This window comes from Calypte anna, chromosome 2, assembly GCF_003957555.1.
Source record: "Calypte anna isolate BGI_N300 chromosome 2, bCalAnn1_v1.p, whole genome shotgun sequence".
Classification (NCBI taxonomy): Eukaryota; Metazoa; Chordata; class Aves; order Apodiformes; family Trochilidae; genus Calypte; species Calypte anna.
Window position 1 is genome coordinate 137,603,340 of NC_044245.1, and position 144,179 is coordinate 137,747,518.

At 40.9% G+C, this 144,179-nt stretch overlaps 3 protein-coding genes across 5 annotated transcripts; 2 read left to right on the forward strand and 1 right to left on the reverse strand.

Moving 5' to 3' along the window:
* Positions 1-10,808: 10,808 nt before the first annotated feature.
* On the reverse strand, positions 10,809-109,659 carry TNFRSF11B (TNF receptor superfamily member 11b). 2 transcript variants are annotated; one of them, XM_030446380.1, is made up of 6 exons: positions 109,486-109,659; positions 26,774-26,893; positions 17,256-17,625; positions 13,456-13,650; positions 12,998-13,222; positions 10,809-11,942 (listed from the first exon to the last, which is right to left on the reverse strand). In XM_030446380.1, exons 2-6 carry the CDS (start codon positions 26,801-26,803, stop codon positions 11,554-11,556), a joined length of 1,209 nt encoding a protein of 402 aa, XP_030302240.1. In that variant the 5' UTR covers positions 26,804-26,893; positions 109,486-109,659; the 3' UTR covers positions 10,809-11,553. The 2 variants fall into 2 exon arrangements, with proteins under 2 accessions (XP_030302240.1, XP_030302238.1); XM_030446378.1 differs by lacking the exon at positions 109,486-109,659 and adding an exon at positions 27,308-27,355.
* On the forward strand, positions 74,300-93,243 carry COLEC10 (collectin subfamily member 10). Its single transcript, XM_008505346.2, has 6 exons — positions 74,300-74,600; positions 85,982-86,053; positions 87,666-87,737; positions 89,610-89,663; positions 90,754-90,849; positions 92,269-93,243. The coding sequence occupies exons 1-6, from the start codon at positions 74,453-74,455 to the stop codon at positions 92,658-92,660; spliced, it is 834 nt and encodes a 277-aa protein (XP_008503568.1). The 5' UTR covers positions 74,300-74,452; the 3' UTR covers positions 92,661-93,243.
* On the forward strand, positions 109,041-120,818 carry MAL2 (mal, T cell differentiation protein 2). Of its 2 annotated transcripts, none has more exons than XM_030446381.1 (4): positions 109,041-109,291; positions 111,659-111,829; positions 116,395-116,553; positions 118,909-120,818. In XM_030446381.1, the coding sequence occupies exons 1-4, from the start codon at positions 109,157-109,159 to the stop codon at positions 118,978-118,980; spliced, it is 537 nt and encodes a 178-aa protein (XP_030302241.1). In that variant the 5' UTR covers positions 109,041-109,156; the 3' UTR covers positions 118,981-120,818. The 2 variants fall into 2 exon arrangements, with proteins under 2 accessions (XP_030302241.1, XP_030302242.1); XM_030446382.1 differs by having other exon boundaries at positions 109,042-109,291; positions 120,380-120,818.
* The last annotated feature ends 23,361 nt before the right edge of the window (positions 120,819-144,179 follow it).

Genomic DNA, 144,179 nt, shown 5'->3' on the forward strand with positions numbered 1-144,179 from the left:
GCCTGTTTGCCTTCAAATGAATGAGTCTCTTCAGAAGGAGAAGCTTATTTTGAACCCCTGGCTTTGACTGCTAGAGTCCTTTCAAATTTTCCCATGTGAATGATGTAAACCCTTTGACTTTCTCAGCTGGGGTTCCCTCAGCCCTTCCTGACAGAGTAAGGGGAAGTTTCACATTGAGTGAAATGCTGAAGACCCTTTGGATTCTTCCCACTTGTGGCTGTGGTGGGCTGGGTAATGGAGGTGGCTCCGTGGCCGTGGGAGAGGAACAGAGCCCTCTGCCAGGAAGATGCTGTAAAGAAGACCCAAACCAAAGCTCACTCTCTTGTCATATTCAAAGAAACCACCATGCCAATTTTTTCTGAACACAAAGCCATTGGACTAAGTAGCAAGATGTGAAGTGTTAAATGTAGGTGACAGAGACAATATGAAATACTTTTCTTCTCCAGTTGTACTGTTTTGATATGACTTTATTCAAGCATTTAAAGGGAAACCAAGCTATTTCATCAAGGTAACACTGGAGAAGTGACCATGGACTTAATCTGAATTTACTTTTTTTTCTCCATTCTTGCATCATTAAAAGTCCCTAACCATTTTCTTTCAGCTTCCTGCTGTTTCCAATGCAATAGCAATAGAAGTAATAGGAGTAACAATACTAATAGTAATAGGAGTAATAGGAGTTCCCAGATTGCTTCTCCTAGCAGTTACCCCTGTCTTCTCTTCTATCTGGAAATGCATCTCCAGGAACTAGGTATCTCATTTCCTACTCTTTCATGTTGTCTGTGGCCCCTTTCCACTGGAGCTGTAGCACTGTAAAGACAGAGATTGGTCTGGGGTGGGCTGCAGAGCCACCAGAATCAAGTGTTCCCTGAAAAATTTCTTTTCAGTTACAAGAAAAGAGGAACCAAAACAAGGTTCACAGAAAATCTGCAGAGCCCAGATGAAAACTGACACAACAGCATTGCCCAGAAAGTCTTTGGGCAATCAGGTGCCTGTCTGCGGGCTCAAAATTCCCCTTCAGCACAACCAGTAAACGCTTGCTTGGGAAGGAGAAGTGAAAAGTGAGTGGACCTGAAATCTGAGCTTCCACAGGAATTTCTCTGGTTGGTGCTCAGTGCTGTATTTGGGGGATTAAAATGGCTGAGACAGTGTGTCGGGTGGCTGGGTTGGCTCCCAGTGGCTGCAGCTATTGCTTGGGTAATCCCGCGCGGTGCAGCTGAGCTAGAACTAAGTTGTATTCATTTCTCCTCAATCCATCTTTCCAGAAGCAAGAAGATTTTCTTACTGTGAATAACCACTGAAGTTGTGTTTTCCTTCTAATTCTTGTCTGCAGACTGTGACTGTCATGCTGAAAGCATTTCCTTTCGCAGCAGTGACTATCTGTGCCGGCACCGGTGCAGACTGGCTCTGTTTGACTTCTCTGTAGCAATTTAATTTTTCAGTAGCTCTTGTTTTTAAAACACTTAGAAATATAACAGAAACAAATAAGCCTCAGATGCAGGAAGAATACTTTGAATAATAATAATAATGAAAAAATGTAATAAGTAAGACACATCTTTTCATGCCTGACATGGGGCTGAAGTTTGCCTTATACTTTTGGAAACAAACTGTTTGGGCACAAACTGACTGAAGTAAGGAGTGACACCACATCATAAATCAGACACCTTCCCACAAAGGGTAGTTCTAAAAATGACCATCATAAATAAATATTTTCTCATCCATTTCAAATGTCACACAGAGTGAAGAGGATTTCATTGCTTTCAAAGTCTGGCTGGAGAGATGGGAGAGGAACATTGTCTTCATGGCTTGGGATAAGAGCAGAGCTATCTGTAGCCACAATTTAAAATTTAATATTGAATTTTTATTCCTTAGACACAACACTGAGTACCAAAACAAAACAAATTTATGCAGATCAGCTCAACCAATCTATGACAAATGTGTCTAAACTTGCCCTTCTTACAGTAAATCCTCAATCATAAGGAAACATAAAATTGTCTTTTCCTCTCTCTTGCTTTCCCATTTCAATACCTTCCTTTTTCTTGAATAATGTAACTGTCCTACTTCTTTGTATCAGTGCTCAATACTGAGCCATCAGTATCAGTGAGTCAGCGTCCTTTCCCACAAGATTCACTACTTGGGATTTTTCAGGGAAACACTGCCAGCTTGTTATGCCTCAATGGGAATCATTTTGGAAAACACCTTACATTTGGAACATAAAAAAACCCAGCACTGAGCATTATGTAGATGATGGCCAAGGACCTATTATGTCCCCAAAGGATACCTTACCAAGAAGGTAGTAAACTGCTAAGGAGGTGGGGAAAACACCCCAAGCCTCCCTTCACCCTGTGCAAGAGGCTCCCTCCAGGCATAGCTGAACTCCACATCAACTTACACTGAAGCAAGAGTGAATAATACCTCCAGGGCTTCATTGGGAATCCAGTGTTCTCCTACAAAAGAACACAGGTGGTTATTACAGAATTGAATAGATTTTTATTACTATTCTTATTATTGTAATTATTTTAATTTACTGTTTAATTAGTGAACTCAGGAAGTATACATTTATTTCTACAGTTAGACATTCCATGGGAATATCTCTGGGGCATGAGAGCAAACCCAGGAAACTGCTGATTAATACTTCCTGTGCTGAGCAGTCTCAGAGGTATTTTAGCCCTAAGCAAGCCTAACCAGGCAACAGGACTGATGCCTTTTTTGTGTGTGTCAGATTTATTGTTGCTCCAGTGAAACTAGAGCATGTGTCTTTTAATACTTGCACTGTGGGAGCAATAATAATCCTTCATAGGACTGTATTTTTCTAGCTTAAGGCTTTTCCTAGTTATTACCCTTTATATAACCCAGATTTTTTGGTTGCCCATTCCTTTATTCTGTATTCTGTGGGTGTTGATGTCACAATAACCACCCTCGTAGGATGGTGTCAGAGAGTGGGGACGTTTGTGTGGGACTAGGTGCAATTTCTGCAGTTCTAAAGCAGATGCTAAACACAGGGCAGCACTGACAAGTGGGATTGTGCTTCACCATCCTATCCACTGCTGATGGAGCCTTTGCACTGACAAAATATTTTTAGTAGGGTGGGTTATTTAGGGTGGGGTGTCTCTGGAGCTAATGCAGCTCCTTGCAGTCTCAGTTTGTGCCTTGCAGGTTTTCTGCATGGTAACAGGAGGATGCGCAGCTGGGCAGGAGGGGGGTAACACAAGATGCAACAGCAGAGCCATTTACTCTGCCAGAGCAGAGGAAGGCATTGCATCAATAAAATGTGAACAGCAAGAAAACAGAACAGCAGTAATAGAGCTATTGTGTGGTCACAATGGTCGTAAGGAAAAAAGGACAATGGGACATGAACAGTGTGTGTCTCACCCAACATCACTCTTTGTGAAACGCTTCTCTTTGTGCTCGTGGAAACACTCTACAATTAGTTTAATCTAAGTGATCCCTAAATTAAATGTAACTGACTTGGAGTTTGAATTTGCAGTGCTGAACAGAGCCATTTGGCTACTTTCTTGGGCAGAACTCCTACAATTAAACCTTGGGCCTCATTACAGACTCCCCCAGTACTGCGTGCTCAGTCTGTCAGACAACTCCCTGCAGATTGCACTGGTGTGGGTTTGATGTGCCACATGATTGCAGGGAAAGATTTGCTGCTTCTAAGAACTTCCTGGAGTTATTCTGAGTTTATTATTGTTAAAATAAAAGTTGTTTTTTTCTTCATCTCTGAGGAAAAGGGGCAAACCTGTAGGCCTCAAAATTCTTCCAGATTTGTGCATTTCAGTAAAATACAGAATTCAGCACCCTGCTGCAAACCCATAAGTTAGGATTTAAGAAGTCTGCCATCTGTTAAGTAAAACGTCACAGGCTCCCTTCAACAGGATATGCTGTATGTCAGGGAATTATTGTAAAAATGGGATAAGCGGGGTAGTTTCAGGCTTACTGCCATAGTAGAGTTACAAAATTAGCTACAGAACTGACTGTTTACTCTGGCTGATAAATGAATCCACACCTCCTTGAGTGCAAGGTATCTTTCCTGTCTCTCAAGAACCACTGGCTGCCCAAGCATTCTGGGATTAAGTTTCTGCTTCACATGTTTTGTTTTTTCCATTGACCTAGGTGGATTCACTCCAGATTTGTGCAGACACAAACTGTGGGGGAATCCAGCCACACACAGGAGATCCTTGTTCTCCAGCGGTACAGATGGGATGAGCAAGCCTGTCCTGCAGATGCAAAGCATTTCATGTGAGAACCTGCTGCCCCATGCAACCACTGTCCCTGCTCCACACCCACCAGCCCCATGGATCGAGTCCATCTTTGGGCTGCAGGGACAGAAAGCTCCATCTGTACCACAGGATTGATGCCCACAGCCTGTTGCCATCCCTCTTTTTGAAGGCTGAGCCACTGCACCAATTAGGTTGGACGGGTTATCTCATAGCCTGCAGATGCAGCTGCTTTCCTCAGATGCTGGAGGAGAGGAGAGAGAACACTGTATGTCCTAGCCATCCCACCCTAGCAGGTAATTTTATGTTTGTGCAGTGGTTTGACCCTGGCTGGATGCCAGGTGCCCACCAACGCCCCTCACTCCTTCCCCTCCTCAGCTGGACATGGGACAGAAATATAGCAAAGAGCTTGGGAGTCAAGGTAAGGACAGGACAAAATAGTTCTATTACCATCACAGACAAAACAGAATCAAGTTAGGGAAAATTAATTTATTACCAATAGAATCAGAGTAGTATAATAAGAAATAAAACTGAGTCTTAAAGCATCTCCCCCCTACCCATCCCAGGCTCATCTTCACTCCCAGGTTCTCTACCTGCTGCCCCTGAGCAGTGCAGGGGGATGGGCAATGGGGTTCATAGTCACTTCATCAGAAATTGTTTCTGCTGGGGGAGGACTCCTCATTCCTCAACCCCTGCTCCAGCATAGGCTCCCTCCCATAGGAGAGAGTCCTCCATGAGCTCCTTTGATGTGAGTCCTTCTCATGGGCTGCAGTTCTTCATGAACTGCTCCAGTGTGGGTCTCCAACAGGGTGCAGTCGTTCAGGAAAAGTGTTCCAGTGTGGATGCTCCATGACATTCCTGCTCCAGCACAGGCTTTCCACAAGGTCACAGTCTCCTTTGGGCATCAACCATCTTCAGCATGGGCTCCTCCATGGGGTGCAGGTGGATACCTGCTCCACTGCAGACTTCCATGGGCTGCATAAGGATGGCCTATCCCACCGTGGTCATCACCATGGGCTGCAGAGGAATATTTGCTCCAGTGGCTGAAGCATGTACATGCCCTCCTTCACTGTCTGCAGAGATGATTCTCTCACATATTCTTACTCCTCTCTTCAGCTGCTGTTGTGCAGGTTTCCCCCCCCCTTCTCAGATGCATTATCCCAGAAGCATGGTTAGCACTGCTGATGGGCTCAGCCTTGGACAGCAGTGGGTATGCCTATTGACCCTATTGAACATGGGAGAACCTTCTAGCGACTTCTCACAGATGCCACTCCTATAGCCTGCCTGCTACCAAACCTTACCACACAAACCCAGTACAGCCTGTTTAATACAAATGCAGCCTCTGCCTGCACTCTTTTCTTTGCCTGTCCAATGCAAATGCAGGCCCTGCCTGCCCATTTCTCTACCATTGTTTATTATGCATGCAGTCTGGCTCCATTCCAGGCTGGAGGCTGGAGGCTTGGTCTTCCTGCCCCTCCTCCAGGCTGAGATAGGGCATCTTTCCAGCAGACAGTGAGGTGAAGCCCCCACGGTGGTCAAGAGACCACCCTTGATGCTGCCTCCCTGCCTGTGTGCACTGCTGGACAAGGAGAGGTGGGCAGTAACAGCTCCAGCTACAGCAGGAAAGTGAAGCAATCACCTGCATCTACATAGGGATTTCTTGGGAGCATTGTATCATGAAGGGGAGCCAGGCCACAAGACCATACTTCACAGAGACACCTAAGCCAGTGACAGAGTGGGGAGGCAGGGACGCAGTTTCAGCACAAGGACCTTTGCAGTAATTTTCTTGGTGGGGCTAGGCATCCTTGTTCTGAGTTTACAGTGTCCAAACCCTTGCAGAGTACAGAGAGATCCTGGGAGCATCATTGGGTCACCACTTATGCAGCTGAGCACTGAACTGCTCTTTCTGTGAGCATCCTCTGCCAACACAAAACTACCTAAATATTGCTATGCGGTCTTGGTCATTAGCTTCCAAAGAAATCTCTTCCTTTCAAAGAAGTCTTTTCTCTAAGTGCTTGGTTTTGGTCATTATTTCAAGACAAAAATTTTGATTTGGAGGCACAAAGTGTAGTTTTCCTGCATCATTCTCCTGGCTTCTTGAGGTTTTAGCATGCCCGTTTTCCTAGACTTCCCAGACACATCTCAGCAGCAGTACCTAACCCATTCCTCATATCCCTGAGCTGACTCCCAACCCACGCAGCATGAAACCAAGCTGCTCTTCTCTACCTCCCAGAGACCGGAATAGTCTGGTTTCCCGCTGCCTTCGCTGGCCTGCCAGACACTCTCAGCTTATTTTGTTTCAATCCAAAGAACACGCCCTTCTTCAAGCACTGACACATCTTCCCGGTGTGGACACCCTTCCCGAAAATGTTGGTCTATGTTCATCTTCCAGGAGAGGCTCCTTCAGCCCTTCCGGTGTTCGGGCACCTTGATGTCTCTGTCCCTTCCCTTCAAAGGACAGAGGGACCTGATCCATCTCTGACTGGCCATGAATTTCCATTGCATTAGACAGGACTGACCATCCTTTAGGATGTATTATCTCACTCATCAGGAGTGCCACGGGCAGAACTGAAGCATGATACCAATACCACATTGTTGATACTATCAACAGACAGAAATCTTGTTTCGTGTGCTGTCAAAATTCTTCACATCCAGAATGATGTATATCCTAGTTGCTATAAAGTTTAATTATTTATTTATTTAAAAGTGGATGAAGACTTTCCTTCTTAGATACATAAAAAAAGAGAAAAACATTCTCCAGAAACTTCAGTCTTCACCGTTATTGAACCACGCCCTGTCCTCTTCATGTAAGAAATATTGCCAAAGCCACAATCTTTCATCATGTGGTTCCTTTTAAATAACCTCCTAGGTACTAAAGGTCAGGGTGATTTAAAAAAAAAAAATAACCTGGTAGTATGAAAGAACTTTTTTTAAATGCAAAAAGACAAACAGAGAAATCCTACGCAAACTTGCCATAAATACAAGGGATGAAGATGATGATGGGTGGAATAAACTACGTCCACATTGCGTTCACCTGCTTCGCTTTGTCTCTAGTTGTGTTCAGTTCAAAACTCTAAGCTAAAAATAGAATGACTCAATTCATTGCAATTCTGAGTCCAATTCTTAGAGCCCTTCCCCATAGATTTGTCCTCCAGCTCCAGAGGAAACAGTCACTTACATAAGAACTGCAGCCTTAGCTTTGTAGATACTTTTATCCATTCTCACTACTGAGCTTATTGACAATATTGGTTCTACCATCTAATTAAAATGAAGGAAGAGATAATAAAACTCCCTTTTTTCCCAATTATCTTGGTCCAATTTTTTTGCTTCTCTACATTATTTCAACAAAGAAATATTTTGGAGGGTGGGTATTTCCTATACTTGACATCTGTCCAAAACTGAATAGTTCTGGTGGTCTGCAGGAACTGGTACTTCTTATTTCTAAGCCACAGTTTTGAATTACATTTAAGGCTGAAAATTCAGGCACTTCTAAGGTGATGCACAAGCAAAATAGATAAATGCCTTGCAGATGGCAATGTTGAGTCGTACCAGGATGTGCAGGACATGTCTTCAGATGATGGAGTGTCTGGTTTAATTGATTTTACCATCACTGACTATTGAAGCCCCCAGCACATGTTCTATTCATGGTTTGTATGAGCATGAGCTGTGTGTCTATCTGTGGCACTGGTTACAGATGTATGCATTCCTAACCAATTATTTCAACCTGCAGTATTCAGTTTTCTAAACTTTTCAAGGGCTCTCTAATACCAGACTTTATTTTTAAAAGTTCAGTCTCTAGCAGACTGTATTATTGACTGGTAATTTTATTATGTGTGTATCCATGAGTCACAGTCAGGCACCAGGAACCTATTGTGCTTGGTGATGTGCATAGTGTAAAGAAAGAAGATTAAAGAGCTTGATAGCTAGTTTCTGCTTTAGTTTACCTTTTACTCCAAAGCTTTGTGCATTTTCTGGGACCAAGAGGCTGCCTTGCTGGAGGACAAGTGCATATAAAAAAAATAGAAAGCTAAAAAACAGGGTTACAGAAAATGTTGAAATCGTAAAGTTCTGCTTTAACTCCATGGTGGTTTTTTTGATAACTGAGGGTTGTTGCTACTGTTAGAGAACATGGCTGGATAGACAGCTGAAAAACCTGATCTAAAGCCCATCTCAAACATTTCTGTAACTGCATGTCTGTTTTCTCAGTAAAAAAGAAACCATCACGTTCCCTTCCCGGGGCAGCAGAGACAGAGAAGACAGCACACTTCTCTCTCCTCCCTGTTCCTCTCCTCCTGTCCACCCCAAGGCAGGGCTGGTTCTGCTTGTTGGCAGCAAACTTTGGCCTGAGCCTGAGCCTGGTCCACAGCCAGGCTGGGAGGGCAGACACTGGTACCAGGGCAGGCCAGGGTATCCCGAGCACAGCACCTCTCTTTGTGTCACCCCCAAGGCTCAGCTCCAGCTGGCTGTCCACCACTCACACCTCCCTCCTTCTCCCCTCTTCTCCCTCCCCACAGCATCATTTCCTCTGTGCCACAGACACGGGGACCCCTCACCCACCTGCTGCCCGCCACATACCTCCTCTTTCGTCCTGCAGCCTTCCCTGAAAAACAAACCACCACCCCCAAACCCACATCTTTTCCAAGCAACCCTCCTACTTTCTGTTTGCCTCACCCTCTGCCTTATTATCCTGGGTCTTGCTTTTGTTTGTCTTGGCTATTTTGGGCCGGAGGCTCTTTGGGGAAGGGAATACAGTTTAAGTGTCTCCTGCTCAGGATGTGAAGTGTTCGATTTCCTTCCAGCTGAGAGAAGCTGAATTGATAAATGAGGCATAAACTGGCTAAGAAGTATCTACCTGAGCATGGGCACAGGGTTAGCTGAATCAGCTTGAACAGGTGTAATTCATTAAACAGGTGGAACTTTATGCTTAGGAAAGAAAAAACATCCTATTTTAAAAGGCACAGGTTATAGTTTGCTGCTGAAGTTTTTGAGGAAATCCAATGAAGGCTACACTCGACTGCAGTGAAGTATATAGCATGTTCATATGGCAGCTATAGAATAAACTCTGCCTTGTGGCTCTGAGCACCTTCTTCAGTATTGTCATTCATGCAGGACCACAAATATTTAGTATTAGTTACAATGAGAGTTACCTATAATCACTTGGAACATTGAAGTACAAATGTATACATTAAAAACAGTACCATGTGCTGAGAAGCAAGTGTCCTTTCCTCTAGCCAACAGCTCCAGATAGTGATTCCACTAATACATTTTTAAATTTTATTACTACTTAATACTATAAATATACTAACAATTGATTGTTGTATGAAATAGAGCTAATGTGGAAAAGTGTGTGGGTTTCCTCTTCATTTCACTGTCAGTAAAGATTGTTCTCATTTTAATACCTACAACACCCCAAACCTCCACACCTGGCAGAGTCATGGAAACATCTGGTCTCTATTTTACAGATTTATGGCTCTGTTACCATCTTTTATGCCTTTTAATTATATTTAAAAGCAGTTGCTATTGTAAAAGCATGTAAATTATTACAAATTAATCAGCACAAACCCAGGAAATTCTTGTATGTGTTCGGCACCATTTCCCAGCTACACTGATAAATGAGATGCTAATGTGAGTGAGTAGCATGTGAAAAATTAAACCAAATTATTTTAAAGCAATATGTCTCATTTTTACCCTCTGCAAGGAGAGCACTTCTGAAGAGCATGTATCATACCTTACCAGGAATCTGTTTCTCATTCTTAGCCTAGGACCCTCCCAACTGTAATAAAGGAGTATTTGTCATACAAGGGTAATGCTGATATCTTTTCCTTCGTTTACACAGAAGAAAAGAATATGATAAGATACTCAAGCTCTGTTCACATGATTAAAAAAACAAAAACCAAACCAACGAAACAACCAAACAACAAAACAAAAACCAAAAAAACCCAACCAAAAATAACCCCCAAGACTAAAACTACAATCTACTCTGCAGCCACCAAAGTCCTTGGCACACACTGCGCAGTGATGCTCACTGCTCCATGAAATTACATGACCTCCTGATAACAACATTCATACACTCTCTGTTCTCTTTTTTGGGGGACCCACTTCTCTGCAGGTGCTGCATTCTGCAGCTGAGGGCGATGGTAAATGATTTTTTTTTTTTTTTTTTAATGTGACCTCTCTGTGCTCCCTTCCTTAAACACAGTGGCAATATGTGAGGTTTTCCAAGCCCATCAGGACCGTGCATCATCTTTCCTCCATGAAATTACAAGCTGTGGTTAGGGCAAAGGTTGTGAGCTCTCTGAGAATGACGCAGGTCTGAGAGTGATGCTGGGCCACACGTGCCTATGGAGTTGTAACAAGTTGTAGCACAACCGCTTGGGCCTTCTGAACTAGAACCTTTAATGCTATTTACCTTTTTTTACACCTGTGCAGAGACCATGAAAACCCAGTACTGGTCAATATTTACTTAGCTCACATAGTAACTACTAAACCAGAGAGAGTAGCAGAGAGCCAAGCCTCAGATAAGCAGCAAAATCCACATGGTCTGCCTTTGTTGTTGTTCCTGCTTCAGCGTCAAGAGTAAAACACAAGTCAAAAAGCAAACTGAAAAATTTAATTGTTTTATAAAATAAGGTTAGGAAATTCTATGTAAAAATCCAGCTTCTTAAATATGGTACATTCACTTTCTCACAGAATATTTAAATATTCAGGTCATTTATGGTATAGTTTCACCGTATTAGAGTTAAAATCATTGGATAAATTAAAACATCCCTACCAAAAGATATCACAACTTATACAAATAAAACTAAGCAATAATAATTTTTTTAAATACAAAAAGTAAAGAAATTAATAACTCTTAGAGCATGCTACAAAATTTTGCCAGAAAAATATATGGGATCATTTTTGTTTAACTAGAAAATATACAGTGTGCATTTCATTTGTCTACCTAAATTCAGTTTCATACACCTTCCATTTAACTTAATAAATATGTACAACAAAAATGTTTATTCCTCGAATAATATAAATAGCAAATACTGTAGGAGAGCCTGGTTCAGCATTCCCTTCTCATCTAGAGACAATAGTGGAGCTTTTCAACTCTGAATGTGCAAAAATGCAGAATCAGGCTCTTAGTGTTATCAACAGGTTAATAGCTTTTAAAGAAGTGATTTTATTAAAAAATAAAACCCTCCAACAACACTGCAAAAGACTTAGATCTATTCCAGTCAGGCATTTCTATAAATAGTTAGACATAATGCAGGGAAACAATGCTCCAGTTTAATTACTGCTGGCAGTAATTGCAGAAAAATAGTCAGTGGGGAATGAAAGATATCTGGAATTAGACACATCTTACTTTCACTGATTTAACTTGGTTCCCTACCATTTCTAATAAGAGTTTCTGGTATAATCTATACATTGTAAATCTGTGAAGAAACTTAATCACCTTCTTCAGACTTTGGATGGTTTGTTTTGGAAAGTGGTGTGTTTTCAAGTGTTTCAGTCCATACATTAAACCTTTAATGGTGTCCTGGTCTCCATTCTTTATTCTCCACAGATTGAGAAGCTTCAGAACTTGCTCTGTAGGCTGACATAGTTTCATTGTGCGCTCAATATCTTCTTTTTCCACTTTCTTGCCTGGTAAGCTTGCCATCAGTGTGTTGAGATGTTCAAAGGTGAGGTTTGGGTGGCCAATATGCTTTAAGATGCTATTTTCACAAAGGTCAATATCTACAGAAAGCAAAAAGAGACGAGTTCAATGCACTAAAACTTTTCCATGGCTTGCAAAAAATCATCCAAAATTTCAAGGTGAATATTCCTTCCCAATTATAAATTTTTGTTACTTTGTTTCAAAAAATTCTCTCAACAATGCCTTTTTTTTTTTTTTTGGGCTCCAAATAGCCTCAAATCTCAAACTTCATAGCAAGTATTTATTGCTATTCGCTTGTTTCATCTGTCTTATAACACCTTCTGTGTATGTGATAGGACTCCTAATACTTGTTTTCAGTGCATGAAAATTTTGCTCTTTTTCAGAAATGAAAAATATACTAAATACTAAAAATGAGTAAAAAAAAAAAATAATTTCTGTAGCATTTTTTACATCTGTTGACTGAGTGGACAAAAGGTCATTTGGATGTGGTGGTTGTTGATGGTGGCTTATTTGTAAAGAGTTGCCCTGAGTCTCATAAAAACCTTGCTGTTAAGATTGCAACACTATTTCACCTTTGACACCTGTCTTGGCAGATGCAGCAGGAACAAATCAGTGAACTGGCATGACAAATAGGTACCAGATGGAAAAAGAAGGGAAAGCCTGTCTGTGTATTCCTCAGTCCCATGTGTCCCCCTTCTGTGAATAGATGTCCTAGTCCGAGCTGTCAATCTCCACTTTAAAAGAAAACATATTGCTCTCTCAGTTGCAGGCATCCAGCTCCCTCTAACCTCAACAGCCACTGCTCAGATATAACAGTGGGAAACGTTTTCCCCACTTGATAAAAATTCTTCATACATCATGCAGTCTCAAAGGGGGATCTTGGCTTTGACACCACACACACTCCCTTGGGGGATGCAAGTCTGGAAAGAATTCAGTTGTTGACTGTGAGGAGAAGCTGAATTCTGTTCTGCTTTCCCCCAGCTTCGCAGCACTTACTGCATCAATAAATCTCACTTAAGCCCTGCAGGTCCTTTCCAGAGCATAACACATCACCAGGAGGTATTTGATTCCAAGCAATTTCTAAAAAAACATTTAGAAGGTTGCTTTTAATTTATATACTATCAAAATAAGTTACCTCGAACAATCTTCTTGACCATATCCTGTTCTTTGTTTTGCTGCTTCCATAATTTCAAAAGCTGGAAGGTCTGCTCCTGGGGACTGTGCCTTTGTTTAATCCTTTCGATATTTTCTGTGCTAACCTTTGTCCCAGGCAAACTATCTGCTAGTAAGTTCAGCCAGTTAGGTGTGAGATAAGTAGGAACAGCAAACCTGAAAAAAGCCTCCTCACACAGGGTTACATCTGAAATGAGAAAGAAAAGAAGAATGTGACAGTTGTTCTGATCTCTGCTATCCTGATTGTCTCTGGAAAAAAAAAAGGCAAGTAGCAAGAATGATAAGAGCAAAATGATTAAATTAAAAAGTGGTCTTTATAGTGCTGTTTCTCTCTGTGCTCGAGTTCCATTTGGTCTGACCTACAATAATTAAATAAGAAAGGTTTGCACACCGTGCACACTTCCTCAGTATGATACATACCTATTCCACATTTTTGAGGTGTCACATCTGTATTTTCCTGGCAGATGTTGTCACGAACTGCATTTCCCTTTAATGCTGTTTTGAAACCCAGCGCACTACAGTTTGTGTGCTTTAGACAGGCTGCTTTGGATGATGTTTCATTGGAAAAAAACCCTTCTGGACATTTCTTACAGACAGTATCACTCTCAGGGGTACCTGTGGAAACAGGAGTACAATGCCTCCAATTATATATAATCTCAACTGTGGAAAAAAAAAATTGCCCAAAATTGCACTGTTTTCTACTTTTCATATTTCTGATCTATTAACATATCACTTTTAGAGAGAAAGAAACAGTAACACTTTAATTTTTATAAATAGAAGAGATTCTTTAGGAGAATTATATTTTTTCTGGAGTAAATTAACAGTATTCTTACATACACCTGTAACCAACTTTAAATCAGCAAAAAATAAAACTACTGATTAAAACAGTAGTTGAGTCAAGTACCATTTGTAAATTAGTAATTGTTTGAATCTATTTAGACATTACATGATGTCTGACTTCATCCTTTAGTTGTACAGATTCTGTAAAATAATTAAATGGCACAAGAAACTGCTCTAAATTTTAGTTTACACTATTTGCACAGAGCCTTACTCAAATGTATTACTTTATTTCTGGCTAAAAATGTACTTTAGCTAAATATCAACTAGAGACTCTCTGAAAAGTCCTTTTCCTGATCAAATATTAAATTGTACAGATCAATAGAATTTTAGCAATATTCTTCAGCTTTTTTGTGGGCTTGAATGAAATATAATGTAAATCAAATAAACTGTCCAATATATCAAAAATATTTAAAATACAAACATATGTTTTGCTTGGTGCTTTACTTCCGTAAGACATTGTTTTTCTTCAAAACAAAAAAAAAAAAGATACAACCATAGATTTACAATCAATGGTTCTATCACATTGGCAATGAGGAAGAAAATCAATGCATGAAATCTGAAACACTGCAAATAGTCTGACCACGGCCGTCAGGAAAATAACAGCACCAATAAATGCTGAATAGTCACTCTTAATTCAAGCTTATTCACCCAGCATGTCAGCAAGTGCCTAAAGGCTAATATATAATAGTGCATTATTGAACATGAACTTAAGCACATGCTTATAATTCTTCGGAAATAATTAGAAGCTATATTTGAATAAGAAAACGCCTCCATCTAGTGTATTTTAGAAGTATTTACATGTGGATGCTTTATTTAAAGCTTGCTTTTATGTAAATTGTATTTATTTTGAGCATTTCCTTATAGTACGAATCTCCAGTTTCCAACCAGCTGTGAAATAAAGAATAAAACTTGCATAAACCCAACCTGGTACTTCTTTCATCAGACAACAAGTGAAAACGAAGGATAATTTTTTTAGTTGTGTGCCTGAAAATCAGAGACCCTGTATATTGCCATTCCCCCCAAATCCTCCCCTTTCAGCAGGCAGTGCCCAGACCGCAGCAGCAGCAGCAGGGGTTGCCCTTGCAGTTCCTTGCATGGTGTGCACTGCCTGGGATGTATGAAACTCCAGCCAACACCTGCACCTGAGCAGGCAGTCATCAGCTTTGTTGAGAAGTCAGAATTTTTAGTAACTTTCCCAGCCACAGACACGCTGCTGGGCTGTTCTAGCAGGGAGGGGCAGAAAAGAGAGTCCCTGCAAACAGTGCATCGTTCTGCTCAGAGCTTCCCATATAACCAGCTGATCTATCAGTGTCCTCAGGCTTGAGCAGGCAGTCACCTCCCAGCTTTGCCAGATTCTTCTTTGATGCTGATCTGGTTGCTCTTGTTCAGAGCACACACTGCCACAGCTCAGCCCCCCTTCTCTGCTCCCCCCCAGCTTGCTCGGAATTCCCCATTTTCCCGCTGGGGAACGGCAGCTGCCATCGGGGAGATGCTGCAGCGTTGGAGCAGTGCTGCTTCCCCAGCACCCTGCTGCTAAAACCTCTGCCCTGTACAGGGACAGCCACGTCAGAAAGGAACAAAACCTTAATCTGCACTTGCAAAAGGGGATTACCAAAGGAAAGTGATCTGCCCAGCGTCACCACGAGCAACCAGAAGTAGGAAAACACATTTCTAATGCTTCAGGCTTTGAATGAGAAACTGAACCACACTGTCTCCCTGTGTGGCATTGGAAGCATTTTTTCTACACTTGGGTTTTATTTCACCTGAATTTACATCATTACAAACTTCAAGGCTATCATATGCCATAAAGCAGCAGCACAGTGTGGTCCACGCTTTTTAAATTCTCAGACAATGCCTCACTTCAAAAAATGAATATTGGCACAGGGGGATGCAATTATTTTTACAATGTTTTCATTCCTTGTTTGAGGTCTGCTTGGGTTTAGCTGTTTCATTCTGATGGTCTTTAGGAAACCAACTGTCCAATAAATTACACTATTCAACGATTTATCTTCTTCCAAAGTTTCTTTCATTTTGAACTGAGGAATTAAAATTTGTCGTCCACAGCTGCACTGTGCTAGCAGGGATGCAGTGGGCTGGGTGCTCTGAGAATTTATGCTTCCTTGTTTGTCTCCCAGTCTTTCTGAGAACTGTTTCTGGCTTCTTTTGACTTACTGCTGAGATAGGGTGGAATCTCCTTAACCAAGCCCCTGGGTGTAATGATTTTGGTTAATGAAGGTGGAAATGCAGTAGCTACTAGTGGAAATACTCAACAGTGGCAAAGCTGTCAGGGTAATGCTTAAGTAACCAATTATTTGGGGACAAGTCAGCAGCTACAGCAGCAACATTACTCCTTATGTCAAAGCTGTTCTCTAATGAGATGCATGTAACCCAAGAAAGAACCCCCAACCTGTCATTCAGCACAGCTCTAAAATGGACAGGCCAGTCCTAGTGTTTCTCACTGCATATACGTAATTCCTAGGGAAATAATTCTGCAGCCTGGAGACTGTTTGTCCCCGAGTTCATGTCCAAGACATTTTGATTTTCTTGTTCTCTTCCTCAGCATTCTCCTTCAGGCAGTTACCAGTCTTTGGAACAATGGCAGTTTACAATTCTTTTAGGCTGAATTGAAGTTAAACTGGAGTTAAACTGGGCCATGACATTTGCCAAATGACAAATTATCTTAAATTAAATTAATTTATCCAAATTAACTTGTTTTGAGAGAAGAATTTATTACTGGTTCAGGAATTTATGTTGTCTTAAATGAAGAGTACATTCCACTGAAAGTGCTGCTTCATTCTGTATCCCCACCAGACCTACAGCACAATGCCAGCCTGCTTGATAAAGAGAAGGTTGTTTGTTTGGTAATAGTAACAGCTTCCCTAAGAGTTCCACTTAGGATGCTGATAATTAATTATTACCACATATTGCTATGATGCTAGAGCAGTATTAATATTGTTATAATTATACACTTGGTGTCAAACATGTAGTGCTCCTGGTGTTTGTCAAGATATACAGTCTCTTGAAACAGCAGATTTCAAAATGAAAAACATTATTATTTATCACACACAGAAATACTACATTCCAGATAATGTTCCTTTAAGAGAGGCAATCCATCATGTTTCTCATTAGAGTGCAATTTGCTACATTTGCTGCTGCCATTAAGTTATATATTACAGTAGGAATAGGGTATTCCACTGAGAATTGTTCCTTTGGCTACTGTCCAAATGACACAAGCTAGGAACAGGTTCAATTGGCTTTACAATTTACTGTCCTGTAATTTCATATGGATGAGCCTCTTTCCCAATCTTGTAACTGCCACGAGCTGTCGACGTGCTGTAGAGCTCTAATTAAGTCTGTGTGTACTGAAAATCACTACATACCTGGTTGTGCAACACCAAATCCAGGAGGACACTCCGTGTGCTTTAAACAAAACTCGAGCTCCAGGTATCTGCCCTCGACGCACTCGCAGACACGGTTCTGGGTGCTGGTGCACTCCTGCTTCACGTACTGCAGCTCTTTGCAAACAGCACTGCAGTACTGGCACTCATCATTGCTGCTCCACTCCTCAGAGTAGTACTGGTCTGGACACGGGGCACACTGTGTCGGGCTGGTGGCCGTACAGTGCTGCTTGACATAGGTCCCAGGAGGGCACTGGTCACACAGCAGTTGACGAGATGTCCCTGGGTCGTAATGGGGATACTTGGGAGGAGAGTCATCCTGGATGGTCCACTTAACAGCAATGTCCAACAGCTGGCAACAGGAAAACAAAACATCACTCACTTAAGTTCTGGGGAGCAACACCGTCACAAAGAAATCTACATTTTCATGAGTTTATGAGTCTGACTGCATCTCTATCTTCAAACAAAGTGTTAGCCAGTTTCTAAACTCTCTTATATCTGTCTTAGAATGGGAAAAATTTATGATCTTACCCAACAAATCTTTGCACCGTTAAGTGCTTTCTTGTTGTTCCATAGATGTAGATCCTCTTCTTCCCTCATTTACATCCCTTTATATCACTAGACTTTTTACAGTCTGGCACCAGAGAACGTGGACTATTAGTTTCATTGGCATCATCCTCAATGCACAGCAAGTTGAGGATTACACACCTTTTGTGTTCCTGAGTATCAAGTACTTCAGATGCAAAAGAACTTGTAAGTATCCGAGCATACAAATCTGACCAGCATAAAGATTTATGCACAAAAGCTGGAAGAGGCCAGGCTAATGCTTCCACTTCCTATCTAAATCAGTCTTATGGCTGTTGTGAGACCTGCACATGTCACAGCTGCTACACTCCTTCTGCAACAGTCTGATTTGCTGGTGCACTTTGGGATCTAGAGGTCTGAGATGACACCGCTCTTCGGCATAGAGAACCTCCATAGCATGTGATTTTGGTCCAGTAATTGAAAATTAAGTTCTGTGATTCCATCACCCTATCAAGAAAACAACTTTGGGGTTTGCTCCCTGTGTACTGCCCTGAGCACCACAGGGCTGGCTGACAGCTCACTCTGTCCACCAACGACGCAGTTCTGTCCCAGCACCATAGAACCAATGTGCAACTTCTCTTTTGAAACTTGTAGTTTTATAAAGACAAAGTAAATCAGCTCTGGGTTAAGTTTCATTGTGTTGTTTGTTTTTTTTTTCTATGCATCCGTCCCCATTATAGATCCAACTGTCTTTTCTTTGCCGCTATTTAAATCCCAGTCAGCTAATAGAGTGGCCAATTCATTTTCAGTAATGTATTTTCCTCTTTTCCAATGCAATTGTCCCCAAAGTGCAAGTGGAATTAACACTCTGTATTCAATTCCTAAAGAGGCTTCATCTGAGGGCCTCACTTCTGCCACAAAATAGCACTTCTTAAGTGATGATAATCTTAATAAACTTGGAAAGGACATTTTAATTATACATGTACTGTGACACAAGTCACAGCACTTGCATCATGTAATATTAGGTGTCTAAATTAGAAGTCTTACTGCTTAAGAAAATATTCTTTAGTGCATTCTCAATTTGCCTATGAATCCACCTTAATACAGCTGTACTCAAGCTGAAGAATTAAATGAGCACAGAATGGATTTTCCCACTGCCTCTTACAGTTACCCTTGACTGACCCCTGTAACTTGTCCAATCTGTGGTTTCTACAGGTGGAGAGACCACTTTTTCTTGTGGTCTCAATGCTCAATCTCTTCCATTGTGAGAAATTCCTTATTAATAATTGAAGTTTGATGTACCGCCCCATTCTTCTTGTATGACTGGATCTGTTTCATGTGATCTATTTAACAAGAGGGTGCAGCACGTTTTTAGTAGTGAATGGCTTTCCATTGATGAAAAATAGACCCACCCTTGGCAAATCTACAGCTAGTCCTCTAGTAAAAAGGAAATACTGGTAATTGTTGATGGGAATAGTCACATTTTCTGCTGGTTTTTATTCAGTAACAGACAATATAGTACCTCAGAGTCCAAGCATTCCATGGGCACACACATTCCCTCTTTAGAACATAGCAGCCTGCAACATGTGGCACAGATGCTACAAAGACATGCATCAATCCACATTTCCTGCAGATGTCTGTGGAAACCCAAGACAATATAGAATGCAGATGAAAATCTGCACTGTGAATATGATTACAAAAAGGAATCAGCCATGCAGGCACACAGAAACACCAGTTTTCCTTCTCTGCAATGCATGGCTCACAACAAATCCCAGGCTGTCACTACAGCGTAACCTGCTCCTTTGGGCTCTGCCACTGCCCCTGGTGACACATTTTCAGGTGCTGAATGGTTGGGTGGACAATTTCATGACAGTTCATCTCCTCGCTGCAACATGCCACAGCAACAGCATTTTCTCCATTTCCCTTACTCAGTTATTTGCACTGGAAATCATTTATGAGACAAGTGAGAAGTCTTGCTGTAGGGGATGATGCAGGATTAAAAATATTTCTAATTTAGTATTCAGGGTGTGAGAGCACTGGCTTTTGAGGCATTCACTTCCCGAAGAAGCTACATATTTATGAAGCAAGCCAAAAAAAATTGAAAAGAAATCAACATGATTCGAGATGAAATATTTTAAAATTTCAGAAAAAAATACCTGTGAGAGAACTTGTCAAGTTTTGCATTTGAAAGTATCCATAGCTATGAACTCCTGATGGCAACCAGAATGGCAACTATTAATTTAAATCAGCATAACCAATAAAAATAGTAATAGGATTAATAAATCAGCATCACTAAAAAGACAGTCAGTCTTTGTGTTTAATTTTTAATTTGTGTTCTTAAAAGAAAAGCACACCAAGTCTTCCCTTCTTTCCCAGAAACACACATTAGGTAGCCACAGAAATGCATTCATCTGTGGCTGAGCCATAAGTATCTTGGATCCAACTATTTCATGTAGTAAACAATTATGACAAAAGACTTTTCAGTCACACTAAAGCTATAAATGCGATCAGTGTCTCAGTATTTTACCAGACCATTTTATACATAATTTTCAACATAGAGCTAGGTTACCATTACTATTACTATTTGGCTACTATGACCCTATTAAGCACAGTGAGCTGTGCAATTCACTGCCACAGAACATTGTCAACCATTGTGTTAAAAATATTACTTGACATAGTAATAGAGGAAATCAATAAAGGGCTATTAAGTATAAACATCACCTCTACATCAGAAAATCCCAAATCACAGACTGTTTGTGTCTGGAGGAGAATCATGAAAAAAAAATTATCACTATTTTTCTGCCATTTTCTTCCATCTTCTCTACACATCAGTCATTAGCCCCTTCCATAGATGCATATGGGGTTTTTTAGGGCACTTTTTCTTGACTGCTGTCCTCTTAGACCCAGTACAGCCATTTGTATGTTAAGTTCTATACTCCAGTTCTCAATACCTCATGTCTTCACTCGAGTACTATAGGTCCCTTAATAATATTTAAGAGAACAGACCTACAAGATGGTCTTCTATGCAGATCGAAGACACCTAGCACAAGTGAATAGTCTGAATTTTAATATGCAGCCTGAAAATCACAAGTTATCTTTGAACCTACGTCAAGTGCCAAAATTAAGGCTATTTTTCAGAAGTTCTGCAAAAATGCTAGAAGAAATTCTATAAGGTAATTAAGTATAACTTTTACTAGTTTTACTGCAGCAAATTAGCACAACCAGAATAAAAAGACTCTTCTTGTCCCTCAGCTAACGGAACAAGATAGAGGAGAATGTCACAAAATTGTCCTTTGTCCTGCCTAAGACCCACTGAATTTGTGCTTACATTAGCAAGTTGGATCACCTGTTATAGCAGATTTTTAGAGCAAAACAGATGGTGCTGAGCACCTGACATCCACATTATGCATGATTCAGGAAGGGTATTCTGGACTAACTTCAGTCTGTTCTCACGGACTAAGCATGCATAGTAGTTATAGTGCATCTGGTGTGTCTCTGGAGTCCATCTCTGGATTTACTTTCTTCAATTCAGATTTTGTAAATCAAATTTGAGCACTCCAAGTCTGCTCTGATGTGCAAACTAAAATACACTAAATAGGGATGATCAGGAAAGGCCATTCAAAGGCATGTTCCTAAATCAAATAAAATGGTAATTAAATGCATTTTATATAATTTCTGATGTGTCCTACCAATCTATGATATTAAAAACTTGGTAGCAGTTTCTCAGGCACATAAATCCTCTTATTGACCTGAATGCCCATACTTAAAGGTGAGCTCTGTACCAAACATTTGAAATTCTGCTGTACACAACAGCACTATGTGAGCATATGAAAATGCCATGGTCAGAACTTGCTAGTTCTGAACACTGGTCTTCCCCAAAGCTTCACAGAAAACCGGGTTTCTCTGATAGTCATGATGACACTGTCCTGTTTTGCTCTCACTGGAGAAGAAGGCACGTTACAGTTTGAAATGAGAAAGAAACTACAAGTTTGATCAGTTTACTGGAATCAGAAGTACGGCCAATGAGCACGTTAACTCTTTAACCCTTATGAAATTAAAGTGGAGTCTATCAGTACTACACTTGGCCAAAGTTATGGATTTGTCATTCAGAAGACTGCATAAAATTCTGTTCATCCTTGTTTAGGAAAGGTTAATTCAGCCTGGAAGAGGTACAGAGAAGGTTTAGATGGAAATGGAGAAATTCATCTTTAAGAGGATCTTGACTTGTTCAATAGCTTGGCAAGTCAGAACAGTAACTGTAGATTTGGTTTAGATAGATAGTGAACACACAAAGAGAGAATTTTCTCCATTAAAGGATAATGTTGGCAGATGAAAAGGGGATTCTGTCTCTAGAGGAAGTTTGGGAACAGCCCTTTACTGAGAAACAGGTGCAAGAAACCCAAGTAGTTTAAATATAGCTCTCAGTGCATTTCTGAAAGCAAATACACCATTTGGTTTCCTGGAAGGGATGGGGAACAGTCTGAAAAGATTGAGGCAGTTTCTTTTGATTTTAAATCCTAAGCAAATCCTTTGTATCCCAACACCAATGTAAGCAAATGATACTAAATATCTTGTTTATCTCAACAAATAAACTGTTGGTCTGATTCAGAGCACACTCAATTACAAACAGTTTTCCTGAAGGCAGTGAAATGAAAGGCTTACTTTTAAATAATGCGTCCTAAAGGCTGCAGGTTTTTTTGTTCTATGAGCATGAAATGCAATCAATAACAAAGTAATTGCAACAAAAGAAAACCAAGCCGAAATCTAGTATCATTAACCACATCTATCAATCTATTCTGGTGAATTCAGTTCTAGTGTCATGGTCTCTGCTCTGAAAGGACTGAAAAACTTGAGTCCTCATCCACCTCCCAGGGCAAAGTCCAGGGTACCTCTCAGGATGGCTGTCTCTCTGTGAATTGTAAATACTGAAATACAAAACTAGGGTAAGTCAGTTTCATGTAAGTAAATCAGAGAACTGATTCAAAACTCTTTACCAAGGTTAAAAAGCAATACTTTGATTGTGTCACTCAACACATTAGGCCTAAAGCTATACTCTTCTATGCCATCTTTATGCCAGCATACACAATGTTGACATAAAAGACCTGTGCAGTCCATTTATTTGAGGCTTTAGAAGATGCTTTTGAAAGAGAAGTAATGTGATTGTAAAATTTAATTTCATATCTTGGCCATGAAAAAAGTACATGCCCTTTTCTTTCATCTTTAAATGTAAAGGCAAAGAGCTGCTTTCTTTTTCTTGTTGAATTAAAATCAACTGGAAGACAAAGCCCATAAAGCAAAAATCCTTCAAGCATCATCCCCTTAAATCACTGCCTTGTGAGAGAAAAGAAAGTGGCTTTTCAGCATATGAAAATATTATTATACAGCTTGGCTTTGTGGTTTTGGGTTGTAGACCAAAGAAGAATGTTTAATTTGCTGAGAAAGATAGATCTGTTTCTGCTTTTCATTCCATAACTATTCTGAAGCATATTTTCCTGCATGATAAATAATCCTTTAAGGCATCTGTCAGATTGCTCCTAGTGTTTGCATTGGGTTCAAAGTAAAACCTCACAACTCTCCAACTTTGCTTTCTACAGAAAGTATTTGGACAAAACTAAGGCAGGAGGCCTTCATTTACCCTCAGCCCTTAGGCAGAATGCCTCACTGAAAACATGCCAGGACCCCAGAGAAATTCCAGTGGCAAAATAGAGCACTGACTGATATTAATGAGGTCCTCCTAATCAACTGATAAAAACAGCATCTCTTGATCCCATACACAACAGTGTCATGATGGATCAGACCCACAGCAATCTTCTGCAAATAACCATTTGAAGGTATTTGTCATCTAGGTAAAAATTACTCTCATCCATATGGGAGATACTTGACTCTCATGCTTCTCACCTCGCTGCTCTAAGCCATGCCAGAACCAAATTTAAAAGCTTTGGGCCAAGCAGTACTGCTTACCCCATCAGCTGCTGCAGGGTCACCTAGAACACAGCCCAGATAAAGCACCTTTTGCCAGATTGCAGACGAGCATCAAGAACATAATGAAATTTAAAATGGAGAAATTTTTGCTGGTTTGAGTTTAGTTTATAAACTTGTTTCACCATTCTACCAACTACTTCAATGCAATCCACTCACTTTTGATAGAACAGGGCCTAGTTTTGTATGGAAGATGGTTTACAAAGCGGAAGATTCTCTTTTACACAGAGAATATAAGTAATGACTCTCCACTGCCTTAATTTCTCTGTCATCAAAGTAATACAACAACAATTCAAATCTCATGGAAGCTTTGTAGGACACCATTACCTGTCATTCACAATGCAAATTATTTAAACTATTGTTTTATTTTCAGTGTTAGGAAAGCAACATTCAGTTGAAGAACAGTTTTGTATCTTATCAAAGAATGGCTACATTTAAAGTCTATGTTTGCAGAGTTAGCTCTGCTTCGAAGCTGGTGGAAGAAGAAAGCAAGAAAAACTAACTAGCTGCTCACCATAAGATGTGTCTTACCCTTAACTCATATTTTGGAGCATTATACACCAGACTGCCGGTACGATTTTGAGATAAGCCAAACCTGGGACATTACCACCATGACTACAGTCTGTCTGATCACTGAACAGAATTACTAACAACTGATCATCTACCTAGAGAAACAGTATGTCCCGTATTATGTGCAAACAGGTGTTGTTCTCCAGGAAGACTACTGGAGTAGTAAATCTTGCAGCATAAAAGTTAAATAGAGAGGGGAAAAAATTAAAGGTTATGTAAGAGTTGAACAGTGGATGATATTTAAATTGTGGCAATATCTTTTAAAAAATTCTTCTGGTAACCTTGGTGTTTTATTTTTAACCAACACACACGCAGACAGACAGAAAGAAAGTCAGACAGAAAGATAACTCCTACCCTCGCGGGCTGCAAAGCCACTGCTGCCTACACACAGCAAACCCAACAGGCCAGCCAGAAAAAGCATGTCACATGTGCCCAGAGATCCAAAATAGAGAAAGGTCAAGTTTAAGGGTCAAGATAGTTACGTGACAAGTAATGAGATACAGCTCTGGGGAATTTCTTTCCATTCAGTCCGGTTTCATAATGCTTCTCTGTTTGTAAGGAGTTTAAGTGTTCCAGCAAGGAACATGTACATGCATACACCACAACAGGTATTCTTTCCAAAACCTTAGTGAAGAGCCCAAGGCTGAAACTACTTTTTGTCCCAAGAGTCTTTTTTAGGTTGATGTCTCCAAAGCAAGTTCAAGGTATGCCAGCCAAACACACACAACCTTGAACTGCTGTTGCTTCTTACAAGTGTTCTTATAAAAGTGATACTACAACTACTTTTTTGACCTCTAGAACATCTGACAGTACTCAAACATCATAATAAAATCAAATTGCTTTTACGTAATAATAATAATAATGATATTTGAATAATGAAGCTCTCTGGTATGTACTTTTGCCACTATTTCAACTCCAAGACTCATCTGCCAGAGGATTACAGTGAATTTCACTAAATGCTATTACTTTATGGGAGAACATGAACAGGCACATTACATTTAATCTAAATCAAAATCCTGATGTGATTATTTTATGATGAAGAGAGATAAGAAGCCAAGCGATGACAGGCTCTTGCTGAAATTCCCAGATTAACTTCCTGTGCTTTCATATAGACAAAGAAGAAACATCATTCATGAGATGAAAAATTGTCCTGCATTTCAGTTTGCTGACCGCAAGCCTGACAATTTTTGCTTCCCTTGCACCATTAATTACTTTGGTTTGTTTCTCAAAAAGCTCTTTCAGAAAGTTGCACAGAGAGTAATAAACATGCATTACTCATCAGATCCTGGAAATCTCGTTGCATTTACAAAAAACTTTCAAAATAAATGGAACTCAGTTCTAATGCTCTGCCACAACATTAATGCCACTGTACTCCTCATAATAAACAAGGAACAAGTTACTGTGCAGGCATGCATAACAGCATGCTCTGAATATTACTTTTTAATGTATTTCTTTAAATGTTTTCTTATCAAAAAGATGAATAGTCTCCAAATAGATAATACATGGTATCTGTCTGCATGCACATTTTAATTAATCTGACATAATATACAATTCCATATGGCTAAATGGATTAAGTGACATTTTGAAAGATTTACTGCACTGCTAACATCTCTAAATTTGTATCTGGGAGTATCTTGCTAAATCACCAAGTAAACAAAAACTCACTAAATCTGGAGTTTCTACCGAATTTAATAACGCAACCTATTTTGTAAAAGCTGCCGACACAGCAACTAATACATCACTTTCTTGCACATGAAGCCGAATTTTCTAAGCCAAAACAAGTACCACATGCTTGTGATTTTTTCTGGAGTATACAGTGGTTTTCCTGGATAAGAAAGTCAGCCCAGTATCTGAGGTAGTGACCAGTGCCACTGCACCAGAGATTAGAGATAGGCAGGGATGGAGCTTTAGTAAATCAAAACCAAACATCCTAGCATACAGTTTCTAAATTAATTCCTAGATACAGTGTTTTGTGTCAGCCTGGTATGGTGAATTCCTACAAAAGCAGAGATGAAGACAGCAGCAAAGGAAAAAGAAAAGCAAATCATGCCTCTACCTTAAGAGTGGGATGAAAATCCCTGCTGACCCCCTGGAGCTGGATGTGTCCCTTCCACTCCAAACCTCACAAGGGAAGCTTGGAGTGATGAAACGAAAAGGGTTTACCAAGAAAATGGAGAGAAGGAAAAAAAACCCAAAAGCAAAACAAAACAAAAACCAAACAAAAGCCCTCAACCAACAAACCAAACTACACCCCCCCCCAAAAAAAAAGAACAAAAACAAAATCAAAGAACTAAACAACAACAAAAAAACCCTAAGAAAAAACAAAACCAAAAGCACAACCAGAAGAAAAGTTGTATGTCTTTGCAGCTTGATGTCTGAGGCTGTAATGCATCTTAAAGCCTATCTACCTCTCTGAAGAGACTTACCACAAGTGTGCAGCACAGGAACTTGTTCATTGTGGTCGGTGGAAGAAACCTCAGCAAGCTGGGAAATCAGGCAGAGAGTCAGCTCCCGCTCCAGCCTCCTAGCAGCCTGCTCACATCCCCCTACATTAAAGACACGATATATATATAGTCCCGGTGTAACAGGAAGCTTTGGCTCAGCTTTGATCACTCATTCCCTACCATGACCAAACTTTTCTCTCGCGCACACTCTCTCTCCCCCTCTTTTCTTTTTTTAAGGAACCTGTAAAACTTGATGACTTAATGGAACCCTTGGAGTGCTGTAACCACAGACTGGAAAATGGAGGAGGGAGTGTCAGGGGCTGGAGAAGGGAGGGTTTAATTGGGCTCTGGCCGGCTGGCTCTACACCCCCCCCCCCCCCTCCTCTGCGCTGCTGGCTTGGAGGGAGCGATGTTCCCTGGAGGGAGCGGTGTGCCTTGGGGGCAGCAGTGTGCCTTGGGGGGAGCGATGTGCCCCGGAGGGAAGGGCAGCAGCTCCCTCCGGAGCCCCGAGCTCACAGGAGGCAGGGGGTTACAAATGTCCGCTGGAGGCCGAGCCGCCGGGGCCTTGGGGCAGTGCAGCCGCCTGAGCAGACGGGAGCTGCCATTTCCCCGGGAAGGAAAAAGACTCCTTTCGGCCCGGCTCCCCTGGGGTTTCCAGGAGCGGGGCTGGCTGGGAGACAAAGGCCCGGGAAGGGAAGGAGGATCCCTGCCGGTTTCCCTTGCCTTCTGAGTCAGGAATGTGAGGAATGACCCCCCCCTGCCCCCACCAAGGCAGAGCAGCTGCGTGACATGGCGAGTGTCCATCTGCCTGGGCTGCCCGCCGGCCAACATCTGTCCTGAGGGGCTTTGCGAGGAGAAGAGACTTGCAGGAATGATATAGGGCTTTTCCACGTGGGGTTGTGATTTTCCAGTGATACTCGGTGTCTGGAAAAAAGAAGGCTTAGGGTTTTCAATAAGCCCTTGTCCACAGGAGAGACTCCACTCAGGGGCCCATTCTTTCTTTCCCCACTTGCCATACGGCGCTTTTAGTTGGAAAAGGATATTTTTCTAAAGCCCTAAGGATCAAATCCTACTGGTCTTGTCTCCTGGGGTTTCTCCCCTGGAATCCCTGTGAGTGCCAGGAACAGAGCTGAGCACTGCTGCCCAAGCAAAGCTAGAGAAAGGATTTCATTTTCCAACCTGCAGATACTCAGAAAGTGAATATGGGAGGCTGAGGGATCCTGGGGTAGAAGCCAAACCCAGATGTGCCTCCAGTTTTCACAGATGGTTTTCTCTCCTTTTACACTTGCCAGACCAAAACCTCAGCTCTGTTTATTCCAGCTCTTGAGCATTTGAAATCTGGGGCCTGCGTTGGCTCTGGGTTGTGCAGTTTTACCCCTTTGAGCAACAAAGCTGTGAGGGATTGGCAAGAGGATGAAGTGGAAAAAACCTATATATTGTTTCACAAAAATTCAAATACACTAAGTCAGGAAACCAGCGTCTTCAAGGACAGCCTCATGCATTCCTCTGTACACATCTGTAACCATTTGAACATCATTTGGTATAATGTAAGATTTAAACAGATGCTGATTACATTTGTCAATAAAAATTCAAGACACTCGAATTTGCGATGAATTCTTTGTAAAAAGCATTGTGCAAAACAGCACAGAAACTACCACCTGAGAGGAAGTATTGCTGTCACCTGTTGAGTAGTGGTTACCACACAGTTACTCTTGGACCTTGAATGGATGCTGTAACTCTTCCTGTAATCTTTTCAGAGTCTTTTAGTACTTTAGCATCTAATCCTAGATATATTTATGAACATACTGATCAAATAAAGGAACAGTAGTGCCAGTAACTACGATCTATGTCTATATTTCTACATTTTTGTTGTGGGGTAGGAGGAAGGACTATTTTTGAAATGTCTGTCTTCAACCACGTAAGGGTAGCTGTGTATGAGAACAGTATTGTCCATTTAAAGACCAACGTAAAGTATCACCCAGAACACTACAGAGGTTCCATCAGCAGAAGCTATTTAAGCCAAACCAATTTGATTCCCTCAAAGGCCAAGAGGTGGATATGGCTATGTGTCTCTTGGAACAGCAAACTCCGGTGTCAGCTCAGAGGTCCCTGGGAGTTGGGTGAGACTGATTGCTTACTGCTCAGATACACTAACAAGAAAAACAGCAAACCTATAGCAAGCTCTCCCTGGTTAATTGAACAGTGTAACTAAAATTCAGGGAGCTTTAGATTGGGCTGTGTCTTCTCATTGCTTGTGCCAGCCATAAATACACAACAGCTGGTTCTGTAGAGAGACAATAATGTAGCTCATAAGCCTGTTTTATAGTTTAATGTGTGTAGAAAATATTGTTCGTATCAGATTTTTCTAGAGATTGAAATATTTTTATGCTGTGAAACAGACCAGAAAGCAAATTAAATAACCATTAAAATTCTTCAACTGATAATGTGGCTTTGGTTAAGTAGCACCTTCTTCAACACATCTGCTGACCTGTCCAAAAAAGATGTTTTTCTTCCATAAAAAAAAAACAAAACAAAAACCTGACATAGGTTAATGACAAGGAAACATTCTCTTTTTTTCAGAACAGTGGAAGGAGGCCAAGGTATATCTGTTTCACTGAAGACAGCAGGTTTGAACAGATGCTAAGAAGACCATCATTTTAATGATACACAAACGTGAAAGCTTCAGCTATCTAATCTCACTGGAGTCTGTGGAACTGGCAGTGGATGTTAGGAGGAAACTATATAGTTGTACTTAGCATGTTTGATCTGGAAATCACAAGTAGACAATAAATACAGGATCCCACACTGTCATTTTTAGTGTCACTTTTCAGAGAAGAACTGCACTTTAACAAGGTTTAAACTGCAGTTTGAATGTTTTCTCAAGTGCTTTACAGTGTTGCCACTTTGCCTTTGGGAATTAGTTAAGATGTGCTTTGCAGAGCATAGAATCATAGGACAAGGCAGTAAACCCTGTAATAAACACTTGCCCATGCTACAACCAAGCTGTTCTCAGCAGTGTTTAAAGAACCATGTTTGTGACTGCATGCCATAACAGGGAAGGGACATGGACTGCAATTGTTTTTTAGAAGTTTAGTCCCTTTAATTACTCATTATTCATAACATAGCTTACAAGATGTAATAGGAAATACAACTAAAAATAAATTGGATTTCTTCTTTTACTAACAAACCTAAAGTGTTGATTATAGGCATTAAGTAGTCTGCTCTATGTTATAGAAAATGTTATATATATATATATATATATATATACTATGTTATAATGTTTTAAAAATCATTATTTAGAAGTGAGGCAGAAACAGCCCTTCTTTTAACACAAATGGCTCATTGCAACTTGTAACAGTAGATAAAACTGGAGGAAAAGGGCCACTTTCACTGGGCAGATCAAAAGGTACTGATAGTACTGATACCACATTGCTTTCAATCTGTAATGACGTGCTTTGGGTAGGACATCAGCTTATTGATTCAGTTGTAGACATATTTCCAGACAGGTATTTATCTTTCCCTGTTTTTTATCCTCACTATTTGTATTGCTGTCCTGGATGTTATGATTGTTATAAATCTATTTTTGTTCCCATGCATCATTATAATCACCAGGTCTATAAATGGCTTTGCTCTTTCAGTCTGTCTGCTATCTGGAAAAACTCACAAGTTCAGACCAGAGAGTTGGTGCTGGCAGGTGAACGCTGCGTGGCTGAGTCATCCCAGTATATCAGTGTGATGTTTATTGAGCCTGAGCAACAAACAGTGGGAAGACTGTGGCTTCAAGCTTGGGACTCCAAGCTGACCACACGTTGCCTTTAGAGAACACTCAGAGCTTCATCATTAACAGATTTCTGTCAAACTAAAGGGATGAGGGATCTCAAAAAGATCAGTTGTCTCTGAAGAAAACATATTCGTAGCTGCAACACTGGAACAATCTGGCATTCTACCATGCTGTTTACAGCAGTCCCTTAGAAATTATTCTCTCTGTTTAAATTGTAAAAGGTGATGATTTGAACAATCCTGGGAAATCTTTGAAAATGGAGGCTTAAGGAAACTTGATAAACTGTGGACAGTTTAGTTGTTCAAGGTAGCAGAAAGTCTGTTCCAGATTTTGCCAGAGTAGGTGAAAAAAATTTTCTCATATAACTCAGAAACCCTGGGGAAAAGTTCTCATGCCAACATACACTGAAGGTATTGAACTAATAATGTTGTCAAAAGAAAATTTCTACCTAAGCAGTTACCTTTGAATTAACTGTGCAACTTGTTTGATCCTGTAAATGGTTTTGCCTCATTCTTTTGATTGAGACCTTGGCTCATTTTGTAAATCTGAGGCAGATACAGCGTGCTAATATACCAAAATAAAAACCTCACTTGTCAGACTATGTATTCAGAGAAGGAAAGATGGAGCTTGTCCTAACAGAACTGAACTTGATTTGGATTATAGGATTTGAAGGCTGCAATGGTGGAACTGAAAAATTAGAGTCACAGAGTATATATGAAGTTACCAGCCATAAACCATCAAATACAAACATCTCATGCAGCTTCAAAGTGAGGAAAGCAATATATTCTTCACTGTTTGGGAGCCATATATTCTTAGCTGTTTGGGTTTGCCTACCTAGGGAATAAAGTCAGTTTCTGACTCCGAAAAGTGCTGGTTCTCTATGTAGATACCCTTAGCTCGCAGATAACGTTATCTGCTGTTTAGCTACCTTTCAAAGTGAGTTCATGCAACATCACTCAACTGGATTTGTTGATTTTTAGCAACCTGAACCAAGCAGAGCCATATTCCTAGCTTACAGATGGCAATAGTTGAGAGTAAGTTCTCTACCATGGTGGCCACCAAACTGCTGCACTGTAAGTATACATCTCAGCCCACATCACTGTCCCTCCAACCTACAGGCAAACAACCTCAAACATAAGGGATGCTGGAGGGCTAGGAGCTGAGAAATTTTGGTTTCATTTAGTCATTCCTGCATTGGCTTCTCTGGCCTTGAATTTCTTCCTAACTCTCTCTGTGGAATCAGGAGGCTTCTTGGCAACGATTCAGACTCTTCAAGTAAGCAGAAAACTTTAAGGTCTTCTGAAAAATTCAGTTGTAAACCCCAACCATTCGATAAGAAGGTGTTCATTGTTTCCAGAATCAACATTTCCAGTTAATACCAGTACTCCAAAAGGGACAGCACATACTTTACCGAAAGCTACGGAAACTGGAACTGAAACAAGACAAGCTTTAGTCAGTAAGATTTTATGGCTAACAGGTTTTTCTTTTTTGTCTCTACTAATTTGCTTGCTACTCTGTAATTGAAGGTCACTGGTTAAGGAAAATGGTCCTGTTAGCTCATGAGGAGCGACTGTAATTTCACTGCTTTCAGTCTGACTTCATTGTGTATATTTGGGTGGTATTAACATAGCACCAATTTTCCCTCCTTCTGGTTTTCCACATACGCAGTGCTGTCAGGCCAGCAATGATAGTGTGTTCAGCCTTCAATGAATTTTGCATAGACATCTGAGGTTTTTTATTACATGGTTGGAATTTAAATCTCCCAGACACTGGGTTGATTCAACTGTGAACCCCTAGTTGGCTTCTGCAGCTTGATGGACAGCTTGTGTCATTTACATCCAAATGGTTTCACCACCTGCACATTGCAGGGCTCTCCCCTTCCAATCAGAAAAGCAGTTAAAGGCAGCTATCATCTGTGAGAAGAAGCTGGCTGCTCCTTGGCACAGGACCTTGGCTACTTCTTCTGGCAGTAAACCTCTACAGTACAGCAGGGACTTTAAATACTGAGGAATCTGAAACACAGGTGAGATAAGAGACTGGGACTCCAGGTGTAGACTTCATTGAGGTTAGACAGAAAAGGCACTGTGATAGTGTTCTGACTTTTAAAGAAATCAAGCAGAGTAAGAGTACTGGGGATAAATGCAGTATTTTCCATATGCAGATATCAAGCAATCTGTATGTCAGACCAGTGAAGTATGTAGATGACATTACAAACATAGGGATTTCAGACATATACAGCATTGCTTTTGCCCTTAATTTATAAAAAGTTTCTGAACTTGCCAACTGACATGTCAGTATCATGCTCCTTTAAACTTCTCCAACACTCTCCTTTTCCCACTGATTTCAACTAAGTGTATAGTCCATGCTTTTGAGAGAGACATGTTCCTTTGCCTTCCTAATAATCTTCATATTTCATTTCGTGTGGCTTCTGCTTCCTTCACCATGCCACTGAGGCCAGCCTCAACTCATCCATTTCCCTACAACCATCTTTATGTCTTCATCAGTCCTGTCCTCTGTTCACAGGTCACCCTTCTCAAAGGAAGACTGAAGACTTTGTTTTCTAGTCCATCCACTGTGAGTGACCCAGTGACTGAGAGATGTGTGTCTGAATCAGGCAGGTCAGGCTATATAAAGATTTTTTTTAAGTGTATGAAATATATGTGTGTATACATGTTACAAAAATTTAATGTACTGCTCTGCTGTCTACTTGCTGCACTTTTTAAAAGATTTATAGTTTCTTAAGAAGGTATGCACCTTCCTCAGACTTCGTACAACACCACCCACAAAAAGCCCCATTTTATACACAGAAACAATTACAATACTGTAACAAAAACTATAGTGAACACCCAATGTTTCCTCTCAAAAATGTTTATCAGAATTATTTGAAATTCCCTGTACAATGTCAAGTCTGCAGATTCTGGCTTCAAAGGGAGTGCAGTGGTGCAAGCCAAGAAAAAAAGGAGGGACCTTTGTGAAGTAACAAAGAAGGAATATGCAATTTGTGGATGATGACAAAAGTCACTTGGAAAGCCATATCCCTGCAGAAATAGCATATGCACATGCATTAAATGCTATGAAGCACCTTTTTGGTACTTTTGCTTGTGGCCAAACTTTAGGCATAATAAAGCTTTTGTCCTTTTCTTGGCAGAGAATGTTGAAAACAAAACAAAACAAAACGAAAAAAAAGAAAAGAAAAAAAAAAGAGGGGGAGAAGGTGGAAGGAATTTCAGCCTCCTAGGGAGATGCATTCCAGCTGACAAGGAGTGCTACATTCTCCCTGGATGCCCCAGCACATTTCTTTGTTCCCTCTGACCAGACATTTTCTTTTGTTTAGTCCACCAGTGCCCTGTAAAATATGTTTTACCTCCACAGCAATGTGGAGTGCATCACAGACCTTGTTTCCCAGCTCTGAAGTTTCCCTAGATTTAGCATTTTTATCACATGCTGCTCTTTACTTACTGCATTAAATTAATTTCTCTTATTCAGTGCTGACAAGTGAGCTAAATAAAGCTTTGGTGGAAGCCAAACTAACTGTCTACTTAATGCATATTTATTTTCCATCACCATATGCATAGCAGGGTGGCAACCTAAGAGCAGCAGTACAAATTCCACTGCTTCACCCACCAGGGACCAGGGCTTTTAAAGAGATTGCCCAGAGTCCACTGGCTCATGTTCACAAGGCAAAGCTGTTGATTTAAAGATTTTGTATCTACTGCCTTTTGTCTCAGCTTGCACCATAGGTTTGCTGTATTTCATGCAATTTGAATTTTCAGCACTGGACTTTTGGGGGTTTTTCTGTTCTTGTTTTTTGGGGTTTTTTTGCATGAAGGTCTTTGTATACTTTTATATTTCTGGAGATACAAGATTTCTTCTGGCCTTCTATCAGAGCAGGCAGTACAGCTTTGTGCTGTGAGACAAGTTTGCATATTTTTATATCCCTTTTGAATTAGGATTCAAGAATAACAACACTAGGACAAATATTAAGAAAGGAGCCTGGAGTCAGTGGTGGTGGGCCGTGAACCAGGCTTATCTTAGTGAGGTAGAAATTAAAGGCTCCTTCCTCCAAGCTTTTAGCCAGAAGCAGTTTTTAATTTTTTTTCCTTTTTTTTTTTTTATCACGAGGAAAGAGGAACTTGCTTGGTAAAGCCATGTGTTGCAGATGATCTTGACCACTTGATCTTTCATGAAATTTTGCAATAAATGTTCCTGCAGCAATAATTTCAACTCGAGGAGAGGGAAGCATGGATCTTTGGCTTGGTCTGCCCTTAGTCTGGCTTAGGACTCAAGAGTCCTGGGAAGCTCAAAGAGAGGAAGTGAATGTTCACCCTGTTAAAAAGGATTAACACAGAAGAGATAAACATACTTTTCTTTTGTGAAAACAGATATTGCAAACAGAAATAATATAAATAATTTAAAAGTGCCTTTTCAGTTAAAGAATGCAGTGCTGCTGCTTTAAATTGTTGGTGCTGACTGCACAAGGCAAGCTAACAGTGCTTTGATCTGTTGTGAGAACTTCTTTCTAAAATGTAAAAACCCTTCTTATCATAGAAAGCCTTTCCCTTCTCTTCTTCTGCCATCTTTTTTTCATATTGCTATAAAAAGGCTAACAGTAAATGCCAATGAAAATGAAGGCAATGTGCAAATATATAGAAACTGCTGCTCTGTTCTTTTTCCTCAAGAATTCTTTTAAATAATTTTTGATCTGCATCCAGAGCAGTTTATGGAGGCAGAAAACAGTGCATGTGGAACAGCAGGCAAGAATGTGGAGTGAATACTGATGCACTCAAACACCCTCCCCCAAGCTCTCTAAGCCTGAAAAATCCTCCTGCAGCAGAACTACCAGTTCTGGGGTTGCTTATATTCTCATGGAGGAAAGTCCTCTAGCATTTAATAGAAAATTATCTTTTCATACACTTTTTGAGCTGTTAGCCATTAATGCAAAATTATATCCTTGGCATGTAGTAGTTTGGGAAAAAACCCTATGCAAAGTCATGAATAAATTCTAAAAGGTTTTTAGGGCACATTTTCCAGGGGAGTAATACTTCGTTTAGGACCTGCCAGAATACCTCATGTTAAATACTATGAGATTTCTTCACAATAGCAAAACCTTGAACTGAATATATTTTATTGGATAAATTTTCCAGGACAAATTTTGGCCCTTTAGTGCAATAGAACAGAAAGGGACCACCTCTGAAAAACAGAAAAAACCTGTGGAAATTAAAAACTGACTTTTTTTCCTCCATGTACGGTAAGTTCTGGAAGCTTAGATACTCGAATTATTAAAGGCCTATCTTTTTCTTCTGATTTCAGAGATCACTTAATTGCAATCTAACATACAACCCTGAGATGCCAGCTGTGTAAAACAAAGTTTAAGGCCAGACTGGTATAGGAACATTTTTTGCTCTAAACCATTAAATTTGTGAAAGGGATCCTGCAGTCTATGAGAAGAACAGAAGACTGTTCAGCAGAAGACTGCAATCAGTGACATCCCTTTTTTTGCTCCAATACCTCATATTCCCATAAATTGAGGGTTCATTTTTCCTCCCATTCCAGCTATAAAATGTTTTTACATGTTTAGAGTGGAAATACTCTTAGGTAGCCACACAGAAGGACAGATAAAAAATTTCATCATAAACTCACATTGGGTGCCTCTCTTCCATATAGACTTGAGTGATTCCAAGAACAAAGTGGCTGCTCTTCCTGCTTACTCATGGTGTTTGAAGTTGTAAAGGGATGAAAAGTATCCCAGTTCCATAACTAAATGCATCAGATTTACTCTTTATAAACCTCAGGTGTGGGAGGCATGAGCTGTTTGCAAATGTTTGCTAAATCAAATGTTCAGTCTGATGGCCAGAGGGCCTGGGACCACCAGGGACAAGGGACGTAAAAGGAGAAGGGAGAAATTGCACATTACTTCTCCAAGACCATTTCTCCACAAAAGAACTGGTGGCCCAGTGCAAATTTTGCAAGAGCTGACTTCAGTTATCTGCTGTGGCACTACCTTGGTCACACTCTCTCAGAAAGTCATCTGCAGTGACCTCCAAGTTATTTTGGCTCCACAAGCAGAGATGGGATCTGACTGTCTTGCAAGATGGAGCCAGTCGTTTATTTTTGCCTTGTGTTTTTATTCTGTTTGGGTAAAAAGCCATAAACTGGGATTGCTAACAGATTAGTACCTCAAATTGGGATGCAGTTGGATTCTTCAGTGAGAAGAGCTCTATAATTACCTTGGGTAGGTAACTAAGAAGTGGTGCTGACAGGCCTTGGCATTTAGTGCACTGACTGTGACAATGGAAAGATTTATTCAAAACTGCTGTGTCAATTAGAGTTAGTATTTTATTTCACTGCAATATGCTTCCTGGTGTTTTGCTTTGTAGCTTATTTAGCAAAATAAGCTCTCTGTTGAATACATCAGCTGACTGGTAAAATGAGTCAAAATCCATGGCCTTCCACAACAGCACTGCTCAGAAAAGGGAAAAGCAAACTAAAGCCAGACATGCAAACCAGAAGCATGGCAAAGGAGATTCATCAGCCACTCTGGAGACAACAAAATCCAGACAGTGCTTGTTATCTCTCCACCTACCCTCTCCTGCCACACAGCAGCAGGGGCTGGATCTGAGACAGGGAAAATGAATCTGCATTTGGAGCAGAGCTCAGATCAAGGACCTCTGAACATTCCTGAGTAGATTTCCACTGCCTCACCGTGAAGAGCTGGGTTTTTTTTCACCCCTATCTTTACCTTCACATCTTCAAGCTTGCTGCATTTCCCTCATCTCAACCCTCTCTCCCTAAGCTTGCCCCATCTTCTATCCAAAAAGGAAGAGGCATAAAGATATGGCCTTGATTGCTGATGCTACCTTATTAATTTTCCTTTCATGTTGTGACATTTCTTTAGGAGTCTGTCTTGAGTATTTGCATTTTATACTTCCATGTTTTACATTACTCACAATGGGGCTATGGCCTCTTGAATGTTACCAGAATAAATAATATCAAGATAAGGTCAAGCATTAGGCAATGGCATCCCACAGACCAATTAAGAGCAACAGGCTCTATCTTAGACATCAGATCAAATCTAAAGTGAGATGCAAATCAGGTACAGGTCCTGCACACACCAGCCAGTTTCATGCCAAGATTATGTTCCTGAGATGTGTAAGCACATGTCCAACTCGAAGTATGTCAGTAGCCCACTGCTTTGAATAGGTTTACTCACACTTTCAAGTACCCTCCTGAACCAGAGCTTGAGTACTGAGCTGAATAGCAAAGAAAAAAATCTTTTAAGAGGCATTGAAAAAGTGCTAATTCAAACCCCACATAAAATGTGGGCTAGTCCAAACCAGATACATTATTTCTCAAAAAAAATTATACAGCAGCCTTGGCAAAGCTCACTTGTTACTGAACTCATTTTTATACTACAAGTTACAGGAAATGAAACAATACTTCACATTCTTCTTTGTTATGGAAACAATGTGAAAATATTTCAGGTTAACAAATGGTAACACACTTTGCTAGTCTTCAAAACATAACTAGAAAATTAACATTTTTCTTCTTGGTGGTCCTAATTAAAAATCACAGATAGACAAAACTTCTTTTGCCCTGAAAGAATGGGAAGCCTTTTAAAGCAGTGCATATCAATGAAAGAAAATGCAAGTAGATATAGGTAAAATAACATCTATATGCAAGTCAATATAGATCAAATAACATTTTTGTTTCTTTTCCTGCCAACCCCTGTGGAGGTTCTTTGCTTTTTCACATGTGGGATCATTGTTTGGGGAATGTCACTCTTCTGAATTGTGTACGTTTGCCCACCATTGCATTTGTCCCAGTGACTTTGCAGTGAAACCACAGCTTGTGGTACTTCCTAAGGGTATTCACAGTGAAAACTTTGTGCATCATTTTAGGGGTTTTGAAATCACTGAAATATAGAGACATACAGGAATTTCCCTCACCAGCAGGAGATGAAGTAAACAAATAAGAGAATACAGTTTCATCACAAATCCATGGTGGTTGGAGTTGGGTCACCCTGTCAAGCAGTATAGACAGAATGTTTCCATGTTCATTATATACCCCTCCTCCCTGCTGAAACTGCAAGCTATAATGCTGATTAGCATTTGCCATTCTTCATTGGAATGACATTTTGAGATGTCTAAGTATTCATCTGGCTAAAAATCTTTAGTTTCCTGTGACTGAAGTTATTTCTGAAGCCATTATTTGTCTCTGGCTTTCCCTTCTCAAACTTCCCTCTCCAACTTAAACAGTTCTAATTTTGCAAAAACCACACAGTTAATTCTAAAAACCCCAATCATTTGTTGCTGAAATAATGTATTGCACGTTGCCCAAAGGATCACATGATGGCTGTAGAATGTTGCACTGAAACTCTCCTCTTGGCTAGATTAATCATCTTGGCCAGGTTAATGGACTCCAGAGCCAGAGAGATGAGATGGTTTTATAGCAAACCTGATTGCTCCTGTAATACAGACAATGCAAATGCTCTGAACTGACGTAAAGAACTTAATGTGGAAATCCATCCAATTTTGATTGTAAAATCACTCCCTGATGCCTCAAGGTGTTTTTCCACTGATTAACTACTATCAGCATAAAAAAAATGTGTGGCTTGTCTTTGTTCTCAGAACACCACTCCCCCTGCCTCCGTATTGAACCCAGCAGCTTTTGTCCACTTATTCCAAAGATAGATCTAGTATGTATTCAAAGACATCAAGAAGAGGATAATACACCAGTGTTCTTGGTATTTTGTTCCAGTGTTTAACCACCACCAAAATTATTTCCTGACTGTTTATTTTCAGTATCTTCTGATTTAAATTATGCAGGCAGTTCTTCCTGATGTCATTTTGAACAACTGAAGCCTCAGTCCAACACCTATTTAAATCAGGGGAAACATTCCTATTGATTACAAAGAATATTGAACCAAGCTCTGAATTATATATAACACTTCTCTGTGGTTTATGAGATGAATGTTAAAGAAAATCTCTCTTAATTTTCCAGCAGAAGGGGAACATGAATGATAGAGAGGATGCTGCCCTCTTATGGTTTTATGGATGCATGCTTTCTCATAATGTATTAAAAATACAAAAATAATATTTTTAAGCGGCTACATGCTGATCTGTTCTCTTTTATGTTTTGCACCAGAAGGCAAACTTGTATCAGGCATCACTCCTGCCATGATAAATTATATAAAAGCAGTGCAAGCATAGCCCATTAATAGCAAACGTGGAGGTAATGAAGCACAAAGATAAAGGGTAATGCGAGAGAAAAGTTTAGTATCAGTGTTTTCCAACCAGCTTTGTAAGCTGAAGTTGGCTGGGATGCAGCTGGAGACTCATTTTTGTCCCCCCTGTCTGAAAGCATTGAATCTCACATGTTCCCATAGAATCTCACATGTTCCCAGGGAGAGGACTCATCTGTTCTCCAGGTTAACTGTTTCATACAGCGTGCTTGCCTTGCTGAAGAAGTCCTGGGTGCCATTGAGCAGGAGGTACAGGAGGAACTTTTCTAGTTTAAGGCCAAGTCAGTTCAGCAGTGTGCACCCAAATTACTGGAATCTTCTTCCTCTTCAAATGAGTAAACTCCTGGGAATGCATAAAGGAACAGAAATAGGTACAAAGGGACTGCAAGCAAATCAGGGCTTCCTACACCTCCTTGGTAGCTGCTGAGCAGTATGGAATGTATCCACTGTACCCAACATACTGAGTGTATTTAGGGCTCAGGGCAGCTACAGAACTAACCACAGGATAAATTGACCTTCTGTGCCCTCCATGAGCATTCCCTGCCTGATTTTATTGTCTTCATAACCAGCTGAAATTTCACAATGAAAAACATGACATCAAAGGAGAAGACCCCATGTAGTATTTCCCTGGAAAATGGTTCTTGCAGCCTACTCAAATGAGGCTTCTATTTTTTGGTAAGGACTGGATATTATACCGTGTAACCTCAGGCCACGAGCTCAGTCATGTCCCACATTCTGTGGAGTCCTTCATGTGCAAACCCATGAAAGAAACCACATCAAGATGTGCAGACCGTCTTAAGTAAACATTACCCACATTTATCTGTTGCTTCCTTACTAGAAATAACTGAATTCTGTCTTGACAGACTTCTAAACTATGTTGAATTGGGAAAAAAATGCATAAAATAAGTGGTTATATTTAAACAATTCATAGACCACAACAGACTCTTAGGTCACATAGCCTTGTCTGCTGCATAAGGGAAGTTATTGAATTTCTTCTAATTACTGCCAATAAGTTGCGTCTGATTATAACATAAACTGTCAGGAAAGCACTGGTTGAAAATGTCAAGAAAGAGAATTTCTCTCTTCCTTTGGCAGTTTGTGAAGGTTAATTCTTTCTCATTCTTATGTGTTGGAGTATTCTCCTTCACTTCTCACTGGAAGATACCTGCCTGTCTTTCAGCTACCATTTTATAGGCACATTGACAAAGTATATCTTAATTTTAAAACTGGATCTTCCTAAGAGGTGCTATTCAAGGATTATTTTTTTTTAGATGGACACTTTCTAAAAATACAAAAAAATCTTCATATCTGCAATGTTATTTCTTAATAGTTATGGGTGTAGTCATGACAATGTAATGTTAAATATGCTTCTGTTCCAATGTGGGTTTGTAAATTCTTGAAGTTATTGCACAGGAAAGGGAAGTTCACCCTTAACACATTATGAATGATATAGCTTAGCCATTTTCTCAAAATAGGGTTGGTAAATTTCAGTCTGGCCATATTAAGGATAAAAAATGCCTGGGATATCAGATGTGAATGTTCAACATATTTCACAGTTCTTTATTTTGGATCAGATTTTTAACACTGTGTCACAGTTTAACATTGGGCGGGCAATTAACCAAATGACAGATACTCTCTATTAATCCCCTTCTCCTCCTTGATAAAGAAAGGCGAGAGAATAAGGGAGAGAGACTTACAGGTTGGAAATTGAACTACACAGCTTTAATGAAACAGTAATGATAAAAAAGGAAAAATTACTAAATATATACAAATACACAGAAAAATGATACCGCATCCCTCTCTCCCCCACCCCACCCCCAGTGTTCACATCACCACTGAGGCTGCAGGACAGCCCTGGGAAAGTCCAGGCTGGGCTCCTGGAGTCGGCAGCAATAGGGAGCTGGAGGCAGGAACACACAGATTCAGGCTGGCATGGATCAGGACCACAGGCATATAAATGGATGGAATTCTCCCAGGATGCTGAAGCAAAAAGGGACAGGCAAAGAAGGGCCAAAGGGAAGAGCAAAGGGTGAACAGGAAGAGCAAAGAGTCTTGGCTCTCATGATCCCTCAAATTTATACTATGATGTCTATGGGATGGAATACTCTAGTCAATTTTGGTCACCTGTCTTGTCCACTCTTCCCTACAGGAGGTTTGCAGGTGTGACCCCTTTACTCCCCTTCTCTTTCCCAAGATGTTCCTCAGAACCGAGCATTGGCCTTGGCTCTGCACACCAGTCTCTAGCTGTAACTATAAACATTGAGCATTATCAGTCCTAGAAGCAGACACTGACTGAGAAACTTGCTGTTAATTTCAGCAAGTAGAGCTACTTACAAGAGACTTAGCTGAAAGCAAAATTACAAGACAGAAAATGAGCTCTATCCTGGCCTAAACCAAGACACACTGTAATGGAGTGAATGGCATCAGAATAATTCTTGTTTCCAGTTGGTCTCAGGGAGGAAAACCTTCTATAACTTCTATCACAGCCAGATATATCCCTCTGAGCAAAGTGAGAGTCCAAGCTTCCCCAGTTACTCTTCTGTGTCTCTCCCTGGTGCCAGTGTTGTATGCTACACTAAGCCATTTTAAAATGTCAGAATAAAGGTAGAATAAAAATATACTGTAAATATTTTTTCTTCTCTATTTCTCTGTAGGTTTTCTTGGTTTCAAGAGTCAACTGATACATAAAACCATATGCAAAAGACCACTTGAACATAACTCTGTGTTGCTTTCCAAGGCATTTTCATCACGAAAAAAAAAAAAAACAGGACAAAAAAACTTTATGACTTAATATTTCTGTATAGACCAAACCTGCTTTGTACACATCTACACAAGAAGATTCAGTATGGCCATGCAAGTTTACCTCTTTAATCCCTCTCAAAATGTCTGTCAAAAATATCTGATAATGCCCACTTTCAAGAAGATCACAAAGCTCAAATTTCCATTACAAGAAGAGATTTGATGGTGGCAAACAGAAAGAGGTGCACCTGTAGAAAATCCACAGATCCAAGGGAACTTGTCACAGATTTGTGTCCTCTCTGAACTGTATGATGGTGTCAGAGCCTTGTGGCTCATTCAGACAAATAGCTCTCTTGCAAGGCCCTCTTGTTACCACTGTGCTCTGGGTTGAAATCATGAATATGTCCCTAACAGAAGGTTACACTGAAATATGACCAATTTGCATTTCTCATACTACACTGAAAATGCATATAAGCAATGATGCATATTAAGTAATGTTTGTCAAAAACTACTCTGGCATTTTGACTCACAAAGTTTGCTGGTAAATGTTCTTTCTTCCTCTCCACAGCTATGCTAAATATGGCATGGCACATTTTATATATTCAGGCTTGGAAAGCATTCAGTTCTTTACATCATACAGCTTCAGAGTCTTAACCAGAAATATATGTTGCCAAGTATCTATATTGATGCCAGTGGCTAAACCTAATGTTCCAGGGAACAGCTTCAGAAGACCATGCAATTCTAGCAAATGATATGCAAGCTCTGTAGCCTGCAGCTTCAGAGGAATGGCTTATGGGCACTTTTACAGACTATCCAACTTCCAGCATTATGTGTAGCCAGGAGTGACTGCTAGTACTGAAACCAAAGCTGATAAGGAGAATAAATTATATTCCTCCAGAACATATTTTTAGTCATGTTTTCACAGACCAATAAAGTTTTCAGTCGTAGAGGACACAGAGTTACCCCTGAAGGGGCTAAAGGGTAGATGCCATGGAGCTATCCACCCGTTCACAGTTGTATGCTCTGAACTAAAAGGAACAAAGAATTGCAAATGCCATTTACTTATAATTATATTTGGCTGTACTGAGCCCCACTTTTCCCTCATCCTTGGTCACAGCAAGGTGCCAGAGAGCCCATGGCAGAGACCCTGACAGTTGTAGAGGCTCAGGTGCTCTGACTGTTTTTCAGAGTTGCTTCTCTTTTCTGTGGAAATTTGTTTACTAAAGTAGCTGCAGAGCTAAAACAGCTTCAGAGCTACAAAAGAGAGACTTAACATCTCCTTTACACATGTTTTTTATTATGTGTGCCTTAGGCTTGTTTTTTTACCCATACCTCATCCTGCCTTATTAGTATGGATAAAGAAGATGATGACAAGATTTTTTATTCAGAATCCCTCAAGGAGCATTTTGAGCACTTTTGCAGCTATTTATCTACTCAAAACAGAAACCAAATGGACAAATGAAACAGAGAGGAATAAAGCCTCATGAAAAGAAAGGACTGAAAGAGCTGGGATGACTTAGCCTGGAGAAGTAGGCAAATAATTTGAAAAAGTGAAAAATAACAGCAAAATTAAGTCCTCTACCCATGCAGAGCACAGACGAGGAAGAAATCCACTTAAATGGCATCAAGAGAGATGTAGGCTGGACTCTGGAAAAATAACTGTCTGCTTGGAAGTCTGGCCTTCAATAAGGAAGAGATTGTATAGGGAACTGTCATTAGGGTTATATAAGGAGAGGTTAGATAAACTTTTGTCACCTACAGCTCATTTTATCAGGATGCAGCAGGAGGTTTCCACTGGCCTCTCAGGGTCCCTTCTAGGGACCAGCCACAGTTCTGAAAGAACTCTGTCAAATTCTGCTCCCCATCAAATGACTCTGAAATCACAAGAGCTGCAGTAGGTAGGAAAGCCTCAGGAAAGAACCAGGCAACATTTCCAAAAGGGTTAGGGAGAGGCTTTCCGAGTACACCTGAAGACTTTAGCCTTATTATACCCACTGCCACCAGACTGGGAGAGTGGGTTAGCAGAGCTGGAAGGATGAAGTCATGTGGTTTGAGGACGTTTGCTATCGGATGTTTACACCAGCAGGCAGGAAACCAAATTAATGAAGCCTTGGCAGAGTTAGCAGGGAAGTGCTTTTTATTTACTGCTCATATAGGCATATGGCTGTTTCCTCCTGTGTGCCTTTTCTTCCAAATACAGTTCCACCAGTCCCATAAAACTATTGTACTTGGCAGACATGCTGTGTGTCGGGGGTACATCAGGAGGATACAGTCTGCAAGAGAACTTGAGCTGGGAATGTCAGTTTCAAAAGGAGATCCACCCAGGAGCTATTTAAACCTGTCTCTTGTTTTTGCCAATAACACCAGGGAGAAGGCTGACACATAGAATAAAATTGGATAGAGGCCTTTTGCAGGAAACAAAGAAGAAAATTCTCTCCTAGGGGAACTTCTTTTCCTATCTCCCTGATAGTGCTTGCCTAGTAAGTCTAAGTAGCAGTAAATAGGGGCAGAACAGGTTTGAAATGCCTGATTAGGCATTAGGCATAGGGGGGAAATAGCAAGGCTTGGATTTTCAAGGAGCTCAAAGTGCAGGGATGAGTCTGGGGTCTGTTCTTCTCAAGAAAGTGGGAGAGGTATTGATGCTGACCAAGTGAGGAAGCACAGAGGAATAGACCTCGGGACTCATCACTGTAAGATGAATGTATATTGATTGAAATCCTCTAAGCAGCTTTGCAATGGCAGGGGATCTTCTTCTAATAGAGCCTTTCTTCAGAAACCTAGAAGCACATCTGGAATAACAATCTTTCCCCTGGCTATACCAATCCCTTCTGGGGAATGAGGAAGCAAGTTCAAGGATGGTTAAGGCTCTTACATCCACCACAGTGCTTTTATTTAAACAAGGTACATCTTCTGCCTCTCCAAGGGGAAGTACCAGGTACCAAATTGCCCAGCAGTCACATAGCATCTATCATTCTTAGCACCTAGTCAATTTTTCTGGTGGGCCTCTTCATCCTCCCTGAGTACTTTAAAGTAAGATTCATCCTTTTGTTGCAGTCAAACATCCCTTCCAACCATTTCTAGCTTTTGTCTCATGTGCACTGCAGACATGCTGTAGGCTCTGCTCCAAATCATATTTCAAGGACCATTTGTTTTAGTGATTTCTGGGTTAGTCTGTACCTCCCAGCACAGCCCAGTCCAGGCACTTGCTCTCCCAACACAAAAGCAACTCGCTGTGCCAAGACACTGTCTTCTCCACCCCTTCTCTCCTGGGTGAACTCACAGTACCCAGTCATTTAATCTTCCCACTTGGCTGCAGGGTAGCAGCTGCCTCTTCCAATGAAACTAAAGCCACTGGCAACCAAACCTTCATTCCTGGGAGAAACACCAAGAACAGTCCATCCGTCTGTTCCTTGATCTTTTGAAGCTGTTTCTACCAAACAGTCAGAGACAGGAGATGGAAGGCAACATGTTCTTCAGTCACAGGAAATTAAGGGGGCAGGCTTGAGGAGAGGGGAAGTAACCCAGGGAGGGAAACAATAAAGCATAAAATAATGAAATGAAATGAAATCAAAACAAATCAAATCAAATTGTCTATTCAATACCAAGATGTGAGTGGCATTTATGAGTGTACAGGATGACACTAGTGTCCGTGTGGTCTCAATATTTTCTCAGTGCAATAAAGCTCATATGGATTTGGTCCGATCTCTAAAATCCTGCCACATCATATTATTGCTAATTCTTGAAGATTAAAGCAGCCTCTGGCTCTCCCTCAGTGGCCCAGTACATATTACAGGCTGCCAGAAAATAAACAAGCAGTATTAATTGCCCTCTGTGGTGTTGTTTCTTCCAAGAATGGTTGGCAGTATTGCTGTAGCCATTGCAAGTTCTTGCCAATGGCCACAGCTAAGAGGTAGAGTGATAATTGTGGCCCCTTTTTTCCTGTTTTCTACATTCATCACAGGTAAGCCATACAGCAGTGAGTTTGGTATTAAAGATGTTAAGTCTGCACCATATCAAATGTTTCTCTTCAGACACTCATCATCTATAAGTATTGAACAAGGTATCCAAAAGTTAAGCTGGCTGGGATTTAAATTCATTAGACAGTAAAATTCACATTGGAATCACAACAGCCTTCTCCTTTCCTGGGCAGAGTTATTACTGATGACAGGGGTTTCCAGAAAAGAAACTTAATGGACTTTCAGTCCTTCCAGTTGAAGACTAAATTGTGAAACAACTTAGGTCTGCATTCCATGGAACAGCAGAGACAAATAAATAAATACAAGTGATGCATTCCACTCCATTTTAAACAGTGGCTTTTTTCCTCTGTTCTTCTTTCTTTCTTTTTTTTTCTTTTTTTAAGAAAAAAAACCCTTGCAGATATTGGCTCACCTACAAGTTCTTAGTTTTTCCATTGTTCTCCATAGCACATTCCTTACAGGAAAACCCTAATTGATGTCTTTGATTCAGACTTCTTATGCTTGCACTCCAATATTCAGGGGAAAAACACATTTCTAAAGCTTCTTCAATATTGATATTTTACAGGTAATAACTGATTTGTGAGATCATTCCATGCACCCAACCTTTTCACTTTGAGGCTATTTATGTAAGTTTTAATGAAGACAACACATTTTGCAAACTGCATTGTTTCCAGGTCCGATGATTATAGCTGTTCATGCTTTGGTTAGTAGTTTACATATTTTCTCTGACGTTTAGATAAACTGGCAAGAGGATGCATCAGGTGGATGTTGAATACTGGCATAATTTTCTGAAGAGAGAAGAAGGAAGGTTTGCAAATGAGATCTGACAGCTCTGAGAGATTATGTAGGTAGAAAGGAGAATATGGATCAGAGTATTGAATTTCCATTGCATTTTATTTAAAATGTAAGGAAGAAAAAAGAAACTGCTGAGACACGTAAGCTGTTAATCATTGCTGACTACAACAGATGCAAAAACATAAAAACATTGCTTTGTATTAGTTTAAAATAAAGGTGCAGTGTTTCTCCAATACAACCAATGAGACTGAATAAATAACTCACTGTGTGCAGTATGTGTTCAGTAGGCTCTGTGAGAATTAAAAGCATTACGTTATCATATTCCACCTGTGACATACCTGTGTATTCCAGAAAAATGTTAATCTGTCCTCTAGAATTTCAGCCTAATGACATTTAATAGATGGCTAAGGGGGACAGTGGGGGATGGAATACACAGCAGATCTGAGCAGTTCGTTTCCTGGTCTTTAGGCTCTGGTTTTGGCTGGGCTAGTTTCTTGTCATTACCATTGGATTATGCTGAGGGAATTTCTGGAATTCAGTCTTCGTGAGTTGTGTACATGTTCCCTTTGCTTTCCAGCAGTGCGTCCTTTTCCCAAGTCATGGCTTGAGATCAGTGGTCTAAGTAGAGAGAAAAAAAAACGGATGCTGCCATTCAGCCTCAGCAGGAGCTGCTGCCTTGTGCAAACACAGCAAGGCAATGGCTCCAAGATCCAGTGGTATTCCTCTCCCAGCTGAGTATGTTCTGGCTTTGGAGAGGATGTTGGAGATCCAGCCCAGCAGAGATCAGTGGTGGGAGGGCTGAGGCCATGCGGGCGGTCAGCACGCAGCCAGGCAGCCTGGGACAGCCATGGCCTTCATTCTGACAGGACCATGTTTTTATGGACTTGGAGCACTGCTTGGGAAGATTATTCAGTGAAGGAGTGGAATGAGGATATCCACAGCAGCAACTGCTCTAAAGCAGTTCATATTTATAATGGGGGTGCTGCAGGAGGGCAGCCAGGGACTTCTTTGCAGCTGAAATGAATCTCCTAAATCAGAGGAAATGGTTTCTAGATTCTGTTAGTCTGAGTCTCAACCCCCCTTGAGATTTTGAAGAGAGTAACCTAAGATGTTCTGCTGTGAACAGTCCAGTTCTCATACTTGAGAACATGCTTTCTCATGTTCATCCTTTCCCTCTCCCCACAAATTTTTGTGGTTAAAACTTTGCTAAGAAGAGCAGACAACCAGGAGATATGTCTAAGTTATTTATCATAACAGACTCAATAGATATTGAAAGATCCTCAGAGGCCCCAAGGCTCTTCTTTTAGTAGAATTGCCATGTTTTTTCTCTTTTCCTTCCTAGTGATACAAGGTTTACAGTATGGCACCAGGACTTAAAGGTTTGTTGTTGCAACATATTTTCTACATGACCTTGGGGAATTTAAGGAAGTGCTGAGTCACCAAATAACTCTTATTACTACTCAGGAAAAAACAGAAGACAAATCCAAATCTTCCTTCTCCCAGATGTAATGAAATTAGGCAAAGAAAGACTTTATTTAGGTTCTCGTCGGGTCAAGAAAGACTTTTGGTTGTCTTGGTTTGGGAATGGAGTTAAGGGAATTAAATTATAATGCTGTTGTGGGAAATTTTAAAAGGTTAAAATTGTATTGTATTTGTTTTTAAATCACAAAGGCATACATAGGCTCACATACACAGTGTCTAATGAGAAATTCTTCTGCTTTAAAAAAACTAAAGCCTTTGAACGAAGCCCAGTTCTCTTGCAGCAAAAGTGAGAAGAATTTTTGTGTTTAGCAAAGGAAATACTGTGTCTGTTTTCCCTTAGTGGAAGCAGCACAAAAACCAATTCATATGGAACTGAAGTTTTGTGGTGTCTCAACTTGAAAAAAGTGTTTAAAACACTTTGGAGAGTCCAACTTTACACTGTCTGGTAAAAAAATCTATTTTTTCAATCATTTAGCTGACACAGCGTGATCTCCTTTGAAGGATGCAGAGCAGTCAGAGCAGTCAAAGAGCAATTGCCTTTAAGATAAGAACAGGCTTGAGTCTTTCTTGAAAGGCCTCATCCCTTGTTTATTGAAACACAAAATGTTTTCTTCCTCTCTTAGATGAACACTGGGCCTCAGAAGTCCTGTAAATAGTTTGTGTTTTAATATCTAAACAAGGTGAATGAATAGAATAGTTCATGCATTCAGTGATGATAGAGACCTCTATAATGCCATTAAATGCATGATTTTGACTCCAAGTGGTGCAGGAAAGCTGCATTTAATCCATATTATGCATCTGTAGCTGGATGGGCATCTCCAGTTATTACCTCTACTTGTAAGAATCACTGCCTTATCTAAGCTCAGCATTCAGAAGCCATTCCCCTGCCTGGGGCTGTTCATACAAAAGGCAACTGCAGCCATAAATTGCTTGATTCACAGCACAAGGGGAGAGCAGCAAGAGCTGCAGCCACAGTCACCTTCATTTAAAGGTATTGGGAAGAAGTGAGCTACGCAGTAGCCCAGAGGGTGGGGTACTTGCCCAAGTAGGAGAGTTGGCTTGTGGACCTGCTAGAATGATAGAGCCTTGGTTCTTGCTTCACAGGAGAGAACCTAACCATCAGGTCATGGGACTCAACAAGAAGTACATTATCCCTTCTCACTGAAATCAGGACAATCTGGAATCTGTGTGTGAGATCCAGAGGGACAGCAGTGAGGAGACCTACAGCTGGTAACCTAGCAGCGAGGCAGCTCTGCCTCCGAAGCAGAGCTTAGCTTTCAGGTGTTCAGTTTGAAAACATCCCAACTTTTTTTCCCTTTTGACCCTTTTACCTCATGAAAGACTGAATCTCCCAGTAGTGCTGCTGGTTTGTGATACAGACCATCTGCACTGACTGGAACTGGGCTGAAGTGATGAGCCATAGCAGAGCTTTAACTCAAACATAGTTTGTCCTAAAATTACCCTTCATCCCCTAAAAGTTTTCTTTCCACTTCCTTCTTATATTTCCCTTTACTTTTGTCAGGGTTACTTACAAAATGTTTAGCAACAGCTGCAGACCACCTGTGTGATTTTCCTGCACCTGATAATTTAAAACTAGCCCCAAACCTAAGCCATTATGAATCATCTAAGAATATAAACATAAAAGTCATGGATGCATTGTTCACTTGCCATACAATATATGCTAGCATTCTTCCCTGTTACTGGCTTATTACAGGGAAAATGCTGAATCCTGCTCATTCTTACAATTCAGCAAGTTCTTTTAAGCCAAAAGAGTGTTTAAATGAGAGATGAGCTAGAAAATTCACTTTTAAGTTTTCATTAATGACTTTCATGTGACCTTGGCAACAAAATACCTGTTAAATAATTTCATATGGCTACAATGATCAATGCAGAACCAAGATTTACAGACAGTGAGCTGGTAGAAATTGCTTGACTTAGGGTTGAAACAAAGACATTCATTCTTCTAGGGGAGAAAAAAAAAAGAGGATACTACTTTGCCATCCTTCTGGTTTTGCAATAAACTTTTCCATTTGTGCTGTGCTGTTTGAGTCTTCTGCACTGGTGATGAGCTAAATTCAACAGACAGCTACAACAACATCCTGAACGCTTCAAGAAATATTTTATTTTGGTTCAAGCCTATTGAAGTAGATAGTATTAAAAGCAAATGAGCAGAAATGAGTGTAATACATGGAAGAATCAACTCCTTTGAAAGCAGTGAACAAACAGAAATTGCCATTGGAAATACTTCAGTGGCAGTCTGGGAGGAGCACTACAGAGACACACAGAACAAATGGAGAGCTCATTAGAGACTGTAGTAAACCAAGCAGATAGGTCTGTTGGGTATTTCCATCTTCAGCTTCTGAACTTTAGTACTTTGGAGTACCAGAAGAGTGGCTTTTCTGAGGATGTGTCCATTTTGCTAAAGGATCAGCAAATTAGCAGATCTTAGCAGTCAGAAAGTCATCGAGCAAATTCCCATTGTATCTGCTCAGCCAACAAAACCCTTGATACAAGCTGCCTTCACAAAGAAGTGACACAACTTCTGTCATACATCTTTGACTAGAATAATTAGAGTCATAGAATCATAGAATCGTCTGGGTTGGAAGGGACCTCAGAGATCATCAAGTCGAATCCTTGATCCACTACCGCCACAGTTACCAGACCATGGCACTGAGTGCCACATCCAGTCTCTTTTTAAATATCTCCAGGGACGGAGAATCCACTACTTCCCTGGGCAGCGCATTCCAATGCCGGATCACTCTCTCCGTAAAGAAATTCTTTCTAATATCTAACCTAAACTTCCCCTGGCACAACTTAAGACCGTGCCCTCTTGTCTTGTTGAAAGTCGTTTGACAAAAGAGACCAACGTCCACCCGGTTACAACCTCCTTTCAGGTAGTTGTAGAGAGGGATGAGGTCTCCCCTGAGCCTCCTCTTCTCCAGGCTGAACAGCCCCAGCTCCCTCAGCCTCTCCTCATAGGACCTGTGCTGGAGTCCCTTCACCAGCCTAGTTGCCTTCCTTTGGACCTGCTCCAGGACCTCAATCTCCTTCCTTAACTGAGGGGCCCAAAACTGGACACAGGACTCAAGCTATGGCCTCACCAGCACTGAGTAAAGGGGCAGAATCCCTTCCCTGGACCTGTTGGCCACACTGTTCCTGATACAGGCCAGGAACTATTGACTATTTATGTGACTTTGCATCTGTAGTGCCATAGACATCTGTCTATGTTCACAGCTACCCACATTGCTGCTTCCAACAAGACACGAGCTGCAGAGAACTTTTTCATAGGTTTGGGGCTGTTTCAAAGAACAGAGTAGTGAGGAACTGGTCTGCCCTGCCTAGACAGAATTTGGCTTTGGAATTTGGCATTGAGAATAAGTTAAAAATCTGCATTCTGGTGTTCACTTTACTGGTCATTCAGGTCATTCAGGAAACTGCATTGATTAGAATAACTGGGTCATTCTTCAGTTATTTTCTCCTGTCATTGTTTCTCAGCTTGTGTAAGAAATGAGCTTTGAGGCTGGAACTGATATGCCTTGGTTCAGTTTCACTCTGTTAGACTTCTCAGGGCTAAAGTAGAGTCCAGCAATAGCTCTCCTTCAGCAATGAGAGTAAGAGAAGCTTTAGCACTGAAACATCCATCAAAACAGAATTCAGTGATGATAAACATAAAGGGATTCATTATCTGATTTCCAGTACATATTACAGACCTTGGATCTCCCTGGTTTTCAAGATCAGAGAGACTAAAATGTGTGGCAGGACATGAGGCCATAAGTATTACTCAAATTCTTCGTGTAGCACTGAAGTAGAGCTGAGGCAGTACCAAATTTTGTGCTGGCTTCCTGGGCAGGTGTGCTTTTCACCCTGAATAAAGGACCTAACATTTGCTTAAGTCCTGACAATTGTGGAATGCATTGCTAACCTCACCACAGCCTGCCACAAAGGCGAGGAGTGGAGCAGCCCAGGGCAGCAGGACAAACCTTCCTGCTGTCTAGCTTAGAGCCTTCTCCTCCCAGCCACATGAAGCCTGGCAATCATTCAGTCCCTTACTGTCCCTCACCTGCTTTTTGTGAAAACAATATAATTTCCATTACTGGCATCCAAAACCCAACGTTATAAATATAAAAATCAGACGGCTATTCCCTCTTTCTTTATGGGATTTTCCAAGATTGTCTTGGATATATTTAGTATTCATGTGTAATGAGTCAGAGTGTCCACCTGTGGTCTCCATAAACCGATTTTGTAAATAGCATTGACTGATGTGACTCAAAAAAAAAAAAAAAAAAAAAAAAAAAGAAAAGAAAAAAAAGGCAAGTTTCTGTTTTCCAGTTTTAGTCTGAATTCAAACACTGTTCGCAGTTCCAAGAACTCTGTGGGTTTCATGCTCTGGGTCAGTGGGTGGGGAATACTGGAAAAGACACACTCCATCCTGTCCCCTCGTTCTGGTGGGCTGTAAGTCTGCAGAAAGATGACTTTATATTATAGCACAGCAAACCACTTTTTCATTTAGAAACTGTTTAATATGCAACCTGTGGATGAGGCCCTGGCATACACACTTTCCTGTGTGCATTCTTTACTTGGAGGTTGCTACGGTAAAACATTGAATTTTGCTCCAGCACAAATGAATGCACAAAATGAGCTGTGGTCTGGTTTTTATAGGTATCAAAAAGCACGGAAGGATGGATGTAAGTCTCAGTGACTTTTCAGTACACTTTGAAGAAGTGGGAGAATATGGGAGAAAAACCTGACTTCAGTGTTACACTACCTAAGCTCAATTAAGCCTCCTGTTAATGGGGGTGGTCACACTGTGATGTGACACCTGAGCTGCTTTGTTTGGACCAGAGTAACCTGTGTGTGGTGAACCCCCTTTGGGGATTCAGTACTTTTCCTCAGTCTTTAGACAGCTGAACTAGGGGTCTAAATTGCTCCTGTGTGAATTGAGAGGAAACTTCCAGGCCTTTCTGGTGCAAGGGAGTAGTTTTGGGTAGATAGTAAAAGACGAGCAGCAAAGTAGAGGAGCCTGCTTGTGTCTGGTTAGAAACTAAAGAGTTGTGTTAACTGAAGGTTAGATTAAACCCTCTGGCAGATTAGTATCTCAGTTGAAAAGCACCATCGTGCATAATGTGGGGATATAATATGGACTGAGTTTAAAGTCAGCAATAAAAGGGTAACTGAAATCATCTCCACAATGTGGGCAGGCCCCATTTACAAAAAACAAATACCTAAAATCAGAACTCAGATTCCATTTTAAAATTTGACCTTTCTTAAGCCATTTTTAAGGTTTTTCTTAATTTCTTGCCTTCAGATTTAGTTTTACTGGCATCCTTTTTAGTCTTCGCACAAAATGAGCAACTAAACAGATGTCATATAGATGCCAAAAGAGAGTATAAAACCAGTTCAGATCTAAGTATTAAAAAGACACATGTAAATGCACAGGTATATGCATTATACAGATGTTAATTTCAGTAATAATTGAGGAAATAAAGTAAGAGGATATGCTTGCTGAGTGCTTAAATAGTCTGTTGACTTTAGGTGGACTCTCCTAAAAGCTAAAGGCAGACTGTCCCCTTTCTGAAGAGAACTGAATGAAATAATTCCTGATTATGGAAATATCAGCTGTGCTCCTTTTAGATTTTACATGAAGTGTGCTGTGTTTGAGGCTTAGAAGGAGAACCTCAAACTCAGAGCACGTGGATCAAGAAGTTTGTTAAAACTCAAAGACCTTTTGACCCTGCTCTGAGTTGCAAACTTAACAACACTGCTTTGTTTTCCTCCACCAACAGTTTATGAAATTTACACTTTGCTTGCTTGCATTATGAAAGTCAGGAAATGTGATACTTCGAAGGATTTTTACATTAATGCTTAAGGAGCTCAAATCAAACTTCAAGGCTTGCAAAACCACTTAAGTTGGAATGTATAATATAAAAAAAGGCAACAGTTTGCAGGACTCTGCCAGCTGAAACCACCAAGCCCCACACAGGTTGATTAGGATATGATTCTGCCAGGTGCCAACGTGTCTTCTGAGTCACTGTGTACTCTCAGCTCTTTGAAATCAACAGAATCAAGTCAAAAGACAACTCAGTACTTATGGAGATCAGGTTTCTAACAAATCAGTAAAAGAGTGGGTTTCTTCTATGTGCTTTGAATAGAAGAAGAAACTCAAACCACCCACTCTCGGACATCAAAATTAATAAAGTTTCTGAGGAACCAGCATTTCTCATCCTGTAATGAATGCAAAGCAAGCAGCTGAACCAGCAGATAACATGAGGCATGTTAATTTGGAATTACAGCAGCATTTGATAGCAAGGCAATGGCTAAAGTTCTATCAGCTTTTCCATAATAAGACACCATAAAATCTACTGAAAGCAGATATTTGGTGTGCAGTTTCTGAGACTCAGAGTAATTCTAAAATTTGCATTCTAAAGTACTTTCCACTAAAAAGAAATCAAATCACTTATTATTATGGCATTCTAGATGAAAATTCAACTGAAGTTTAGGAGAATTAAGTTTACTTGTGCTTTTATTACCTAGCATACTTTGGTCCTTAACATTAATTGAAATGCTTTTTCCATAATTGTAAAAAAAAAAAGTGCTTCCTTCTTTTAAAAATAAACTGCAAAGAAGTACAGTAATTGCTCATTCTATGGGCTAAGTGCTCCTGACGTACTTACATGTGGCTGACCATTTGCTGGTAGTGTTAAAATATGCACTAGAAATAAAATATAATAACTGACTCAATCCAAGTCTGCCTTCTGTGTGGGAAAAGTGCCTCGTGTACTTTGAGCTTTCTGGGACCTGTGATGCTATGTAAAGATTATTTTTATTTACTGGCATAGCACAAATTTCCGGTGCTTCTTAGGCTAGCAGTATTCTTATTTGAATCATAGAATCATAGAACTGGCTGGGTTGGAAGGGACCTCAGAGATCATCGAGTCCAACCCTTGAACCACCGTTGCGGTTGCTAGACCATGGCACTGAGTGCCACATCCAGTCTCTTTTTAAATATCTCCAGGGACGGAGAATCCACTACTTCCCTGGGCAGCCCATTCCAATGCCGGATCACTCTCTCCGTAAAGAAATTCTTTCTAATATCCAACCTAAACTTCCCCTGGCACAACTTAACCTCTTGTCTTGTTGAAAGTCGTTTGACAAAAGAGCCCAACCCCCACTTGGCTACAACCTCCTTTCAGGTAGTTGTAGAGAGCGATGAGGTCTCCCCTGAGCCGCCTCTTCTTTAGGCTGAACAGCCCCAGCTCCCTCAGCCTCTCCTCATAGGGCCTGTGCTCGAGTCCCTTCACCAGCCTGGTTGCCCTCCTTTGGACCTGCTCCAGGACCTCGATATCCTTCCTTAACTGAGGGGCCCAGAACTGGACACAGGACTCAAGGTGTGGCCTCACCATACAAACCCCATACATATGCATATGTATGCATACATATGTTTGCATAACAAACCCCAGTAGGCTGGGCACTTTCCAAACCTAAAAGGCAGCTCAGGCTTTGTTTCAGCAGTGTCACAAGCTAAAAAGGCAGGACACAGAAGCAGCTACTCAAAAATCACTGAAATCTGGTCAGGTCCCCTTGGGCATCAAACAAATCTAGTCATCCCTGGAAACACAGTAACTATTGTACCACTGCCAGCACCGTGACACAGAGCAAGGGGAAGGAACTGCAGAAGAAAGAACCATAGGCAATTACAGCAACCAGAACTTTAAAGTAATTACCCAATTTGTAGTATAGCCCAGAGCCAGGATGCTGCTATTCTTGTGAAAAGTGTCATCCAATATTTTATGGCATGGAGTGGTCAGGAGTCAGAGGCTCATGGCTGGGATTCACCTGCAGGAGAGCACCCCAGCAAGGCACGAGTGACTCAGGGTGAAGAATGTCATCTTCTGAATCACAACACCACTTCCTGCAGCACTTTGTTTTTCCTTTCAGGATTTCCCTGGTTGCCTGATACTAGGTAGACTGTAAGATCTTTGGGCAGTTGTGTATATCTAAGGTCTCAGACCAAGTTTGTGTTGGGTGCAATACAGTTAGCATTGTTGGCCTTGCCCATAGGTTGAAGCTGAACCTTTTAATTTTCTCTAGTTCATATAAAGGTAGGAATGGCAGGTCTAATTTTAAAATATGACTGTTTTTTGTTATGCATTGTCTAGCCTGCTGGTTCCATAGTAATTTTCAGGAGCAGTCAGTGTTTCCAGTACAAACTCTTCTTTCAGGGATTTGTCATTGCAATAAAAATGTATTCTTACAGCAGAAGAATTTCAGATTCTCTGGTGAGAGGAAGGTGAGTTTAAGTGTCAACATTTGCGATACCAGGACAGGACACCAGGAGAAGGACTAAGGACTTGATTCTGAAAAGAGTATCAGACAATTGGTTTTAAGTACCATGAGTAATTTAATTGAGTTACAGAGCTTTGTTTCTGTTTTTGATAAGCAAGCATAGGGATCAGATTAAATAATAGTTGTTTAAACACATTTAAGGATTTAACCCAGTTAAACAATTAAATAAACAGACACTATACTTATGTCTGGCACTTATGCAAGCAAGAGCCACATCTGCCCATAGAAGAAAGGATGAAGATAATAATCCTAATAGAGAAAATTATGCCATCTCATTTGTGTCATGAATTTCAGGTGTGCTTTGTACCCTCAGATCTTGTTTAATTTAACTGTATGAAAGTTAAGCTGCTAAGGAGGAGGCATTTTTCCATTCCTTTGAAGGGGATTAGTTTGATAATGCAATAAGTCATGCATTTTCCTGCTACCTGCTTATATGTCTTATGTAGGTACTATGAGGAAAAAAAATATTGGAGTTACTGGAAAAGACAAGACAAGGAAAAGGGAAAAGGAAAGAGGGAGAAGAACGGGGAGAGGGAGAGGGAGAGGAAAAAGAAATGGAATGCTGCAAGTAACAGAGGTAGGTTTACAGGTAAAACTGTTGGGGATGGAGTACCAACCCAGCTGGCATAGAAACCTGTATACACAATACCTGTGTATTACCTGTGTCAAAATTGAGTAATATTTCTTGTTTACCATACAAAATTGAGAAGCTGAAGAGTATCAAATTGAAAACAAATTTATCTAAACCTGCTCTTTTTCCTATCAAATTCCTAGTTCACTGGACAGTCTACCTGAGGTATTCGGGGAAGTGAGAGTAACCTGAGAAATTTTTATAGGAGCTCTCCAAGATAGAAAGAAATGCCACAATAACTGATTGAATTTTCAGCCCATCTTCTTTTTAGCTAAGGGAAAACAGAAAATAAGAGCAAAATAGACAATAAAGCTGATAAAGAAGAGTTGTTCAAGGCAGAACACATCAACCTCTCCTTGACAGTCTATGAACCAGCCATCTGTGATAAATGGATTGACAATTAAAACCTTTCATTTCCCCCAGCTGAGTAGAATAAAAGTGGCATGGGTTTTCCACCTGCTATTCCTAGGGGGATTTCACTTCCAAGCCAACTTCACTGGCTTAGTAAAAGTCATGCAGAGGTTTTATAGGTGTGGTACCTCTTACATGTACTGGAAGAAGTGCTGCCTCTCTTACCATGGTCATGTTTCTCCAGCTATACAAACTACATAATTTTCTCTTGTACCAAACAGGCATGCTGAAAGGACTGAAGTCACAGTTGTTAAGAGTTGTTCTCAAGCATAAGGCAGAAATCTGGGAAAAGCCTCATTCATTTAATGGTAAAAGTCCAATTGCCTAAGTGCTTTGTGGCTGCTCTGCACCCAATCCCAGGGCTTGACAAATCCCCAAAATACCAGGGATGCACTCATTTTGCTGAAATAACAAATGAACCAGTTGAGGATACTCTGGTGAACAAACAAAAAACCTCCCACCAATTTTCCCTGTGGAGGTAATAAAGAAACCTATGGAATTTCTTTAATACTTTAATATATCAAAATGGTGCTTAAGCACATCTGTCAAGTGCCATGCTGATTGATACAAAGAAATAGCTTGCAGTAATAGGGTCACAAAACTCAAGTCACTTTTAATCAGTAGTTTATCGTTAAAAACAACAGGAACATGTATGCCTTTGAGCACATGCATCAAAAAACCTTTACTGAGAAGGGGTCAACACACCCAGCCCCAGCACAGGACTCCTGGTGCAGGAAACTTCCCCACTGTCAGGGCTGAGGCCCAGATGGTACCAACCAGGACCCTGCTGGCTGACACTGTGGGGCAGGGAGGAGGAAATCCACCCAGAGGCTCCTTAATAGAGACAAGGACAGGGAGGTTTTCACTGCTCAATCATGGTAACAGGCAAAAACCAGAGAGGTTCAACTTGGGAAGAAAAAAAACCTAATTTAATCTATAAGGAGAATGGGAAAATATGGTGGGATCTTAATATCTTCCCCCTCCCTTGCCCTTCCCTTCTTCCCAGGCCCGGATCCCTTCCCTGCTGCCTCCCCTCAGGGCACAGGGGGATGGGCAGGGGGGGTTTGGGTCAATTCCCCACATGGTGTTTCTGCTGCTCCTTCCTCTTCAGGGGGAGGACTCCTCACATTCTTCCTCTGCTCCAACGTGGGGTCCCTCTCACAGAAGAGTCCTTCAGGAACCCCTGGGACATGAGTCCCTCCCATGAGGTGCAGTCCCTCAGGAACTGCCCACAAAGTCACGACTGCTGTGGGAACAGTCACCTCCTCTGGCATGGGGTCCTCCATGGCTGCAGAGCTACATCTGCCCCTCTCTGTCATCCTGCATAGGCTGCAGCTTCATGTCCGCCCACCTGTGACACATCAGGGGCTACAAATCTATTATTTTTCCTACCGTGGTCCTTCAGGGACTGCTCCACTGTGCTCCTCCATGGGTTGCAGGGGCACAGCTGCCACCTCACCATGGGCTGTGGGGCACCTTCCCCCTCATTCTTCGCTGACCTTGGTGTCTTTTCTGTGACATTGCTCTCTCACCTTCTCCCCTCCTCTTCTCTGCAGGTCAGGTTTTTTTTTTACATTTTTGCAGTTTGGTTTTCTCTTTCTTGAATATGTTACTCTCAGAGGCCCATCCAGCTTCCCATGTCTGCTCAGCCTTGGGCAGAGGATTGGAACCAGGGGAGCTTCCAGCAGTTTCTCACAGGAGCCACCCCTGTGCCCCAACCCCTGCTTCCAAACACCACTGCACCAACCTAAGACACTCATTTTCACCCAGCTGGTTGCAATCAAAAAGAGCCCTTTAGGGGGCTGCTCGACTGTGTCTTTTCACCTCCACTTGCACCAAACATCAGATAAAGATTCTTTGTGGAAAAGGAAAATAAATTAGGGCTGATAATTTGTAATATATTGTTATTAAATTACTCTTAGAACTAGACAATAACATGAAGAAAGAAAACCACAGGTAACTGACAATCTGATATAAAAGCCTACTCAATAAATAAGAAAAAAACTAAATGTCTGTCTCTGCTTGTGCTATGGTCAGTAAGAAACCCAAAACCAAGGTGTAGGTTTGCCAAGCCTCAGCTCAGCCTGTGCAAGACCCAAAGTTAATTAATTAAAATAAATAAATAAAATAATAAAATATTTGGTCTTTTTTTTGTTTGATGTTATGGGATTGTTTCTTCTATTTTTTTTTATTTATTTAATTTTTTTTTTAGGTGGGACTGGGAGGGGTTTGATTCCTAATAATTTTTAAATATTTGCCAGTTTTCTTCCAGTTATTCTCTACTGTTAAGTGCAAAGGTTGAACTTCTGCTTACAGCTCACAATTTATTTGCTTTTCTCCTTTCTGTGCCTTGAACAGGAGCCTCTGATTTAGTTACTTGGACAGTTTTAGTTAGTTACTTGATAAGTGGATGGTTACCTATGAATGGGTGAACTGATCCATTAAGTGCAGTAATGATGTTTTGACAGCCCACAGCCCATTCCCATCACTGATCCTTTCAGATTATTGGGTTTGATGGCAGTTTTTGTACACTGTTTATTACTTACCAAAGACAATGCATCAGGAGATTGCAACACTGGTAAAGTTCAGCAGTTAGGAAAGAACATATTTGCATATGTCCAGATAGCCTAAATTTTGACACTTTGTGTTCAGTCTAGGCATGAAATGGGGAAGGGAAGGTGAACAAAGTTGCATAATGAAGGATATTTGGGAAACCCCAGGATTGGTACTTCCTAATTTCTAAATGTTGCTTTTGAAACCAGGGCAAACTTCATACGTATCATGGCCCTGGGGATGGAAGAGTCCATAAGGAAGGTAACTGAAGATCCCAGCAGGACACAGAAACACCTGGCTGAGTGTGAGTTGGCCAGCAGACAAATATCTGACACTTCTCAACTTCGAAGGACTTGATTTTCCACCTAAAAAAAAGGTAAGAAGTGAATTTCAAGTGTGCATTGCTAATTTGTTTTTTAAAGAAAGCCTACTCTGTTCACGTGCAGCCACCTCTTCCTCATCAAAGGGACATCAGTGCTGACTGCTTGTGATAGCTGCACAGAAGGCAGCTGCTGGAGAAACCATATAAACTCTCTCAGCCATCAGTATCACACACACCTTACTGCCAGTGGAAACAGATGGTGAAAGAGAGTTTGGAGAAGGCTCTTAGTGTGCAGAGAAGGAGGGAACCTGTCCCAGCTTCTCCCAGCCCTCTTTGCCCGGACAGCAGCTTCAGCATCCCTGTAACCTCTCCTGTTGTGTTGGCTGCAGTGGAGCCACCAGGATGCCAGCCTCAGCTTGTGGTGCTGGAAGCTGCCACAGCTCCCCTGAGCTCTGGTAGGGAGTGGTAGGAAGCATGTCTGGATAAAGTTTTATGAGACAAAAAAAAAATGTATTTTTCTTCTACACTGAGAGCTTCCTCCTTTTTGTCCTGCCACACACCTGTGTGCACACTCCTCACACAGCCATATTTCAAAGCTCTGTTGGAAGCACTGAAGATATCAAAGCTTCTCAGGATGAAGTAACAAGAACCTTTTATATTGAAATGGGTCAGGGCTCCCTGGCAATCCAGCTTCCACCACAATAATTAAAGCAGTGTAAGATCCAGCCTACTGCACTGCATCAGGCTGGAGAAAAATCTTCCTCTGGAGTTTCCTTTTTTCTTCCAGTGTATACCCAGTTATGGGGTGCTCACTGCTGGTCCAGATTATCCCAATAAAAGTGCTGCCACTGACTTCAGGATGACAGGAACAATCTTTCTTATCTGTTCTCTCTGAATGAATCAGAATTTTAAATTCACAAAGCAAATGTTGAGTGTCTGACGCTGCTATTACAGGAAGAGAAAAGAATAATGTCATCATAATAGCACATTTCTCTTTCAAGGAACTTCGATGGCAGGAAGCAAAATAGCCAAGGACAGCTATTTTTCTAGCTTGTTCATCTTTGGAGGTTGCCTGAGGAAGGTGTTTTTTTGACTCCCAGATCACCACAAAGTGAAGACACAGAGAACAAGTGATCGGCCACATGACTCTTCTGTGAAAGTTCTGGATTTTGCAAATGGCCATCTACAGTTACATGTTTATTCATTTTTCCAGTCAGTGAGCATTAAAAAAGTAAAGGACAGAAAAACAGAAGTTATGCTAATAGTTCCTGTGTGAATATCAAAAACATGCAACTTCAGTCTCTGATGCAGATGACACATTTTCCCAGGTAGCTAGGGGAAGACAGCACACATTTGTGAAAAATTAATTATTTGTAAAGTTTGTATCTATACAGTCATATTAACAATGGAATTTTAGGTGATTCTTTGAATTATTGGCAACATTCATCACATTCTCTGATGGACATCAGTTGTAACAGTTTTAGTGAGGACTTCTCCATCAGAGCTGATAAAACCCTCACATGACTAAATACATCTATGACTTTAAAAAAACTCTTTCAGTATGCAATTTCTAATCTTCTGTATATCTTCAGGTATATTTCTTCAGGTATATTTTGTAGTTGAGATTTGACATTTAGGCTGTTTTTCTTTTTTATTATTCTGTCTGAAGAAAAAAATTAAGTCAGATTAGTATAACTGTGTAGTTTTCTAAGTACTGAGAAAGATGGCCCATTTTATTGCTCTCCAGCATGATTCACTGAATAATCCAATATGTAGCTTTGCTCCAGCAGTGGTGGGATAAATTAGATCTTATTTCCTTGTTGGGATGTTGGTAATATATAAGGTATTCATCAACATTAAATGTAACAACTCTTCTTTGTGATTTCTCATTTCTGCAAGCCTCAGAAAATTCAGAAGCAAACTTAATACAGATTGATGAGCCTTGCCAAAATGAAAGCACTCATGGACACAAAATTGTATTGTTAGGCAAAAGCACAGAATTGTCTTCAATAGAAACCTTTCTGCATAAGTCTCACGATTTTATCACATTATTTATCAAATGAATTCACCCTTTACTTTTCCTGCTTTCTGAAGTAAGTGAAAACCAACCACTCGGAATGAAAGGACTTTTGATATGCCAATTTTCATGTTTTTCTACATATACCTGTTCCCATCATGAGTTATGTCATTCCATTGAGGTGAACCTGGAAAGAGGTGCACTGGGCTCTTCGTATTTAAAGGCTTGATTTTCCATGCTATATAATCCACAAAGGATTTGGTAAAAATTCAGGAAAGTTAATGTGAGTTTTTCTGTTTCTCCATCACAGACCTTTAAATCCTCATCGTCTTTCTGAATGTTCACCTGCAAAACTTCTTCCTTGGAGTCGTGCTTTTTCCTTCATTTGCAGTCAAAGACCCATTGGAGAAGCTCATTCCAACTCTGCAGATTCCTAATATATGTATATATATTAACCATATTTCCTCCTTTCCACAGGAAGGTAGCTTGGGCTATTCTTTGTAGCTCTTATCTCTTCCACTTGCATCATGCATCCTTCCCAAACTCTCATCACATGCCTCTCCAGTATAACACAGTGGACTGAAAGAGCTTTCTTACTCCCATTCATGGCAGAATTTGTTTCCCTCACATGTAGTTACAATGTTAAATGCTTTGCAGAAATCTATTAGAATCAATGGTCCACTCTCCAGAGATACCACAGCCAAAGGAAAAATACAGGCACAGCTTCTGTTCCTGACTGCTCTTGGGCACAGCTGCATAGGGAGTGAGCGTGGCACTGTGCCTGAACTCCTTAGACTGATGCACACAGGATCATCTTAGCCCCATCTCTTTGGGGCTTTGAGCAACCCCATCTACTGAGAGGTGTCCCTGACCATGCAGGGGGATTGGAAATAGCTAATTTTAAGGTCCCTTCCAAACCATTCTATGATTCTATGATTCTGTCTGTAACCACTGCACTGGTGGATCTGCAAACCAAACTGTCTTCCCATGTATAATGGGCTGATGAGATGACTCTGCTTTATCGAGCAAAATAGTTGTCCCATTGAAAAGATTATTCAGGCAAAATGTTGAAGTTTTGTTGCAAATATCTGAATTAAGTTTTTTTTCTCAATGGTGACATTGAGAATGATCACAGAATTATCAGAGTTGGAAGGGACCTCTATAGATCATCCAGTCCAACTCTCCCCCTAAAGCAGGATAATCTTGAGCACATTGCACAGGACTGAATCCAGGTGTTTTTTTAATATCTCCAGAGAAGGGGACTCCAAAATCTCCCTGGGCAGCCTGTTCCAATGCCTTGTCATGGTAAAAAGGTTTTTTCTTACGTATGGATGGAACTTCCTGTGTTCCATCTTGTGCTCCTTGTCCCGTCACTGGGAACTACTGAGAAGAGTCTGGTTCCATCCATCAAGGTCAGGCAGGAGCCAGGAGAGAGGCAAAGCAAGGTCTCAGACACCTACCTACATGAAAGACAGTGGAAAACCAAAGTCTCCAACTTAAATAGCTGTGGAGTATGTAAAGAACATCATATGCTGCAACAATCCAGAACAGTGGACACCAGGACTGTTACCTAATGGAAAGCAAATCAAGACACATGTGTTGCTGTAGGCTGAGAAATTTCATTGTTAAATATTCTAAAAGCACACACATTAAATTTACTAACCATACATTGCAGGTTACAAAATGAGGGTAACTCGCCACTGTAATGGAGTAGTTGTTGTGTTTTCACTCACTTGAAGTAGTTAAATAGAGAGATACATCCTCCCATCACCAGTAGCAGCTGTGAGCAGGAATCATTCAGTGAAATTCCAAGGCTTAGGATCCTTAGGAGGCCAGCTGGGATCATCATAATGATCCCCTCTGGTTTTAAAAGCTCTGAATACTATACGTAATCCCTGTAATTAATCTAGCTCCATAGGCTGCTGTTTACACATCAGTTATTTTGGCTGTTTGTATCAGGAGAAATAACTAGTTGCAGGGTTTATTGAAAGTAGGGAATTACTATTTGGAGCAATGTCTGTTTCTAAAAAGCCTGCTCTATAAGTTCATCCTCTCTGGAAACACTGAAGCTGATCTCTATGACACATCCTATTTGCCTAAAGTTTACGGTAGATTGACTCATGCAGTTTTATGTTGTGCTCTGTTTAAAATACTATTTTTTTTTGGTTGAGTGGTAGCTGTTTCAGTGGTTACCTTTTGGTTTGATGGTTTGTTTTTATAGGGCAGAGAAAGTTTACCTAAATTACTAGCAGTTGCCAGTACTGCCTGAAGAAAAATGTCACCCTGACATTGATTTCTTTGGGGCATGAATCATGCAGCTATATAACTTTTAGCAGCACTGTCTGTCTAGATTTGTGATCTTTTTTTCTTTCTTTTAGTACAAATTTTGTCACTTGAAACAATGTGTGATGTCTTGTCTCAGGCATATTTATAGTTTTCCCTCTGTTTCCTAACAGTTCTGTTCTGTGTGTCATTCATGTCTGGCATATGCATCATCAGTAGTTCCATTTCAGTATAGAAACCCATAATTTCACTTCATATTTTGTCCATATGCATAATTTTTGTGGTCATGCTTTACCAGTTATGGGGCATTACAAGGAGGCCTTCTTAATGATAGAAACCACAATGTGTCCCAAACATAGCACAGTATGGATAATTGTAGACAGGAGTTTAGGGGTATTTTTTGGTTTTTGACAATTAATGACTGCCTGCATGAAAGTTTTAATACATTGAATCATGTAAAAAAAAAACAAGAGAAAACTGTGGCACATTCCTTTGGAGAGTTCCCTTGAGCTCAGATAATCCAAAGAAAATCCAAAGAGCCAGATCTTTAAATCAGCACAAACAGAAACTTGAAGAATGAATACAGCTCCATGGATTTCTTCAGGCCATATCCTGCTCGCTTGAAATGTTACACTCAGGAGGAAAGGGCTGAGGAACCCCAGGAGCAGAGAAATCCAAGCAGCAGATGTTTCTAGTCTGGGTCTAATCCTAAGTAATTAGAGTAACAGATAAATCATAACCTTTCATTTTCTCATCCCTGCTTTCTTGTTAAGATCACTCAGCTCCTTTGTTTCCTTGCTCTGTTGCTGTGTGTCCCTGTTACTCACTATTTATTATGTGCTGGTTGAGGCAAATCCTTGGAGGTATGAAGCCATCGTGCTTGTCATTACCTTTCCGGGCTGTAGTTGATAAATTTCAGCTTTTGCTTCTTGTATCCCTGAAAAGGGGAATCTCAGCATTCAGTTTGTGCCTCCCTCACCCTCCCCACCACAGCATGGAGAGCCTCTCACTGAACATGTGCCTGTCTGTATGGAATAGCATGGAATGGTCATCACATCTGAGGGAGTTGGCACAGGGTGGCACTGAGGAGGCATCCACACACAAGGAGAGATTAGCAGTGACTGACTCATTCCCCACCACAGATCCTCCTTAAAGGAAAACACGTGCCTTCTGTAAACCCCTTCCTAGTTCTAGCAGGCAGTAATTCACTTCCAGATCGATTGAGCCTAGAAATTAAAAAAAAAACCAAACAAAAAAACAACCCAAAAAAACCCCCAAACAGCTGAGGAACTGCCATAGGCATCATCAAGCAGGATGCCAGTCTAAATCCATTTCCAGTACTCATCTGTACCCTTGTGAAATTGGCTTCCCAGCTCTGTGAGCAGGCACTGTGCCATCCTACAGCATGGGTACCAGGGTGGGCAGCCAAGTGATCATGTGCACACACTGACTGCGGGCAAGAAGGGCACGGTTCCAAGCCCAGGAATGTGGATACAACAGCATGGCTGGAGCTTCTGTACAAATACAGTGGTTAATGGATCGTGTCACCAGCACAAAGCTGGAATCACCTTAGGGATTAGCCAAAACAACCTCCTCTACTGTGTGAAGTCATTTATATCACCTGGGTATCAGGACATATATTGCACAAGAAAAGAAGAGTGAGAAGAGGAAGAAAAGCAGATGGAGATTTCTTAATGATGGGCTGAGCATTCACACTCTGCCTGCCCTTTGCACAGTTCTTATTCTTTTGAATAGGTAATTGGTTTTTGGAAAGAAAACATCTGATCTGTGTTGCAGCACTGCAGATGCATTGCATGGCAAATCTTCTCTGTGCTTTAAAGGCAAGGACCAGTCAATATAAGGAGTGATAACTTACTATTAACCCAGCTCCTCACAAGTTCAGGTTTATTGTTAACAGCTTTGGGATGGTTATGGCCCAAGGGGTAAGACCTCTCGACCACAGCCCAGGACAAAAACCTGCCAGGGTCTATTTTTTCATCCCAGCACATGCTGCTCTGCCACACTGCAAGCACCCATCATATTGAGGAAATTTCCTGCCCCTTAGAATGAAAATGACTGTGAATCCTATAGTAAAGTTGGCATCTTCAGAGCCCTTGGAGAAATTACAATGCTACAGAATGTTTTACTGACAGGGTTGGACATAGTCCAACGCTGTCTTTGGAATTGATTTAATGTTACTTCTAAACTCATAAATTTCCTTGAATAGTCTCATAAAAACCTACACTTTAAACAAAACCATGCAGCAATTTTTGGTGATGAGAAACACTGTGCTGATTTATCAGCCTATACTTATATCACTGCCAGAGAGCAGATAGAGAAAAAAGCAAAGCAGATGTCATTTTCTGGGTGGCAGTGAGACAAACAAATGCTTGAAGTTTGGGACAACCCTGCCTTGGGTAAAATGCTGAAAACTCAGTGGTTACCAATAGTTTCCATCAATGGCAAAGTAATTACTACTCAGGAGTCTTTTTACAAGCCCTCCAGCTCAATTTTTTTTCCCCAGGGATGGCCCAGCAGTAGTTCCAAGTGATGCGAATCACTCCAAAAGGTAGAAGTCACAGCAGTCCTTTCATCCAGTCCATGCTAGTGGTGTGTTTTATATGTTAAACTACTGTGAAACTAAAACACAGACCTAATGACACCACACTGTATACCTAAGCAAGTATTTTGTCTTTCTTCATTACAAAAAGAAAACTGGAGTTGTAAAAAGTCTAATGCATTAGCAGGTAAAAAACAAAAACAAAAACAACAACAACAACAACAACAAAAACCAAACCAAAATAAAAAAATAGAAAAAGCAAACACAACACAACAGCTTTCTGCTTATGAGTTTTTTCTTATGGTTTTTTCTTATGGTCAAGCAGAAAATATGCCACCAGCATCATCTTCCCTCCCCTTCACAAGAAAACAGTCTGGTAGGCAGTAACTGGGGAGGTGGGAGAATAAGGTTCAAAATTTTCTTTTTCTTGCCAGAGAAATACCCACACACATGAAACCAAAGTTGCAGCACCTTACACAATGTTTTGTATCCCCCAACATCAGGGAAGAAACTCAGGAGGAGAGATAAAGGTCACTGAGCAGGGCAGGCATCCTGATGTGTGTGTGGTAGCAGGGCTCAGGCAGTGACAAGGGCCAAGAGCTCTGAGCAGCAATCCAGCCCCTTCAGAGCAGTGAGCAGTCACAGTCACTGCTGAGGGTGTTCAACAGCACAATAACAACAGGAAAAGTTCTGAATGCCTCTTTAAAGCTGTGCACCTAATATTACACACCTGTGGTCTAGGAGAGAGGTCTTGAATCTCTGTTTTCCTGTGGATCCTTCCCTTTTCATTGTGTTTCCCTCTCTCTAGCTCCCTCAACTCAGAAATGCATCAGGGCAAGTACCTGCCTCTTTGTTTCTTGGTGTTTCTTTGCTAAGTGCTGAAGCAAGTGCTAATAGTTGTTTGACTCTGGCTCTGCTTGGGAAGTGTGTGGCAGAGCTGGAACTAAAGAAGAAGAAAAAAAGATAAACTAAGTAATTACAAATCTACATAATCAATAAATATGCCTACTGAACAAGAAGGTAAAATGACTAATGCAAGATGCAGCAGCTGCATCCTAGAACCAGAAGACTACGATCCCATAGGACTGACAGAGCTTGTGCTTTGAAGTTCTGCAAAAGTTCATCATTGCTCCGCAAGATAAACAGGTTTCATTAAAATCCACATGTCAGAACATTGCCTAGGTGCCCCTTACTCATCTTCATGGTTTTTTCTGGGCACAAGTGTCTGCCATCTCTTGTGACTCTGTCTTCCAACCATCACACAGCTTTCTCCATAGCATCCCACGGAGTTCACCACTTCATGGAAGGGCTGTGAGCATACTGGCAAGGAAAGCTCAGCTCTGCACTAATACAAGCTCTGGTCCAAGGCTCTGTCAGTCTGTACTTCATGGTCAGGGATTTTTCTGTTTTCTTAAAAAGTGTTAAGGAAATCAGGATCAACGCTTTTTGGTTTGTTGTGGTGGTGAGTATGTCTGTTCTCTTGGGGCAACTCATCTACAACTTTGCTGCTAACCTCTACTATAAACTTAGAAAGCAAACTCAGAAAACTGCATACAGTTCTATTTCAGTTCACAGAAGTGTGTTTAGGTCTGCTTCTAAATATAAATACTTCCATTAGCCATGCAATCCACTATTTTATTGCTTAAGTGATTATTTTTCTTTTAGAGAGTAGCCTCAAACCAGAATGGGAAGGATAAGGCTGGGCAGGACACAAGTGTGATTTCAGGCAGAACATTACATTTGCTCCCTATTTCTGCAGCCCAAAATAACAGAGCATTGGGGATGCTAAAATTCTAGGGACAGAACTAAGCTCCATGGCTAAAGACATGATGTGATGTTAAGGAATAGAGTGAAGAAGAAATTCAAAAGAGAGAAATTTCTGAGACAGGAATGTAAAAATCCAAGGCTGGATACATAGCTATGCACTCTCAAGTAAACAAACAGTTAAATTTGTGTCAGGGAGCAGCATATTCACTTTTCTGAAGAAGACATGTTTCCCAGAAGGAATTACATAAATATTTATGAAAATGAAGCAGGAAATATTTTCCCAGGGTAGGACACTGTTCAGCACTGTATCAGGTCAGCAGAAGCCAGGGTTTATTTTGTCAGTCTTCCTCGTAACTGAATCATTGCCCTCTTGTTTGCAAAAATCTGTTCTGACACAGGAAGAGGCTGCACTTAGATAAACACAATTACAAACCACACTGAGTATTTCACTTTCTATTGCATCTCTGCATGTACACATGGATGCCTTACTTTTTTGGACAGCTTCTCCAAATAATTGCATGGGAAACAATAGCCACAGGTATCTGACTCTCAGGAAGGCTCATGCCATATGAATAAAGTCAAAGGCACCTTCAGTAGAACTGGAAGCTTGCAGGCATCTGACAGAGAATTATTCACAATGAAAGTATTCTCAGTGAAAGTGCCTATAACACATTGGCTGAGAGCCAATAAATTATTGCAGAGGGCAAAAGTTAGATGTGTGAAGTTGGAATGCAGAGCTATCTGAGTGAGCAGAACTTACACACAGTTGAGGTCCCATGAATAATGGGGTACACTGCTCAGCACTACACCTCCTGATGTGTCTGGCATCTCTCTGAATCTGTGGTCTGCAGCTCAGGCTCCTTTTGAGATTTTAGTGCTGACCAGGCACCAAAATTTTGGTGCTTTCCTAGGCACCAGCTGTCTCCAAATCCCTCCTGCCTGATAGAAGACATTTCCATTTGGAATATGGGTCAGCTTTTCTGTTTGAGGGCCAAAATCTGAGGGGGACAGGAGTGGGGAAGGAAAGGTAGAAGTATGCCAAGAAGGGTTTGTCAGCTCTAAAACAGACCTAAGGTCTCCTAGAACACCATTCCTGTGTCAGACCAGGGAACACTCGTGCATCTCTCAAGGTACCCAATGCAACTGAGTCAGATTCACTAGCGGGAAACCAGGGTGACCATAGCTGTTAGGGGAACATATATTCCTTCACTGCTGGGACTGATGAAGCCCCTCAAATATCCTACAAGGATTATGTAAAATCATCAGAGTCCTACGAACTCTGTTTATTAAACATAGAAGCAAGGAGATTTTGGGTAATTTTGTACTTAGTTTGTCTCTGTTATTTGCAGGTATTTTAAGGTCTAGTCATTGTTTAAATGTTACTCAGAGGAACAACAACTGGTGGAGACTGTGTTTATAGGCTCGAGTAGTCACTGCATCATGTCAAAACCAAAAATGACATTTTACAAAATAGCCCTAGGATTACTTTCTTCCCTACACTTGGAAAACCACGTTACTGTTCTTTCTTTTCCATCTTCTCTAAGCTTTGCGACCATGATTGATGTATCCAGTATGACAGGCTGAAAAACTCCAAATAGTCATGACCTTTGATACCAGGAGAACTGAAACCATGTGGGATCCCAAAGGAGAGACATAGTGTGCTTCTTTACATTTACTTCAGTTTCCTCCAGGTTTATCCACCCTAGTTAAGTAGAGAAGAGTGAAATTCTTAATTCTTAATTCTATGTTTAGGTTAGAAAGGATGCCAGTGGAATCTCAGCCCTTCTGTTTGAATAAGCCCATGGTTATAAGCAGGATCTATTAACCTGGAGTCCAACCACAGCATCTGGGACTTTATTAATTATTAAAACTTTCTGTAGACCTGGCTATCTTTTGATGAGACTATTTCAGGCTGTTGTCTGTACTCTTTATAGTCTTTATAGTCTATTAATATTTGACTATTAAAGTTTGAAGAATAAGCAAGTGAAGGTAATACAAATTGCCAAGAAAGTACTTGGACTCTGTGGAGGCAATGCACTACATAAAGGTTACCTGATTGCTGCTCAGTTCAAAGCAGCACAAAGCTTTCTTTTTTGTTGTTTAAATCACAGTTTCCTAGTAATGCCCTAGGAAATATTTGCTTTATGTCTTTTATGCCTGGACAACACTGGTTAGTTTGTTTTTCTCTCTTGCCTACAGACATTTCTCTAAGTCCAATTGAATAAGAATTAATATGCACAATAGGCACCATCCCTCATTAAATTTTCATCAGCAGTGAAGCTGTTTGAAGATTTTTCAATGGAACTGGTTTGATGAATATCGATTTCCCAAAACCCAAGGTATTTGTGCTAGTGTATCACTTTTGATAGATTACATGTTAAGGAAGGTTTCCTAGCTCCAGGACAGGATTTCTGTTCCAACATACAGGAAGACATAAACTAATTAGCAAACAGCCTTGTAATAAGGCAGTACAAACTTTAGGCTCCAGTGCAATCACTGGTTTGGATTAGATAGAGAAAGAATTTGAATCTGGATTGCCTACATTTTAAGTGCCCTCACTACCAAGCTCTTGGATATATTAAGCTTCATCTCTCACTCAGTGTTTAGGAGTTTTGTGACTTTCCTGGAAGAAAAAAAAAATAATGAGAACATTTCAAAATGATCATAGCAATTGCAGTATCAGAAATACATTCCCTGCTTAGTCCTGGTCAGTGACTGAACTGGTTAAACAAATGGTTTCCTCTCTCACTTACACTTAGCCCTCTTTATCCCTGATAAATAACAAAGCAGTCACTGTAAGTCTCTCAGTACTGTGGAACAGATAGTATCATTCACACCACTTTGGCAACATTTCCCAAAATGCCTCCTCCAAAGCTAAGTACACCAGCTTCCCACTCCTACGCTCTCTATTCTTGCTCTTAGATTGACCTTCTGCTCACAAAATGGAAAATGAAGGGAAGAAGATAAATAAAAGAGATTTACAGTGTACAAGTCAGAGGCACAGTGCCCAATGCAAATCACAGAGGAACAAGTTTATTCTTGGTGCTACTCTGTCCATCTATAAACGCAGTTTTCTCTTTCCTCCCCCTCTAGCTGTGGTGTATCTGTTATCGAGGCCACATTTGAGCTAGATAGCATTCTTTAGGACAGAAACCACTGTTTATTTCTGAAAAGTACTTTATACAGTTTCACAAAAAAAGAAAAGTGTTTTGAAAAGTGGGACAGTCTGAGACTAGAATAGAAACAAAAAGGGAGAGGAGTGTCTTGACCCCTCTTGGGATTTTGGCCAACATTTCATCTTACATGAAAGCTTTAAATCAAATTTCCTTCAGACTTTAAGGAAAGGTATTCACTTTTACATCCGTGTTGCTACTTTTTCTGTCTCTCAAAACACTGAAGGCTTGTAGGGCTAAGGAGCTAATACTCTCTTAAGTTATGAGGAAAGCATCTCATTAGCTATTATTACAGCAAATAGATGTTTTCCCTAGAATGGAAAGCAAACATGTGCTCTCATACAGCGAGAAGTTCAAAAGCACAGTTCAGCTTTTTTACTAGATTTCTCCTTCATGCCATAGGAAACCAGAACGTAATGAAATTCCTGAAAAGGTTAGGAATATTCACCTCTCCCCTTTCTTTGCTGCCAGGCTACCATGAATAGCCTGCTGTCCCTGGTTACAGTCATCCTTAAGAGAAATCTAGAGGTTTTTTCTAGGAAGGGATAGCACATGATCTGGTATCTGCCACAGCCCCATCCAAGGGGATATATAAGTGTTTTCCATGCTGTTCCCCCACCCAGGAGGCATCCCACAGCTGGCTGTGGAGTCACAATACTCAGATGAGACTCTGAAAACCATCTCATGCAGATTTGAACCAGCAGCAGCTGCTTGCTGGACAATCTGTAAATTATGTTCTGCTGGGATCTATGCTGTACCTATATCTTGATGTATGGTCTCTCCCAGTGGGCCAGTAGAGGAGGAAGGTGGCATGGGAGGAAGGACTGCAGTGATTCAAACTCATTCTATTCTGTGGCTTCTGTCATAAAGATTGTGTCTAAGACCATAATCTGGACTTGGAGCAACCACTGTGGAGTAATCTGTAAGCATAAAACCATCATTTGGGGATTTCTGACTCAAATAGCCATTGGTAACATCAGCTTTGCACTTACTACTCTGAGGGCTATGGGCACATAGCATCCAAAAGGTGTGAAACAGCACTGGTGACTTCAGCCCACAGCAGACTGGCAGCTTGTCCATTGTCACTAACAGTCTCCTTAGAGGAAAGCTCTTGTGGAAAAATTTCTCTACACATTATGTGGAGTCTGCATTACTCTTTCAGCACAAAACCAGCCACAAGTACCCTATAAGTAATTAGTACTCACTTGGATACAATACCAAAGTCTTTTGTCTCATGAGTAAGTGAAGAGCTGGGCACAAAGAGTCAGTGCTGAAAGGAAAAAAAAAATTACAAAAGAGATATCCCCATATATTGAAGAAATTTTTCACGGCAAAAGCAGCTAAACATCTCACAGATAAGAGATAAATTGGAATAAACAGCTGTCAGTGTTAAATAAATATCCTGGATAACGTGCAGGACAGAAATAACTACAGCATCGTCAAGCTCCTTTCTCCACTTTATTTAGCTCTTCTTGCGTGCAGTTCCCAATCTTTGCAGTGCTTCAGTTAGTGGTGCATTTATTTTTGAATCAGCTGCATTTGTTAAGACTGTAACAACGAAAGGCATTTCCTGAGAAGCTGCAAGGATGAGCAGCAAGAAAGAACAACAGCTAAGGAAATACAGGACCCTTGTAGTGCTTTTTGTCTTCCAAGTTCGGGTTTTTGGGTTTGATGTTGACAATCGACCTACAACAGATGTCTGCTCGACACATACAATTTTACCTGGACCAAAAGGTGAGGAGTATCAGGTTGCTAATGCTAAAACCAGTACTGATAAATCTGATTTTAAAAAATAGTCACGGAGGGCTTGTGGCGTGGGCTGGGGATTAAAGATGTGAATTGTTGCAGACTGTAAAAACATCGAGAAAAGTGGAACTGTGATAGGGGAAAGTGATGAAGCAAGGAGATTTGAGTTTGCTTTTCTTTGTTTTCAAGAGCAGTGCCACATAGTGTCATATAAATTGGAGATATCCTTTTGCATCTTTCTCCAGCCACATAAATCTCCTCCTCTTGTATTCATCACACAACCAGTGCAGCTAGCAGCCAGAAACTGTGTGACTTTGTCTAAAAGTAGACCAGAAATGTGAACTGTTAATGGTTCACATTGCACCTCTAAGTAGGAAGAGATCTGCAATATTTAAGATGACTGAACTGTCAGTATTTCCAAATGGTTACTTGTAAACACAGCTCTGCTGCATTCATCAAACCTGATCCAGTGGCTCCTGTTGAATTAAACAGGACCTTTGCTACAGATTTCAACAAGAGCTAGATCAGCTGGGGTGTCTGCAGTACTTTTCAAAACACTTTGCAAATATCTGAAATTAAATTTTCTGCATTAACTTACTTTTTGTGTAACACAACTAATGTCAATGGCATTGCCTGGAGGGTATCTCAGCCAAAAAGTAGGTCCATGAGTTACACATCTCTCTTGTAGTGACAGATCTAAAACATATATATTCCACACCGTGGCTATTGCAGTTTGAACTATTGATCTCTTTTTATTAATTAATTGGTCTTTTCCTATAGGCTACAGACTGAGAAAAAAATGCAACTGATTTAAATTTTAAGCAGGAAAAACAATATTAAAAAAAACACTGCTAAAGATTTATTTTTTTTTATGATGGATTATTCAAATGCATGTTGCTTAAAGGGCTGTTTTTAATCAGCAAGGTAATTTCTTTATGATTACATTTCAAGCTTAAACTTTTCTGCCACAGCTTAAAAGCAGAGAGATGTAATGATCCCCAAGGGAGCTAGTGGGAGTTTGTTTAGTTAGGATCTGAATAATGGCAGGCTGGAGAAGAGAGTTTGACAGAATTGTGTTTAACAAGTCGCAAGGCTAGTGAGGTGGTCTGGTGACAACATGAGAATAGCTGGGACTCCAGCTGGTTTCTGTGGTCTAGCTTGCATAGGGTGCATTTAAAGGTTAGATATTAGGGGTTTTGCAAGTGTGATACTGAGAAAGTCAGGATTTAGTCATTACCATCCTGCTGTCTCCCGACTGCCACCAAGACACAAGAGGAGCCAAACAGTGTATTGGCACAGTCCTCACTACTATTTTAAAATTAGGTTATCATGCCCAAGCTCCATGACTGGTAAAAGGAGTATCGAGGAAATCACCTCCAAATTACTGGCTCAAATCCATTGCAGGTCTTTAAACACATTTTTCAGTCCTTGTGATCCTAGTTCCAGTTCTGTAAGAGCTGAGCTCTTACAGGACAGTTACAAGTGGCTCTTGGTGGCACTGGTTGTATTGATTACCAGTCAGCTGGGCATTTAAAGGCTGAGCAGGCTGGGTGTGTGAATTACTCTGTTACTCCTCAGGCATCCCTTGTATTGAAAGAGGAAGCGTGCTGATCTAATTCAGTAGAAGGCAGTGTGTCTTGCTGCCAGTTTTTCTCTGTCCATCTTACATCTACTGGCTCAGACCATGTGGTCCCAAGCCTTTGACCACACCACAGGCACAGGTAACATTTTCCTGCTCAGATTTTTACCCCAACAATGGACAAGCCTCTTACTTCTGTTGTTGTAAGGTTTATTTTCTGTCCTATGTTGTGTCCCTTTTTCCACCACTGCCTGAAAAATGGGTTTTGACACACCCTGCACAAGTTTCACCATCTCACCCCTATCTGCTCAGCATCTTCAGCTATGGTTGAACACAGTCATGGTCTCATGGGATGAAAGTGCTGAGCTTATACAGTATGTTGGCTTTTTCTACCACCCCAGTCCAGGTTTCTGTTATGGCAACTTCTTCCTTCCATACTGACTTTGCAGTGTCTAATGTACCTAGAAGTGCAAGGAATTAAAAGGTATTCAGTAGCTGTAAGACTTCCAACTCAACCCCCTCTCACCTATCCCTCTACAAGGCACAAATTGTCCTGCAGGCTACATCCAGCATGTGGGTTACAAGTGGAACGGTCCCCAGTGCTTTGCAGCACCAATACTGCTTTTCCCATCACAGAGCACAACCAAGAGGAGAAAACTGAGTGAGAAGTGAGGTTGTTTGGAGAGGCTCAGACTGCACAGCCCTTCATTTCTTGCACTACTGGAGGTTGCATTACTTCCTTCATCATCTAGGAACTCACAGCTGCTACAAGACCAAGCACGCAACCTCTTTATACTCATCCTGAAAATTATCTGTTCAAAAAGGGTCATTAGTGTTGTGAGCACTGGCCACTTCTTATACAAGCCACATGTAACTTTTCAAAGTTAATTTGTGTAAGCCAAATTCTTCCCTTTCAAAAATATATCCTGTTATGCTCATACCTGAGATGTCACAAGAGAAGTACGAGTAATGGGGTGAAAAGAAAGGGTAAAGGAAAGTCTGATAAAGTGACAGTCCCACCAGCTCTCAAAAAGCTGATTCTCTGGATTGCCTGTCTCTGAGGCAAAACCAGAGGCCTTTGTGTCTAATACAAAGAGCTAGAACAGATTCTGCAAGGCTGCAGTCTACCCGGACCAGAAGGAATGCAATAAATGTGCTGTAAGCCTTTTGCGCTTTCTGTTGCAATGACACAAATCAGTCTGAATTCAACTCTGCAGCATCAGAAACCAACAGGAGTTGAAGTCTGACCTCTGGTGGTTCTGTACGATGCAAATGATGTGCTTGGCCTTGCTTCCATCTCTGCTGATTTTCCATGTCTGGAGCAAGCAAATAAAAGCTGAAATTTGTTTGTAAAAAATTATGCAAAGAATTTTTCTAAACAAGCACTCCAGAAAAGGGAGGGAAAGAATAAAAGAAAAGCAAAAGCTGACACTCCTCTCCAAGTTTCCTCTTCTAGGCAATGCTCAGGTCTCTTCTCAAAAAGAGGGGATCCTTTTCAGTGAACATAGTCCTAGTGCAATGGCTGTCTTGTTCTGCCTTCTCAATAATGCTTTTAAGCTACACAGCAAGCTACCTCACCTAGCAGTTCAAAATCAAAATGGGGGAGGTGTTTTAGGACCTTTCCTGAAATCCCTGGGAAAACAAACAAAAAACACCCCCCCCAAAACAACCAAAGCAAAACAAAAAGTCTTTGCTTTGGACCAAAACAGATTTTCAGTATTTGTAACTGGTGATTTTTGGTGTTTGACCTGAGAAGTACAAGAATGACTTGGTCATAGCTGAAGTGCTTGAGCACAGGATGTCTGAAGGCTGACATTTGGTAACACTTGTTCACAGCTGAGTAACCAGTGCAATAAAGGCTGTGTTCTGTACTCCACTGACCTCTTGGGCCCAAACAGAATCAGATCAAGCCTGAACAAAACAACGATTTTCCCCAATGGCAGCCAAGTGCTTGGCCCAGCAAAATCAATATCATGGCTCTATTGTTTACTTTTCACTATTCCAAGCCTGGAAACAGGATGGCTGGTGCCACTGCTGGATCTGGATCTGTGAGGAGGCAGCAGCTGGAGACATGAGAGCAAAAGCACCACTTGTCAGCCTGTGCCCTGGCAGCAGCAGGAACACCGGGATTTGCTCCCCCAGGCTCTGCCTTTGAGGGGTGCCCCAGCTCTGGCCTTTCTTCCAACCTGGAGGCTCAGTTTTGTCTGATCTGCAAAGGAAGTTCTAAGAGACAAGATGGGGACTGACCTGGTCTGAGTAAATAAGCAATAACATGAGGGCAGAAATAAGCAGAGAGCCCAATACGTTCTCTCCTGAACTCCCATTAAAAGCAGGGGAAGAAGAGTGGCTGGGGCGCTGGCTGCAGAACAAGGCTCCAGCTACAGAGTTTGTGTGGATTCCTGGGAGCTCAGTGCTTCAGAAGACTGGCTCTGCATCTTCCTATCTACCTCAGGTCCCAGCACATTTCCCTTGAAATGTGGACACAGGAACTTCAAAGGTCTTGACTCGGTTCCAGGTTGAGAAACTGGATCAAGATGAAATGTGAAGAATACCGGGAGTTTCCCGTAGCAATTCAGACATGAGGCGTTTCCTTATTATTTCTGACAAATGATGCTTATAAACTCCATGACATTGGCTGGTGCCTCAAAATAGCATTTACTGTGGTCTCCAATATAGCTGTTCATCTCTCAGCTTTAATTTTGCTTTACGCAATTCCACTCCTGGAAAATCTCAGACTCTCAGAAACCAGATATTCTGTTGTCCACATTTCCTTCTGAAAATATAAAGTGCCTTACCACATACTGTAGACTGTTAAAACCTATAACTAAACTTCCCTCTTAGTGCCTCACATTTGATCTGAAGAACCCTTTAATTTCTACACATCATTCTATTTTTCATGTCTTTCAGACTTCCACATTTTAGCATATGTTAAGTTTCTGAAGTTTATCAGCCTGAGCTACAAAGCATGTCTGTGGGGACTTAAATACATAAATTCAAAAGATAATAGGTCTGTATTTCTTATCAATGTCAGTTTGATTCCTCACTGAAGCGCCCATAATTCATGAGTATCTGAGATCATGTCAAAATGACAGGGGAAGACTCCAGGAAAAGTAAATTGAAAAGAGAATCAGGAATAACTTAAATTAAAGAAATAGTGTATACCCCAGACAGGCACAGAGGCCCACACTTTCAAATAATACAAGCCCTCAAAGCTTCACTAAGCCAGCTGAAGGCTTGGGTCTAGCTCATACAATGCAGCAGAAGAGGGCATTTCCACTGAAGTTTGAGAACATTTTTAACTGGAAAGCAGAAGAGTGATCGTAGAATCCAGTTAATTTTTGAACATCCTTTCTGTTCCACCAGGGAAGGGTCTTTGTTGTCTAATTTGGAACTAGCTGAAAAAGAGACAGCAAGTTCAGGAACCTGTGAGGGAAATGATTTCTTTCTCATGGTGAAACCTGCAGGATCCCTGCATGTTCCTGCAGAACACCTGGGAGAGTGGTTATGGGTGCAGCTGCACAGCAGCTCCACTCATCTGTAGGTTTTCTGCCAAAAAAAGGAGGTCCAGCATCTTCTTCCCCAAGTCTGACCAGGTGATTCTACCTTCACCTTATGCTGGCTCAGCTGTTTACTCATCAGAGTTTCCACTGAGATGATCCATCTCACTAAAAATGTGTATTATTTGCCTCATTGATGTTTAGTGAGTTGAATTCCTTCAACACAGGGTCAAGAGAGTGCTCAGTGTCAGGCAGAGGGGAAGGTGGTGTGCAGGTGAGTGCTGGGGGATGAAGGAAGGAGAAAAGACAGGGAATAGGACATTGTGTCAGATGAGCAGATATTAAGAAATCCTGTCCTCACTAACCACACAGAGCTTGAAAGCAAGAATCCCCATTGCTATGGAAAATTAGCTAAGGATCTAAAAGACACTGCAAATGAAATTAGAGAAAATCTTGAGACTTTTCATTGACGTATCTGTGATGTGTTTGGACTCTAGAAAGACAAACTGGGATGTATTCTTGATCTATTTCTTGGAGTCTGCAATTCCCTCTGGTGATAAAACCTCTGAACAGAGTTTGTGAAAGCACAAGCACTGCAAAGGTTCATTGTGCTCAGGGTCACTCAGTGTCCGTAGGCTGCGGAGCCAATTCCATGGCTATCTGCAAGGCTCTTCCAGGAAAGCAAGGCATTCAGTTGTTCCTGGAGGTGCCTCAAAGTTTCAGATTTATGCACACATCTTTACCCCTTTATTTTACCACCCAGGACAGGCAGAATCACCCATACTCCTCCCCTTCTGTGTGGGGAGGTGGGGAGGATCCCTATGTCCCCTCAGCTGGGACTACCAGTATGAAACATGGAGCTCAGCAGATTGAAAGATGAGAGGGAAAAACCACATAACAGATTCCATACAAAGCCTTTGTGGGGGGACATTGGCCACATCTAGGAATGCTAAATGCATCAAAGACAAGCAGTGCAAAGCATTCACTTGCATACTAATCAAGAGTAACCATCCTTCCTCCCCTCACAGCATGTCAGTCATGCACCCAGGGCATATCAAGGGCTTGTGGTGAGCTTTTTTCAATTAGGAGTATCTGATGTGGTAGGACAAGTGGTGTTTCTTTTCATCTGAAAAGGTGGCTATGCCCTGGAGTGTGGAGCAAAGTATACTTCAAATCAAAGGCTGATACAACATTAACATTTTCTCAGTATTTTTGGTCAGGAGAGGGGAACTGGAGCTGACGTGAAACCGTGACTTGCCAGCACACCTCTCAAAGTGTCTCTGTGAAACCTTGCATGGACCCAAGAAGTCTCTCAGCAGAGCTCTGAGTGAAAAGGCTACATGTTCACAGAGATACAGAAGTCTGCCCTTGGCTTCAGCCTTCAGGCAGCCCTCAGACATGCTCCAGCCACAATACATCACTGCCTCTACAGATAAGTGTGGGCTCCATAAACACCAGGGATTCTCCAAGATTCCCCTCATTCTGCAAGAACCAAGGTCAGCCCTTGATCACAAGATTTGGAGAGTCATTAAACATATGTGAAAGATTTAACTTGACAATTTCCTCTGTTCATGAACACAACCCAGAAAAAATAGCTACAAAATATACAGTAGAGAAATCTAAGTTTCTTATGGGTCAGTAAATTCTTACTAATAAAATTTGTACCAAATGTAACCTCCCAACATTGTGCTACTCAGTGAAACTCCTGAAGAGGAAGAGACTCTACTGCCTAAGAATCCTACTGAATATTAGACCCTCAGCATTTTCCTGAGCTTGTTTATAGGAGAAGGAAGGACTGGAGGTCCCTCTCAATTACAGATAAAATTTTCTAACAGCTGAAAAAGTCATTTACTGCTTATGACTTCTGCTTTCCTTCTGCCTTGCACTGCCCCAAGCTGGAAGAGCCCACTCATTTTTTGTTACATATGTTTGCTCTAGTAGGCTGGTATTTTAAATCTGTGACACAGAAGTGAATCAGCTTGAGGGAATACTAACAAAGTTAAGAAGTGGCTTTCCTTCAGCTACTGACTCCAGGTGCTTCACCCATGCTTCAAATGCCAGTGCAGTGCACTGCCTGGCATCCCTGCAATCACAGTTTTAAGGTGACAGCCTTCCCATTAGACTAAAATTTAACCTAAGACTTCCCCAGATGTAAAGCAGCACAAAATAGAATTTTAACCTCTAGATATAGACTACAATCATATGAAGTCAGGGATCAGAGGATTTTTTTGTTTTGTTTGTTTGGTTTCTTGTTTGTGTGGTGGTTTTTTTGTTTTGTTTTGTTTTGATTTGATTTGTTTTTTGGTAAGAAAACTGTTGCACAAAGCACAGTAGTAAAAAAATTCGAAAACCCAGTCCAGAGTACTGCCAGGGTTTGGATTCAGTTTTCTGGCAGATTACAAACAAGTGGCTAATACAGTGGGGTGGCCTGTCCACACGAAGCCCCAGAGGAAAGGGAGAGATGTTTATTACAAATTAGAGACAAAACCAACTCAACCTCTGCCCGAAAAAACCTCAACCAACCTCTCACATCTCCTCCTAGTTGACTGCAAATCAAAGCGAGACCACAAGGGGGAAGCATAACCCAGGAGTTTAAGTTTCTGCCCAAAATTTGAGATCACCACAAACAGCTGCTAAAGGCAGACACAATACATTTGTAACACCATATTCTTAAGCATTGGGCATAATCCAGTCTTAAATTAACAGTGAGATGGTGCCATTAATTAATACGGTTTGGTTCTACCTTTGCTTTGTAGTGCCTACCAATCCTCAGCTGCAATAGATGGTGAAAAGCAAGATTTCCCTCCCTTCAATAAAGGCAAATTATTATTCTTCCCACTTTCCTAGGTAGGGAAACTAAGGTAGAGTGTGGCAAGATGCTTTGTGCCAAGGTGGAACAGGTATAGATTTACTTCCCTTTCCTTTACACTTTTAGAAGGCTTGAGCAAGAACTGGAACTACATGAGGTGTTAGGAATAAAAGTTGAGATACTCCTTAACACCTCAAAATCTTCAGGGTAACCTTTTCCACACATTTTAAAGCTTTCATCTGTCACCTTCGAGTCTGGTGGCCCATATAGAGCAATATAACTTCACCTCCAGCAGCCCCATGTGCGAAAAGCTCGCTTCAGCCTGTCAGAAAAAAAATCACTGCAGCTTTTAGTGGCTCAAAATGTTGAAACTGAGACTGGAAGAAAACATTTTCAGAAAGAAACCATAGCTTCTCAGCTGTTACATTGACTTCCTCTGCAGGGCTCTATTTCTATGACTAACTGTCTAGGCAATGTTTCTAAACCTCCCTCCCCCCAAAAAAAACCCCCAAAACCAAAAAACATCATTCTCACACAGAGGTCTACCTTCTGCAAAAAGTAAATTTCTCTGGGGCCTTTAACACAGCAGAGCAGTCTGCAAGCCACAGGGAATGTAATCAGGTGGCCTGAGAGAGGTGATGAGGACTGCCAGAGTGATGGTTGGTGTCCCTGGTTTGGAAGGTCAGCAGAAATCTGGATGTCCTGCATGACAGAGACCAAAGAAACACCTACAACAGTTTCAGTCCCAGAGTTACAGAGCATCTTACACAATGGAATTCATTGCACTGGGAAAAGTGTGACATGAAGACCCTCCTACTTCTCCCTCTCCTTCTGGAGAGCATAGTCCATTTGTTAAACATCCTCAGTTGCATTCCCAGTCAGGACTCATCCAGTCTTTCCAGCCACTGAAACTCACCCTGCTTCCTTTCTATTATCATGTACTTCTCCCTCTGTACAGGTTTGCAGACTGTGATCAGATCCACTCTTAACCTTTTACTGGAATATAATTTCAAAAGCCCTTTGTCAGCCTCTGGGAAGCTTTTCTGAATTTCTGAACTACTGAGAAGTGACTTTTACAGTTTTCTCAAGGGTTTCATAAATGGGTTTGGAAAGGAGAATTTCTTGGTGTCTCAGTTGTAAATGTTATTAGCAATGAGGTCAACAGTGAAATTAAATTGTACAAACTCTGGCTCTACTGTTTGATGATCTCTAGAAAAGGACCCAGTACCAGCAGGCATCCTTCCAACAGCTCCAGGCTGACCCACAGCTTCAACTGGATATTTAAGGAGCTTGGCTTTTGGCAATATACACTGGCTTTTACAGTATTTCAAAGAACTAGTGAAAGCAGACATGTTTAAAATTTCTACTGCTTGCTTCTTATGGCCTTTTCCTTTCCTACTTTGCCTTGAAGAAGCTGGTGTTAAAAACAAAGCACCCAAGTAAATCAGCACACACACCACAACATGATTCCTCCTTGTCCATCCCTCTGGCAAATGCTTCCTGTCTCCAACAAGAAATGAAGTTCAGGCCTCTATCTTCCTCAGCTTGGACTACTGACCATGCCCTCCAAAGGGCATCCTAGAATCATAGAATCATCTCGGCTGGAAAGGACCTTCAAGATCCTCAAGCCTAACTGCCCAACAGTCCTGATCAATAGGGTGAATCTGTCCTTCACAAGAGGGCCCAATACTGGAGTTTTTTCAGCACAGAGGGACAGACTCAGTCCAGTCCATGTAACTGAGAGGGAAAGGAGCCAAACAGCTAATACTACATTTTCTGTGCTGCAAATAATGTGCACCACTTGTCACCTCTCATCAACTCACAGGACAGTCTATGATATACTACCTGTGGCTACAGAAGTAGAAGAAGGTAAATCAGGAAGGAGTGGGCAGTATTTTTCAGAAAATGAGACTCAATGAAATTATCATTCTGAAAGCAGCCATGGGAAGCTACTTTCTCCCTCAGCACATAATTAAGTCATTGACCTTTTTGACATGGGATATTATAAATTAATAGACAGACTAATTGGTGCAGAAATGAATCCCTTGTGGTTGTTCATTAGTAGTCTGGATACAGCTCTTGGCTCAGGCAAACCCTGAAACTACTGCTCATGGGAAGCTGGAAGTGGCTGCCCAGAGAACAAGTCACCCTGTTCCTGAACAGCTTCTTCCAGGGCTGGAAGCACCATCCTCAGGCGGACAGGTTGGTGTTCTGGGCACAGAATGCTCTTCTTCTTCTGTCCTTGATTCAGTTTTTCTGACATCTGGACAGACTTCCCTCCCATGAGAAGTGTGCCGAAATGCAGCTTCTTTCTTGGCTGCAGGCACAGACACAACTGGCTGCCACTTGCACAGGAGATTCTTTCTTGGCCAAGAGACTCTGGTACTGCTTCCCACCACATGGCAAGCCTCACTACAGATGAGGGCAGGGGATGGGGAGAGAGGCTTTAGAAGGCCGCCTGTATTGAGTGCTGGTGGTTTGGTGCAGGGCTTGTCCCATCCCATCAATTGCTTTCAAAAAATCCAAAAAACAAAAACAAAACAAAAACAAAAAAACAAAAGAGAAGAAATATTTCTTGGTATTTGGCTCAAAACTAAGAAGTAGGTGGTAGGAAAATCTGCTGAAGTTATGCCCCCATTTTCCTGCATAATATGAAGTGTAATTGTATGCTACCTAAAGAAGGAGATAACATTTCTTTCCTGCTAATTGCTGTCTTGTTCCTTTGGGCTGCAAGCTGCTCAGTGAGTGACTGCATCTTACAATAGTAGGAGTATTTATAAATATTATACAGGAACCTGTGTAATACAGTTGTGATCTATTTTGGAGAAATCTCTGCACTGCTGTAATGAATGCAAAGATTTTACCTCTTACAGATAGACTCGGCATGACAATTTCAAAACAAATCATTGGAGTAGTTGCAAAACCTGTTTCTTTTATCAACATTAAAAATGTCACCTGTCAAAAACTGGAGGCAAGACTTCTGCCATCCAAAGTGCTATAGCCTATGTTAAGTTCTGTTTCAACATATTTACATTCCTCCCATTCCAAAAGCTTCTACATACCTTGAACCCAAAGTTACTACAGTCACCCAGAACAATTAATAAATTCCTACTGCCTCCCCTGGCAGTTCTTGCCTGAGTGTACAGATTTCCCAACAGAGACAGACTGGTTTATTTATCTGCTTTATGGATAACCAGGCTGAAATGGAAGGACTAAAAGTTGGTACTGTGTAATTCTTCTGTTGGAACAACCTCCCTGAAAGGAAAAGTTCTTGGCTTTTCCAAAGGATGCTCAGATTCATCAGCTCTTCTCTGGAAATTTAACTCACGGCTACTTTACTTTCAATGTGAAGTAAAAAAAAAAAAAATGGAAGAAAAAAAAAAAGGTGTGAACTTTACTTTCTGAGGAGGTAGAGATGTATGCATTTACTATACTGAGATAAATGTACCATGATACTTTATTTCTGTTTTTTTGTTTTTTGAAGGGGATGAAGGTGAAAAAGGAGACAGAGGAGAAGTGGGCAAACAAGGGAAAGTTGGACCAAAAGGACCAAAAGGTATTTAGGAGAGTTTGTGGGCTATTACTGGTATAGGAATATCATTACACACAACTGTACTGGTGCATATGATCGCTGATGCTTAATGCTTTTCATTCCTCCTGCACCTGTGTATTTCACAATGTTTGTATGTCAAACATTAATCAGACAACCTAACACTTGGAGAGCTTAGTGTGATTCCTGTCAATATGTACAGCAGCTACATATATTGATAAAGAAAGGAGAGAGCGATTAATAGAGAGCGTCTGTTACTCGGTTTAACTGACAGGCCAGTGTTAAACCGTGACAGGCAACAATTTAATCAGTCATGTAATAAACCTGTTCATCTACTTGTGCTTTCCCAAGTGTCTCTCATGAATAAGATCCAGAAGACCCAGATCATATGTATAATCATTTCTCAGATCATTAATGTAATTGGAAAGATCACTGTTCTCTTACTGAAGTGATCCTTAAGTTGAAACTGAATTTTGAGTGTTACTCCTTAGTAATAGATCAAGATGCTAAACAAAATTCAGTCTCAGTTGTCCCTATTTTGCAAAAAAGCAAACAAGTATACACTGAGAAACAAAGTTCCTCTTACAAAGCAGCACCTGAGATGAAAACCAGGAGTTGCAGATATCTCAGGACCCATTCCTATTTAACATATCCCACATCCACACTGAGCTGGACAGAGCACTTGGAGGCAACAGATGGAATGGTGTCAGCCTTGTTTGCATACTCTAACTCAGAAGCTTGAATTAGCATAAGAGTTTAGTGATAACGCATATCCATTGCTCTTTCTTCCTGGACAGTGGTGTGGGACTAATCAGGAAAGTCTTGGCTTTTATTGAAACTTTAAAATCACCCTGCTATTATCGTTATAATTAAAAAACCTTAAAGTTTCAATAAAAGCCAAGACTTTCCTGATTAGTCCCACACCACTGTATGACTTTGCTTCTTACCTGAAAAAGGAGATAAGGTAAGATACAAAGGAATCAGGTAACCAATCAACCATTTATGAAGCATCTTAGCAAAGTTAAATTCAGTGTGCAAACTGAGCTTCCCTAAACTGGGCTGTCATCATCAGCAAGCTATTTTCTAAAATAACTACTGATTAATTAAAAAGGCATGCCTTATATTGATGCTCTGGGAAAGCACATACAGGTAAACCAGTAGCTCCTTATTTACTCTTCCACTTTGAGAAAGTTTCCCAGCAGAGCTACAAGGACTTTACCTCAAGGAAGAAAGAAAGGCTTTTGTGTAGGGTGAAGAAAAAAACAAACAAGTAAAATCTGCTTTCAGCTTGGTTTGGCTGTGAAGTAAAATCAATATTTGAACAGTGACTAGAAGTTTTAGTTTGCATTTTCTGTACAAAACCCATGACGTTTCTGGTTATTTGACCAAACAGTTCAACTGAGGTGCCTTGCAATGTCCTGCTGGTTTATCCTACAGTAGCAGAGATCTGCTGTGGTTTTTTCCAGCCCTCCTCAAGGCTCCACTCATTTTGACTTTGCCACATATGTGGACTGAGCACACTCAGGAAAAACAGCAGCAGTAAAGACCTAAACAGTGCCATGGGAAAGGAATTACAGAAATCATCCATATTCTTTTCCTCTTTATTTTTTTCTCTCAGGATATAAAGGACTTGTGGGGGATGTTGGTGACCAGGGAATGCTTGGGAAAATTGGTCCAATTGGTGGAAAGGGTAAGCTCTAGCCTGGGAATTTTTTGTTTTTTCCCTCAAGGTAAATATGTGTTTTGTGAGAGTTCCAGGTATGGAGTAATATCAAATAACAGCTGTGACCACTGCTGTCCAAGTAACGTTAGGCATAAAGATTGATGAAAAGTGCTAACTGAGATATGCTTCTTTTATTTCCCAAGTGCAATGTATCTGACTAGCTTGGTTAAAATAATTTGCTTTGTGAGTTAAGAAATCAATGTTCTTTGATGGTAAAGTGGAAAGGAGAAATCAGGCTCTTGTAAAGTAAATCCTCTAAGCACTCTGAAAGCCAGATTTGTGCCTCTTGCTTTGGATGCTGAAGGCTTGAGTCAATATTCTGCTGCTGTTCAGGATGCCACACATTGACACCTGCACTGCTGGGGTCACATGAGCAAGCAAATGCATAGGAGAGCTCAGTAAGAAAAATATTTTAGGAGTTTTAAGAAAGTACTGATGTAAATACATCATATCCAAGCATGACAGCTACTCACAAACCAAGGTAGACTCCAAGCCTACCTGGACAATGATTTCATAAAATTATGCTCTGGTTGTCTGAGGAGAGGCTCAGACATTCCCTTCTGGTATTCCTAAAGAGCTGGTTCAAAAAGCAGATTACTTCTGCAACAGGAGATCTGCCTTGAAAGCTGAGCAGGTACACCACCATCCCCAGGGGAACTCTGTGGTCTCTACCCAGGCATGTGGGTGAGTGGGTGGAACAATCTGTCCAGGGAACTTCCCAAGCCAATGTTTTTTATAAACCTTTGATGGCCTATAGCCAGCCTCAGTGTCAGAAAAGAACAAAGAGAATTTGGCCCCAGGGACTGATTTTCATAAGTACCTTGACAACTGAAAACACAGATAGCTGTCTCATAAGATGTCTTCAGTCACCAAAGAGGACAAGAATTTAAGAATCCCACAAACTGTTTATCCTTATCTGTGAGTAAACCAATCCTCCAAGTCTTTAAATCAAGTCTGAATACAGAATTTATTGTCCCCTACTGGCTTTTTGCATTTTCTTTCTATATTTACAGAAGCAAAGGTCAGTAAGTCACTGACTAAATCTACCATTAAGCATCCAAGTTCTTAATGAAGCAAGACAGAAACTTCAGCTTGTAATTGCACAGTGTCAAGAAATTCTAATTAAAATGACAGCCAATGCCTAATTTCTGATAAAAACCATAATCATATGAAGAAAAAAGCACACCAAAACATGGCCATCAACAAGGCAGAGCAAATACTAATATTTTCTGACCTCTGAAGATTTTATTTCATAACAGGAGAGATGACGTGAATTTCAGATGAAGTCCAGCTGATCCAAATTACAGAAAAGTTTTTTTAAAAAGCTACCTCCTCTTATATAGTACCATGACATTTGCAGAAGTATTGCTATCATTTTTATGATTTATAGAAGAAGAGGGAAGGAGGTGGATGACTATCAAATCATATTTCCATTAACTACATCTGAAATGAAACACTCCTTGCCAACCTCATTTTGTGCAGGTGCTGCCTGATGCCTGCACACGTAACCTGCAGAAAGGAGCTCAGCTCCCATGGGTTTCTTGTGTCCTTTCAGCCTCTCAGGATCAGTGTAGTTTATATTTAAAGTTGGTGGCACAAGGTACCAGGAACCAGCAACACGAGGTGCCTGTGCTATCAGTGAGTTAGCTATTAAAAGGTTCTCCTCATCTCCATACACCAGGATTAATCACGGTTTGTTTGACTTGGCAATCTGCCAATACAGTACATTGGGGCTTCCTATCAGAAGCACACACTTAATACATTGTTAAGTAGTTTCTTTAAATGCAGACCCCTGACATATGCTCTGAGACCTGAGAATATATTTTCCTCTTTATTCAGGTGACAAAGGAGCCAAAGGCTTACCAGGAGTGTTTGGAAAAAAGGGGAAAGCAGGTATGCTACACATCTTTCTTTGACACAGAATTTCTTTGACTTCAGGGTTGGTTTGTCTGGAGTTTCACCAAATTTTGAGGCCCATGAACACACTTGAGAATAGGTGAAATCAACAGGAAGGCACCAAAAATTTTTGTTTAGAAAAGTGACGGCTGGGTAGGGGATTACTGTTCAATGTTGATACATTGAAATACACCAAACACGGATAAGAATTACCTAAATTAATGGGCAATGTTTGATATCTCCAAAACTGAAACAGACAGGCCAGCAGTACATTTATAGTGAGAGCCAAAAGAAATTGCTGAATCCCAAAGGAATGATGTTTTTTAAATGCTTCCCAATAGGAGCACGGGGATGAAAAAATAAGTGATTTTAAATAGAGCATAATCTGTTGTCAAGTGAAGACAATACGTTTTCTTACAGGAGGATAATTTGGATATGATGAACAAAAAGTTCTTCTCAGTCCAAACAGCCTTGAATGCTTTTCCAACTTGGATATACAATTATGTTCATGTTTAGGAGACTTCATGTGCAGTTCCAGGTTTTTAATGGGGGAATCATCAGCAACTTTTCTTCTTCCTAAAAGTAACAGAGGAACAAACAAAACCTCTATCAAGCAAAATTTCAGCTTACCAACAAAAATGTAACTGAGACTTCAGTGCTTGAAAGTTATGGACTATCTGTGTTGGTATCAAGTCTCACTGCTGTACCACAGCTGCATGCAGGACTTCACTAACATGGTCTTTCTACCAAAGTTTTGCCAGTCCCATGCATACTGAAAACCTCCTTCACTGGGAAAGCAGCAGTTCCTAGCTTCCTGGATGCTGTTGTTTCTGTTAGAAGGCCAGGGATCCACTGCTGTTTTGGCATTCAGAGGTAAAGATGTTATGATCACCATGACAAACCACATCTCTGCAGCTGGATGGATTCAATAATGAGAGGGACAGAGGATGTACAAATCCTACACTGGTGGAGCGAAGATAGCAAACAGTTCCATCTATGTTTTTAAAAGCAGGGATCCTTCACACACACACAAACACACACACAGATGCTTCTAAATATAAATCTTCTTTCCTTTGTACTGCATCAGGCACAGTCTGTGACTGTGGAAGATACCGCAGAGTTGTTGGACAACTGAATATCAATGTTGCTCGTCTTAACACATCCATCAAGTTTTTAAAGAATGGTAAGGATTCATTTGTGTTTGATGTGCTTTATTTGACTCCTTATTTATTTGACTTATTTATTTGACTCTTCATTTAACATTTATCACTGCTGTTCTCCTACAGTTGCTGCTCTGTGGAAGCACCCAGGTAAAGTCTCACTGTGTGAGGCACTCAGAAAACTTGCAAAAAAGAGACAGTATTTCACCTGTAGGGATATAAGTAACAGATGAATAAAAGCAACACCAATACAGAAGTTATCAAAAAAACAACAGAAGGTATCATGTGCACAATCAGTCAGCTTATTGACTGCATCTGGGCTGTCAGTCTGCTCAGGCTCCCTGGCCACTCAGGCAATAAAGGGAAAGGTTTGTGCCAACCTGCTCCAAAAAGGCAGGAAAAGCAACAGTAACCTCTTGATCTTTCTGCTGCACAGGACTCTGTGTGCTTCCTTCAGTGCAGGCAACATTGTCCTGTAAGAGGGGGCAAACACCCAAAGACACAAGAAGCCATGTGTGCAGGGAGCATTTTCAGGTGCACAGTGCACACTGCCTTGACCGAACAGAAGGAAGAGCACTTCCCAGCATAGCAGAGATTTTGAGAAAGTTCCACCTCTGCTTCTAGGACTACATCTGCATCAGTAAATTAAGTGACTCCTCTGTCACTGGCACAGAATAGTCTTCATCTATTTTATTAAATCCTACAAAACTGCATTCCATATTATCAGGAACATCTCTCTATTAAATCCTAAACTGTGGCTGGGGTAACTCCTGAATTTTCTCAGAAAATGTTAGTTGCCCCGGGCCAAAGACCTGCTCAGGACTATTCCAGCAATCCATCAGCAGGGACAATCAACTTCCAGCTGCTCAGGAATGTTCCTTGGCACTAAAGTCACTAGGATACACATTGCCTGGAAAGTTTGCTTTTTAAAGCTGCTCAGCAGCCAGAGTTTTCTTCCTGGTCAACACCACTTTATGACAACAGCAGCTCTAAATATCAGGCTGTATTTGAAATGTCTGATTTTAGCAGTCAGACTGACTTTCCTCTACCTGGACAGCTATCTATACCCTTGCATTTCTATCCCAGGGTGCTCTTTCACAGTCTGTGTTCAAAAACATGCAAAGCAATGGGGGGGGTCATCCAGTTAGAAACTGATACTTGGCCATTCTGCATGCCTTGGTTTGATTAATACTAGATATCCATGAAATGAAACTGAAGTGTCATGGGAGACATGCCAATCATGACTGAATACTTCGTGTCCTAAAGTTTGCAAGGTGCCTGTCAGTCCCATTAGTGTCCTCAACATTCATCACAAATTTAGTAGCGGGCATATTTTCCTCTCTCCCCTCCATTAATTCTAAGGATCTCATTGTCATACTGGAACAGAAGCACCTTCACTACCTGTTGACATGCTATTTAATCAATTCTTTTCCCCTTTAAAGTTATAGCAGGTATCAGGGAGACAGATGAGAAATTCTATTACATTGTGAAAGAAGAGAAGAACTACAGAGAAGCCTTGATCCACTGCAGGGACAGAGGAGGAACACTGGCCATGCCTAAAGATGAGGCAACCAACGCCCTCATTGCTGACTACATCTCCAACAGTGGCCTCTTCCGAGCCTTCATTGGGCTGAATGACATGGAAAAAGAAGGACACTTTGTGTATGCAGACAACAGCCCACTGCAGAACTACAGCCACTGGAAGGAAGGGGAGCCTCATGACCCAGCTGGCCGTGAGGATTGTGTGGAAATGCTCAGCACTGGAGAGTGGAACGACTCTGAGTGCCAAGTCACCATCTACTTTGTCTGTGAATTCCTCAAGAAGAGGAAATAAAAGTGCCCCAGAATGTGCCTGGCACCTTCTGTGCATACTATAACCCCTCCTCATCCACCCCCTGTAGGGAGAGCAGGCAGCCAGAGACAGGGCTCAATCCAGCCTCTGCCTCACCTGGTTAAGCACAATCAATTAGTATAAAGATGGTAGTGACCATAAAGTCAGCATCCAGTCAGTTGTGACTTCTTATTTTATTTCTATGTGTAATTTAGGGTGGGGGTTTCTATATGCAATTTAGGGGCAAATTTTGAGCATGCAAAGGTGAATATGAATTCACTAATGGCAGGAACAGTAAACGTGTCGGTGTGTTCATTACTGATGTGCTTTGCAAAGTCCACAGATGGAAAGAATGTGATCTTCACTCACCTCTGACCTGCACAGAAAGTTCCAGTAATTTCCTTATTGACTTCAGAGCTAGGAGAACAGATTTGCAGTTTCTTTTGAAAGAAAAAAAAAAAAATCCTTCTTTTGCTAGAATTGTAGAGTAATTGACATTGGATGGGATGTCTGGAGGTCATCTGGTTGAATCTTCCATGTAAAGCAGGGCCAATTTCAAACTTACATTAGAAGTGTTTATACTCTTCTTAATTGGGTGATTATATTGCTTAATATGCAGAGGAGGAGCTGCTTATCTCTGCTTCCAACTCTACTGTCCATCAGGATGGTCTGAGGTGTGAGGAAGTATCTTAGCAATAGCATTTCTGCATGCAAAGCTGCACAGCTTGTAGGCAGCCTGGGAATAGATAGAACAGTTCTTGCCTCTAATGTCTGCCAAAATCTGTAAAAAACAGAAAAGTCAAGCACAAAGAACAGTGCAAAGAAAGCAACACCATTGCTTGTAGACTGCAAATAGACACATGCATTACCAGATATACCAATGTGCACTGATGATTTAACAAGTGATTCTAGGAATATGTTAAGTACCTAACTCAGTAGCCACTGATATTTGATGTCTATTGCTAAAATCAGCTGCATCTTTGCAACACAGGAATCAGCTACGCAATAGGTTTTAACCCCCAGGAACCCAAATACAGTTCACCTTTCCTCACAGCAGATGTCAAGAGAAACCCCATGGCCCCTGCAATGAAGATCTATTGATTTTCTTTCTGACTTGACACTAAAAAGGAAGGAATGATCTCAGGAGGCAAAGGAGTGTGCTAGACATGAGACACAGTGCAGCAATGTACCCTGCACTGTCAGCACCGGTTGCACCCAATTGTTCTCTGGGTATATGGAGAGCTGGACATGCCATCAGCTGGCAATGGAGAGAGTCAGCTCCAAGTCTCCCCGCACTGCAAAGGCAACTACACAACAGTCACACTTCCTGAACCTCACCCTCAACAGGAAAATCCTCCAAAACATGAAGCTGGTTGTTAGTATGACTCCAAGCTCATCTCTGAACAATGACCAACACAGGAGTATCCCAGAAGAATCTGACTCAGAACCTCTCTTGTGATCCAGTTTCTCTGCCACTCGTTCCTCCAGAAATACACTTGCTGCTACAAGCAGTAAATTACCTGTGTTGCTACACACCCTTCGGGTGTGTATGAATGAAGGGGTGGGACCACATTTTTTTTCATTGGTCCCCTACTACACTATGAAAGTATTTGGGCAAACAGGCTCACTTACAGCAGTGTAACTCCTCCTGACTTGCTCCCTTTCTGGGAACTGATGTGCCCCCAAATTAAGCAAAGTTAAACTTTTTAGGATCCATAGTAATAAACTCATTAAGTTAAACACTTTGGATTTAGAATCATTAATGTGTAATGATAAAATATGAATAATTAATTGTCCCCCTGTACACTGCATTGGTGAGGATGCAGCTCAAATAGTTTGCTCGGTTTTGGGCCCCTAACTACAAGAAAGACATTAAGGTGCTGGAGTGAGTCCAGAGAAGGACTCAGTGAAGGGTCTGGAGAATTGTCAGAGCTGAAAAGGACCTCTAGAGATCATTCAGTCCAACTTTCTCACTAAAGCAGGATCACCTAGAGCACATTGCACAGGACTGCACCCAGGCGGGGTTTGAATATCTCCAGGGAAGTAGCCTCCACAACCTCTCTGGGCAGCCTGTTCCAGTGGTTTGCCACCCTCATGGTAAAGGATTTTTTTCCCCATATTTAAATGGAACTTCCTATGTTCCAGCTTCTGCTTGTCAACAAGTCTTATGAGGAGTGGCTGAGGGAACTGGGGTTATTTAGTCTGGAGAAAAGGAGGCTGAGGGGAGACCTTATTGCTGTCTGCAATGACCTGGTAGGAGGCTGGAGTGAGGTGGGTGTTGGTCTCTTCTCCCTAGTAATAAGCAACAGGACAAGAAGAAATTATCTCAAGTTGCACTGGGTAGGATTAGATTGGATACTAGAAGAAACTTCTTCACTGAAGGGGTTATTAAACAGTGGAACAGCTGCCCAGGGCAGTTGTTGAATCACCATCCATGGAGGTGTTTAAAACACATGTAGATGTGGTGCTTAGGAATCAGGTTTAGCACTGGACTTAGTAGAGTTAGGCTAATGGTTAGACGTGATGATCTTGAAAGTCTTTTCCAACCAGAATAACTTCGTATTCTGTGACTGATTCTGTGATCCTGTGATTTTGTAATTCTATAATTCAAGGTGAAGTTACTGAGGAAAAGCAGTGCCTTTTAGAAGTTTCAGCCCAGGGCTTTAGCCACTCATAGCAGTTCAGCTCTTGCTATTCATGCAGAAGTGGCACAGTAACATTCCTGTGTGAAGACACAATCACACTGATACTGTCTCAACACTTCATCTTTACTTCTGACCCAGAAATTCACAAAATCATGGTTGCCAGATTGGGGGGTCCAAATTCTGGAACCCTCAGGCCATAGTGAGACTACTGGCTGACAAAATCCAAATGCTGCAATAATCATGAACAGGCCATTTTCTTCTTCTTTAGGTAAAAACTCAGAGCTGAGAGAAGGTAAAAGAGAAGCAGTACTTAACTGTGGGATTAAACTCTGCCTGAGATTGGAGCAGGCACTCTCCTTCATGGACAAAATCCAGGAATACATGTCTAAGTTGAACAACCTGGTCTAGTGGGAAGTAGCCCTGGCCATGGCAGGAGGGTTAGAACAAGATGATCTCTAAGGTCCCTTCCAACCAAAACTGTTCTATGATTCTGTAACTCTAAATTGAAACTCCGGTCTTTTCTAGGAGACCAGGAGTTATAAGCAGCCTTGGAGCATGTTTCATGTATGGGAAGGAATGACTATTGCAATCTCTGGCTGTGTGGCTGAGGGAAGAGAGGAACTTGTGCTGGGTTTCTGCAATTGGAAGTTTGGAACTGCCCAGTTCTTCCATCCTCCTCCCCTCCTACCACATCAGCTTCATATTTTCTTAAACAGAAAAATAAACAAAACCAACCCTTTCACCACCATGCATTTGTGTAACATTGGGCAAGGCTTTACCACATGAAACCAGCAGGACTGAAGTAGCTGTGCCTTTGCTACAGAAGAGGGAGGAACAGGAGAGGAGCACAGCACATATCTTCAAGCCAGTCAGGTTTAAGTGTGATCAGGTGCAACCCATTCCTGCTGCACTGGGTCCCAGTTAATAAATTTTACCAAAAAGCCTAACTCACAGGCCAAGCCAAATAAGAGAGGTTATCCCACACAGGAAACCTGGTGGGTAGGTGCACACAGCTCTGCACCATGGCATGTGGACACAAGCTTGAGCCTGCACAGTAATTCAAACATTAGAGCTGTGGTTTGCAGAAAAAAATATACTTGTTATAGTTAAGAACTTGGGCCATATCACAGGTTTCACTGCTAGCCAATGAAAACTCACTGTGATAAAGTACTTTAGGTTTCTTCATGAAGTGGATGGAGCCAGCAGCACAGGAAATGGGGGCTGACTGTTGAGGATTTATGGTCTGTTAGAGTTTGACACCTAAATCATTTTACCCAGTCCCAATATTTTTTTTCCCCATATTTTTCCTTTCATAATTGGCCTGAAGTTGCTCCAAGGGAAGTTTAGTCTAGATATTAGGAAGAATTTCTGTACTGAAAGAGTAGTTAGGCTTCGGAATGGACTGCCCAGGGAGGTGGTGGAATCACCATCTCTAGAAGTGTTATAGAAGTGTGTAGATAAGGCACTTCAGGACATGCTCTAGTGGGCATGGTGATACAGAAAACGATAATATTTTTTTTGTTTGTTTTTTTGTTTTTCTTTATTGAAGGGGGGGGGATGTTGACAGTCAGACCTGGTGATCTTAGGCGGCTTTTCTAACTGTGAAAATTCTTTGATTATTACCAGGCTGAACATTTCTTGTTTCAATTTATTTCCATTTCTTGTTTCAATTTATTTCCATTTCTTGTTTCAATTTATGCTCAGTGTTTCTTGTCCTTTCACCAATTACCACGGTGAAGAGCCTGGCTCTCCGGATCAATCCAAAGCCATCTCTTTTCCAGGGTGAACAGCTCCAGTTCCTTTATCTCCTCACTCACAATTTCATAAGGTTCTTCTGCCCATTCCTCCACCCTGCCTAGGTCTCTGCCTGGAAGCACTGCCCACAGCATATCTGCTGGTCACTCCAGTTTGGTATCATCTGCAAACCTGAGGAAATGGGACTTCATCACCTGGAGTTAACTGGCAAAGGTGAGATGACAGTCTCAGTACCAGACCCTGTAGCACTCTACTTGTTGTCTGGAGAGAGCAATCATTAATGATTCTTCTCTGAGAACAACCATTCAACCAGTTTTTACCTCTTCATTAAATCCTAACTCGGATCCAAGAGGCATCAAAGAAGTCTTCCTGGCACCCAGGATGCAGTCCATCTGGCCCCATGGAGTTTTCTGGTCAAACTCTCTTAAGTAATCCCTGAGAGATGATTCTCTCTTAAGTAATCATCCACTGCTGGTAGTTCTCGTTGAACTACATCACCACTGCCACTCAGCAATCATTCCATGTTTTCTTTGCTCAGCCTTTTTATACTAATACAGGAGTGGGAGCTCTTCTTGCACTTCCCATGCAAGTTTCAACTCCATGCAAGCTTTGGATCTCACGAGGTTACGCCTACAAACTCAGGCAGTGTGTCTAAAGTGTCCCACCATATCCTGTCCCTGCTTCTTTCTCCTCTATACTGTCCTTTTCATTACAGCTCCACCAAGCTCCCAGTTTAGCCATGCCAGTCCCCTGATACATCTGCTTGTAGATGTATAGTGACAACAAGATAGCTGCATAAACTCTTGTTGCATCATAGCAGGAATACTTCAGCATGCTTCCTGATCTTGGAGAGCAAGGATTTTAACATCCTCTATATTCTGAAGGTTGTCACCTCTCCCAGTGCACACATTATCACCCTGGCCCCTCCCAGGTCCAGAACACACATGAGGCAGATACCTGTGGTAAATATGATGTTTTAAAAACTAATTCTAATAAACTCCAATACAAAATCAATATTGTCCATTAGGAACACATTTTCCTTAAGCATTTCAAACAATCTCACACGGGCATTGGCAAGATTCACTACTTTCACTGCTCTAATCTATTCAATCACTTTAAAAAAAATTAAAATTTAGCATCTAAAGCAATGGAGCATGAAGTTTTTTACTGCAGCAACAACAGGCATCTCTAGTTTCACATGCAGTCCTAAATAGTACATTTTAATTGGAGATAAACTGGCTGACATGATTATAAAGAGATGAAATTTTACACCATGTATGATGATAAAAATAGTAAATGTGACACAGATAGAGGGATTAACAGAGTTATTTGTAAAACATTGTCTTGTTTTAATGTCTTCAGATGTACAAAAGATATGAATTGTCATTTCATGTTTTCCTCTCTTTTTTTTATTAAAATCAAACATAACCTACTCAACATGTGTAAGAATGAGCAAGATAAAAGCAACAGCTTATTCTGGGTTGCTCTTTTGCTTGTGTGGTAAGGGAGAACAGCAAATTGTAAAAGCATTCTCTGCCTACCTGCAGTGTGCCTGACTGCAGTGCTGGGCCCCACCTGCTCCTGGGCTGGAAAGGTTTCTCCACAAGAATGTTTCAACACAGGGAGGAAAAGTTTCACTTGATTCTCATCAGGTGGGTGGGACCAGTAACTTGCATCACCCTGTTTTGCAGACAGCACTAAGAGCCTACCAAAGCAGTCACTAACTACAGAAAACTCTGGCTGGGAAGTGGGTGTGATTGTGTGCATTTCTGACCCTTCACATCCCCAGCGCTACACCTATGCTTAAATCCCGTGGAAGTCCTGTGCCTACTCAAATGCAGCTCTACAGCTGCATCTCTACAACAAGGTCACCTTGCTGGAGCTGTAAAGGGACTGTGACACCTCATTATTACAATAAAACACAGCATGAGAGCATCTCCAGAGTCATCACCTTCTCATTCAATGTAATTTCATTATACATTGTCTCCCTTTTGTCAGATTTTTCCTTTTTTATGTTTTTTACAAAATAGACATACCTCCTTAACAGTATCCAGATGCCAATTATTACTTTCATATTATTGTTGCCCATATAGCTCAATCTTTAAGAGTACAGCAAATCTAAGTAATGTCTTCTGGGAAACAGATTTCAGTCATAGAACCATAGAATCATAGAATTGTCTGGGTTGGAAGGGACCTCAGAGATCACCAAGTCCAACCCTTGATCCACTACTGCTGCAGTTACCAGACCATGGCACTGAGTGCCACATCCAGTCTCTTTTTAAATATCTCCAGGGATGGAGAATCCACTACTTCCCTGGGCAGCCCATTCCAATGCTTGATCACGCTCTCCGTAAAGAAATTCTTTCTAATATCTAACCTAAACTTCCCCTGGCACAACTTAAGACCATGCCCTCTTATCTCATTGAAAGTAGCCTGGCAAAAGAGACCAACCCCCCCCTGGCTACAACCTCCTTTCAGGTAGTTGTAGACAGCGATGAGGTCTCCCCTGAGCCGCCTCTTCTCCAGGCTGAACACCCCCAGCTCCCTCAGCCTCTCCTCATAGGATCTGTGCTCGTGTCCTTTCACCAGCCTGGTTGCCCTCCTTTGGACCTGCTCCAGGACCTCAATATCCTTCCTGAACTGAGGGGCCAAGAACTGGACACAGGACTCAAGATGTGGCCTCACCAGTGCTGAGTACAGGGGCAGTCGTGACTTCCCTGTTCTTTTCCCCCCCTTATTAATGTTTCAAGCTTTTGCTATTTTATTAACTACTCAGCAGTGAGTTGCTTAGTAAGGCTAATTTTTCCAACTTCATACAATAGAATTCTTTATATAAGTTGTCTTACAACATTCTCTGAGCACGTGAAGCAGTCTACTATGTGGAGGGTGGAAGGAGCAACAATGATGATCAGTCAGTCAGTGTAAGATTAAGAAAAACTGTGCAGAAAAATGTGAATACAGAGTTGGCGGATACTTAGCATGTGAACTGAGGAATTTATTTCATACTGTGAGCCAATTTCTAGGTCTCTGAAATGCTTAAAAGCTTGTCAGTGGAAATCTAAAAGGTTGTCAGTAGATCCAAAAGAAATCTCAGTTCAATAGCTCAGGAATCACAGCGCTTTCTGCAAATTCACATATACAAAATATACAGCTTTCTCAGGACCTGAAGAAAAGGAAATATATTTTCTGCAAAACCAATGACAATTACAAGCCTTTTCTTGTGAAAGACACACTTTTTCTACTCCTAATTTCTCAGATAGGAACATTTTCCAGTGTAGCACATATCAGTGGATCCATTAAAGTTTAAGCAAGGAATACATATGGTTGCACTGCAGCGTTTTCTCTTTGGACAGGACAGTGTGTGACAGATGGTAGTGACTGTGCATGCAATGCCCTAAAAGAATTTTGTAAAAGAGAAAGTGAGATAATGATAATCATAATAATAATATCTCTACATCAACACTCTCCAAATAGCCATGAGAGTCTGAGAAGCAGAAGAGGGAAGGATATCATATGAAGATAGGTACCCTTGCTTATCCTTCTCAGTTGTTCTAATTACATGATGTGGTCATATAAGACCAAATTTAGGGGGAGAAAGCCTTGGAGGCTTTGGGGGGAGAAAGGCTGGAGAAAGCCTTGTAGGAATACACCACCATCCTAAACTGAGAAAGATTTTTTTTGTTTTTTGTTGTGTGGTTTTTTTGGGTTTTTTTTTTGCTAACAAGGTTAACAAAATTCTGAAAATAAAGATTTTCTAGAGAAGAGCCAGACTGGGACATGCAAGGTGAAGTGTGCCAGTCAGTATTGGGCATCCAAAACTTTGGTAGATGTGGATTCCACTGATTCCCTGAACAACAGTTTCTGTGGAGCTGAAAGGATCCGATGCAGAAGACAAGCAGGTTAGAAGGGGGAAGCTGGAGAGATCTTTGTGTCTGTGATAGATCCAAGAAGGAAAGATGGTCTTAAATTTGTTCTTTGTTCACCTTACCACAGACCTTACCACAGACCACAGCTTCAGAGATACCACTTGCACAATTAACCCACAATTGAAAGAGGCTGAGAAACTCAGAAGACTCTAAAAGGAAGTTAGGGCTGGCTGCTACAGCTTCAGGCCTGGATGGGTTTGCTCTAGGAATTTATTCTGCTAAGCTTTGACAGAAAGAAAAACACAGACTTGGAGGGCAAGGAAAAAGAGTGTAGCAACAGTTTTTGTTCACTATGTTAAACATGCTTGAAACCAAAGACAGATGTATATGACATACACAGTTCCTTCAGGTTCCATCAAGTCAGACCCTTCAATCAACCAGCCCAGGCTTTTATTTGATTCACTTTTGGAGGCCTTTATATTTACCTCCAAATCCCTGCAGAAAACACTAAACTGGTCTGGTTTAGGGATTTCTCTCACTTAACTAACTTAATTATCTGCAAGGTAGATGTTTACATCAGGCCCAGCCACCATAAACTCCCTTTGCAGTTGAGAAACAAGACACAAATGAATCATATAATCTACTTTTGGATACCTTCTTTAGTATAAGACATGTTGTTCCTCATATGTGGCTATTTCTTTCCTCTTTGTAGTGGGGTGTTGAGTCAGGTAGCTGAGAGATACACGTAGGCACTTGGTCAGCTGAATTCCACCCTGGTTTCTTTCAGTGTACACCAGAAACCCAAAGGAATTTTGTGAGAGATTATTTCATTCCGAGTCTAGGTAGATGTAGAAGTGTATGAACACATACTGTACAACAGATGTACAACAAGATGTCCAATCTGTACAACAGATTACATCTTCAAAGTACCCTATAAGCATAAACTTAGCAGCAATCAGACTATCTTAGTAGTAACATAATGCATGGAATACTGACCTATTTATTTTTTGTTATCATGTAAAATAAATGAACTGTATTTTTTTGGTCATGGATTCATCTTTCTTCCGAGTACATATGGATTAAAGTTTAAACTACTTAACTAGCTCCACAAAATTACTAGTAGGCAGAAAACAGCAAAGCAAGCTACTTGAAATGCACTGCCACAGACTGTAAACACTCAGAAGAATATGTGAACATAAGGTCCCATCTCAAATCAGATTCCAGAGTAAAAAAATGATTTTTTTAAGGGTTCAGGGAGGCTGCTGTTTTAAGTTAATCTGGTTTATTTTTTAATTACTGCCTTGTGAATAAACTGCAAAATTTTCCTAGTACCTAATTCATCATCCCTTTCATCCCTTCATCCAGCATCTCTGAGATCAATGTGCAAGTCTACTGTGAGGATTTATTTATTGTACAGAATGAAAACATCCACTACATAAGAAGACCATGTATAAGATGATGTCAGGAAACAAAGCACAGTCAGACACTACTGAACACAAGATGCCATTAGCATCTGTGAATGAATTAAAATATTCATTAAAATTATCTGTGTGAGTAAATTCTGTTGTCACATTGAAAATCCTGAAGGTAAAGTGAGGTAGTTAACTTAAGGTCTTTAACATATTTTTCACAGTCAAAACCATATTTTAGCAGTATGTCCCCGTGTGAAAACAGCACCTTCCTAAATGATTCATAAGTTAAAGGGTGGTAGCAGAACCACAGATTGTTTTCTATCCAGAAACTGCATACATACTGTGTAACACTTCATGAAGGACGCCAGGCTAACTGGAATGCAGTTTAACTGGTTTAGGACCTATGAAAGGAAAAAAACTCAAACCTGTTTACTTTTCTATGAATCAAAACCTACTTGATCAAATGCTTAAACCTACCAAAACACTGTGACAGAACCTGAGGCTGCGTTCAGTGAGAACTGAGTAGTTAAGATAGGCCTAAAACATATATTCACAATAATTTCTGGAGTATAAATACTTCCCCTTCATTGCATTTGCAGCTGAGATTCCTCCAGCCCCTTCCACAGAATGAAAATCCCTTATGCAGGTGAGAGTAACCACAGATTTTTCCAAACCCATGGAAAAATAAAGAAATAAATATTTTGAAATAAAGATACTGTTCTCACCTGTTGTACTAACTTCTGATGTTGCTTCATCACTTGGTGAATCAGAAATAGTTATTGTTTGCAGCTTGCCATCAGTATCAGGGCTGGTTTTCAGAGGAAGCAAGCACATCAGTGGGCAGCATTTCTCCATCTGACACCAGAAAATTGTGCATTAAGGTTAATGTTCTGTTAGGAGTATCCAGCTCCTGAGTGGTGTTTGGTGCACCCTGGAGCAGAGGGCAAACATTATGGGAATTGATAGCTGCAGAAGAGAGACAAGCACCTAATCTAAAGTTCAAGGTTACAGAATATTTATTTGTGCTTACTGTACATAACAAAAAATTAAACCAAGGCTGATACATTATGACACATTCATCTCTATTGGGAGCCTTTGAGGCCTCCAGGATGTAAACCACTGTAAAAGTTCACAGTGTACTTAAGTAAAGTTTATAGTTAACTTAAGTAAATACATTCCAGATGCTAATTAAACATAAAATCGCTTGTACATAAGAACATTTAAACACCTTTTTATGAGGAACTTTAATTTCATAATGAATCACTATTCTTTCAGTACAAACTGATTACTGTGATCATATAATTTTTCCCTTTACTTAATATGAGCATAGCGATACTGTCTAGAGGTGCAGAAGAATAACTCAGACCATTTGAAAGCTTCCAGAGGCTGTTATTTCCCATCTAAAAGAAAAATCATAGTAATGGCTTGCTATCTATCATCTTAAAACAGCAACAATATCCATATACTATACATTACATAAAGATAGAACATGGCAGTGTATCTGATTTGTAAATTCTGTGTTATCTTTTAAATTGATCTGTTAGTACTGGAAATAAATTACTTTCATCACAAACCTAATCAATAAAAAATAAAATTAAAAAAAAGGAATAATTTTTCCTTGAACTAAGAAAGTTCATAAACACCAGAGGCATAGGATTCTTGGAGGCTGGGGCCAAAGGCAGTTTTGATATGAGTCAAGTCAGCTAAAGGATTACAAGTCTGCCAGTGATATGGTTGTTGCAGAGCTCCATCTCAGCCTTATAAATCCAGTAGTTACTGTAACTAGCAACAGATACCAGCAGAATAAGACACTGCTATTTTAAGCAAACTGAAACTAAGGGCAAATACAGATGTTACTTATGATTCACTTAATGATGCCTGTAATTATATTCAGATAGCTCTTTACCATCCTACTAACAGTCATCTGATAAGGCCTAATTATAAGTATACATTCTAACACTAAGATAAATCCTTTTTTATTTACAAATGGATAAACTCAGATTGCTTTGAGATCTATAGGCTTACTCCTTTTGCTACAATGCTTTTGTGCTATTTCAAAACATAACAGTTTTGGGGGTTTTTTTAGCAGACATTTTCTAATGTCTCCCTAACTCACCTTCCTGAATTAATTCATTACAAAATGAAGTCACCATTGTCTTTTGCTTATTTATCCTTTGCCTTCTATTGGATTTTTAGCCAGGAATTCACTCAATAAAACAAACAGTCCCCAAAAAGCAAACAAACTGCAACCGAGGAAAATGTGAGTACCTGTTAGCACTGATCATCAAAACAATGGATACATACTCTTGACCAAGATGGGAGGCAGATATCTTACAATTAAGTGCCATTTATTCATCCCTCATCTACAAGAATGTTACCCTCTAGAGTTTCCCATTACCTGATAGAGATAATCCAGGCAATACATTTTTCCTGGCTCACCCATGCCAAGAGCAGCACACCGACTTCTTGAAACATTTTCCCACTTGATAACTTTGCTCTGCTCTGTCATGTCTCTCCCTACCCACACAGCCATGTGATTTCAGGATTCTCCTTTCTCCTAGGATGAGATTTGGCACTTTTACCTTTGCTGCACTCTCACACATCAAAGAGGAATTTCTCAGTGTAAATGAAAGGAGAATTTACCCTTTGCCTGCTTCTAGTGAACTGCAGTGCCACCAAGGCAAACAAAGGGTTGGTATCCCTAGGAACGTGGAAACAATGTTATCTGAACAGCTCAGAGACCTCTTTCTGCTCTCAGTAACACCAGCCGAACACACACAGGAAGGTCTCTGGCTGGACACCAGCCTCACCACTCTGTGTGAAAGGACCCTCAAACTCTCTTAGCCTGACAGCTAAGGATTCCCTGCTTTTAAAGGCATCCTGGAATCATGGAGAGCCAAAGTAGCCAGATCAATGCCTTTCCACACCTCTGGCCACAGAAGACACTCTGAGCCACTGCAGCCTTACGAGACAACCAGAAAACACTCCATAAACCAGAAACCACCTCTGAGACTGCTTTAAGCTGCTCTGGGGACTAATTTGGCAACCAGCCATCCCTGGGAGTGGTGGGTCAAACAGGTGGCACATTTATCTCCATCTTCTTTTTCCAGCAGGCATCCCAAGCTCAGTTTAACGGGATCAAGTGAGTGATTTCAACAGTTATTTTCCCCTTTGTTTGATTATGTAAAAAGGGGTAGTATACAATCAACAGCCTGGCCCTTCCCAATTAAAATAAAAACTGACAAGAAACCTCAACCTGTGGTATTTGCACACTAATTCATTATATGCACTGGTTCAACCATGACACTGAAGTTCTGTTACCACTACACAAATGATGCTAAAGGGTTTCCTTATCATTCACCTTATGCAAAAGTTATATGCCTCTTTAATTTCACTGGCTAAAGGGAGAGAGTCCCGAGTTTGCAGCACAATGAGACCAGAATCCTTCATGGTATTTCCAGGAGCATGTTAAATTAATTCATCCATAAACAAAATAGTCTGCATTTTATAAAGTCAACTTTGGGATTTCTATTTTTGATAGATAACTAACTCCAGGGTTAAGGGAGTCTGTGTTCTTCCTTAAGAAATAGCTGCTTTGCAAATCTAAAAGAAACACAGAGGGCTTTTTGGGGCAACTTCTTCCAGATTAAGAAAGTAACTGGAAGGAAAAAGCAGATCATGATACTGTCAGGAGAACCTTGCTCAGCTCCACTTTGGCTTAGGGAGATCTGTTTGTGCAGATCTGCCCATGCAGAAACAGAGCCAGGTGGGTAGAGAATAGGGTTGCTCTCAACATTTTTTAAAATTTCCACTACTTTGACCGTTTTGGCAAGCCACTCTCATTCACACACTGCAGCACGAGATAAAATATTAGCAGTTACATCTGCTTGCAGAGATGATTGTGATAATGCACTCAGATGATGTATCAAGGACCATGAATGCTTATATTGACACTTTCATGTCTTACTCTGCTATCTGTAAAAATATTCATCTCTTCCAGAAGTTTCATGCTACATGTCTGATTCTTGCTATATAGGATTGTTGAATTTTCATATCCAGCATGATGTATCACAATCTTTGGTGTTTTTCTAACATATTAATTTATCTTTTCTAATCTTTAAATCTTATAGCTGATAGCTGACTAAAGATTTTCATAATTTAATGCATTTTTCTAATGATTGGTCACTTGGAGGAGAATTACAACATTCAGAACCATATATTTTATTTTCTACATATATTAAAGAAATATACATCATTATACTTGGGACTTAAATTAAAAAATTATTTTTACCATCTAAAAATTTTAGCTACTGGTTTTGTAGTTCTGTGACAATGCCAGCTTTACATTGGGCTACCATAAGCATATGAACATGAAGGGGCAAGAATTTGGACTTTATATAACAGTTATTTAAAAGGTTTTAGGCCTTTTGGTTGTATATACAGACCTTCCTACGCACAGTGAATCAATATTCTTCTGTCTACTTGTTGACTCTGGTGGAGTTGAAGCAACATCATTAATTCACCCTGTAACGTGCCAAGATGCAATTAGTTACATAAAAAATGCTATTAAAAAGCAGTCCAATGCAAACACGTGCTTTTGCCATGGAAACTTAAAAACGCAGTCCTGATGCTAATCTCCTAAAGAAAACAGATTTTTAAAGATTCAAACAGTATATCAATCAGTATATGAAAAATCCCACATGGCACCGTAGCGCATCCTGCCCAAAGAGAGTAAAAATAATTTAAACAGCTACTTTCATTTAAATTATTAGGATTTAGGAAAATGTACTGCTGTAAATCTATTGTGTATACATATATCAAACAGGGAAATTCAGACTTTATTGTGAAAAGATACAAAAATTGAAGAACATATGTGTTAAGTAGAATGTGCAGGTTAAAATGAATGGTGTTCACAAGCAAGAAAAAGTGGCTGCACATGGCATGTAATCAGTAAAATCCAATGGTGCTGGAGTTCACACAGATTATTTGTATAGCTGGATAATAAAACTGGAAATATTTATGACAAAGTAATATTTGTACTTCCTCTATATAAGATAACGATTATCACATTTCTTGTTCTGAATCATAAACTGATCAACTGAGTTTTCCACCCACTCAGATTTCTCTCTCTGCAGGGCAGTCTCAACAGATATAGTCCAGACTATGCAAGTAATGGGACAGACGGTCTCTGGAATGCAAAGTCAGGAACAAACCACCTACACTTCACCACTTAGGCACAAGTCTGAATCCCATTCCCTACCAAAACACACCCAAATCGGAACACGCAGACATGCACCTTGAGAGTCTGAAGCCCTTTCCTGAAGATAAATGGATGGGACACGAGGTTCACTTTTAAAATAGGTCTAGAGAAGTAATATTATTCATCTGACAACCAATGGAACGAAGCATTCAGAAAAGAGAGAAGGCCAGGCTCAGTGTCTTCCTTAGCCTAATGGGGATTCTATCCCACACATCCCTACTTCTTAAGAATGCAAGAGGAACTAAGCTACAAGGGGTGTAGGGATGTGGAGAGAACACAAGAAAGAATACAGACTTAGCTTCTTCCATGATTTCAAAACTAACCAGCTATTTCTGCATTTTAGAAGCATCCCTATTTACATATGCAGTCTGCTGGAAGCACCAATGACTGGTGTTTAGAGGAGTCAGCTGCTCCTCACCTAGAGCCTGGATTATGAAGGCAGGCATCTTATGCTGAGGCATTTCTTGTCATCACAAAAGTACAACTGAGAAACATCAGGCATCTACACATCCAAAAAACAAAACAAAACAAAACAAAAAAACATCCTAGCTGGTTAAACCTCTGGAACAGCTGCATACACTTGTATGAAACCTTCTTAAAATTTAATCTTTAAAACTGCAGCTGTGTATGTTGGAGGTGACCATCCAGAACCACTGCATGGGATAACACTGGTGCAACAGTCCTCAGTCATCCCAGCAACAGGAGGCCCCATCCTAAGCCACTCCAAGAGAAATAGCAAAAATGCCAGCTTATGCCACATTCCTCATATCAGGAAGGTATTTATGTTAAGAGGCAGGAGAAAATGCATTGCAAGAAGCCTGATGAAAATGTACTTTGCTAGACCCTCATCCACCTAAAACGTTTACATCACCCAACCATTTTCTACTACTTTAAAGCAGTTGTGTGCAGTTCGAGTCAGGTTATTAGAAGATATACATGAAGTGTCTGTAGCATTTTGAATGGGAAACCTAGGGCATATGTTAACAAAACAAACCAAAAAACAAAAACAAAAAACCCCCAAACAAACGGTAAAACATAATAATTTTGAAACCTCAAGTATCTGGAACCAGAAGGTAAATAACAACCTTCAGCAAACTGGCAGTAGGAAGTAATGCCGCAAGTCTGGCTGGATCTGACTCAGGACTTGCGTATGCGGAGCCCTGCGCTCCAGTGGGGACACTCACAGTCCCCTCGGGGAAGCCGAAAGCCACCGGACGGCCCGGGCGCAGCTCCTCGGGGCAGCCGGGAGATCCGGGCCGGGGCCTAGCGCCCTCTGGGCCGCCCCAGCACCGGCACGAACTGCCCCTGTCCGCCCGCACCGCCGCGGCCTCCGTCCAGGGCGGGCGTGGCGTAACCGGGCAGCTCAGGTCCCCGGCACCCCGGGGACGTCCGCCAAAGCCCGGGCGAGGCAGGGCGGGCCCGGCGCTGGGGCGGGCAGGAGGGAGGCGGCCGGGGCGGTGCGCACAGGCTCACCCGCACCTGCTCCCTCCTTCTCCTCGCCCACCTGGCTGTGGGCTCGGCCGTCCCCACCGCGCTCGGCAGCAGCAGCCGCCACAGCAACATGTTGCCCAGGGGAGCCTCGTCTATGCCGCCGCCTCCCAACCCCGCTGCTTACTTCCCGCCCCCCCGGGTCACTTTGCCCTCCGGCCTGGAGATCCTGCGCACCTACTCAGGAGCCGTCATCTTCCTGGAGATCGTGAGTGCGGGGAGGTGACGGGGTGGCCGGCGGCCTTCCCGCGCTTTCCCTCCCTCCCCTCCGCGCCCCGCTGCCTCCTGCCCGCCGCGGCGGGGCCGCCGGCAGTCGGGGTGAATGGGGGGGGAGTAGGAGGAATGCGCCTCTGCCCAGGGACGGTCGAGCAGCAGTAGCCCCACGTCGCCCGCGTTCCTCACCTGCCATTTTGTGACTGGAGAAGGTGCGGGCAGCCGAGGCTACAGAAGGGGGAAAAACCCAGGCTGCCCCGCTCCGACACCGGTTCCGGGATCTGGCAGATGAGGCTGTACCGGGAAGGGCAGCGGGACCCGTCCGCCTTTCCCCCTGGCATGCTCCGGCGTGTTCGCTCACCTCGGGGCGGGTGGCGGTGGCGTTCGGCGCTGCCCCCCCCGCCCTGGCCCGGGGGAGGCACCGGAGGCTCCGTCGTTTCTCGGTGTTGTTTCAGCTGTTGAGGACTTTGAGCCCCAGACCCCCCCATGGAGCGCTCCGCAGGTTTTCGCTAGTGTGTGCGTGTTACGGGTCCTGTGCGAACTCCTACTACACGTGCGATTGATTTCGGGAGTGTGGGAACCTCAGTGCGGTACACGCGTGGCTGAGGAACTTTGAGCTAAGGCTGAATGTGAGGCTCTGCAGAGTGGTACTAATTAGTAGCAGTAAAAAAAAAAATTCAACAGAAAACACCTTGGCAGGAATCAACAGGTGGTTTTTTTGCTTGTTTGTTTATTTTTATTTTTTTTTAATGGTCTTCAGAGCACAATATTGCTTGGGTCCCAGTCTGTGTGGTGGATCCCATCCTGCAAGCTGTAAAACTGCACCCAAGTAAAGCTCAGCTCCAGTCCAGTCACCAAATCAGGCCCTGAGTCAGAAGGGACAAAAGGTTAATTAAGTTGGCCAACCCATTATACATCTGACAGCCAAGCTGGAGAGGACAGGTGTAGTATTAGGGACATAGCACAGTAGTGGGCACCGAGATTACCAGTCTCTACATTAGATTGCTAAATTTATTTTTGAAGAGGCTTGCGAGGTTGTATGTTCAAAATACCGAAAACATTTCATGCATCTCTGCTTTTTGTTTAACAGATACTTTCTGCTGTCCCTCTGAAACCTTACTCCCCATCACTATCTGGTCTTGAGTCAAACAGATTTGCACCTGTAGTCTTTTGAAACTAGAGAAAGTTTGTTTCTTCGCAGCAGCTAAAAAAGGAACCCTTGAAAGCTGATACATAAACCCTTGGGAGCTTTGAGCTGAGACTAGCAATGCTGCTGTAATGTAACACCAGAGAGGAACTAATTTTATAGCAGGCATCTGTTGAAAGGTAGCTCTCATCCAACCTTGATTCAAAAGAAAGAAAGTTCATTGAAACTGAAAATGTAACATCTGACTTTGTAAACCTGTAGGATTTAAACAGAACTACTAACTTGCTTGGAAATTGATGGTAGCTGTTAATACACAGCGGGTTGGATTATGAAGTTAAATCTTTGTAATAATTGAACATACTTCAGGTGGCAATAATGGTTTTCTCCTTTTTTTTTTTTTTTTTTTTTTTTTTTTTTTTTTTTTTTTTTTTTTTTTTATAAAGAGGCAGGATTTGCAGGAAGCAATTGTATCCTTCTTTAGGTCGAGAGATGATTAAACCAGTATGTAAATTCTCCATCAGCCCATCACAGCACTGCATCCCCACCACTTAATCACTGAGATCAGTATGCTGAAAAGGAAATTGATGGTGCCAAATTCCTCCCCAGGTTATAATAATTCTGGAAGGTGGAATGTTTTTCTCATCACTGCAACTTAATTTACAACTTGCTTTATTCTGTGTTTTAGTTTTCACTCTCATTTTATTGCTTAATCTGTTCTCTTTCAGCTTTTTATTACAAATGTGTTGCTAAAGAGGGATGCAGTTTCATCTTTTTGTCTGTATCATCTGATAAGGACTATAAAATTAAAGAGATTTAATCCAAATCTGATGTACACCCTTGTCCTATCAGCTTTAGTGTATATATAGATTTATGGATGTGTGTGTGAACCATGTTTTCACATTTCTTGTAGTTCCATCAAAATGAGAGTAAGGGTTAAATTTTCAGCAGCAGCATGCAAGTCACCTGGATTTGTAAATCCCATTTTCAAGACTATTTTAAGAGCTTTTAAGAATTTCAGAGTGGCTTCATCTTACTTCCACTTAATGCCTATCATTTCTAAGGATGGCCCTTGGGCTCTCTGAGTACATTGAAGTGTTTCCTCTTGGTGCCTTAAAGTAATCTGAGGACATCTTGATGTGTGGTATTACTTCTTAGGCAGAAAGTACTAAATAACAGTTATCTCTCAGTTCATCGTGTGTGTTCTTTTTCTTGCAGCTGTTTGGAACAATAGTCTGGATTTTGGTAGCTTCTACCCACGTTCCACTTCCACTGCTGCAGGGATGGGTGATGTTTGTAGCTGTGACTGCATGGTTCCTGTCCATTGTGTTCCTGTGCCTGTTCCTCTTTGGTTATGCAAATAGAATTGCTGTCAACTGGAACCAGATGGTAAGATTTTTATCTTTATTTAAGGATTCCCTTTGTTTTATAAACTGGAAATAATTTCATTAGAAATATGTGTTCTTGTCATTTTAAGTCCTAATGCCTGGCCCCCTATTTTAAGGGAAAGTTTTTCAAAATAGAATAATTCAAAACTTTAAGAAGAAATAGTAGAGTTACAAAGATGACAGAGGAAATACAGGACTGCCAATATGATAGAGGCGGAAATAGCCCAGCTTTTGAAACTGGCTGAAGGAGTATCCTTGTCCTCTATGAGCTTATAAAATGTGTGAGCAGCAGGAAGAGGACTAGTTTAAGAAGGCATGACAAAACATTGTTTTAAATGGCCAGAAATAATTGTGGACTGGAAATCAGAAAATATTTTCTGACTATTTAAGAAGTAGTAGTAACACCCAGTGAATAATGGTGGGTAGAGAGATACATCTAATGTTGTATAGGAAATAATTAATCTGTGTACACCTTGTGTGATGTGGTTGTCTGAGATAGCACAGACTGGACTAAAGCACCCAGGAAGTCTCTTCAAATTCCTAAGAATGTCTTCTGCTGACTTTTGGGTCAATCTCTTAAAGCTAGGGCAGCATTGGTTATTGGCTGTTAGATCTTAGGTAGTCAAAGACAGCATAACGTGCAGTGTGATACAGCTAACGTCTTTTTAGGAAACTTAACATTTATCTTTCTTAGAGGAAGCCTGTTGAGACTATAGATATCATTATACTTTGCTCACCTTTTCTTCATTGTGAAGACAAGACTTGAGTCTTGCTGTAATGGGTTGCTAAGGCGTGTGCCAGTAGCTCTCACAGACTGTACCTTCTTATTAAAAAAAAGGAAGCTGTTTGCTCCAGATTTAACCAACCACAGGGATACCTCAGGTTACTGCTAATTTTGTACTCGTTTGTCTTCATTAACTCTTTTTTACTTTGAGTTTTTAGTGGTCAAGATGAGCATGAGATGGTATCATATCACTCTCTGATATTACTGAAAGCAAGTAATAATTAGAGGTGGTAAAACTCTGATCAGAACAAGAATTTCCAGAAAAAAAAATCTTCCAAAAGGACCAGAACTAAAATATTAAAATATGTCTGTTTGTAACTGCTGAACACCTTCACCTTCCTCCTACTGAGGAGTTTTCCTATTGACACTTTTCTTGATCATATCTGGAATTGAGTGCTTCAGTATCATCATCTATGGTTATTTATTCGTTCAAGTTATTTATAAACAATCCCTTAAAACAAAAGGTCTTTAGAGCAAGTCATAGAGCTTCATGAGTATGGGGTTGTATCTAATCACTTCAAAGCCCATCAGTAGTAACAAACTTTATCACTTTGATAGCAAATATGCACACACACAGTGTCAGCTTTCCAGCACAACATACTCAGCAATTAAGCTAATAATATGCTCCAATTATGGAGGCCTTTAAAGAGACTTATGCTGTGACATCCTCACAAGTTATGATGCAACAGATCCCTTGAGCATGTGCATAACTTGAGTAAATTAATAGTGTCTTGGGTTTCATTGAAACTGTTTGCCAATTTGCAACCATGCATCTATTTAAGAGTTGCTGGGTGAGGTCATAGCCTTTTAGAGATTGAAAATGTGACACAAATGTTCATCTTATAAGAACTGTGTGTGTCTTACATATTGGCTACTTGATGCTGACAGTGATTTGTTACATTGTTTTGTCCCCTTTTATATAACAAATTGCTGAAAAACCTATGTCAGGGAATTGCTACATGGCTTGTGTAAGAGCTTTATCTGTGGGACTCTGTAACTTAGTCTGAAAAGCTGTCATAACGAAGTCAACATCTTAAATGCAGACAAATCTTTTTCTCTTTTAACATGGTAGCTGAAATCCATCCCTTTCAGCTGTCAACAAAAATAACACTAGACAGACCATTTGACCACTATTTTCAGGTATCCTAAGGTTCTGTAACTTGTCATTAACTGTTTTAGCAGCACAAACTATTTCTTTTGCAAATAAACAGTTACTGAAAATATTAAAACTATTTTCATGAGTATAAAATAAAAAGGTGCACCTCTTTGTTTTAAGTTGGCATATATTTAGATAAAGACATGGTTTTGTCTATTTCCTAAATTAATATTACAGTAGAGCGTGGAAGCTACAGGGCATTAAATTAGGTAAAAAATGGGAAGAGTAATGGCTTATTTATATTGGAATACTGTAGCTTCATGTAGAGATTCATAAATAAATGTGATCTAAGACTCCAGGAATTTAAATACAAGTTTGAAAAATTGAATTGAGATTCTGGCAGCATTTATTAATGCATTTATTAATATCTTATGTAATAAGTAGCTCCATTGATACTAATACAGATACTTAAAAAAATACAATGCAGCATGGTGAAAAGATGGAGGAAAACATGGACCTTATGGAGGCACATCACTCTGTACATCACTGTATTAAACCAGATGGTATGACAAATACTGTCCTTTACAGCCTGACTCACAACACACTCATTTGTGAAGTGGGCTGTGAACTAACATATCATGCTGATTTGGTTGTGTTTTACAAACACTTTTTACAACGTTTCAATGATTATAAAAGTGTGGGGGCAAGGAAGGGTTGAGCACTGTGCTAACAACTACTGAAAACCAAAAAACCTGCCCTCATAAGATCCTGTGCTTTTTGGTTGCTGAAACCACAATCATATTAATGTGAAACCTTAGGGATGCCACACAGCTTCACTGTAATTGCTGCCAGGAGAAGGAAATTAGAGGGTTTAGCAGGAGAAAGAAGGAAATGAAAGAGTTTGTCTTCTGAAAATACCTCTCCTGTATGCAGCATCTTCCTCGTGGAGCTTCTTGTGCTTTTTCTGAGCAGTGATGTCAAAAGTGTACAGCCAGTAACTCTGACATGGTTGCTCACTGGGTATTTAGCAGCCCAGCAGTCCTTGATAACACAGGTTTACACAGACCTTTCAAGACCTTTACTGGAATCCTGTGCTGTGGAATGCTGTGTTAAGAGGTCCAGTATTTATGACACAGTGGACACACACCTGCACACAGTCTAACATGGATGTGTCTGCCTGTCAGCTTCAGTGAGCCTGGGAAGCCACAACAGTAAGTGCCTGGGGGGAGAAGTGGCTCCCCCAGCTGCAGCTGAACACTGCAGTTTCTCCATTGTTTCAGCTCTCTCATGCTGGAGTAGGTCCCAAGTATTTTTTTCCAGGATGTAGGGATGTCACAGCTGGAGATGGAGGGAATGTGTCTTACGCCCAAAACTAGAGATGTGGCAAGCCTAGCACATCAAGGCTATCCTGACAGGTCAGGAAGCTACTCTCTGCCCCTTCTCAGTTTTGTTGATGTTAGTAAGGCCTCCTGGTGATACTCCAAGAGGAAGTAACTGGTTTGTAAAATTAGGGGGGAAAAAAAGCAACAACCCAGCCAGGATGGCAAAACAGAAGCTGCGAATTACTGCAGCTGTTTTACCCCAACTTGAATTCCTAGTAATTAGCAGTCATTAAGAAAAACAGTATACTCTGTGACCTAACCTCAAATGATGAAATGATTCTTATATATGTGTATAAACCACATCTATGGCTTATGCCTTATACAGGCATATAGGTACAAAGTGTATGTTGTATGAATTTAGGAAGTGAGTGCAGTGCAAATATCAGCTTTGCAGACTCAGGGACAGAAGGAGAATATTTTATACATTATAAAACTGCACTGGAACATGTCTTAGACAGTGTTACGTGCAACACTGGATTTGCAATACTACCTGCAAAGAGATTTAGGTGCCAGCACTGCTGTTTCATGTGCTCCAGTAATAGAATCCAGAAATCAGAGTTAGAGGTCTAAATCTTGTATTCAGCTGGCATTTACCACAGGGGAGTACAGCTCCTTGAGAAGGCCATGAGAGAAGCATATATTTACAGTAAATCCTAACTCCTGTCCCCTCAAGCCATTTTATTCCACAGTATCATAAAGTACTTTCAAGTTACTGTATTTTGGGGCAGAGCCAAGTTAGGGAGAGTTGTGGAAATGCCTCAGTTCTTGGATTCTTTTTAGATCAGGAAGTAAACATCAACTGTGTCAAGGCTGAGGTGTTTGGGGGCATTTACAGAAGCAAAATTTAAACATGGGGTGGGAGACTTCTGGAGCTTAAGCTATAGGCCAGAAGGGATTTGAGGGACTGCAAGCTTGTGTTATGCTGCTTAAATTGATTTGAAATTGGCCTTTATGTACCTGCTTCTTTATCTAAGCCTGTTTGGTAGGCTCTAATAGCTTTAAAGTGGTCTAAAAGGTCAGCATATGTACATACAGATGAGCACATTCCTCAATCTGAATGACTACAAAGTTTGGGGAGGAGGAGAGTTGCCCTTTGTCATTAATTGTGTTAGTGAGTTGCCTGCAATTTCAAGCAGCTGTGAAAACATCTCCCCATTAAGCTCCTGCATAGATTTAAGACCCTTATCTAAAGTTATTGTTATCAGTGCTGGTTTCATGTTTCAGTGTTGTGTTTCATTTGTACTGAGACTGGAAGAATCAGATATTTATTGCAGCTCAGACTGATTCTGATATTTGCTTTTCAGGATTTTCTTTTCCATGGGGCTACTTTTGTCTTTTATTTTGGAGCTTTTCTACTACAAGCAGGAACTACATCTCTGCATCACTTTCCCCGCAGATTCAATTCCACCACACATGAGAAGATTTTAGCTGACCATGAATATAATATAAGCATAGCAGCTTCGGTATGTATTTCATGGATTTGTATCTGGGGAACAAAAGTCTGTTGTAGCCAACCATCCAACTTGCAAACTTAACTGCAAGATGGAATAGAAAAATGAGCTGTGAGAGAAAGGACTGTTTTTAAGAGTAGCAAATAGCATCCAACAGTGACATGCAAAAAATATCAGAATAAACTCAAGTGATAGGTGCTCAGTTGCTACTCTTCACTACATGTTTAAAATACATGATCACTGCAGTTTACAAAACATCTCATCTAAAAATTATAATGTAATTTGCAATGGAAAAGCTTACAAAAGCATGGTTATTAGAGCAGAAGAAAAAGGTAACAATTGAGCCTTCATTAAATATCAGGTGTGAATTTCGTGACTGTGCTCAAACTTTCAGCAGCTTTCTGTACCATTTAGATAGTCCTAAACATGCCACGAGGAAAAAACCCTGGGACTACTTGTGAGGCTCCAGCTATGTAGTTACTACATCAGGCATAAAAGTTACCTGCAAGGGCTCTGTTGTCTCTTATGGCAAGTTCTTTTCTTGATAATCTTAGCTCAGACTGCATTTTTATCCCTGTACAAGGGACTCAGCTATGCACACTAAGATCACCAAACACAGGGATTAGTGATGAGTCAGAAAATATACCAGGCTCTAGCTTTCTCCCTGGCTGGACTACTGAAGAGCAAGTAGAGTAGGTTTAACTGAAAGAACTGTTGAAGAACTGTTGTTTTGGGGGTTTTTTTTGTACAATCTAGAGAATCTTTCACACCTCAGGGATCTGTATATAATTATTTATTTTCTAAAACCCTCTGGAAGGTATCTGTTGTCTTTAAAACTAAACGCACCATACATTTCACACAGTAAACACCTTCAGTTCAACTTAAGATAAAAACTTATTAACAGAATATGCAAGGTTCACACTATTTCTGCAAGAGGCAAATAAAAAGGAGAGGCCTTTTGCTATTGCAAGACAGTCTCTAAATGGGTGAGGTGAGTGTCAGTCTCCAAGTTTGGAGTGCTTCACCATTACCCACTTGCCAGTGACACACTTAAGCATGGGATCCCTGTATGGCACAAGGACAGAGGTGTCTGGTAGATGTGCCTGAGCTAAGGGAGGGCTTAATACTAAGCAATTATTTCATATTCTGCCTTAAATTGTAGTTCTTCAATCCTTGTTCAATGTGTTCAGACCCCACTGAATATATGGTCACTTCAGTCATCTTGTCTAATAACAGGATACTGGAGGCTCCAAGAGACTCTTTCCCCCTTCACTATTATTTTTCCAAGGGAGAATTCAGTTCTTCAGGTCCCTCAAGTCCCTGTCAATATAGGGGAGGAGAAGGAGGAGACTTTTTTGTAGCTTGCCTCAGAATTTTTAATTAAGAGATGCTGGGAAATGAATCAGGTAACTGTAGTCTTTAGTGTCTGCATTTTTTCCAAAAGCATATGATTATAAAGTTACGGCACAAAAAAAAAAATGTAATCACTTGAAACACATCATTAAAACAGTCCTGTGATCTACATGGAAGAAAATCAAAAGTTTGCTAACATTTTATGTTTTAAAATTACTTTTGTATACTGTGATTAAATATGCTCAATCTATATGGCTGATAGTTTTACAGTGTAGCATCTATTCAAAACTTTCATTTTCAAATGAACAGTTTCATGGAAAGCAGGGTTGTTATCACATGGCTGAATTAAAAATTCTAAGAGACAGAATCCATCATTTGCACTAGACAATATGAGAAACTTTTTAATAGTAATTCAATTTTTCATTTCTTCCTTCTGATTTATAGTATTTATTCAAGTTTACTGTGGCATGACCTTCAGTTCAAATCTATTCAGTTCTTGAGCAATAGCAACTTGCTAGCATTTCTCAGGGAAGTTGTTCTAATGGCTGGACAAGGAGACCAGATTTAAAGCTGTTTCTGTATTTCTTCAAGCAATAGAGTCCTGCTGCTTAGAGGGATGTCAGCTGTTTGCTGGTAAAGGCACTCGATAGGGAACAAATCTGAGATTAATGTTTGAGTCAGTCTAGATAAGAGAAAAGTGAAATACATGTGTACATACACACTTGATTACATTGTACCATAAGTTACGCAGGCATTCTGTTTCATGTTCTATTTCAAAATGTCTTGTGAAGCAATCAAGTTAAAACAATAAACAGGGTAATAACAGAAAGGTTCATAAGAATACTTCAGAGGATCCCAAACCTATCTCTACCTTAAGCATTTTGGATCAGGGAGGTAAATTTTGAATCATTTGTGTTCCTGTATTCATTTAGTAAAGAAAAAAAAAGATAGAGCAATATAATATGTGATTCACTTTTTTCTTTTTCCTTCTCTTTTTTCCTCCTCATCCTCTAGATTTTTGCCTTTGCAACAGCTGTTTGCTATGGTTGCAGCACAGCCCTGGCATTAAGGAGATGGAGGCTATAGCAGTTGAAGAGAGTTTAATGCCTGAGTGTTCCACTTCAGATCAAATGACATGCAACTTGTCTATTTTACTGTAATCTAATTCCAAAAAGACTTTTTTTTTTTTTTTTATAAAATCTGTTTTAAAGTGCTGAAATGCAAATAACACCTGATCAGGATTTCCTTATCAGAAAACAAGTTTCCATTTCTTCCTTTTCTAATTTTTACTTTTATTGTGTACCCATCAGATGTATACTCACTGTATGGTATTACAGAATTCAGGTATAAGTAGTTGTGTCAGTAGCTGGTAACAGAATTCTAGTGCTAAATCAGAAGAGAATGAAAATGGAAACTAAACCAACATGCTAACTGCATAGGCAGCTAAAAACCTCCCCCTTTGTTAAGTCCTGGGATTGGGCCTGCAGTGTTTTGCATCTTTACAGTGCATTCCACACAGAGAGAGCCTTGGCACTTCTTCTAGAGAGGTGTTTTCTGTGTGCTGCTTCCACACATGATCAGAGGTCAAGATGACTTTGTGGTACCAACTTAGTATGTATATTATTAACTTTATGTACAGAGAAAATATTTTAAATATGCATCCAGTGAAATCTTTTGATACTCTTTTAGAGACATGTCTATCTATGGTCATCTGATCCTTAAGTTTCACTGTATTCCTTAGTAGATGGAAACTACAGTTTGGGACTGTCAGTCAGTAGTACATTAGTTTTAGGAATTTCACTCAATCAGATCTATTTATACTGCAAACCAAAACAGTGCATTTGTGTTGTGTTTGTATATACATGGTATATTTTTGTTTAACAGGAAAATTTACACTGTTTTACCTTGCTGAGTATAGCTTTCTTTTTGTTACTTCAACTGCTGCATTTGTTACTTATTATGTGAGTCAATATCATTTGAATGGAATGTTCCCAAGTGGTGAATAATGTCTGACCTCAATTCTTGCAGTGTGCTATTTGTTGCATTCTAAGCCTGCAGTGTTGTAAAGGTGGTTTCATTTTGGACAGATGCCTATGCAACATCTTACTGAAAGCAGTGGAATGCAAAGCCATCCACCCACTACGGAGTTTGCTTTTGGCACAAATTAAATTTAATTAAGCTCAATGTGGTATTATATATAGATGTGATATTATATATAGAAAATTCATTTAAAAAAACTAAGCAGTAGCATTGTGCTCTGCTCCCTACCACTTGTGCCATTTTGCAGAAGGTGAAATTTTTTTTTTTAAATGCTAGTAAATAATTTTTGCTCTCGGGAATAGTGCCAAATTGATAACCTAGGAGAAGAGAGGCTCCCTGTCATTCTCAAAACAGCTTGCTCACCACATCTTGCCACTGCACCTGAGTGTTCTGCAGAGACCAGCAGTGGCTGGGTAAGGAAAGACAGGACTTTCTTCATTCCCAGGACTACTCATTCTCCTTGAGCCAACAAGGGTGTCTGCTATGAAGATTACATTCTCAAACTTGTCAACAAGGTACAAGGATCTCTCAGAGCCAGCCACCCTCAGTAGTGCCCTGCAGTCCCTGCTGAGCCAGGACAGGTTCTTTTGGATGGCATAGCAGTGTGTAGCAGCCTTTCTGACTACAGGACCCATTTGGTCATCCTGAATTACTGCGATAGGATGTTTTTGTATATCATGCTTTCTGAAAGTTTTATCTTCCAAAGATTTTGTACCCTGGCTGATTTAAATTTTGCATTGAAACTTGTTTTGTGAACATTTTGTCTGGAGCCATATACGTTCGAGATACTTCATACTGTATAAAATACATGTACACTGGAGTATATGGATAAAAGTACATAACAAAGACTTCTGCTAAGCAGCATTAAAGTAACTTAATATGTTTATGGTAGTAGTCCAGTTATTAATTCTGTTATTGGAAAGTATAGAAAAACTGCCTTGCAACTTTGACATATAAAATTAAGGTTAACATTTCCTGAGAAGACACAATTACATGGGTGCTAGTTTTGTATAGTGGTTTGCCATGTGACACAGCATGAGTTAGTGAGGAACAGAGTAAGGTGAGCTACAACAACACTGCACATGGGCACTGGTCTGAAATGTGATTTCTCTATCATCCCACAACCTGGTTGAGCACTGCACACCACAGAATGTGTCTGCCACAGCTACAATCTGCAGCCCTCTGGGGTGACTGAGGAAAGATCTTAACTTTTGGCCTTTTAAAACCTGCAGAGTATGAATCCTACATGTGGTGTCAATTAAAAACTTGTCCTAATTACTTGGCATTTGTACCTAACCTCTGAGTTCAAACCCAAGGTGTAAAGATCATGATTGATGGGTGCTGTTCAGGTCCCTTAAACTACTTGTAGAAATCCAGATAGCAAAGTGTGCTTAGTGTAGCATGGGAACTGTTTGTATAGTGAGAAAAGGCTTTACTTTGCCTCTTAAGTATCAAAGATAAACAAAAGGCAGAGAAGAGATAAAGGTAAAAGCTACTGTAATGCAGAACGGCTTTCATAGCTAAAAAAGGAGTGAAAGAACTTTTCTGTTGGTATGCAAGAAGTTTTCCTGTAGTTAGAGGAAGATCTTAGGAAGAACACACCCAAACAAGCTGTTACATTATTTAAAAAAAAAAGGGGGGAAGGGAACCTATTTTTGTATTACTTTGTAGAGGTTGCTAAAAGGATAGGTGTGACTCAGAAATGGTATGTGTGTGCTGGGATGGCTGTATGCAAATACTGATACTGGAATAACACGTAATCCTTGTGACAGGTATTATAGGTAATGTATGCAAGGTGGTTCTAATAAATCTCAGTCTTCCTTGTAAAAAATATCCCCCAAGACTATGACCTTGAAGAACACAGTCTTAGAGCTCTGCAAACATTAGAAGGAGTAGGGGAGGGCATAGGGAGATAATTTATGTCAGTATTTTTGAGGTGAAAGGAAAGAGGCCACACACGACAAAAAATATTTTCATCAAACATCTCTATTTGATGTGAAGCTGTAGTGCAGGAATACCTAAAATGCCAAGCAGGTCCCTACTCTTAGAATCAGAAAATATTTTGTGGTATTTTGGATACCACTGTGTCATAGCTGCTGGTAAATAAGCTCTCTCTAAGGAGATATTTCTTCAAAGGATGTAGAGGGAAGCAACACTTTGTTGCTTGTTGCTAAAGAACAATGAAAGTGCACATATTAGAAAGTTAAGACTTCGTTAGAACTTGGTCAGATAATCTGGACAGCCAGTGCTCTGCACAAGTCCTGACTCTGCTTCTGTCTCACTGATTCCCTGGAAATAACCCAAAGTGACACAGGACCTGCAGTGGTTATTGGTAAGTACAGATCGATCTATTCAGATTGTCATTTCTCTGGCTTTGTACATTGATCACTGCTCCTGACATGAGTCAAGTAATACTGCTGTGAAATGCTGCCTTAAAATGATGTTATGAAATACAACTGGAAAAGGTGAGAGAGAAAAAGACAGTGATCACACAAATCTGTGCCCTTCATAGAAAGCTAAAAACTATCCCTGAAAAATCACTATATTTGTGTCTTCCTTTATCTTTCACTTCCAATACCAGATGACAACAGTGACTCCTGTTGTACTTTCTGTAAAAATTGCATTTTTGCATTTGCTTTATAACTTTTAAAAATGTTGACATAATTTTCTGATCTGAATTTGAAAAAACAATGCTAAGAGAGTGTAAAACTCTGACAGCTCATTTGTTCCGTTTTTATCTATGTACTGTGAAATTGGCCTCTCAACACCAGTGCCCTGATGGATTTCATATTCCATTGCCAGACTGTCCAAGTTCTACAGAAAGGCTTCCCATGTCTTGTCCCATGTCTTGTCTGTGGATAATGATGAACCATGTGTTCTCTAACTGAGATGCAAATAGGACATGGCTCTTTTCAATGTTATGAAAGGAAAAATTTGAAAGTAAGAGCATGTTGTATTTCTTCCTTAGCTTTATTTTGTATAGTTGGCCATGACACATTGACCTTTGTTGCCACACAAAGAAAACCATCAGCAGAAAAAGCAAATGTACTGTATTAAAATCAGTAAATAGCAATGGAAAGTCTTTGAGATTTTTTTTTGAGGCCGAGTTAAGCATGACTGATCACCCTTCTCCCAGTGGTTTAAGTTTCTTTTGATCCATTGCAATGCTTTTCTAAACCCTCTCAGAAAGTTCTGTCTTTATCCTCAAAGTGCTCCTGGAAAGAGAAGTGCTTCTCTCATTTCCCAGGTGGGAAACTCAGACACAGAGACACCAAGCAACTTGTTTGCCGAAGCACTCTCGGCATGGGAGACCTTTGGAGCAAGAAAATGAAAGCAGATTTCTCAAGCCAGGGGTCAGCACCCTGCCCAGCAGCCGGTGCTGCTGCCCCTGTGTGCAGGAAGGAAGCAGCACAGCAAGGACTGGATGTGACCCATCCCACTTCTGCCTCTGCCATGGGGGTATTGCTCTGGCAACTGGCCACATGGGGTTAAAAGCTAGAATGGCTGTGAAGGATTATGAGTCAGCAGGAGGTTTAATTGCCAAATTGGCATTCCTAGATCAAACATCAGTTTCTGGGTGTTCTGACATTAATTCTTGGTTATACAATTGTAAATAGGCTACATAGAGCTCTTGTTTGAGGTGTTGATCTACCTCCTGAATTTTAAGAGAGGGAACAGGTCCTCAGGAATCTGCAGGTTTCAGCTGCTTCCTCCTATACAACATTTTTGAGTCCTAAATTCTTGTCATTAGCAAAATGCTACCTTCCTTTAGCCTGACAGGACTCGGCACCTCCCAGTTCAGAAACCTGAGTTAACTTTTGGCAGCTAACTTGTCAAGCCACCTTTGAAGGGAACACAACGACCAAGTCAGATTATATCTAGGTGTGGTTTTAACACCTTCTTTAATGAGGGGTTATTGCAAAAATCTGTTAGAATCCTGGAGATTGTGGACAGAATATTCACACTTACACATCCAGCACATCCAGCGTCAGACCTGTTGTGCCTGGCTCCAGAGAGGCTCTTGTGTAAGGACAGCCCTGTGCATCTGTATGGGACTACAGCATTGCTAACAAACTTAAAAGAATTACTGGAGATTTTGGACCTTTTCCTGGTCATCTCAGAAACCGTGGCTATGCTGCTGTACCGGTGTTGTGGCACAATAAAAAGCAGATCAGAAGAACCCTGGGGGGTTACTTTGCGGAGGAAAAGATCGTTCTGCACTCCCCTGGCTGCAGAGCTGAACCTTTCACAGCCTTGTTGCTCTGTACAAAGGGGCTGGGGCTTCCTTGTGATCTTATTACATGCTTGGGCAATTTCTCCTCACAGTGCCCACAAGTGATTACTGTGTTACAGACGGTGTTTTAGGTTGAATGAGCTTTATGAGACAAACTAATGAGGCCAAAAGTTTTGTTTCTCTAAACCATTTGCGGCCTCTTTTTATGCTTTAGCATAAATTAAAAATGACCTGGAAGTATTTCCAGATTCCTGCATCTAGGTGAACACCCCAGCTAGATCAGAATTCTGTGCCATGATAAGACCTAAACATCTCCCTGCCGCTTCCCTGTTTGGTTGTTTGGGTTTTTTGTTTGTTTGTGGATTGGGTTTTTTTTGGGGGGGGTTGTTTGTTTGTTTATTTTTTGTTTGTTTGTTTGTTTTTGAAAGAAGGCAAGGAGCTGCAGTGTGACCTGAACAGGCTGGACAACCCAGAAACCAATGTAGGGTATCAGGATATAATTCACCACTCAGTATCCCTGAAGGGCACAGATGGTCTCAAGATGGTTGCACTGAGATAACAAAGAAAGTTGTGGCAGATAGGGAAAATGTGTGGGAGGCCTGCAGATTAGAAAAAGACCCTAGTACTTGGTAACATTTGACCCCTGTATAAAATCTGGCATGGAATCCAGCCCTTGACTTCTTAATATACTGTTTTTTCAAACTGTAAGTACCTTGGCCTGGCATCTGAAGTCCTGGAGAACCTTTAGGTCCACCTTAGAGCCTTGGGCTATTGGAATAAGAGGCAAGGTAAATCATAAAATCATTTAATAATTGTAATTTATTTCAGATTGTATACTAGGAAAAAATTATTCACTGAAAAAGTAGTGAAGCATTGGAATAGGCTGCCCAGAGAAGTGGTGGAGTTGCCATTTTTGGAGGTGTTCAAAAAACACGTGGACAGGGTGCTCTGGGAGATGGTTTAGTGGTTATGGCAGTGTAGGGCTGGCAGTTGGACCTGAAGGTCTTTTCCAATCTTGATGATTCTGTGATTCTATAACCAGATGCTTTAACCCAGAGAAGGGGAAGTGTTCTTCTGTTCTTCACTCCCCAAGTTAGTACCAGCTCTAAGAGTCGAAAGAAGGGTAGAAGTAGTTCTTGTCCTCTTCATTCCCTGGCTTCAGTCTTGGGTGAACTGGGAGACAGAAGGAAGGAGGACTTCTATAGAGGTGCTGTCTCATTACTAAGACAAGCTTGACCACAGTAGTGACAGCTATTCCTTGGCCAAGCTGAAGTTTCAGTCTCTGACTTACAATAAAAAGTGGAAGTATCCAACAGTGAAATTACCAAACAACAATCCAGAGTAGTGGCTGGAGTGAATATTCTTAGAAAAAGACAGAGCTACCTTAGAGAGAAATTTCATGATGAACAAGAGGCTGAACCTTTAGTTCTATAAATGCAACTTCTTTTGAGGCCCAGTCTCTAGCAAGGAATTTCACTAATAGAAGTAAGAACAGAATATTCCCACCAAGTACAGATGACCTTTGAAACAAATGGTATTAAAAATTCCTTGGCCTCATGTCATTTGCTTTTTTTCCCTTAGGGATTCTGCTGCTGGGGTAAGTTACTGCTGGACTAGCTGCTGCCATTAAGGGAAAAAGCTCTGGACATGACAGACTGAAAGTGTGAAGGCTCCAAGATAAAACCCATCACTTGTACAATTTCACCACTGTGGGGGCCCTGACTCATGGGTCGTGAGTGGTTTAGGTTTGGAAGTGTTGCACAGGGCTTATGAAGTGCAATGCCATGTTAGGATTAACTGCTACAATACCACCGAGTACCAGGGGTCTCTCAGAAACCTGAGTACCTTGTTGGCTGAAGGATGTCAGAGAGACTCAGGGTGAATTTACCTCCTTCCTTTGTAACAGATTTTTTTTCCTTAAAGAAAAAAAAAGCCCCATTCAAGGATGAGGCTTTGAGCAACCTGTCGGAGTGGGAGGTGGCAGAGTGGGAGGTGTCTCTGCCCATGTCAGGGGGTTTGGAACTAGATGAACTTTAAAGTCTCTTCCAACTTAAGCCCTTCTATGACGACCTCCAGAGAACAAGCCACCTGTATGCCGTGGCTGGCAGGCAGCGTGGTGCAATCAGCCCCAGTAGATGGAGCTGCAGCCACGGAAAGCCCGGCCCTGGCTCCTCCTCGGGACAGGCTTTCCCAGCCAGGCTTCAGGGCTTCTGCACATCCTCATTTCTATACAAGCAGAGCTCCCAGGAGTGCAATTAGGAATGCTCACGATAGCTTATGTGATTCATCTGAAAGGATGACGCTTTCATGTTGATCTTTTCATTATAAGCAGGCGTGGCAACAACTTCGCACCATAACCTGAGCTTCAGGCTTCTCTCAGCATTGCTAAACTGCAGATTTCAGGTTTATCAACAACAATCTCAGGACACTACTGTAAAGCAAAGCCTCTCTTTTGAGGAGTTAAGAGGCAGCTGGAGATAATATCCTTCACTCTTCACCCTACAGGAGACAGTTTGTGTGATTGAAATCATGTGATTGAAATCCATGGAGTTCCACTAGATTAGAAAAGTGGAAACTAGCCTTCAGACCTTAAGGGGATGCTGAAGGGGATTATTTTTCCTAGGAAATTCTTAAAATTAACCAAGTCAGCTCATTTAAATTTTCAACTGAACAAGATCAGTGGAGATCATGGAGTCACTGCTCCTGCAGAGTTTGGAGGTGATACTAAGTTCTTTCAGTCAAGTTCTGTGCAGGCCATGAGGACTTCATCAGATGGAGTTGGCTCAAAGGCAGTAGATGAAATTTAATACAGATAAAATCAAGGCAATTAATCTAGGAAAAGAATATCTATGTCAGAGTTAGAGCTGAGACTTACAACCTAGGAAAGAGATGTCTAAGCTATTGCTGATGGTTCTCTGAAATCATCAGCTCAGTATACAATAGCAAACAAAACCCAGTAAGATGTTGGAACTAACAAGAAAGTTATTAGGAACAGGGCAAAGGGTGTAATGTTGCAGCTACATAGAAAATTGGTGCTCTGTTGTAGTAGAGTTACAGGGCAGAAAAATGGTCATGGTGTTGCAGCTGCTGCTTTACAAAGACTGAAAATATTGGGACTCTACTCTGGAGTGAAGGAGGTGATGAAATGATGTAATTATGATTTAACACGTGATGAATTTTCTGGTTAAAGTAAACATATAGCTACTGTTTATCAGAACCTGGAATGAGATCCCAAGGACACTTGAGGCAACTAGCAAAAGATCAGTTTAAAAGAGATAAAAGAAAGTACTTGAGTACACAATGGATAGTGAACTTCTACAACTTGCCAACACAGGAGCTTGTGGAGGCAGACAGTATTAGCATGTTGAAAACAGGATTAGACAAATTAATGGGTTCTTATGCTAAAAGAATGAGACAGGAACCTATCCTCTAGTATTTCTAATCCAACTGTTGTGGACACTGGGTGCTAGGGAAAAAAGCTGCACACAGCAATCAGCCTCACATGTTCTTCCTGTAAAGCATCTCCTCTTGCCACCATTGGGAAAGAATAGTGAGCTAAGTGGGCTCATGGGGGTGACCCAGGGGCCATCTCTCATATGCAGCTTGTGACTTCTTCCAAATGGCAAATTTCCACTGTGGGACCTTGCTGCATCACAGAAATCCTGAGTTCATCTGAGGTCATCTGATAGTTTAAAATCAAGACAGCCAAATTAAGATTTTTAGGAAAAGAGACAACTTTTATGTAGCAGAAGCAGAGCTGCTTGATTTGGTACAAACGAATAACAGTGTTGGATCTTGGTCCTTCACAAAGCAACGGAAGAACAAGAGGTAAAATCTGGTCATGTTCTTATATACAGTTTTGGGAACAAGAAGTGGATACAATACAAGATGCCCAACTGAGCCTGGAAAGTTCACTCTTACCCTTTAGTTCTGCTCTTCAGACTTTCCCAACTTCCCAACTTTTTTCAGCATTGACAAGCTGAAAGCTAATTGTCAAAACTAAGTGTATGTACAAGATTGTTGAAAAAGAAGATTCACAAACTTTTTTTTTATTTTCCAGGTACTTTATGTCCTGTTTTTTTTCCTCCCCCTGTTCCTTACCTTTTCTTCTACAATTCTGTAAGTGCTGGGCTCCCTGTATGCACACACACTTATGCAGACACACTTATGCACACACAGTTCCTCATCTCACACACAGCTGTCACCCTACCCAGTCTCCTCATTCAGCCATCCCTACTGTGCAGTGTTTGCAGTCCTGGACCCCCTTGCTGCTGTTTCGTCCCTACCTCTTCTCACAGTTCTTGTGTCAGTTTTTAACCTTCCCTGTTGACAGCCTAAACTGTGTTGGAGTGTTAGAGGCAAGACAGGGATGTAGTGCTCCAACTGACTTGAGCAGAGCTGTGAAACTTCAGCCCACCAAGGAGTTTCACTTTGCTGCTGAGCTTGTCCCTGGGACTGAGTGTTGAGCAAAGGGCCTCAGAGGTGGTCAAGAACCTGCCTTTCCCCTGCAAAACACACAGATTCCTAGTAATGTAGTTTCAGGATTACTTTTTCACTATAGGCACAGGAGTTTTTCACAGATGCTCTTCTAGAAAGGCTTAAATGACTGCTGATGAAACTTTTACCAGACAGTTCAGAAGAAAATAAGCAACCAGCATGGAGAATTTCAGCCTACTTAGTTTAAAATCTGGCAAATCATAAGAAATTGAAAAAGTCTTTCAAAGGAAAGTGTTATGTTTCAGTAATGATGAGCAAAACTTCCTGCTCTAGCCATAGCATCTTTAACCCTTCACACCCAACAAATCCCCTTGACACCAAAGGAATGCTGCCTTTTTTGGACAAATTTACAGCTGTATGCTCATCACTCAAAAATGCCTGTGTTGTTATGACCCAACTGCAATCTAAATGGCATTTTCCTGAAGTAATTGAGAATGTGGTTTGCTTTTCAGACTGTCTGAGGGAGAGATGTATTTGCCACTCCCCTGAGCATATGTACTGCTTTCCTAGAGATCTGAAGCTGAGGACCTGTCCTACTGCTGTGGGGAAGCTTTCTTGTCTTCTCCAGCTGTGCCTGCTCACAAGAGCTGAGCATTCCACCTGGTCTTAAAAAAATTCTTTTTTAACCTCTATGCTGTATTTTTCTTTACCCAGCAGCCACCATGATGGTGAGGGATAGCTCTGATGATGAGAGTGATGGGTCTCTGAGAAAGACTTGAGCATATGGTGCAGGTGGAGGGAAGAGACTTCCAGCACCAGAGAGGTTCATAATAACATGTTTCTCTCAGAGAGTACATTTTATTGAATACACACTTAAGAGTAAAGCAAGTAGCTATGGGAGTCGGTGTAACCTCAGAGCAAGTAGCTATGGGATTCAGTGTAACCCCAGGTATTCAGCACAGAGGCTGCACAGCTTCCTGGATTGCCTTTAATAGGAGACAAGGCAGAGGAAAGCTTTCAATTTTCTAGCCTGCTGGCTTCAGCACTAATGTCACATAAGTCCAAAGGGAGACAAGTGACCTTCTTGCTCATGCTATTGTGCTGGTAACACACATAAACAAAGCCTGTAGCTAGAGGGGGAAGAATTTCACTGAAAACAAGGTCTAGGGAGAAGTCCTTTCCTTTTTACCTTTTCATGTAACACTCTCTGAGTGACAAGAGTTTTCATCCTTCTTTCACCTCAGGGGTTTAAACTCACCTCTTCCAGTGTCAAAAGTGATCCTTAAACACCACGTTCTTGTCAAGACTGAAATAGCTCACAAATATAAACACACACATGCTGAAGTTACAGAGTAGTGAATAAAGGGTGTTGCATTCACATGGCAAGAGCAATCAATAGGCTTCAGGAAATGACCATTTTTCCATCATGTCCTTGTCTTCCGTTACCAAATGACCATAGAATATCCTTCACAGGCTATAGGCTGAAATTTTAATGGCTGTAGAACATGGTCAAATTCTTGGTCCATAATACCATTACTAGTGCCATAGCCACTATCAGCCTGGAAGAATTTTCCACTCTTCTCTCAGCACACAGTGCCCTGGCATCTGTCCCCAGATGCAGTCTCAAATGAAGCTGCTTTCAACACCAATTTTTGATGTCCCCACCCTGGCTGCTGTTCCCATCCTTAAGGATGCTGCTGCATGCCCCATCCCTGTCTGTTGGCCTCTGTGCCAAGGGTACCAGTTCTGAAAGGAGCTAGCAGCTCTCTCCATGGACATGGGCAGGGTGTGCTGAGCAGCACGTCCAGCAGAAAGGGGAAACAAGGATTTAAAATATTTTCTGTCTTTAGTATTTGAAATTTATTGTCTGTTCCAGCATAATCGTGTGCCTCTCGTGGCTTACTCTGCAGCTCAGTCCAGCTCTTCCCTTTGATGTGTGGCCCACAGGATAGCAAACTACACTAAAGGAAAGAAAAACAGCTTGTCTCTGAGACCCACAAACAAATGAACTGGAAATGTGAACTGAAGATGTACCATGGTTTTTCGCAACAGAAGATTCCTTTATATTAGTGGCCTAAAAGAATACCATAAAATTCAAACAGACAGGGTGGTGCTCAGCCTTGCTGGAAATTGCTTGGATAAAAAATGTTGTGTTTATGAGCACTTTTTGTAAACTGCTGTATTTTGGTAAGTGCATAAAAGGGAAAAGACTTTTTCAAGAGCTAGGTGGCTTAGTTTTTTCTTGTTATCAGACTCCTGGTTTCAGCTAGTTCAGTATCAAAGAAACCTAGCTGAAAAACAAAAAATGTGACTTCTGGGAAATAGTCAGTTGTGGGAAGAGCAGAAGTCATATCTGCAACCTGTAATTAGAAAATAATAATTTCTCTAAGTCTCACTAAAATATATGACCAAATCCACTGTGCCCTTTAAGTTAGAAGGGAAATGTTCTGTCTAATCTATCCTGAAGTGGGAGATTATTTTTCTTCTCACTGTATTCACTTCTACTAATGTCATTCCTAGAAAGGGACTATTTTTTAGGTATCTTCTAATTTTATGGTGGGGACTGTAGATTTTGGAAAAATGCCAAAGTTTAGAGACTTTCAACACTGAAAATGTTGAAAGAAATTATGTCCCTCATATGACATTTGGCCTGACATTTACTGCTGCTTTTTTCTTGGATGCTGGAAGAAAGTTACACTGTCACAGGGAGAGCAGTCTATAGTTCATCTTTCAGATAATCCTTCACAGGTTTTATCCACAGAGGAAGAGAAAACTGTACCAAGAAAATGTAGTGCATCAGGAGTAGCAACACGCCACATGAGTTAAATCAAGGCCATATTTTTAAAACCATCTGTGTGATGTGAAAGCCTTAAAATCTCATTGCTTTTTTCATATATAGAATGGTTTGGGCTGGAAGGGACCAAGGGATCTTTAAAGGTCATCTAGTTCATCCCCCCTGCAATGAGCAGGGACATCTTCAACCACATCAAAGCCTCATCCAACCTGATCTTGAATGTCTCCAGGGCTTCTACAATCCCTCTGGGCAACCTGTGCCAGTTTTCACCACCATCCTTGTAAAAAACTCTTCTTTGTATCTAGACTGAATGTACCATCTTCTAGTTTAAAACCCTTGGCTCCAGTCCTATTGCTCTGCTAAAAAATTTATCTTGTAGGTCTTTCTTACAGGACCCTTTTAACTATTGCAAAGCCATGATGAGGTCTTCCTGAATCCTTCTGTTCTCCTGGCTTAACAACCCCACCTCTTCCGGCCTCTCTTCACAGGAGAGGTGCTCCAGCCCTTAGATCATTTCTGTGGCCCTCCTCCAGCCCTTCTTCAACAGGTCCATGTCTTTCCTGTACTGAGGACTCCAGGGATGCACACAGAGCTCCAAGTGGGATCTCACCAGAATGGAGTAGAGGGGGAGAAGAACCTTGCTCAATCTGCTGCTCACACTTCTTTTGATGCAGCCCAGGATATGGTTGGCTTTTTGGGCTGCAAGAGCACATTACCAGTTCATGTCCAGCTTTTCATCCACCAGCACCATCAAGTCCTTCTCTAGAGGACTCCTCTTAATCCCTTCATCCCCCAGCCTGTACTGACACCAGGGGTTGACCTAACCCAAGTGCAGAACCATCCACTTATACATCATGAAGGGCTAGCTCCTTAGAGACCTGAATTTTGACCACTGTGGATGTTGCCACACCTAAATGTGGGTGCTCAGTGCCCAAACTGGACTTTCCTGAGTGGATTCAGAGTGAGAAGGCAGATAAGATGTCCCAGTACATGTCCAGGAGACACTGCTGTGCTTATAGCCTATTTGCATTTCACTTTAAAGGTACTAAGTGACAAAATGCACACAAAAATTGCTGCTACTTATGCTTCCCTATCTCTGTTTTGAGCAGTCCTGTGCAGTATTCCACTTTAATCTTGAGAGGAGTTCCCATAGCACAGGGCACTGTGCCCACCCTGGTGCTTCACCCTCATCACACCCTTGCTTGCAAGCAAGAACTTTGCCTGTTTTGCTACACCCAGGACAACAGTCCCCACACTCTGACCAGCACCCAGCAGTGACTGTGAGGTGCAGCAGAGTAGGAAATACTCTATTTGCTCTCAAAAATCACATGAAATTCAAAATCTAGACCAGATGCTAACAATTAGCCTTTGGTCTAGCTTTTGAATTTCATGTGATTTTGAGCAATACTGGAAGACCAGGAGTGGAAACCAATGCTAAATGAGGCAAATTCTTCCCTCAAGCTGCTGCAGAACTTACAGGCAAAGAATTACAACCCAGGGTGGGACAATGTATGGGATGTACCCACAGACAGACATTATGAGGAACAACTCTTTCAAGGGAAACAAGGCCCCAGCCCAGAGGCTACCTGTAGGGGGTTGTATGATTCCTGTGAGAAGGCCTCCACTATCAAACTTGGCACAAGTTATTCATACATCTGCTTCCATCAATAAAGACAGACTGACACCTTGTTCTTTTGCAGAGTATTCAGGGATGATCCAAATAGTGATCCTTCTGTAGTTTTTAGTTCACCAGAATTGTACAGTCAACTTTTAGACATTTCAGGGGAAAATACTGTTATTAGGGACAGAAATTAGGCATGGAAATCCATTCAGTAATATGATCTGGCTTTTCAAAAGCATCTCCCCAACTAGGTTAATCAGAAGCCATAAGTGGGAAAGAGGGTTAGAGAAAGGTATTTATTTCCACAAGGAGTTTCTTTATGGTTTTTCTCCTCTGAGGCTCAGCTCTTACAGGATGTAAACCCACACAATATCACATTGCTCTAGAACACCAAAAAGACATTTGCGATGATCACTTTTACTCTGATGTTCCCAGACACTGAGCATCCCAGAATGAAAAGCAGAACTGGGATGCCAGTGCCAAGGCTCTGGCATAAGTGTCTCAGGAAGGCTACAGCTCTCTGCAAGGAGCCTTCCCAATGAAGTGCTGAGTACAAGTCAGCTTGGCTGGCAGACATGAAATTTCACCACAGAAATGTATGTGGGCATAAGCTACAAACCTCTGGCAAGTCAGTTTTGTACAACTTCCTTGCCAAGTGCTTGTGCTGGGGCTTACACCAAGAGCTCTGCGTGCAAGTCAGAACAAAACTGACTCCCAGTTCCAAAGTTATTCCATCCCCACATGGCTTTTGCTCATACCACCTTGCATGTCATAGCTCCTTAGCATTAAGCACAGTGGTTACAGCTGACAAGACTTGAGATTTATAGAGGCCATAAGCTAACACACCCAACCAGGTTTACATAAATTGAGTTTTGGAGCATTTAGTGTGCAGGGAGAGGCTGAGAGAGCTGGGGCTGTACAGCCAGGGGAAGAGAAGTGGTGAGGGGATTTCACTGATGTGTATGAATACCAGATGGGTAAAGTAAAAAAGATAGAGCCCCACCATTCTCGGGAGAGCCCAGTAACAGAACAGGAGACAACAAGAACTAATTGGAATAAAGAAATTCCACTTTAACATAAACCCCCCACACTTTTTAAATGTAAATACAGTCAAACATTGTAATAGATCGATTGCCCAGAGAGGCTCCAACCTTGCAGGTATCCAAAACCCAACTAAAATACAGCCCTGAGCATCCTGCTCCAGCTGACCCTGCTTTGAGCAAGGTGCTTGGACCACAGATCCACACCTCCCCACCAACCTCAACTCTTTCACTAAGCTGTGAGGCAAAGCAAACTTCAGCAGCAGAGAGGCCTGAGTGAGACCTGACTAATACTTGGCTGGACTTCCTCCAGGCATCTAAGCAGCAGAGAATGTTGCTTTATCAACTTAGGTGCTTCCCCAGAGGCAAAACATCTTCTTAGCAGCAGGACCCAGGTAGCACAGTTTCAAAGTAGGCCAAATAGATTGGTGGAGTGCCTGCTCTGCACTACAGTGCAAAAATTTTTGACTTGCCGAAAATTCTGTAAGTAAAAGAACTACAAGAGTAGTTGATGTAGGAAAGGACCTCCTGGGACTCTCCAGGGGATTCCTTTTCTCTGCACACTTGCAGTCAACTCTCACATTATGTGCATGGTGCAGGCACTGTCATGGGCTATGAGAATCATCACACCAAGATCCTCTCTGCAAAGCCCAGGGACTACCAGATGCAGCTTTGCGTCTGGATGAGAGAAATCTCCCACCCATATGTCCTTCTGGTGCCCTCAGAGTGATTTGCAAGTGGCAATTATTTCAACTGATTCATCTTTTTTTCATTATTCTGGGCGTTTCCTTCACTTAGTTTATCCAAACATTTACCAAGGAGGGTGTTTCTCCCTTTTTTTTGTCAATATGGGATTGTAACACTGATAATATTTGTCTCTCCTGATCTTTGATCAAATGTCTTTTTTTCAGGCATTTAATCTCTTGCAGTAACTACAAAGTACTTAGACACTATATGTTAGATGTCTAATAAACAAGTGAGATTTAATAAAAAAATAACACTCAATGACATTTTCTGTATTCCTGAAATCCAGTGAGTCTGGACAACAGAAATCTTTAATTTTTATATCTTTAATGATATGGAGCCTGATTCATTTCTTCCCGAGGAACATCATAGCCTTGCCACTGGCTTTCATTTGTCTGAAGCACACACAAAGTGCGTGCAGTGTATCTCCAACACACCAATAACTCCTGAAATGTTCTTTAGAGAGTGTATAAGCACATTTTATGTATATATATACAAGCATGTATAAAAGGAGTATGATTTTACTACCATGGCTAGGCATAAAAGTAATCAGTAGGAAGTCTTACCTTGTACCTTGAGCCTGTTCCAATACTGAAATCCACAGCAAAATACAAATTTGGATGAATGAAGGGAAGCCATTATTACTTTTTCCATGAAAATGCTATTTTTATTAAAAGCAGAAGGTGAGCTAAAGGCACCAATTCTCTTTAAAATAACTTGGGTTTTAGCATCAACAGTGGAAATATATACACTGTGGCTGGGATATGTCTAGCACCTCTCCCATCTTTTCTGTCTGTTAATAAATAAAAAGCTTAAGGCCAACGAGTAAAATCAATGAATGATCTTAATATTCTGCTCTCAAATTTTTTCCATTTCACAGGAATTTCACGTTTCCTTCAGTAAGTGGTTTGTACTTTCCCATGCATTCTTACATTCCATTAAAATCTCTTTCATATGGATTAAGGCTTAGTTTATTTATCAGGGAAGAACAGGAACATCACAGAACAATCAAGAATGTGCTATTTATATGGTTAAATTTCTTTTAAATAGTTAGCAGCTCCTTTCCCCCTGCTATTTTCAATAGGATATGTACATCACTGCTTTCTATTTCTTGGGTAGATAATTTCCTAAACAACACCCTTACACAGGTTTAGATTATCTGAAATGCAAGTTTGAGATCAGAAGTGATGAGAAACCTTTCCAACTACAGATTTCCCCACTGCTTTCTATGGATTTCTGGAGGGGGCAGCAAGTCCCCATGCAGGGATCAGACCCAGGACTGGCTCTTTGATTGCTGCCCAGGCAGGGAGAATTTATCAGCTGGAATTTTCCTGCTCTTTGATAGTGTCAAAAACTGGAACCTCAAGAACTGAAAAATATGGTGGGAAAAATAGGACATGACATCTGCTCCTAATGAATCTGGTTTATGATGTGTAAAGAAAACTATCTCTTTTTTATAAAACAAGGTAGTTATTTTTCTGACAACAGATTTTCTAAGTACAGTATATCCTGCTAAAATACTGAAGGAGACAAAAACTTAAGCATTCCTGCAGTAGTTAACTCCCAGATGTAAAGAGCTGGAATTTTGCACATTAATTTTATTAAATATGCTTCAGTACCTACAATGAGCTCTCTATCACTAATTTACTTCAGACACTTGCTGGCCTTTTGGGACTGGTTCTAGGAAAATCCTCCACTCACTCTTGCTATTTTCTTTCCACTAGTCTAGGGGAAGGTATCACAAATATTTAATACCTTCTCCCAGATTCTGGTTAAGTGCTCAGTAGACAAACTCCAAGTCACAAGCCAAGTGCTTGACAGGGCTGAAAGACAAAATAAATTTCTCCCACCTGTGACTTCAGGGATTTGAGACCAAGGAAGGATGGGTGGTGGAGCTGCTGTCCCTGGGGCCCTGCCCTGAGGGAGGGATCTGCTGAATGGTCAGGGCTGGCAAAAGCCACTGGGAGAGGCAGCTATGGAAAAGTGCTTAAATTCATGTATAGCAAAGCCATGGACTTGTTGTGGAGGGATGATGGAACCAGTTACTGGAAAGTCTTTATAAAATGCAGCAGGTGGAATACTTATTTTATATATGCGTGTGTGTCTGTGTATGTATAAACCCAATGCTAGAATCCTACTGCCAACATCTTAAATAAGGGAATTCCCAGTAACAATCCATCTGTTTTTACCCAGGACGTCTGGGAGACTGGAGAATCTATTCAGCCTTCCAGGTCATCTGAACACTTCTGCCCTCAAGCAGGGAGGTGATTTTACCAGCACAAAGCACATCACTTCATGTTTTGTTCCTTGAAAACTGACCTAGGGATATGGGAGAAGCAAACCCATGCTTGGCTTCGCCACCCTAAATCTGGGCAAGATGAGGCTATGGGGCAAAAAGAGGAATATGGTTGACATCCACTTCTGGGAACTTTCTTTAAAATTCTTTCAATTTTTTTTTTACCTGATTTAGGCCAAAAATAAGAAAGAAAGAAATGTGCTCCTTCACAGTATTTCAGTAATACCGAGTGATAAGTTGTCTCTGGCAGGGATGATTTCAGCAGGATCCAGAGAGGATTTAAAATCCAGAGACAGGAAAGCAGCCCAGCATGCATTGGAATTGGTGGCAGAATAAAGTCAAGTGTCTCAGAAGCACCTGAGAGCTCTCACCAACTATCTCTAAGGTGACATTTTAACCTGGAATTGCAATGTATCTGCTTCTTTTGAGAGACTGCAGGGAGAGAAAGGGGCTGATATAAGGTACACAGACACTTTCCTGTGTACAGAACTCTGTAGTGCTCAATGAATAAGGACAGAACAGGGAAGGCACAACCTGTCCTCTCAGTCCTCTCAGCTCTTTGTTTGCTGATAAAAGATCTGTGGCAGTAGGTGCAGATTTGACCATGCTGCTTCCAGGGTTTGGGTCATGAAGATAAGACAGCACAGCAGGATAATGAGCTTGCTACAGACACATGAAATGTCTCCTGTGGTGGGATCCTTGGAAAAAGTGACGTTAAGGGCCTTCTCATAGCTTATGACTAAATACAGAACCTGGCTTAGCAGAGTTTTCTGTCTGCATCTTTTCAGAGCCTGGCTCCTGTTTTCATGTTTAGCCTGAGAACACAGCAGGGAATGCATTGTACAGTTTCATTATCTGCGCTGCCAGACAGATGTGGGTGTGGGTGTCCATGTGGATTTCTGCAGGTATGGATGGAGTTCTGTCACTTCTCACATTTTGCCCCCCAGTACTGAGGCAAAACTCCTCCCAGCTACAGCTCGCGTAATTGGAGGCATGAAAAACTGAATCTCTAATTAATCAAGCACTGAAAACAGGTCTCTAAATCTGATGCTTATCAGGCATATGCAAGACTCCCTCTACCAGCAGAATCATGTTGCTAATCTATTCTTAGACCTTGATTTATGCAGATTAATGACAGCCAAATTATGTCAACTTGTGGCAAAACCCAAGTATTTTTCTTTCAGTTCAGATCCCAAAAAAATATCTTTCTCATAAGGCTATTTTTAATGGCATAACATACGTGTACCCTACCCACTCCTGCATGAAATGCCAGGACAGCTGAAAGCACTGCAATTATGTGACCTACCAAAAGGTCAAGCAAAAAAGTATACAGTGCTCACCAATATGTATTAGCCATTTCTAAACCTGGACAGAGAAAAAGTATCACAATTATTTCTTTCTTAGGACTTTGTGCAGAAATCCTTGTTTCCTATTGCATTTGTGCCTTCATATCTGCCTCAATATTAGCTGGAAGATACTGGTGTCATCTGCTAGTAAACCATATTCTGTTAAAAGTCTAAAAATTATAACCAGGAATCTTGACAGTCTACATTTTCCTTATTTCTTCTACTATTTCCTTAAACACAAAGCACTTAAGGTTGTGAGCAGCCACAGACCTATTGGTTGTATCAATTCAGTTGTGCAAGAGAAGTTGTAAGGCTGGGCTTTTGGCCAATATCAACACCCATCTGCTTCACTTGCCCTCAGGAGTTATTTCAGAGCTCCTACTGAGGTAATTCATTGGATTCTTTTAAGTGGGACAGTCCCTGTCTGCTCTGTTTTCAAGTATACTCAAGGCAATGGGCATCAGCCTTTGGTGCACCCTTACTTTATGCTTTTCTCCTGCAGTGATACCACATGGCTGACAGAAAAGTCTCCCACTGAAGAGGATAAGTGGGGAAATCTTTCTTAGGACATGTCCCTAATACTCAGTGCTAAGTTGCATATATTCCTGAAGCTCCTATTCATGTATCCTATGTCTCATAAATCCAAATTAAATCAAATGCAGTGTTTATAGGTACAAGATGTACGTATACATATAAAAATGTGTACCTATATACATATAAACATGTAAGACTTTGTAGTTCTTGGAAGCACAGTGGGCTATAGGCTTGTTTCTAGACTGGATACCTTAGGTATGATGTTAATGTAAGAATGAGGAACTCTTCTGAAATATTCTTCATCTGACCTTTTTAACCAAGGGAGATGATGCCAGAAAATCCATTTATAACCAACATTAGGAAAGGAAGGGACTGTAGCATGTATTAATTCGAAATCCCAGCACACTCTCCAATAGCAAAGAAACAAGAATAGTGATGGCACCCGTGCATTTATTATTTTATCTGCATATGTACATTTCTTTTGCTAGTCAAAGTAGACATTGTACTAAATTCATTTGATTCCCCTATCCCGTTCGTCTTCAGTCAGGTATTGCTCCTGAAAATGGTTTAATCTTAGGCTCTCCATCCTCAGAAGGAAGAAAGAGAGGTTCTGCAATCTGACAGAAACCACGAACTGGAGCCAGTGACTGGTTCTGCAACCTGAAGAAGTTTTAAAATATAAGGAATGTAACACTGTGACCAAAAACAGAAAAGTCAAGGCAAAGGCAGGAGCAGAAGAAGCTTGACCAGCACTACAGCTGACTACAAGAGCCCAGAACCTTGCTACCTATTAGCAGAATAAGGCCTCAGTGATTGCAAAACTATTGTTCCAGAAAGTTTATTTTAGTTACTGGTTTCACCTGTCTCTTGCCACTAATGAGGCTTGAAGGCAAAGACAGAGAGAAAACAAAAGGATGCATTTTATGTTATTGTCCAGTGGTTTTCTGTTTCGGTGAGTAACATTTTCTTCCCAAATCTGGGAAAGAATTACTAAGTAAACATATATTCTGAATTTCAGAGTCTAAGAAATACAGATTCCTACAAACCAATGAAATCACTTTCCTGAAGGCTCAAAACTTCGTATTTGAAAAATTGCATTTTACAGACCAAAACTTGAAAAATTTTTGTGCTCACATTAATCTATCATATGCATCACACTGCAAATTTAAGCATGAACCTGTCCTTGAAAAGACTGAAAAAATTCTTCTAATAGTTCTCCACGTTATAATAGTTTTCCATATTCCTGTCTCCTCTCCTGCCAGAAGTACTGGCCAACAACCTGGGTATACAGCGGTCCTCAGAAAAATGCAGTAGCTAAGTAGAAACCTCCAGGAGTTGAACAGTTTTAACTTCTAAACTTCTCAGTATTATTCAACTTTCAATGTGATTTTCATTCCAATTTCTTTTTCACTTTGATCTTCAATATCTGATCCCATTGAAGTGACTTTGAAAGATACCACATTGATGCTTTTGACACATTGGCGTGACAGAAGAAAGAGGAATGCAAGCCTATTGTCTTATGGAAGAAGAAGTAAAAGCACTGACAATTTTTTTTATTATTTATTGCAGCAAATAGCTGGAGGGGGATAAACACAATACATCAGCACTTGTTTCATTTTGCTGTATCTTCATTTTCTCTGTGAACCAGTACATGCTTATTCCTGTAGGTATGCCGACTGTATACTTATCACCAAAAGCTCCAAGAAATATGTGGGTGTAGTCAACATCTGCAATTGCTTTTGCTGAATGTTCTGGGATGTTGCAATCTTCTGATAATAGAGGCAAAAGCATCTTTCACTATGTGTGTAAAGCAAGAAATGCACGGTTAGAACAAATGCAATTTGTGCTTGTCTCATCTTTTCCATTTAAAAGTCCTAAATAAATATTAACTCTTTCATCCTACCAGTGTTTCCTTGAAGAAAGAAAGTATATATTTTTACCTCAATTACACAGATTGGAAGACCTAGGAAGAAATATGACATTACAAAACATACTTCTAATGCAGAAGTCAGGAATCTGTATCACTTAATCCTGAATACTCAGCAGAGTGATCAAAATAGACCAGGATATTCTAGAGATGCCATAATGGCTCTTCATAGAGATTTCATGCACAACAAATACTATGGAATAAAAGTACATCAGGGCTCATTACTACTTATACTAACACTTTTGAATATTAAGTATATTATGCTCTGCTTCTCAAATACATATCAGCTCTGGCTTATGGGAAGCCAGTTTGAAATTCTGGTTAAATCATCCTACACTCCATTTTTGTTTAGGAATTGATATGGAAATATTCCTTTCTCTCATTGTGAGCTACCTGTGGAGTGCTATTTCAACTAGTTTGGTCTGGAGTATACTTTATACAACAAAGTACAAAGCCTTGGAATGATGCTAGGCACAGCCTGGGGCTAATCTTCATGTCTTACTTTTCAGAACATCATTGAAATTTATGCAGAAGCAAGAGGTGGAATATTTTGCCCTCTATAACCCTGTTTGATGTTGCTCAATATTCTGTGATGTGGATTTCTAAGAAACAAGGGTGGTTGCAGAGGGCAGCAGAATTCCTTCTGTGCCCTCCCATTGCATGCCCAAGCTCTGTTGTGGTTTGTACATCTCTGCTGGTGCCTCAGATCAGGGCACAACTCTGAACTGGATATGCTGAGTAATTCACCCATCAGGAGAGTGTTGCCTGTTCCAGCTGCTGTACAACTAATTATGAACAGATGACATGCATAGGTGCTCAGATACCAGCAGCAGAGGTCTTTTAAGTGCATGAAAGGATCTGTGAACTCATAAATTCATGAAGGCCAGAAGGGAGTGTTACCACCACTGTCTAACTGTAAAGTATGAGCACAGATTTCTCCAGATATTATTTCCATCATGCCTAAGTGCTGGGAGAGCAAATAAAGGGGAAGTTAACCTTTTGCCCCTCTATCCTCATTTGGTTGAGACCCACTTTCCCTAGAGAACTCAAGGAACAATTAACAGTGAGAGGTGTTCCTGGATCTCCATGAATCCTTCTGCTCCTCTAAGGATGAGGCTTGAGCTGGGGCTTTGCTTGGATCCCAGGGCAAGATGAAGATACTGAAGATACTGAAGATGCAGCCAGATTCAGACAACCCCACTGACTCCACACCCAGTAACTGTGCTAAAATGTCACAGGCTGGCAACCCCTGGCTAACACCAGGGCTTTGAAGTAGATGATGCAGTACTAGCCCAAAACTCTCATCACCCCTCTTTGCTTTTCCTGGCCTCTGTCACTTTCCCCTAACATTCATCCATTTCCATATTATATTTCCATATATTCATCCATTTTCCGTTTTCTGCCCTGAACTTCAGGGGCAGAAACACTGATCTGTGACGAACAAATTAATACATTGATCATTTATTTCTTGTCACGTATTTTTTCTTTAGAAGTGAAACTAACGGGCAGTATAGGAGGAGAAGTCCATGTTCTACTTAAATTTCTGGATGAAGTTCTCTTACCTTGAGTTGCACATACTGAGAACCATCACATTTCCCTCTAGACAGAGACAAAAACCCCAAAGAGTTTGAAGGCTCATGCTACAAATATGACCTGAGTGAGATTTTGAAACTCAGCTTCATTTAAAGAAGTTAGCTAGTATTATTGTTTGAAGTTAAACTTCACAGTGAACATCCTTAAATTAATTTGATTATGAGTTTAGACATACAGTTATACACACCTATTTTTAAGGACAAGAATATTGATCTTGGCTAGGCAATAAATTCCAGTAATATCTCTCAGAAGAATAAAGCCAAGACAATTCAAACCCGTTTATTTTTTTTTCTTCACAACATTTTGCCAAAACCATCATTTTGTTGGCTCTATAATTCTGATTTATATTCAACAAGAGTAGTAAAAAGCTTTTATAGAGGAGACAGCCAGAGTGACATTTTCCTATAAATCACAATGATTTTTACTGCCACAAAATCCTGACTCCAAATACAACTGTGCTGTAAACTGCGTGGATGAAGCTGCATTCCTTCTGAATGAGAACCATGTTTCCCTTTCTCAGCAAGTGACTCCACATTCCTATCAGTGTCTAGCAGATAATAAGAATATCCAAACAAAAGCAGATTTCAGAGATGGTACAGCAGGGGTGGGAAAACATGTTCAAAGTGAGTGCCAGTCTATAGTATATAATTATTTAATAATAAAAAAAAAAAAGTAAAAATAAAAGGAAATTGGCAAGGTGCTTGCTTTGGTGACAGTAAATCCTTTTACTTATGTTTCTGTTGGTTGCAATTTTGGAGGGGGATAAATTTTCCTGCTGGTAGAGTATAGAGTAGGGAAGAAAATAAAATTAGAATCAAAGCAATATTTAACTACTGACTGGGAACACAGTACTCCTGAGCTTCTATGGAATCCCCGAAGCACTTCAATAAGGTAAAGGGAATTGAGAAACACCTGTATTGACTTCTTAACCTAAAAAAGGCAAATCCATCAAGGACTATTGAGTTAAAAATAGCACTAACTTGTTATATATTGTTAGACATTTATTTCCCAAGAAGGACTGACATTTTTTGTTTCACAGTCCTTTTGTTTTCTCATTTGGGAACTGTCCCCACCAAATCAAGTGTATGGAGCAGGGTCAAGGATGTGGTGTCCTAATTTGACTCTAGACTAGATTTAGTAAAGGGTCCACTTTGGGCTCAGGATAGGCTCCTACTGTGCCAAAACCTTGATGAGAGCTGTGATGAGCCTGCAGCCATATCCAAGAGACACTGAACATTATTTTATTCAGTCCATCACATAACCTTGTTTCCTAACTCCATACACATCACCTCAACTCAGGTGTCAAGGCTTCCAGCTCCTAGATTGTGTCTTTTTCAGGACTCTTGCTTCTGAGATTCTTGGGATTGTTTAGCAGATCTCACTTCTTGGGATAGTTTAAGAAGTGGAGGCTGAGAGGAGACCTTATTGCTCTCCATGACTACCTTATAGGAGGTTGTAGGGAGGTTGGTCCTGGCATCTTCACCCAATGAATAATGAAAGGACAAGAGGAAATGGCCTGAAGTTGCACCAGGGGAGGTTTGGACTATATATTGGGAATAATTCTTTACTGAGACAGTAGTCAGGTGCTGGAATGGGCTGTCCAGGGAGTTGGTGGAGTCACCATTCCTGGAGGTATTTATAAACTGTAGATGAGACACTTCAGGACATTCTAAGTGGGC

Coding starts and splice junctions, on each gene's coding strand:
- MAL2 (XM_030446381.1), top strand. CDS start 109,157: ATGTTGCCCAGGGGAGCCTCGTCTATGCCGCCGCCTCCCAACCCCGCT. Junction 109,292..111,658: donor CCGTCATCTTCCTGGAGATC/GTGAGTGCGGGG, acceptor TTTTTCTTGCAG/CTGTTTGGAACAATAGTCTG. Junction 116,554..118,908: donor ATATAAGCATAGCAGCTTCG/GTATGTATTTCA, acceptor CTCATCCTCTAG/ATTTTTGCCTTTGCAACAGC.
- COLEC10 (XM_008505346.2), top strand. CDS start 74,453: ATGAGCAGCAAGAAAGAACAACAGCTAAGGAAATACAGGACCCTTGTA. Junction 87,738..89,609: donor TGGTCCAATTGGTGGAAAGG/GTAAGCTCTAGC, acceptor CTCTTTATTCAG/GTGACAAAGGAGCCAAAGGC. Junction 89,664..90,753: donor TGGAAAAAAGGGGAAAGCAG/GTATGCTACACA, acceptor GTACTGCATCAG/GCACAGTCTGTGACTGTGGA.
- TNFRSF11B (XM_030446380.1), bottom strand. CDS start 26,803: ATGAACAAGTTCCTGTGCTGCACACTTGTG. Junction 17,626..26,773: donor TCCTGTGCTGCACACTTGTG/GTAAGTCTCTTC, acceptor TCCTGTTGCCAG/CTGTTGGACATTGCTGTTAA. Junction 13,223..13,455: donor ACCTCAAAAATGTGGAATAG/GTATGTATCATA, acceptor TTCTCATTTCAG/ATGTAACCCTGTGTGAGGAG.